General features: G+C 35.3%; 2 protein-coding genes and 1 long non-coding RNA gene across 6 annotated transcripts; 2 read left to right on the forward strand and 1 right to left on the reverse strand.

Annotated features, from left to right (window-relative positions):
* The first annotated feature begins 561 nt into the window (after window positions 1-561).
* LOC138329657 (uncharacterized) lies at window positions 562-8663 on the forward strand. The gene is made up of 4 exons (XR_011209487.1): window positions 562-1505; window positions 1787-1810; window positions 3051-3218; window positions 6600-8663. It is a non-coding gene; the product is annotated as an uncharacterized lncRNA (long non-coding RNA).
* Window positions 8664-17563: 8900 nt separating this feature from the next.
* On the forward strand, window positions 17564-84705 carry LOC138329658 (NACHT and WD repeat domain-containing protein 2-like). 4 transcript variants are annotated; one of them, XM_069276895.1, is made up of 15 exons: window positions 17564-17714; window positions 21646-21899; window positions 72681-72797; window positions 73563-73640; window positions 74032-74151; window positions 74518-75298; window positions 75969-76171; window positions 76422-76849; window positions 77000-77151; window positions 77359-77573; window positions 77860-78086; window positions 78328-78486; window positions 78630-78759; window positions 79110-79209; window positions 79394-84705. In XM_069276895.1, the coding sequence occupies exons 2-15, from the start codon at window positions 21741-21743 to the stop codon at window positions 82969-82971; spliced, it is 6447 nt and encodes a 2148-aa protein (XP_069132996.1). In that variant the 5' UTR covers window positions 17564-17714; window positions 21646-21740; the 3' UTR covers window positions 82972-84705. The 4 variants fall into 4 exon arrangements, with proteins under 4 accessions (XP_069132996.1, XP_069132998.1, XP_069132997.1 ...); XM_069276897.1 differs by lacking the exons at window positions 17564-17714; window positions 21646-21899 and adding an exon at window positions 46809-47855; XM_069276896.1 differs by lacking the exons at window positions 17564-17714; window positions 21646-21899 and adding an exon at window positions 57554-58832.
* A 3722-nt stretch (window positions 84706-88427) lies between these two features.
* Window positions 88428-119621, reverse strand: LOC138329659 (RNA cytidine acetyltransferase-like). The gene is made up of 26 exons (XM_069276899.1): window positions 119478-119621; window positions 116473-116564; window positions 114817-114988; window positions 114123-114245; window positions 113773-113834; window positions 113193-113307; window positions 112715-112822; window positions 112176-112309; window positions 110509-110602; window positions 109636-109734; window positions 108413-108549; window positions 107898-108040; window positions 106911-107158; window positions 105605-105721; window positions 104523-104624; window positions 104229-104303; window positions 101133-101249; window positions 100523-100656; window positions 98881-98929; window positions 98211-98319; window positions 97033-97140; window positions 96582-96754; window positions 94805-94926; window positions 89876-89972; window positions 89025-89182; window positions 88428-88736 (listed from the first exon to the last, which is right to left on the reverse strand). Exons 1-26 carry the CDS (start codon window positions 119583-119585, stop codon window positions 88610-88612), a joined length of 3123 nt encoding a protein of 1040 aa, XP_069133000.1. The 5' UTR covers window positions 119586-119621; the 3' UTR covers window positions 88428-88609.
* Between the last annotated feature and the right edge of the window lie 24558 nt (window positions 119622-144179).

A 144179-nucleotide genomic window follows, 5' to 3' on the forward strand; every position in this document is an offset into this window, starting at 1 on the left:
TGTTAGAAAAAAATTCACTTCCAGACGATAACTTGAGAAAACATCAACGGATTTTGATAAAATTTCACACAATCGTAGCACATGAGAAAAAGAGAATTGGGATTGAATTGGGATCAAAAGGTCAACTACAAAGGTTACTGTTACTAAAAATTGATTGTTTCACAAATTTTAGTGTCCGAATGAGAACACGTCAACGGAATTTGTTCAAACATTATACAATGGTTACATAGGAGAAAACATAGCAAGGGATTGAACTTAGGGGTCAAAAGGTCACTGTTACTAACAAAAATTTGTTTCATAAATTTTCGTTTGCAGACGAAAACCTGAAACAGAATTTGGTCAAACTTCATACAACGATAGCATAACTAAGCAATAATAACTGGCCATATATTAAAAACAAATAATTGACGGCAGGGGACGTGTGTTGCTTACTGTAAGCTTGTTTTACTTGATTTTATTTTGATATTGCCATCATAATTTGATTTTATTTTGATATTGCCATCATTTTCATATATAGAAATTCTTTAACATGATTTGTTCTTCTCAAATATCTGATAAAATTTTTACATCTTTAATTGTTAAAGTTGTATTTCTTGTAATTTTCACCGTCACAAACTGTCTTACTGACATACAATGTTTGAGTATGTATGGTTACATATGATGGTTCAGATCCATAAAAGCACCAATATACTATTAAAATATCGGTAAATGTCGCATGAAATATCACACGTTTTAAAAGAACCGCCACAGTCAACGCTATGTTTCAAACTTTCGGGTAATATCGGAAAACCAGGTTGCATTACGTGACCGACATCGGCATACCGACATACCCGTATAGATCGGAACCTCCCTGAGCCGTATCACGTGGTCAATATCGGCAATACCCGTACAGATCGGTATAGATCGGATCAGTACGGATACTTCCGAGCTATTTTAAACGTATACATGTTTATAATCAATATTTTAATTGAATTATTTTAGTAACTTTGCGAATACGAACTTTATCATAGTCGATAAATATCAAAAGTTCCAAACTTAGAGAGGCGGAGAAAAATATGTAGAACACTTTAAAACTTTTTCAGTGCCATAAATACAACAAGTCACAGACCATACAACTTTAAAAGCTTACCATACATAAGGGAGTTCCAGAACAGCTATTAATTGTACTTAAGCCGTGGAACACCTCCATAGAATTAGGATAGCTCGACATCAACTGTTAATATGATGTGGGAGCATGTGAGAAAAATGTTAAAACATTGATGTTTAAAAATGTCATGTTTTAATTACTTTAATACCTTTAACTCATTTCAGTTTCGGTAAATCCCGCAGAGATTTAGGTATCGATGTTTTGTGAAAATTGTGTGTTCAGCATTGTACCCACGTGTCATCTAAAAGCTTTTCAATGTCACGTTGAGAAAATTTACACTAAATGTGAACATTGAACATTGTCTCTGTGTATTTGTAATATGTCTTATTTTTTTCATTTTCAGAATTGTCCTGCTGGGGTAAGTTAACCTTTCACAACGTAATCATAGTATTTCATAAGTTCACCAAAATGATAAAGCCAAGGGAAAGAAGTAGCAATCACTATGGGAATGACTTATTGTTACAAAACGTTATGGCTACAATGTGAACTTTATTGATAAGAAATTAAACTGAAGAGATTACGATAATTCCTGATATCTGAGTTCACTTATAAACGCGAATCTGGATTAACTGAAAGTGAATATTTTGTTATTATCAATGTCATAGACAGTCGTTACATTATATATTTATCTTCTTTCAGTTCCGAAAACGAGACGCACCTAAAGTAAGTATTTTCCATTGATATTTCTTTAAAAATATGAGGCAACTAAATCTCATATTTACCTATAAACTTTTCGGCTTAATCTTAATTGGGCAATACACATTAGGATTGAATTTGGGGTCAAAAGGTCAATTACAAAGGATATTGTTACAAAAAAACTGATTGTTAAAACAAATTTTAGTTTCCGGATAATAACTTGAGAACACATCACCGGAATTGGTTCAATCTTTATACAATGACTAAGCAATAACAATAACATGCCATAAAGTAGAACATGTAATTGACGGCAAGGGACGTGTGTTGCTTGCAACACTTACTGTAAACTTGTTAAATTGTAACTTACATATAAATGACATCTACTACATAAATTCAGGAATAGTAAAATTTAAACGTATGTAAATATAAATATAGATTAGTAGAATCATATACAAGTGTTTGGAACCATGTGTTAAGGAAGAGTAATATTAACACCCTCAACAAATCTAGGAAAATTTCAGGTCAGGGCTTATGTGCTCCATTTAATAGAGACTCAATGATGTTACCTGTAATGATATTGATCGTTTAACATCTCTTGATAAACATAGTTAACATCACTTGATATAATTAGTTATAGTTAATATCCCTTGATATAAAAAGTTATATTATATAAATAGTTATAGTTTAACATCTCTTGATATAAATAGTTATAATTTAATATTTCATGATACAAATTGTTATAGTTTAACAGCTCTTAATATGAACAATTAAAGTTTAACATTTCTAGATAAAAATAATTATGGCTAACATATCTTGATATGAATAGTTATAGGTAATATCTCTTGATATAAATAGTTATAGTTAAACATCTCATGACGTAAATAGTTATAGTTAAACATCTCATGACGTAAATAGTTATAGTTAAATATCTCATGACGTAAATAGTTATAGTTAAACATCTCATGACGTAAATAGTTATAGTTAAATATCTCATGACGTAAATAGTTATAGTTAAACATCTCATGACGTAAATAGTTATAGTTTAACAGATCGTGATATAAATAGTTATAGCTAACATCTCTTGATATAAATAGTTATAGTTAATATCTCGTGATATAATTAGTTATAGTGAAACATGTGATGCAAAGAGTTATAGTTAAACATCTCATGACGTAAATAGTTATAGTTTAACAGATCGTGATGTAAATAGTTATAGCTAACATCTCTTGATATAAATAGTAACAGAGACATGCATTCATTTCCACAGCTGACAGACAGCACTGCTGATATTAAACAACCTAGACGGAAAGAAATGATGAATATTTTACGTCGTTGGCTAAGGTCGTACTTGGACCAGAAGCACGACATTGTGGTGGACTATATGCCGAGGCGGATACTTCTCGGCGGAAGTAAACAAACCTCTCGTCGGTGACAGGTACTTAACATTCGATCTATTGAACTTTTTACAAGCATGAATTTGGTCTTAGAGAGCAACCAACTAAATAATTTTACATAGACCACAGTGTTAAACTTTGTTAAAATTTTGTACTGTATTATTAAAACAAAGGAATATTAGTTAGTTATTGTGTTCTATAATTAAAGTCTAGGTGCTCATATAACACTAGATAGAAAAAAAAAGTTTGGGTCCTTCTTAAATCCTGAAATTGAAACCAGGGTAGCTTTATTGAAATCAGGCGCATTTTGCACTAAAAAATCCTGAAATTCTAATGCTTTTACCTATTCATTATCAAAATTGATATTTTGAACCTAAATCTCAATATGAATTTCCAAATTCATATCATGGTTATCTAGGAATAATTACCTGTCAGAAAACATTTTTACTTTTGAAATTCATAATTAGCCAGCCAATCAGCGGCCGGGTTAAAATTCTATCCTGGGCTCAATCTTGTATACACAGTGGCCATTTCGAAGGTCTTTTTTATTTAGTTGGTTGTTCCCTATAGCAGAAATTAAAATTCCAATACTCACCTATGATGTAAAGTGTATTTCGGCTGTATGTCAAATCTGTAATACAAACTTAATCGGTCAAGTGGTTTGTCCAGGACAGGGCTTCACCTTCGGACAGTCATTCGCGGAGCAATTATGAAAACATGAAATATTGAACTTACACACTGTGTTGATCAATGGCAAATTATGTATTAAATATTGAAATAGTATTAATGTTGTTTAAGTTAATTATTGGTTACATCATTAAACTTTCTGAATATAATGAAAAAATAGGAAAAGTCCCCAGCCAAGGGGAGATAATCCATTACATAAGCAGGTACCCCTATAATATAGAAAATGTCAAGATTTTGGAAGAAAACCAGATATACCAAACCTTTTACATATTCAAATTTACCAGGAACATGGTTCCAAAGCCTTTCTGTTTAAAATAAACAAATTAAATAAAGATCAAACCTGTAATGAGCACAAAAGATGCATGTCTTTGTCCATGACTGGAATCTGTGCAGCCAACACATAGTTCCGGAAATCTTGAATGACCCTGAAACACCATTAATATGTTTCATTAACAGAAAAAAATATTCACAAAATGGTATTTTTCTTCATTATAACATAAAATGCATACTTTTAATAAACTAATTAGCCCTAATATTACAATTAATCAGTACAAGTAGTTAAATTGGCTTACCTGAGATGAACTCTTTTACTTCCGGTTGCGTTCGCTATAGAGAGCAACCAACTAAATAATTTTACAAAGACCACAGTGTTAAACTTTGTTAAAGTTTTGTACTGTATTATTAAAACAAAGGAATATTAGTTAGCTATTGTGTTCTATAATTAAAGTCTAGGTGCTCATATAACACTAGATAGAAAAAAAGCTTGGGTCCTTCTGCTCAAACTCCAACCAGGGTAGCTTTATTGAAATCAGGCGCATTTTGCAATAAAAAAATCCTGAAATTCAAATGTTTTTACCTATTCATGATCAAAATTAATATTTTGAACCTAAATCTCAATATGAATTTCCAAATTCATATCATGGTTATCTAGGAATAATTACATGTCAGAAAACATTTTTTCTTTTGAAATTCATAATTAGCCAGCCAATCAGCGGCCGGGTTAAAATTCTATCCTGGGCTCAATCTTGTATACACAGGGGCCATTTCGAAGGTCTTTTTTTATTTAGTTGGTTGTTCCCTTTTACCCTACCAACATCAGATGGTGGGCAATTCAAATCGCCTTTCGTCCGTGGTCCATCCGTAAACAATTCTTATTTCCGCTATTTCTCAGAAACTACTCAAGGGATCTTTCATTTATTTTCAATTTATTGGTTTCCCTAGGATCCAAGATGTGCACTGCATTTTGGGATTGATCCGTGAACACGATGGCTGACAGGCAGCCATCTTGGATTTTGATAGTGAAGTTTGTTACCGCTATTTCACAGAATGTACTTAAGGGATCTGTCTCAAATTTCATAAGTAGTTTCCCCTAGGACCCTAGTTGTGCATATTTCAATTTGGAACCGGTCGGTTAACAAGATTGACAACAGGACACCATTTTGGATTCTGATAATTGAAGTCTGTTACCGCTATTTGTCAGTACTGAAGGGATGCTTTTCAAATTTCGTATATAGTTTGTAGTAGAAGTTTAAAAAGCGCAGAAAATATCCCTCTTACCATTGTTAGACATCAACCATTCTTTGGTGGGCACCAAGATCACTCTGGGATCTCTTGTTAAACAAATGTGCATGTGTAGGTAATTTTAAACGGGTAACGCAAACGTTGATTCTAATAATGACTTTTTCATGCATGCCTTTTGGATACTTGATAGTTTTTTCCCAATTAAGTAATTTCCGCATGTATTGTTTTCGATTCCATTAATAATACATAGCAAGTCCCTATTGGATGATGCTCAATAAATATCCGTAATTTGATTCACAGAATGTAAACAATGTTGTAATATGACAGTATGTGCGTGTTTCCCTATATTACTAGGGGGTGGATTTGTTGGGACGGGATCATTGTTTTAATTACATATGTCATTTTCAGCTCTGACAAAAACATATTTATTTCGTATTTCTCAATCAATAATAATTTTGTATCGTTCTATCATCCGCATCTAAATAATAAAAAAGGAAAGCGGTATTGGTTTAAAGTGAGCCGTACCCAACCCTTGGCCCTCGTTCCAAATAAAATATGGGGATATAGACAAGTAAAACAAGAATTCATTTATAAAAGCTAACAATATGAATAAGTGTCAGACATGGATGATGTCAGGGGACATAGATTATGTCAGGGGACATGACCGATATTAAAACAAACATTGGGAAACGTCTAATGCATGGGGAAGGTTAGATACAATCGATTTCCCTATATCCCTAGGTAGCTCTGAAGAACCCATGCCAAGTATTAGCTTTGCTTGGCTTGGCTTTACCAATAACGTGAACGATACGCTTAGTTGGTGCTAAGTCTCGGCATGTGGCTATTTTCGTGTGTGGAGGTTTTCGTTAAGTCAGTTTTCCAACTGTTCATTGTGTGGTATACTGTTCATCAATAGCCTTATTATGTCGAGATGTATTTTCGCGGAGATTCAATGGAAGCTGACTCAGCCAAAATGTCCTCCAGTACAGTATAAAACAATCTACCAACCAGCATGCACGAGTTCTCTTGGTTAATTGTACTTCAAAATACAAGCTGTGAAACAGCCTCTATAACCTTTAAGATGTGTGAAAGTTGGCGAGATATGATTATTTTCAGATTTTCGTTTAATATTTGATAGAAGTTTTCAAGGAAGCCACTAACCCAGACTACAGATAGGACAATACCTTATATGAATATCCCTTTGTCTATTACAGGTACCCAGCCAGACAACGGAACCTCTCGTTGATGGACTCCTCTCGTCGAGACTCTGTTGCAAAAGATTTAAGAAGACTAATTGAAAATACAGAAAAAATGGGAAAAATAGGAAAAAACATTGTATTTTAAAGCAAAAATAACGGATCGGAAGACAGATGTTTTAAATTTGATGGGTTTTGATAAAAATTGTATGTTATGTTATAAAGTTCAAACATCTTGTCTGTGTCCATGTGAAATGATGTTGGAATATAAATTGACGACGTCAAAAGACGTTATTTACGTGATAAAATCTTAACTTGAAATTTTGAAAGATAAATCACATTGGTCCCAGAGATTCGGATAATTCATTGCTTTGTGCATGGAATTAAATTAGATTTAATAAAAAGATGACAACATCAATACATAATTAATATTAATGAGCAAATCAACGGAAACATGATAATTTATGTTCTAAGATTATTTATGGCGAATTAACAAGGAATTTAGAACTGTCATAAAATATCAGATTATAAATACACCATCCTGCGATAAATAAGATTAAAATAATCTTGATAAAGGAAGATGGATGTAGGTGATAAGTAAAAATATAACTTAAGGACATCAAAACTTACACAGAACCATTTAGATAAACCTAAGGTTAAGTGTAGTAAAGGACATTGTTCAAGGTTACAGTTCTGAAGGTTAAACAATGAGCAAAGATTACAAAGAAGTCTATCTATCTACGTATCACCTTAGTTAGTGCATAAAATACCGGAACTTAAGTATGAAATCGAAAATTATGATTATTACAGGTTATAGATTCGTAATACATATAAATATTAATGAATGTGTATGTTTTTGATGACTAATTTGAATGTTCCGAGTTTTTTTTTTAAACAAAGATAAAGAGGGAATTCGGCCGGGATCTGCAAAGTACTTCGTAAAAAGCTAGGTTGTCGAATTATCCGAGTTCGTATCAACCAAGTTCTATGGTATATCTGAAGTTACTAATAGAAATGTTTTAAATGATAGTAGATGGATTGGATGGAGCTTAAGTCTGCATCACTGATAAGTAGATTGATGAAAGGTAACTGTAACATCAGAAAAATTAAAATGTACAATTTATAAAAAACACAAAAATGATTCTCCGAGTTTTGATATATATCTTTAGTTATGAATTTAGGACACTCATTCATATTCGATGACAATTTATACGAACAAGACCCCTAACAATCCGGTAATTTCATGATAGAACGTTGGTCATTTGTTTATAAAAGAATAAGTAATGCAATATACTTACATAATATATAATGGATATAAGAATATGCTATATTTGTAATAAGTGTGTGATATATGAATAATAAAACTAAAAATACATTTTAATCGTCTTTCGATGGATGATATTACATATGTCTGACATTAGATAACTTAGATAAGATATTTGACTATATAATTACGAATTGTAAGACATTTCACAATTGCATTTCATGATAAATGAGCATTTTAATCATGTTTACCGTTACTTAAAGTATTCCTAATGCTAAATGCATCTCAGTTAGTGTTGATGAAGATATTGAGAAAATATAAAATCATGTTGAAAGCTCAAGAATTTAATCATGTACTAATTAAGTATTGAAAAATTAAAAATAGATTATTAACATATTATTTCAGGTTATATTGTTAAAATGATTAATATTTGAAACTGTTTGATAATAGTTAATTGGTTATTAATTACTTTTAATAGTGTATTATATTAAAATGATAAATACAATGTTGTCTTTTTTCTTTTCTTAACAACAACAGATCATGTTTTCGGACCAATTCAATAGAAAATATAAATCAGAGCAAACAAGTTAAAAAGCCCCCGGTTTGGTTTTATACGGTCAAGAAAAGTATTTGAAATCGATGAAAATTGAATTTCTCTCAAGTCGACAAGGGCAATGTTCTTTAGACGATAGCAAATCGTATCTCCATTTTTGAGGTTGTTATTTCAATTTTATTTTACGGCAATAATACAAGGCAGACAGGCACAATAAGTGATGTCAATAACAATTATTTTAAATAAACAGGGGAAGTTAAGTTGAGATTGACTTTGTTTTTGATTGATACAAATAATACACATGCAGACAGCTTGTATGCTGAAGTGCTTATACCAGCTCGGAGCTTCTATATAGAGTTTACACAAACTTTGAAGCTTGTTAATAGCATTTTAAAAAATAGAGATAATATATACCAGTGATAAAACTCATGGGCTAATACATTGCGGTTATACAACTATTCGGGGCTACTATATAGCGATTTTACGTTTCAGTTTTAGTTGCCTTCAAGAATTAACGGCATGGATCTTTAAGCATATCTAACGAGTCTAGATAAAACAGCTGTTTTCTTCAATAGTGTTAATCATCGTGTATGGCGTTTGTACAATGTTTTAAAGGTTATTTTTAATTTAAAGGAAGATCCGTCAAACATGAATTTTTTGTCTTGTCTCTTTGTTTCATTAAATATATTTGAATGTGTCTTGTTCTGAATTAGCCCTCTTTATTCAACAATTAAATGATTGTTAGATTGCCATCACCGAAGATATGAATGCAATCGGTGTGACAGATAATTAGGCGCTATGAATATTTGTCTGCCATCGAGATTGCAATTTATATCTCCAATAATTACAATCTAACACTCCTTTAATTGTTATATTTTCATTTTAGCTCACCTGGCCCGAAGGGCCGGTTAGCTTATGTCATGGCGCGGCGCGTCCGTCGTCCGTCCGTCCGTCCGTCCGTCAACATTTACTTTAAATCGCTACTAGTCATAGAGTTCTGCATGGATTGTAACCAAATTTGGCCACAAACATCCTTGGGGGAAGGGGAACAGAACTTGTATAAATTTTGACTCTGATCTCCCAGGGGCAGGAGGGGCGGGGCCCAATAGGGGAAATAGAGGTAAATCCTTTAAATCGCTACTTGTCCTAGAGTTCTGCATGGAATGTAACCAAATTTGGCCACAACCATCCTTGGGGGAGGGGGCAACAGAACTTGTATAAATTTTGGCTCTGGTCCCCCGGGGGCAGGAGGGGCGGGGCTCAATAGGGGAAATAGAGGTAAATCATTTAAATCGTTACTTGTCCTAGAGTTCTGCATGGAATGTAACCAAATTTGGCCACAAACATCCTTGGGGGAGAGGGAACAGAACTTGTATAAATTTTGGCTCTGGCCCCCCCCGGGGGCTGGAGGGGTGGGGCCCAATAGGGGAAATAGAGGTAAATCTTTAAATCGCTTCTCGTCATAGAGTTCTGCATGTATTGTAACCAAATTTGGCCACAAACATCCTTGGGGGAAGGGAAACAGTACTTGTATAAATTTTGGCTCTGATCCCCCGGGGGCAGGAGGGGCGGGGCCCAATAGGGGAAATAGAGGTAAATCCTTTAAATCTCTACTAGTCATAGAGTTCTGCACGTATTGTAACTAAATTTGGCCACAAACACCCTGGGTGGAAGGGGAACAGAACTTGTATAAATTTTTGCTCTGACACCCTGGGGGCAGGAGAGGTGGAGCCCAATAGGGGAAATAGAGGTAAATCCTATAAATCGCTACTTGTCCTAGAGTTTTGCTTGGATTGTGACCAAATTTGGCCATAAACATCCTTGGGGGAAGGGGAACAGAACTTTGGCTCTGACCCCCTTTGGCAGGAGGGGTGGGGCCCAATAGGGGACTCAGAGGTTAATATTAAAATTCCTTCAGAAAAGAAACAATGAACCTGTATTCAGAACATTACTTGGCATTACAAACCAGGTGAGCGATACAGGCCCTCTGGGCCTCTTGTTCTATTTCACAGTAAAACACATTTTAGGTGTGAATGAACTTTTGAATGTCCCACTTCAACCAGTTAAACTGAACAGCCAAAGTTAATATGATAAAAAAAATCGGGAGAGGGCTAAAACAGGCATAGTCTATAGCCCAATCCCAATTGCCATACTACTACAATAAAATATTCTGAAATGAAAAAAATAGTCCCTATGGATATTAAACTGAACAGCCAAGGTCAATATGATAAAAATAGTCCCTAAAACATTAAACTGAACAGCTAAGCTTAATGTGATACAAAAATAGTTCCTATAAATATCAAACTGAACAGCTAAAGTCGATATGATAAAAAATATTCGTATTCGATGCTTCATGATATCATTATCATTTTACATAAAGGGAAACTACACAAAATGGAATCAATGTTATTGAATCTTGACAAAATTGACGCTATTCAACAGCTATAAATACAAACAAATAGGTAAAAACACTTATATATATATAATAAATATATAATATCGGTCTTCGGCTTCGTGGGAAATCACAATTTTCAGGTTTAACGATTTCACAAAAGTCAATATTTGTATAATATCAAATCATATCCTTACTGATAAAGGTCAGATTATTATTGTTTATTATTCAAAAAATACTATAGGCCCGTAGACAAAATCAAAATTGTTCTCTTTATAGTGGATAAAACCCTGAAATTATTTTATTTCACAATGAGTATTTCATCTGATATACAAAAAACACTTTGATGGTTATAGGTCTCGGACTGCTACGAAATGTATCTAAACTGATAAAAGAGTATTATAGGAATATTTCATATGAAGATAGGAATATTTTACCAAGGGTAAGAAAATACACAATGTTTTACAACTTTTTTGTTATCCTGATATACGAATATTCCTATCGTTTCAATTCACATATAAAAAGGTATCTTTCTCTCTCATACCTCAACGTCATTATCACAGATAAGCCGCTATTTTTATTGTTACGGTAATAAGTTCAAAAAAACATTTACTACAAACCACTTCTTCAAGCATAAAAAAATACACTGAGTATTTGATGTAACACCAATTGTTTGTCCTCTGGATATTAACACCAGCCAGGTTTCTGAAATTGACGTTCAAATGTATTGCATAGGATAGACCAGTATTACACAGACAATATAACCTCAGTGATGTTTTAGCAAACACACAATGTAACTACAAACAGTATTGGCATATCGCTATCGCAATAATCATAGAGTTTAAATCAATCACGGAAACAGTACAGAAATCAGAAATGACAAAGACGCAAAAAAGTCTGGAAATATTTCAGACAGAAAAAACAGAAGATAAATCGAAAACACAGTAAAGGTCAATGATTATAAAGATAGGTCAATAATGAACAAGGCCAACTTAAAAAAAAATACTAACCAATACAAGAAATCAAGGCCAAATTAGTTGATTCAAACAAGGAAAATATATAAGAAAAAATGAAATTTAATCAAAGTTAATAAATGGTTTAGATTGGTCCGTGGTCAAATTATTTTCATTGTTCCTGAAAGAGGTAATTTAAACACTGTCACGACAGAAATTTAAAAAAAATCGTCCAAACATATGAACGTTAACCAACTGATTTCCGCGGCGGATGCGTTTTCATGTCTAACAAACTTTTCACGACTGTTGTATTTGGCGATTTAGAATGAGATGGTTCTACTTTTCTACTTATGTAAATCTCCTATCTCTGCCGAAAATAATATGACATAGTGTATGACAAAACAACAGCTCAGAAAGAACCAAGAAAATCAGTTGAAATAGAGTATGAGCAAAACCTCAGCTCATGGAGAACCACGAAAATGGGTTGACATAAAGTATGACAAAACCATAGCTAAGGGAGAGCCACGAAAATCAGTTGACATAGAGAATGAGCAAACCACAGCTCAGGGAGAGCCACGAAAATCAGTTGACATAGAGAATGACAAGCCCACAGCTCAGGGAGAACTACGAAAATCAGTTGACATAGAGAATGAGCAAACCACAGCTCAGGGAGAACCACGAAAATCAGTTGACATAGAGAATGAGCAAACCACAGCTCAGGGAGAGCCACGAAAATCAGTTGACATAGAGTATAACAAACCACAGCTCAGGGAGAGCCACGAAAATCAGTTGACATAAGTTTAACAAACCACAGCTCAGGGAGAACCACGGAAATCAGTTGACATAGAGTTTAAGCAAACCACAGCTCAGGGAGAACCACGAAATCAGTTGACATAGAGAATGAGCAAACCACAGCTCAGGGAGAACCACGAAAATCAGTTGACATAGAGAATGACAAACCACAGCTCAGGGAGAGCCACGAAAATCAGTTGACATAGAGTATAACAAACCACAGCTCAGGGAGAGCCACGAAAATCAGTTGACATAGAGTATAACAAACCACAGCTCAGGGAGAGCCACGAAAATCAGTTGACATAGAGAATAACAAACCACAGCTCAGGGAGAGCCACGAAAATCAGTTGACATAGAGAATGACAAGCCCACAGCCAAAAGAGAACCAGCAGGAGACTCGGAACCACATCGAAATCAGTGACTAGAGAAGACAAGCCCACAGTCAGAAAAAAAAAGGAGCAAGTGAAAAATATGCACCAAATTGATGACAAAACCACAACTCAGGGGGGAGAACCCTGGAAATAAGATGATATAGAGTATGACAAAACTACAGCTCACGGAGAAACCACAAAAATCAGTTAACATAGAGTATGAGCAAACCCCAGCTCAGGGAGAGCCACGAGACGAAATATAAGTTGAAATAGAGTATGAGAAAAACACAGCTAAGGGAAAACCACGAAAAAAACCAAGTAAAGAATCCGCAACAAAGTGATAATAAAACCACAGCTCATAGAGAACCACGAAAAAAAAAAAACAAGTAAAGATTATGTACCAAAGTGATGGCAAAACCAAAGCTTAAAGAGAGCCATGATATAAGTTGACATAGAGTATGAGAAAACCACAGCTCAGGGAGAACTACGAAAATCAGTTGACATAGAGTATAACAAACCACAGCTCAGGGAGAACCACGGAAATCAGTTGACATAGAGTATAACAAACCACAGCTCAGGAGAGAACCACGGAAATCAGTTGACATAGAGTATAACAAACCACAGCTCAGGGAGAGCCACGAAAATCAGTTGACATAGAGTTTAACAAACCACAGCTCAGGGAGAGCCACGAAAATCAGTTGACATAGTGTATAACAAACCACAGCTCAGGGAGAACCACGGAAATCAGTTGACATAGAGTATAAACAAACCACAGCTCAGGGAGAACCACGGAAATCAGTTGACATAGAGTATAACAAACCACAGCTCAGGGAGAACCACGGAAATCAGTTGACAAAACCAATAAAAATAAGATCTTGTATATGATATATTTTATATCACCAATATACATTATCTTATCTTTACTCAGTACATGCACTCATTACCTGAACATGAAATCAACTGCTTGGAAGTGAATTAGAATTCAAATCACGGAAGATATATTTAGAAGTTTTTAAATTGTTATAATAACTATTATAGTAATATTTTCTCTCTCTACAATAACCGTTCCGTTCGATTATAATGTGATTATTTATTATTAACATGGACGTTAGTCACCAAATACTTATTAGTATAAGGGTTTGTAACATATTACATATATTCTATTGATAATAATGTAACATTTTTTGTAATGTGCTGTTGTAATCTTCAATATGAAAATAAAAAACTATAAATATGAAATAAAGACTGTTATAATTCTGATATTTACGTGTTTCGGGGCTAACAGTTCTACAAATATGACAATGAAAACTAAAAGAACAACAAGATCAATTTATTATCGTTATGATGCCGTTCTATCTGATATTTTACATTTAATGATGTACGTATTTCAACTAATAACATTTACGTTTCCAGTTGTATGATTTTCAGCGACCTTGTGTAGGTAATTGTATGCGTTAGCATGAGAGTTTGTTCATTTATTTATGTATCTTTAATAAAAATACTAAAAATACTAAAAATACTCTAGAATCATGTCACACCAAGAATTTTTAAGTCTCGTAAACGTCCTTTTTCTTATCTTATACTTCGCCTTGTACATATTTATGAATCAACTAACTGTCAGGCTAGTCTAGTGTTAATTGACTGAGCTGGGTTGACATCAGCAACAGTTTGTTGCAGACAGCTGATCGACATGTTACGTCCGTTTTTGGTCCGTGCGTCACCTCTTGTTTTAACAGTTTTATATCTGGGTCATCTCATAATTCCGGTGTACTTTGTGAATCATTCATTAAAACTTTACAGCTTCTCCTTATTACCAAGAAAATCTCCATCAAAGTTGATTGATACTTGATATGTCCTTATCGTCAAATTTTCAAATATTATCCATTTATGCTACAAATCATGAGCTCCATAACAGGTGCGGATTGATCGATAGGGAAGTCCATAGGTGACGCGGTTAGCCTAATCACTCAGTGTTCCTCCGCCATTAATCAGACATATTGTATATCTAATGTTAATCTTCAGTAGCCGTCAGTATCCCTTGGTATCGGCTAGAAAAATAATCATAAGCGTCAACCGTAATATCATTTCTGAGAAAGAGCAATTCATAGCGTCTTTGATGGTCTTAGCTAATGATAAATTATTCAATTATGTTCTCCTGATCCAATATTATTGATTATTTCTCGTCTTATTGGTTACAAAAATAGCAGAAATGACTCTTACATTTGGTTAAGTGTAATGACAGTCAAAATTTGACAAACAGAATAGCAATTATTGAAGATGCTATACGGGAGACGAATTATCTATCAAAAATATTACTTACTTTACACCATTACCACCATTGAAAATTCTTACTTTACTTAAATATAAAAATATCAAAAACAATTCATTGCGTCCAGAAAAAAGACTATGTGGAATGAAGTGCTCATTGCACATGCACCAAAAGCAAAATGATTCATTTTATATGTATTTTTTTTTGTTTATTAGACAATTATATAAAATAAATTTTAACTTTATTTCTTTTACATCGATTACGAAACAAGTTATACAACTTATGCAAATCACTCTCGATGACCCGGATGTAAGCGCGCGAGGGGTCTTAGTGTGGGAGGAAACCGGAGTGCCCGGAGAAAACCCACGTGATCGGGCAGGTGACCCCTAACCTTTTCACGTCCGTGCCGGGGATCGAACCCCGGCCGGCTAGGTGAAAGGCGAGCGGCTTAACCACTACATCACCCGACCACCCACGATATATATACACGATTAGACATAGGTTATTGTTCAAATTATGAGTATCGTTTATACTCCTGTGGTAGAGCATCTTTGATACAGTCTTTAGATACATTTACATTTTACATTTTACTATTTCATTCAGTGGCTAGAAATATGCGATGTGACAACTTACTGCAATTAAAGGCTGTTAATGTTGTTACTATAAAATAGACTACAATGAAAAAGGTAAAATCACAGCTGAAAATAATAATTAATTAAAGATAATAACATCTCCATAGAACGGAAAAAGAAAAGCAATGTCAGACGTGTGAACGATAGACATCACATCTTCTTACAGTGTGTTGTCAGGAATGGTTTCAGAGTGGACGAGCGCGTAAAGTAGGAAGAGAAAAGCGCAAATGATCTAAAGAACAAAGTAATAAGGAATAATCAGTGTACAGACAGTATTTTCTAACAACACAAAAATGTATACACCATTTTAAGCAATATCAAGAAAGACAACCGTTGTAAAGGATATGGTTTTTGGGATGTAAGTTATAATATACAGTACTATCAAGAAATAAACAAGACACATTAGTTTACAAACTCCACCATCAAGGTATGATGATACGTATCCGCTATGGTATACAGCGTTTACAAGTCGCTATGGTTACGGCGTATATTAGTCAGTATGCATGGTTACAGCGTATATAAGTCACTATAGTTACGGCGTTTAATAGTCACTTTGCATGTTTACAGCGTATATAAGTCACTGTTTACGGCATAAATTAGTCAGTATGCATGGTTACAACGTATATAAGTCACTGTAGTTACGGCATAAATTAGTCAGTATGCATGGTTACAACGTATATAAGTCACTATAGTTACGGCATAAATTAGTCACTTTGCATGTTTACAGCGTATATAAGTCACTGTAGTTACGGCATAAATTAGTCAGTATGCATGGTTACAACGTATATAAGTCACTGTAGTTACGGCATAAATTAGTCAGTATGCATGGTTACAACGTATATAAGTCACTATAGTTACGGCATATATTAGTCACTTTGCATGTTTACAGCGTATAAGTCACTGTAGTTACGGCATAAATTAGTCAGTATGCATGGTTACAACGAATAAGTCACTGTAGTTACGGCATAAATTAGTCAGTATGCATGGTTACAACGTATATAAGTCACTATAGTTACGGCGTATATTAGTCACTTTGCATATTTTACGGCGTGTATTAGTCACTGTGCACGGTAACGGCGTATATTTGTCACTATAGTTACGGCGTATATTAGTCACCGTGCATGGTTACGGCGTCTAGTTCTCTAAGGAAGATGTAAGTTGTTTTACGTGTATATTTACTATGGTAATGGTGTCTATTAGTTGCTATCGTTATAGATACGGCGTTACGTAATCGTTATGTATACGGCGTTACGTGGTTAATATGTGGAAACAATGTTATGTCAAGTTTAGAATCGACATTACAGACTACACGTATCCGACGTCGACATTACCTGTTTCCCGAAGAAGCCATACATCAGTATAGTATACATTATTGAAGTGATTCTCACATGTCCGGTGATCGTTTATAAACCCATTAGGGTAGTACCCAGCGCGATGATTGGGCTGGTATTCCCCTTAGGGACGTTTTAACCGATTATAACTCTCCGGAATATAACAGGAATGTGTTACCGTAGACAGATATGGTGTGGTCCCAAGGAGACAGTACCTTCTAGCAGTATAATGTCCTAAGACCAGAGGAAGCTGTCATTACCAATACCTTAGTGTTAATTGTCCAAGGTAGATCTCGATAGTTTAAAGTCGTTTTGTCTACACCTGCCCAGGTAACAATAGCACGAATGATGAATGGTTCACGCTTCACATTGATTATAGGGTACTGGGGAGTATACACGGGTGGTTCTGATAGGGAAATACACGGGTGGACTGCCCTTTACTCGAAACCTTTACTTACGGATGGACCTGGGGTCTCTTACTTACGTATATAACTCTGTTGTGGGGGACACCAAGTTTATTTGATGGACTAATTTAATCATATCCAAGGAAGACGATTTTTCCACAGGGGAAATGTAGTAAGTATAAATTTATCATGATAATTAACAATCAACATATAAAGAACGGTAAACATTAAGAAAGTACAGTAAGAGTTTGTTCTCTGACTAAAATCCAGGTTAAAACCTGATCTTAGATAAAATTGAAATTATAACAAGATAAGTGAAGGAAGTGTAAGTTTAGTGTAAGTTTAAGTGTAATTATTAATAATAATGCATATAATATGGATCTATCATCGTTATAGCTTGGGAATAAGGTATTGGGTCGACAAAAGAGTGATGGGTATATATAAGTAATATAAGATAAAATGGGTATACAATGATGTCTGTCTAAGCTATAGGGTATAGCGTAACAATAGCTTGCATATTTGATGATATTGCCAGTGTATTTAAAATCCCCGGGAGTTTTCTGTTCTGATATTAAGTGTCACTGTCGTGCCTTTCATCGTGAAATAAAGAATGCATTGACATGTTTGTAACGCGACAAACATCTCATCTTCGCCTTACCTCACGAAGTACTTAGAATTAATACTGCATGTAATACGATGTAACGAAACGGTTGACGATGAATATTCATGAAAATCTGTCTAAATCGCATGGTCCCCGTTTAAAGCTAATCCCATAACCCCTATTACAATACGTAATACTTACATAACTGTATTCAGTAGAATATTTCGGTATACCTTTTACGATAGACTTCAAGATATGTTTTACTAATCTCATTCTATATTAATCTCTCTCCCCATTAGGTTCTGACTGACACATGGTAATCAGTAACCCTTTTTAACGAAGCCATGTAATTCTTTATTTCTTTTAACCTTACAGTTCTAGTATTGCTATAACTTTATATCGTCCACTCAGGAAATAAATTCAGTAAGCAATGTCTTGAATTCGCCCCTCCTCACAAAAGCAAATGCTGAATCATTACACAGAGAAGTGCGTGTGATTTGTTTCCTCTGTCATGAACAAAAAGGGCGAGTTGTGTTGTCATGTCAAATAACTTCCAGTCACAGAACCATACCATGCTGTAGTTTTCATCACGTTCTCGTGATTACAATTTGTTTTAATATATTTTATTAAAACTAGCAAAGTGATTGCGCATAGTTTTTGTACAACATCTCGAATTTGTTCAGAAAAAGTTTTGTCTTTGTCTCAGGTGGCATGTACATTGTATATAGTAACTAGATTCATCAGACGACTTAAATTCGTTCTGTCTTTGGATTTCACATCACCGCAATATAGGATTGATAGGTCAAAGTTCAAGATCCGTCTATGAGTTTACAAAACAATATGTTTACATGATGATTGATGACGCCACTAAGCCGGTATTTTCAATTGTAAAGTCATTAAGTTCGAGAGGCAATCTTATCTGTAAACACTAATCGAATGCTTCACTAAATATTTCCCTGACGATCAGACCTTGTCACACGTACCCGTTCACTACTACTTAAGTAGACCTCTTTCTACAGTTTGGGTGCCTAATATTTACTTTCCTTCATAGTGCCCTCGTCGTCTCGAGAGAACCAATACACACACGTCGGACCGTCATCGTGACTCGTGACATCCATCACAACCGGAAGCCATCAACCACACGTGGTTGTGATTAGTTAGCCACTGTTCCGTACTAATTAATTATGTTAAATGTTATTGCTAATTCGAACTCTCCATTAAATACAAATGTTAAATACCGTTCATGGTATTCTTTATACCATTAGTAACATGATGTAGATATTCATTGGCTCAGACACGGAACTTAAAACGCCGTGTGTGAACATCGTAACAAATAAACAGGAATTCATTTAGAGAACTTATTAAATTATACAAGGATCATAAATCTCTCTGATACCCTGCTGCATATATAACAGGAAAATGTGTTCAAAGTTCTTTTAATTCCTTGCCAGTTACCTACAAGACTATTGAGTTTAACAGCCAGGGTTACTTGAGGACGACCTCTTCTGTACGTGATACGTTCATGTTGTGTCTCCTTAAAGTAGTGCCGTATTATACTACAACTTCGTTATGGTAACTGTTGAAAAGCCTTAGCAGTATTGAACAACAAGACTGGGATATCTCTCTCTTTGAACAGAATTATTACACTGACTGTTACAAGGACGTTAGATGAATTACACCGAGCAGTACTTAAACCTTTTCAGCTTGTTCTTTAATATCATTGGTTCAATTGTATCCAACCTGATGACGCTATCCAGAAATGTTGCTCTGAATCGATTCAGCATCTAGTTCCCCCTTAATGATACCGTAACCCCTATTTTTTGTTTTTCTTTTTCTCCCCATTTCGGTGTTGTTTGGTCTACTCACAGATAGTGCATGCAAATGTTTCCTGAAGCCTCCACAATACACTAAAAGTAAGCGTCAATTATAGATATGGGCCAAAGAAGTACATTTATATCAACAGCATGGTCCAGATAACACGGGAACCTCACAAACGTATGTATGTAGGATAATAATTACTTCAAATAGTACATATGGGGCAAGGAAGTAATGAACATTTTGTGTAAAGAAAATTAATTCTAGTATATGAATTAATAATTTCTCTTCGCCGGATTCAATGCATTAACAGTCATTTCATTTCCCGAATTTTTATTTATTTTCTGAACATCATACATAGTCTTGCTGTCGTCTGTCGTCTAACTCGCACTGATGTCCAGCTAAGGTGATCTGTCATACTACAGCTGTAGCTGTGATAATCCAGGGGTTCTTATATTTTCTTATATGTTGTTATTGATATAGTCTAACAGTAAATTATAAATGATTTGATCTTTACTTTAAATAGTTATACAATAATAACATGACATTCGTGTTACTATTCAACTCTGAGCACTTGACATGTAATAAGTTTAATGCACTGTATGCATGGTTTTGGTGTTTCTAAAGTTGATGTTATAAGACTTAGACGGTCCGTTTTTTAACTTTCCTATAGATATAACTTATTGCTAGCTTTCTTTCTTGTCCTGTGTGAATGGTCAGAGTATTTGCTTGCAGTCACTGCTTTCAATGTGTGGCTATGGACGGTGTGTAGATGCATGTGGCGGATCTTTTTGCTTTTTATGGTGTTGTTTGTGTAAATGTATGAGGTGTTATTATTGGGCCATTAGGAAATAGACCCGATCAGTGGCTACATCTACATGATCTACATAGTTTATTGAAAATGTGTTTCTTGTGATGTATTTACAAAGGTCAACAGTTCAGTATTTTTAAGATCACTTCTGTCTGAATTCAATTAAAGATGCTCCACCGCTGACAAATGGTACCTTTTCACTATCAAAAACAGGAGCAGACGTTTTAGTATTTTTCTTCAGTTACAAAAGCTACTTACTTTACACCATTAGTACCATTTAAAAGTTTTCGCTTCTAATTTTACTTCAGGTTAAAAATATAAAATTAAGATTAATTGCATCCCGAAACACTTCTATGGCACTATGATTGCGCATGCGCCAAAAGCAAAATAAAATATTTTATATTATTTTTTGTGTTAATTAGACATATATGCACGATTAAACACCAATTATTGTTCAAATGATGAATATCATTTATGCTCTGTCGGTGGTGGAGCATCTTTAAGATTTAAAATGCAATGTAAAATTATCAAATTATTAGCTAACAACATATTTCATTTATCTATTTTCTTCTTGGCTGAAAAACGGTGACTGTTGCCCATCGTGTAACTAAACCTCTGCCGTTTGAATGTTGTGCTCATCTGTTAATTGGTAGAAATTAACATTGTAATGAATGATATATAGAGTGTGTTGAGATTGAGATGGCTAATAATGTTTCCCCGGTTATTTTTTTTGAGCTACCTTACTAAAATGTCTCAGCTAGGCTAGATTATATGCATCATTTTCCCCGAATATTTCTATTGCCCAAATTACAATATTTGTATTTACAATGAGTGAGGAACAAGTCCTCTTTTATGAAACACCGTATTTATTTCCAGGATGATAAAAGCAGGCATCTGTAACTGAGAGGTAAAAAAACGTCATGCTGTCCGACTATATCTACGTCATTGCGCGTGCCTAAACACTAAGCAAGATGACGTCAGCTGTCAAGCCCCGTCTTAAGAGCTCACGTGACGTCCCTTCCCCACGACGTCACAGCCCCGTGAGACCAGCCACGGCGATGTCCTATCTGTCACAGAAAGAAATCACATTTTTAACACATCGGACCCCATTTACGTCATTTAGGAGCTCGGTAAGTACGCATGCGCAAACGTATTACTAGTTATTGTGAACTTAAATGAAAGAGCTAGTGCTAATGATAAGTATAAGTCTACTGTTGGGCAGGGTTGAGTGGCAAAAAACAGAATTTTGCCTTCCTAACAGAAACAAAATAACATTGGCCTACAATTTATGTTGAAGCTCAATATGCTTACATGTAAGTTATATTTTACGCAATAATATGTTTGTCTTTATTAAATCACGCGTAAAGAACTTCAAAGTTGATTAGGCAAAGAAAAACACATTCACTGTAAACCAGAAGAATGGGAAAGTTTATTGAGAAAAGGGATTCAGTTTCGGTCCCCTAATGCAGCATCGTATCATAGACGTAGCTGGTATAGTATTTTCTTACTTCACTACAACGTTGCAGGTACGAGTATTTTAACCAAACGTCCTCTACAAGGTGAAATTAAAACCCTAACTTTGGCATGCACTACAATCTCAGTAACAAAGGTTGGTAAACCATGTTTATAATATAGCGGTTTATTGTGATGCTGTGTTTACACTGGAATATCACGAGTCAGTTTTAGTGTGCAAACAGCTTAAACATAGTGTACGTCCCAATGCAAACAACTTAAATGGGATTTTCGTATTTGTATGGGGAAACATTTGTAATTTTTTATGATTGAAAACACAGTTTGATACCAGGCCCCGAGCTTGCCGACTCAATATTCTGTGGGTTAATTATGTTTGGGTTGTCTAAAAGAAGTCTCGGATTGACACATAACTTCAAACAACCTGAAGTAATGGAGGTTTTAATAGGCTGATCGACTGTCATGTTTTGTTTATATAAGAAAGAATAAGTCAGTCAGTGCTCTATAACATGAGTAAAAGTCTACATTTGTACAGTGTTCCCTACATCATGGCCCTGATTTCTCGAAACAATAAAGTCGCCTTCCTTTGTAACCCCAGTCATTTTCTATTGAAGTGATAAGTTCACTTCTTACTCAAGTTTGTTTCGAAAAATTGAGATTCAAACGTACCATGCCTTCTATCTGACAATGTATTTGATTTACGATGTCTAATGGAAGCGTCAGGTGTAAAAACTAAAAGATAAAACCGCGTCAAACAAAAATACAAAACGACGACAATTCACCCCAACCAAATCATATGGAACGTTTAACAGAGATGAAACCGTCAATAAATTGAATATTTCTAAACAGGTTCTTTAGTTGGTTTGGCCTAACGTTTTGTTTTGTGTTTTTATTGGTGGATCCAGGGAACTATCATTGGGGTTTTCAAATTCCGGGGTCAATATCCATCAGTGGAAAAATTGAATAACACGATAAAAATACATGGTTTGAGAAGAATATAAAACGAATAGTAGATAGGTACCACCAAGACAAAGGGTGAACTTAATGTTCATCTATCTGTTGAAAATGATTTTCACATTTCTCGAATTTAATCACTGTTAATGATTTCTATGTTTTCTAGAAGGTAAGCTTATTATGTAGTGTAGAACCTGACTAAAATCTCTGTAATATCGATAATATTTAACTCCCTTATTAATACCGTACCTATGGGTAAATATTCAATTCATTTTCACCTCATTCAAACTTTACACTATCTGTACACACATAATACACCGTTAATGTTGATGGACAGCCGGTCATTGTATGTAAATAAGACTACCATCTATTACTGTACATTATGTATAGATGTATAGATCTATGTAGATATGACATTGAAATAGCCGAGAGTAATAACCGTTATATTGTCCTCTATAATCGCACAGTCATTGTTCTGATGACTGTTCAAACTTGGTAAAACTTTATCACGGAAAACAGTGATTGTGTCTACACCTCTGTTACTACACCTGAACTGGAGTGAATTTGAGGCACGAGAAACTGTGTATCTCATATAGATCAGTAGTGTTGATATTGATTTCATTGAGATTACGATAGGTCGTTTGACCCTGTTAGCCATGGGCTACTGATGTTAAAACAGTACAGACTTTGTTTTCTCTCCAATGTACAATCACAAAACATTTCTCGAATTTAATACATTTTTATTTGAGGAATTACAAAAATTCATATTTTGTATTGTAATATTACTTTGTTTTATGGTTTGTAATTGACCTTTTACGCCAAAGTTTTTATTCACGGTGGGGTTAATTACTGTCCTGAACAAGGTTTATGGGATATGATACACTGACAAAGTGTTAATTATGAGGAAATTAACATGAAATAGCGTTGTAAATTTCAAACAACAAACCATGATAACGGTACAATGATATGTCATGTCTTTGTTGATTGTAATGGTTGTATTGTTCTTCGACCTATGTTATAACGTTTATAATATGGACACTGTATTGTAGAAGCTTTCATGTTCCATGAAAGTCAATTACTACAATGTCTGTAGACAGAGTCAAATGTCTCTGTAAGATAAGATCTATATTACTCCTGTATAACGAGTATTCCAGTGTACGTGGCGACCGGAGACTAATTTCCATATGTAAACTGTCTAAATATTGACGGTTATATTAGGACGTCCTAACAAGGACCACTTACCGTCCGGTAAGTACAGGCCTATCCTCTCTACATGTTTAGTGTTCAGATTGAAATATTCGCTATGGCCAAATTATTCTTTTCATTACCGACAACATTAAACAATAATTTATTTTCATACTTGATCCATTAAAGTCGATTGGTTTTAAATGTTCGTGTCAACAGTGGTGACATATGTAAAATATTTGAATACAGTGTGCTGGGAATATATCCGTCAGACCGAAAGTTGTGTGTTACCTTCTGAAGTTACCGTCTTTAGTCATTAAAATTTTAGCTGTAAGGGTAAGCATAGATATGAATGATGCAGCTCTGTACACGACCTTCCATTTGTCTCATGAAGCGATATTGCAGTTCGACAGCGGAGTTGGGCAGTATGTAAAACAGATATACATGTAGAACGCTGCTTGACCATCCACATCTCGAACTGAAATGATTGGTAGCGAGTGCATAAAGGTTGACCGTGAATAAAACGTTTGTATTACGTCTTCTTCCCAAATAATTTGCGAAGAATCAGCTTATCCAAATGCAAACCTTACCCGTAAACCAAAAGAACAATATAAATGTTGCTATAAAATCAACCGGTTTTTTTCCATTCATTGCCAATCAAACTATGTAAAATGGTTTGGTTTAATTTGTACTATAATTGTCAGGATCATGAAATGGGAAGCCAGATTTAGGAGACGGAGGAAATGGGGAGTACATCAGAAAAAACCCCCATTGTGAAATAAAATCCCAATCAGTGTATATATTTCCAGCGCGGACAATACGTGGCAACTGCCTCAATTGTGATTAAAACTTTCTAAAATCAAGTAGAAACATGAACCGTGCGGCGCTGCCAAAGAAAGCGTGCAACAAAATGTCAGATAGAAGTGACAGTCTTGCCACGTGCATGCATGTTTAGTTAAAAAACAACAACAACAAATCGAAGTGCGAGGGACTGTTTATACATATCATATCATACGCTCGCTAAACTTTGTACACCAAATATGCACGTAGTTAGTCTGCGGCTGTTTGTGCGCTGGCATATGTGTTGAAATTAAACTCACCATGTGCACGTGCAATGCCGTTACACGAGTCCCAACAGATCCCGGCAAGTTCCGCTTGAGATGTGGCTTCTGTTTTCTTCTATTGCTACATGCCATCTCTGAATTTAATTCCCTATAGATATCCTAGGGTGCTACCTAATCCATTATAATTTCCTTCACTTTGTTGCCGATTCAGATATATTTTTTTCATCGCACACACACTTTCGTTCAGCCATTTTGTTTACTTTTAGTGTGTGACAATGCGATGCGCCAAACTTCGACAACACAATCCATCGCAGCTTCATTTGCATATTATTTTGTCTGACGGACACCGTAATAAATCAAGGATTTCCTTCAATTTTGTATTCAAGACACATTTGTTCAATCTCAAACACATAAAGAAATTAAATTGAGATATTTTAATATGTATTTTTCATCTTTTCTTCCGCTTATCGCATTTCACAAAAAATATTTATTTGGTTGGGCGAAACCTACCTTTAAGTATCTCTCCTTCCATGTTTGACAAAGGAACCAGCCATCTTCAGACCTAACACAGACCGTGTACAGTAGCTACCATACAGTATGCCTGTCGGTATTTCAGTTCTAACATGCTAGGAAATGGCGGTACATCACCGAATCTACAATCATGGTGAGCTAAAGATATAGAAAACGACATGGTGAGCTAAAGATATAGAAAACGACATCATTGTTGGTCCCTGTCCATTGACACACAAGATGTTTCCTACTTCTTTGTGGGTGATGATGGGATTTTGTGATATTTGGCAAATTGCTGCGGACGACAAAGAACGGTTGCAACTTGTGCACTCAATTCGTTCGCAATTAATATGCCCTCTACACAATGGGCCAGGCCTGTACACTCGTATTGTAAACATTCATCTTGTTTCTTACGGGGCTTTAACTAAACGGCACTTGCTTAAAATCACGCAAAATTGAAAAGCATTTGTTAATTCAAATACTCTAGCGATTTAAACTGTTCAAACTATAAGTAATTTCCTGACAAGAAAATCACGTGAAATGATGGTGAACAATTCATGGGAAGAGTCCCCCCATCCCTTGGTAATGGATAAATATAGACATTGTATGTGTCCCCTCTGTGGTCAGATGTCATAAACAAACACAAAACTGTGATGTTTTCTACTTACAACATATTGTTGTTATAACACCTATAGGGAATAGTACACGTAACTTCTAAACACGCGTCATCTCCTCTGTTCTATAAAATTTAACCAGTTTTAATGAACTTAAGACATTCTTCCAATCTATTATCTGTCAGATTGTTTAGAGTATAGTTAAGAAACTATACGGTGTTTATAATGAAAAAATCGCCAGGTTATAATTCCAATATTTTTTTTTTCTTCTCGTGATGCCAAATGAGTTTGTTTAAACCTATAACTCTACCCCTGTCTCAATCGAACGAGCTCATGTCACACTTGTCAGATCCGGGTATAATACAGTAACATTTACCCTTCTGTTGATTTACAGGGGATAATTAAATGTCTGCTGAATAAATCCCTTGATACAAACCTTGATAAAGAACTGAACTGTCAACCCCTGACGTCACATTCCCGCCCATGAAAAAAAAAAGTTAAATATCGCAGTGGGTCTGCAACACCCCGACAATTTATAAAAAAATAATAGATGAAAAGAAAAATTGCTGTCGGCTTGTTAATAAGAAAAGAGTTTTTATATAACTGTAGGCGTGTTCGAATTAAATTTAAATTAAATATCTTCTTACGGTCGACGTTTTGAATCCATTTGGGATTTTATTGGTAAACTCATTCAGATGTGTTTTTTGCAATATTTCTGTATGATTACCAGTGATCGACCTCTGATGTGTATTTAAAGGCCCACTACCTTTCCGGAACAGCTTTTAATTTTTAAAATGTAAATGTAAAAAAAGGAGTGATACTTTTGTAGGTTTGCAAAAGTTATCAATTTACCGCTAATCCTACATGTATCATCACCCTCTGAACAATGCAATTAATCAAATCAATTGTTAATTCTTATAACGCGGGTCGTCTTATGCCGTCGTCGTAATGTACCGCGCGTTAGTTGACTACCACTGCGTCAGACGAAAAAACAGCGAAGTTAACATAGATTACGTTATAACATAGATATAACATAGATTCTTATGTTATTTAAGGAATGATTTTTATTTTTTGTTGTTTACTGGTGTGTAAACTGCATTTTTTGTACAGATATTTTAAATACGCGCGTCATGTTGAAATATCTGTACAAAAATGCTGTTTACACACCAGTAAACAACAAAAAATTAAAAACATTCCTTATATTTACATTTCGACCGACCATTTCATTTAAATCTAGTGTTCCTGTGAAATAAACCTTCGTTTTTTTCAACGCTATACGATTGATAGAACAGCTACGTAATTGATGGAATCGCGAAACAGCTGGCTCCAATTTGGCGGGAAAATATGTCAAGTTCCGGGAGTAAATAAAATATAGTTCCAAAATAACTTTATCTTTTTTAATCCATTTATTCCATATGTTTTCATTTTTTTTTTATTTTTAATATTAACACAATGCTTTCCATTGCATTCAAACTGATGTTGATATCGAACCTTTGTCATGGCATTTATTTTGGCCTAACCGGATGCGCATTCACATAAGGGCGGAAGTCAGTGTTTCGGTCTGTGTTCTTGTGCAGCAGCCCCTCTGCGTTTACGCAAGTGTAAACGATTGCCCGGTTAGTAAGGTTATATAGGAAAGTGAAAACGGAAATGTAAATATTATTGATTTAAGAATTACTATTTAATTGAGTTTCGGATAGGTAATGAGCTATGTGTCATCCACTATTGTTAATGTAGGTTAGTACGGAAGATATTTATATCAAAACAGCATACCTAGAAATGACAAATATAATTATTATGTATAAATAAATCTTCAGAATGCCGTGATTGTTTGATGTAAGGTACGGGAGATTTATCTTTGAAATTTTAAATTGCGTTAACTTAAAGAATAATGATGAAATTGTGATTCTCGGTAGGCCCTCACAAGGATCTAAGAATGAGGTAGACTTTATATATATTGGACATAACCCTTGTGTCCATAGACCATTTTTATATGTTTTTGCTGTCCAGATAAAAATTCGGTATAAATCATACTCTACATGCTGTGTTACAGAAGGATGGACGTAGAAAAATCCACCCAATCAACTGCTGAAAGGACTTAAAAATAATATCTTAATGGCTTTAATAAATCATTGCGTACATTTTGATTGTGTGTCTTACGCCAAACAAACAATAAGATAATTATTATAAAACTCAATTATGGACGTGTTAGACTCAAGTTTGTTGAAACTGGAGTGCTATCAATGATGACATTTTGTGGAGATGTGAGGACCAGTGTCTTTGGAAGGGAAGTTATCTATATTTAAGATGGTAGTTACCTATTACTGTACACCGGAATTAGCTACTCGCCACACAAGGGTAGCTAACTCCCGTTTGAGTGCAGTTTCCTTGATGGTGTATACATGTATCAAGCTGAGTAATGATATTATTGTACCTTGCCTGTTAGTTCTAAAGTGTCGTAAGAGGTTTCGCGAAGGTAAATAGACACTTCACGCCATGTAATTTCAAGAGATTAATCTAACGAGTCATATATTATAAAATGAATGCCGATAAGCTGACCGAATTGAATTATCCGTCAAACTAAATTAAAAAACAATTAGTATAAAAAGGAAATGAATTAGGTACGCCTGACGACCTTATCGGGTAATATTGAAGATATGTTAACTCAAGCAGACTAATCGTAATTACGATTTAAATTACCTAATGGGATAATAACGTCTTTTACGTAAGGCTTATCAAATCTGAAAAGAAGTAGTAATTCTAAATCATTTGATGAAGTATATAACAAACAACTTGAGTATATTTCTTCCTCATTCTCCCAGTAGATATGGGCGTTAAACGTTTTGTGGGTAATTGATTACATGATGTTAAAGATATTTATAATTACATGATGTTAAAGATATTTATAATTATAGCTGTGCAGTCACATTCCTTCCTTTGTATACTTTTATTTACACATAGTAAAATTCCCTCCTCTGAGATCAGTGAATCGTGTTTTACTGAAAAATCATAAACTTGTGACTGGATGTTCTACTACATATATGTTGTATTTAAAAAATTCCTGTGAGGTCATCCATTGTGTAAACAGAGGTATAGTTTTACTATCCAATGATGGTCAGTTGGACAGTTTACTATCCAACAGAATTACCGTTTGATAGTCAAATATCCAGCAGTTCCAATCTAGTCATGAATATGTATGATTTTTAAGCATTAAGAACAATAAAAGACTATGAAGAAAGATAATTTACTGTGATAGACATGTATGTAAAATATGTAATACTTGTACATGTACGTATTGATATTGAAAAAAACACTTTGCAAAATTAAAAAAAAAAAAAAAAATGATAATAATTCGTCCCGTACATGTGTTCTAAATGATTCTTCAAGCTCATTGAACACAAATCCAAAATATTTTTGTTTAGAGATCGAATCAATGATTTCAATATAAAGTCACGTTCGATTTCTATTTACAATAATCTAGGTTTAAGAATCCTTACATAATTTCATTTGTGCCTTGGTCCTGCAGGTAGAATTGTACCTGCTGCTCCCATTGCATGATCGTAAAAGGCGACTAAATTTAGGATCTTATCTTTTCTTTTTTCCTATCTGACTTTATCTTTCCTAATGCCTTCCTTGGCACCGCCTCACTTTTGGCCTTGAGTTGAGCGTTCGCCCTTGTGAGAAAGACTCTGGGTTCTGTCCCCTGGCCGAGACACACCAAAGTCTATAAAAGTGGTAGTGTCTGCTTCTGCTTAGCACTCAGCATATAGGGAGAGGGACGACTGGTTCGCCCGTTGTCAGTATAATGTGACCGGATGGAGTGTGTTGCTTGGTGTCTTCGGCGACATGCTTCAGTGGTATAGCACTAGAAAAAAGGCAACAGTTCCACTATACAAGAAGACACAACACGACCATACCGCAGTCTCACAAATACGCACCTCGTGAGCACTTCACGCGCGCTACACACTGCATACATGAAGGGGAGGTCGTCCTTACATGACCCTGGCTGTTAATAGGACGTTTAAATAATCAATCAAACAAACAAACAAATCCTTTGTGTCTGCATGACACCTCACCTCTCCATAAGTGGCCCTCGATAGGTGTGTTTTCTCTGGCCTACTCTACACCAACTCGTAGTTTATCGTATACATAGTACATGAACTTGGTTTCGAATACTTCCTACTAGGTTATATACTTTTAAAAAACATTCACATCGATATGTGACTGACCTTTACGTTGACGACCCTGTCTGAACTATTGTCCACTGGAAATGTAAACCAACAACAGCTCCTGCCACGTGACAGCCTACAGTGGGCCTGATACTGCGCGTGGTTTCTGAGGGTGCCCACACATCTCAGTAGGTTTTGCATCTGACTGTCTTTAGATCAATGTATGTATAGTGCATAGTTCAGTGTCGGAACCGATATCTTTATTGTCGATTCGAACCCGGGACCGTCGAACACTAGCCGGATTCTCTCCCGATTGGGCTGTACCTGGCCGATGATCGACCCAGTCCAGTCCCACTACATCAATAATTCTGGAATCATGCTTTTTATTTTTGATCTTCATACTTAACATTAATTGTATGATAATGTTATCATATAACAGTATGTACACTAAAGTTGTTTGTGTAACTATGGATACATGGTCCAGCAACAGCTATTATACTTAATTAATAATCAATATAGAGTTTTCTAAGGACCTTAAGACTCCCGCATTGATAAAACACAAGTTCTCATCCTTGATTCTATATGTTGAAGCCTTTTCTTCTGACCGGATAATGTATTCTAGATTCCCACGCCCTCTTGCACGTGAGATCACGGGTCCATACATCTGTATATCTATACATATGATAGGATCGAGCTAACATATCATGCAGTGTTAACTGTTTGAGAAAGGGGGGTCTCAATTTATAGTATTCCCACGCGTCATAATTATTTGTTTGTGCTGTATACTCCACACTTCTATAACTTACACAGCTGTCTTCAATGCTGCCATTCTTTCTAAAATACTTTTTGTAATTAATACGTGTTTTGTTGTATTGCGACACGATTTGTGAGGACTAAATCTGTTATAATTGATATTTGATTGTTATACAGAACAACTGCCTGTCACTCTATACACCTCATTGTCTGTTCGATAGAAAGTTTACCCAGTCTGTGTAAAACTCTTAACATTTTGTTCAGTACGTTTCTACCCAACTGTTATTTAATTATGATCTATATCCCAATGGTGTCCGTGAGTGCGTGTAATGTAATTATACATACGATAATTTACTCGTTAACTCTGTATGCTGTACTTATCAGGTATACAACTGACCTACATCACTATACCACAATCACCCTTTGTATGTTTTATTTTACTATAAACGTTTGATACCCTTGTGTTTAACGCAAAGATCAACAATGAACTGAAATATTAAAAAAAAAGATGGTGAAATATACGGAAACGTCACCTTCGTTTATAAAAAGAGATGTTTTGATGTAGCATAAGTTGTTCATTGGAACGTCACTATGAAGATCAAAAGAGACGTTGGTCATCAAAAGAGATGTCCTCATATGGTGTAAGTTATCCATAGAGACATCACCAAGGTTATTAAAAGATATGTTCTCATACGACATAAGTTGTCCATGGAGATGTCACCATGGTTATCAAAAGAAATGTTGACATAAGAAATTATAGTTATCCATGGAGACGTTACCATGATTATCAAAATATATGTTCTTATACGACATAAGCTGTCCATGGAGTCGTCAACATGGTTATCAAAAGTGATGTTTTTATACGACATTAGTTGTCCATTGAGACGTCAACATGGTTATCAAAAGAGATGTCCGCATACGTCATTATTTGTCCATGTATATGTCACCATGGTTATCAAAAGAGATGTCATCATACGACATTATTTTTCCATGGAGACGTCACCTTGGTTATCAAAAGAGATGTCCTCATATGGCATTTGTTGTCCATGGAGACATCACCATGGTTATCAAAAGAGATGTCATCATACGACATTATTTTTCCATGGAGACGTCACCATGATTATTAAAAGAGATATCCTCATATGACATTATTTGTCCATGGAGACGTCACCTTGGTTATTAAAAAAGATGTCTTCATATGGCATTTGTTGTCCATGGAAACGTTACCATGGTTATCAAAAGAGATGTCCTCATACGACATTATTTGTCCATGAGACGTCACCATGGTTATCAAAAGAGATGTCATCATACGAATTATTTGTTCATTGAGAGTCAACATGTTTTATCAAAAAGATGTCCTCATACGACATTATTTTTGTCATGTTATTTGTTCATTGAGACGTCCACTCTTGGTTATCAAAAGAGATGTCCTCATATGACATTAGTTGTCCATGGAGACGTTACCATGGTTATCAAAAGAGATGTCCTCATACGACATTATTTGTCCATGGAGAGACGTCACCTTGGTTATCAAAAGAGATGTCCTCATACGACATTATTTGTCCATGGAGACGTCACCTTGGTTATCAAAAGAGATGTCATCATATGGCATAAGTTGTCCATGGAGACATCACCATGGTTATCAAAAGAGATGTCCTCATACGACATTATTTGTCCATGGAGACGTCACCTTGGTTATCAAAAGAGATGTCCTCATATGGCATTTGTTGTCCATGGAGACATCACCATGGTTATCAAAAGAGATGTCCTCATAAGACATCATTTGTCCATGGAGACGTTACCATAATTTCAAAAGAGATGTCCTCATATGACATTAGTTATCAACGCTAACGTCACCATGGTTATCAAAAGAAATGTTCTCATACGACATTAGTTGTCCATGGAGACGTCACCATGGTTGTCAAAAGAAATGTCCTCATAAGACAATAGTTGTCCATGAAGACGTCAACATGATAATCAAAAGAGATGTCCTCATACGACATTAGTTGTCCACATCATATTATCTTGTCTGCTCTTACAATGTCATTGGTCATTTTTGACCTTTTTTAAGTATGTTTATGACGTGATACGATTTATATCTATACATTCTCGACACTCCGGGGTTATTATTATTGTCGACAGTGATATTAACCCCTGGAATATCGACGATGCTTAACATTTTTCTTTTCATTATTATGTTATTGGATCAACTACATAGGTTATCTCAATACATACTATAAGGTGTAAGATTGGTGTATTCTGCTGTGATCTTGATACAAATTTTCATTTATGTTATATTGAAAAAATTAGATACTCTAAAGCTAAGATGTGCTATCAAATAGTCTTGAAACTAGACCATACTCAACTGTCACTTTCACCTAATGACCCACGTGTTGGTAAAGACACTTATAACATTACAAAGATAGACATCTACTTATATATATATATATGACGTGCATCTTTTGTAAATAGATGTGTTGGCATTTTTACAACATAATACATTCCAGTCAAGTACACTTATAGTTATTGAACTGTGAAACCTACTGAATGTTCGTGTTTAAAAGTTTTCTGTAATGTCATTTTTAATTACTCATAAATAATATGAAATATATACTTAATGCGGACCCAAAAATATGTTTATATACTAGTATATAAGCTATCATAATTTCAGCCTTTTCATTTCTACTCCAGTGTAGATTGTATAATTGTATGTCTTTAAATACCAGAGGGAAAATTGGAAAAGTTATTCTATTCTTGAGTTATAGGGATTGTGTCCCTTGCATCACATGTCGACCTACAACAAAAATGACATCTTATTGATTTTTGTTTAAATCAATTTCCTTTTTTATTTTTAGCTCACCTGGTCCGAAGCACCAAGGTGAGCTTATGCCATACCGTGGCGTCTGTCGTCCGTCGTCCGTCCGTGCGTCAACCATCGACTTAGATTCATTTCTCCATTGCCGCTGTTCGAACAAAATTTGACTGATAGCATCCGTATGGGTTACTAACTGAAAATTGTACAAATGATGGTGCTGACCCCCAGGGGCCTGAGGGGCGGGGCCAAAAGGGGTCAATTTGGCTATTTCCATATAAATGACTTCTTCTCTGAAGCTAAACATGGGGTAGCACCCATAATGCAGTGGTAGAATCCTTATAGGGTGGGAATTCAAAATTGTACAACTGATGGGGCTGACCCCTGAATGGCTGGGCAAAAAGGGGTCAATTTGGCTATTTCCATATAAACGACTTCTTCTCTGCAACTAAGCATGGGATAGCAACCATAATGCAATGGTAGCATCCTTATAGGGTGGGGATTCAAAATTGTACAAATGATTTGGCTGACCCCCCAGGGGCCTGAGGGGCAGGATCAAAAGGGGTCAATTTGGCTGTTTCCATATAAACGACTTCTTCTCTGAAACTCAGCTTGGGAGATCACTCATAATTCAATGGTAACATTCTTTTAGGGTGGGGATTCTAAATTGTACAAATGATGGGGTTGACCCCTCGGGGACCTGAGGGGCGGGGTCAAGAAGGTTATTTAGGCTACTATTTTCATATAAATTACTTCCTCTCTGAAACTATGTATTGATAGCATATTCGTATGGTATCTATAGCATCATTATATGGTTGGGATTCAAAATTAAACAAATCGTGGGGTCAATTTGTCTTTGTGATTTTTGAATCACTAATTACTAAATTACAGAATTACTAAAAAAACCGAAAAAAACAAGTGAGCGATACAGGCCCTCAGGGCCTCTTGTTTTGTATTGATTTAAGATGCTAATGTACATATTTGTCATTCTGTGGAAATGATAAAAGAATGAGAACAATTTGTTTCATGGCCAGTAACACTAGCCATTTGACTTGTACGTAGTAATCTCATTCATGTGTAGAGGTTGTTGCCCCTTAGTTAACCATCTACTTCAATATTTCCCTTTCATTCAGTATCGAGTAAATCGCATTTTGGTCAGTTTCGTAAACCCAACGGTTATTGAGCCTGTTATGAAAAGGAAATATATCTAGTATACAGTGTTGTTGTGCAGTAAACATTAGAAAAAACCTGATAATGTCATACACCATATCAAGTTAATGATTTATACCATATAGGGGTCAAAGAAGTAATATCAACAGGATTTTCCAGATGACACGGGATTCCATCAAACGAAAGACTGTAGGATATGAATTGCTTCAAATGATAAATATGGAACAAAGAAATAATTTTTAAAAAATGTCAAATTTTCGAGGCGATCTGGCACTTTTTCAAGACACACAAAACGAACAAGATTGCATAATATGATACGAACAGTAATATTTAGCAGAACAGTTGAGCTCATTTAACCCTTCGGCAAGTGGCAGTCGAAGGCCGCAAATACCAAAATGTAGCCATGATGTTCGGCAGAACGCTACCTAATTTGCTCAGTTCGGCAGAACGCTAATTTATACATGTACTATAAACATTTTAAGTTATTGTGGTGATTAGACAGGAAATGGAATGTGTATTACTAATGTTTTCAATAATATAATTCAGTCTGGGTTTTTCCCGAGTCATGGTCAAAGGGTTGTGTTGTACCAATTTACAAACACAGGTGATATCAATGACCCAAATAATTACAGGGGGTTGACATTAGTTAGTTGTATGGGTAAATTATTCACATTGATATTTAACAAAAGGCTGATGAAATGGGATTAGAAGTATAATGTAATAACAGATGCCCAATTTAGCTTTAAACCTGGATGACCACAATTGGTGCAATTTTCGTTTTACAAACATTGATAAACAAAACTTTGAAAAGTAAAAAAAAAAGATTATATTGCTGCTTTTTAAATTATAGAAAGCATTTGATGTGATTGACAGAAGTATTTTATGGACTAAACTTATAAATCAGGGAATCGATGGAAACAATGCCAAAATTATTCAATCACTTTATCAAAATGTGAAATCTTGTAAAGATAGAATGGATTTTTGTCTGGATATTATAGAAACACGATCGGTCTATTCGAAGGCGAAATATTGTCATCGATTTTATACAGTTTATATGTCAATTCTTGTGAAATGTGTTTTATAGGAGAGAAATGTCCATCAGAAGGTTTTGATTAACTTTTTTTTAATTATGTATGCAGGTGATACAGTTCTGCTTGCTGAGACGGCTAAATCTCTGCAAGAAATAATTGATATGTTATATAGACAATAATAACGATTGTAAGTTGACTCTTCAATGTTGATAAGACAAAAATAATGATTTTTAGAAACTGGGGTAGACTGAGGGAAAATGAACATTGGACTTCTAATAGTGTTAACATTGATGAAGTCGACGAACTCAATTATCTTATTTAGTTATTTAATTACAATGAAAAATGTAAGAAAACTCAAAGTCATATGCAAATCGAGGTAGAAAAGCTTAATTTTCCTTATGAAGTAAGTTGATTAATCATGCTCTTAATATTTCGACTCATTGCCCTAGTTTTGATACATATATTAATATTATACTGGGATATGCAAGTGAAATGGGGACATCATAAAGCTCCTAATGTAGAAAAGGTGCACTCTAACTTTTGCGAAACTGTACTTGGAGTAAATAAAACAACAGGTAATGATTTCGTCTATACCTTTGTATATGTTAACCAGAAAAAATAAGAATTTTGAAGTATTGGATAAAACATTGTTAAATGTTAACAACGTTAAAGAATTACAAAATAGTGGTAAATTTATTCATTTTGCTTTTAAGAAAAGGTCAGAAAAATTAAAAAGTTGAGACATTTGGCTGGAAATTTAATGTTTATGGTATGAATCACTCTCCATCTCTTTTATTATATCAATTGTATATTTGACATGATGTAATTTGTGCTTATGGACCGTAAGGTCAACGGAATAAAATGAATTGAAATTGAAATTGAAAAAATTGATTCAATAATAAAATAAATATTTGTGTATGATCCCTGTGAGAATTTATAGATGCCCAAAGTGATTAATTCCCGCCTATCAGTGGTTCATACACTGTATGAGGAGTAAACGTCATTGTACTTTAAAGGTCAGTAGTGGGGTTTAAACATCTCACGGTGCGAAGTCCTCTAGATCCGACCCTCCGTCCCTACTTATAGACCATACCTCGTATTAATGATACCTGTTATAACTTCCGATATCCCCGTCAACTTCCTCGCGATACTTCTCTCCCGTCGTAAAAGTGTAAATTCCGGGCTTTTGTTTTTATTGTAGGAAGTCGCAGTAATGCCGATCAATAGGTCTAATGATCACTATGTGGCCAGACTTAGATGCTACACGATAAGTGTGTTTCCTAAGTTATTTTATTTGGTCGGTTGAAAAAGTTGTCTGTAACATTGATTATGCTACCTGGACAAACTCCATTATCTCATGTATAACAACTATAACGCAGTGTTATATTTTAATGATCCAGAAAATCCGAAAACTGTTATTCAAAGAGCTACATGAACATGAATACGTCCACCGGCTCGTAATTATCATATAATCAACTAAGAATCTGCATTTCTTTAATATCGATGAGCCCCCTCATCTCGATTTAGGATTATTTTTTGTAGCACATTCAGTAGTTTTTTTTGTTCTATGCAACACTTAAGCGCATGTCAATCTTTTGAAGAACTTAATGTTTGCATACTTTTCAATGTTTTTCTTCTTACTATTTTTTACAATTCATTTTTGGTGCATTTCGTAATAGCATAGAAAACAGCCCTCCGGAAGTGTGTTGCCTTTGTCAGGTGTAGACACGATGGTGGGTATATCTTTCGTGTTTTCGGAGGTAGGTGTATGATTTACAGATCGAGGACAGAATAGTTTATCAGCTTATAAACACTGATAGCACACTTGACATGAACAAGAAAATGGCTGACGATATATCTGTAAGCTTAACCCGCGAATCACCATGTTTAAATAGAGATCGCTGTAATGAAAACACGGCGTCTGAGTTGAGTGTGTACACTTTATGTTACCACAGTAAAGTTAGGTAGGTCCTTCATATTTTACAGCCTAGCTGTATATCACAGGTGTATATAGTAGGAGCCTATCGTTTTATTGTTAGACCATTCAGACTTACATGATAATGCTAAATCCTGATCTGATCTTCCTTGATTCCTCAGTGTAGTTCTAGAAATATCACTTTAACATCAATAAACTCTTTCTTACCTGATTATGACTTACTTTTATGTGCCGTACCTTTCGTACTGAGAAATCAAGAAAAACTGTCCATGTATTTATTATTCACCACCAAATGTGACCAATGTTTTGAGAAGTTTACTAAATGCAAAATTATTTTTTGATGGACTGCCAAAAGTCATAGCAACATTTACGTCTACAATGCAGTGAGATGAGTACATGTGATCAGAATAAGACCAAATGTACTTTACATTTTTTCCATATCATATATATACTTATTAGTAAATGTAAAGTGACTTCTGCATATATTTTTTCCATCTGAATGCCACAATATACACAATAAACTGACATTCTGTGTTGTACATGTACATCTAATTGATATTTCTAAGGCAACATACATGTTATTCCGTGACTTTGAATGATTTTCACAACTCAATGCACCAAACATTATAGTTTTCAATACAACACGGAGAAAAAAGGCATAAAAATATTTTGTTCAGTTATAGTAATATATCGCTTTAAACTATATTTCAAGTGTTTTTGACTGCTGTCATGAAAACTATATTCTACAAATCTTTGGCCTATTACCAGATGGGTATCATTAGAACTGAAACGTATACTGAATACTGAATACAATGTAGATTTCTTATTTTGTTCTGATAATAATGCTCTTGTTTTTAAACAGCCATTCTTTAAATAGAGAGACAGGTAACAAATGATTTGTTCCGTTGCCCTTGATAGCAGGGGAGCTGTTGGCTCCGTCTGCGCACAGCAGTTCTCGATAACTTCCCTGCTACGTGGGGCCAATCGGGTTACTTTAGTTATAGTCCCCGAGTCCCTGATGGGGTTACTGTCCCCGAGTTACAATGTACAAATGAAACAGTTGTATACTGCTGTCTTGATGGGGTTACTGTCCCCGAGGTACAATGTACCAATGAAACAGTTGTATACTGCTGTCTTGAGGGGGTTAGTGTCCCCGAGGTACAATGTACCAATGGAACAGTAGTATATTGCTGTCTTGATGGGGTTCTGTCCCCGAGGTACAATGTACCAATGAAACAGTTGTATACTGCTGTCTTGAGGGGGTTAGTGTCCCCGAGGTACAATGTACCAATGAAACAGTTGTATACTGCTGTCTTGATGGGGTTACTGTCCCCGAGTTACAATGTACCAATGAAACAGTTGTATACTGCTGTCTTGATGGGGTTACTGTCCCCGAGGTACAATGTACCAATGAAACAGTTGTATACTACTGTCTTGATTGAGTTACTGTCCCCGAGGTACAACGTACCAATGAAACAGTTGTATACTGCTGTCTTGATGGGGTTACTGTCCCCGAGGTACAATGTACAAATGAAACAGTTGTATACTACTGTCTTGATGGGGTTACTGTCCCCGAGTTACAATGTACAAATGAAACAGTTGTATACTGCTGTCTTGATGGGGTTACTGTCCCCGAGGTACAATGTACAAATGAAACAGTTGTATACTACTGTCTTGATGGGGTTACTGTCCCCGAGGTACAATGTACCAATGAAACAGTTGTATACTACTGTCTTGATGGGGTTACTGTCCCCGAGGTACAATGTACAAATGAAACAGTTGTATACTGCTGTCTTGATGGGGTTACTGTCCCCGAGGTACAATGTACCAATGAAACAGTTGTATACTGCTGTCTTGATGGGGTTACTGTCCCCGAGGTACAATGTACAAATGAAACAGTTGTATACTGCTGTCTTGATGGGGTTACTGTCCCCGAGGTACAATGTACAAATGAAACAGTTGTATACTGCTGTGTTGATGGGGTTACTGTCCCCGAGGTACAATGTACCAATGAAACAGTTGTATACTGCTGTCTTGATGGGGTTACTGTCCCCGAGGTACAATGTACCAATGAAACAGTTGTATACTGCTGTCTTGATGGGGTTACTGTCCCCGAGGTACAATGTACCAATGAAACAGTTGTATACTGCTGTCTTGATGGTTACTGTGTACAATGGGTGTATACTGTACTGTCCCCGAGGTACAATGTACCAATGAAACAGTTGTATACTGCTGTCTTGATGGGGTTACTGTCCCCGAGGTACAATGTACCAATGAAACAGTTGTATACTGCTGTCTTGATGGGGTTACTGTCCCCGAGGTACAATGTACCAATGAAACAGTTGTATACTGCTGTCTTGATGGGGTTACTGTCCCCGAGGTACAATGTACAATGAAACAGTTGTATACTGCTGTCTTGATGGGGTTACTGTCCCCGAGGTACAATGTACCAATGAAACAGTTGTATACTGCTGTCTTGATGGGGTTACTGTCCCCGAGGTACAATGTACCAATGAAACAGTTGTATACTGCTGTCTTGATGGGGTTACTGTCCCCGAGGTACAATGTACCAATGGAACAGTAGTATACTGCTGTCTTGATGGGGTTACTGTCCCCGAGGTACAATGTACCAATGAAACAGTTGTATACTGCTGTCTTGATGGGGTTACTGTCCCCGAGGTACAATGTACCAATGGAACAGTAGTATACTGCTGTCTTGATGGGGTTACTGTCCCCGAGGTACAATGTACCAATGAAACAGTTGTATACTGCTGTCTTGATGGGGTTACTGTCCCCGAGGTACAATGTACCAATGAAACAGTAGTATACTGCTGTCTTGATGGGGTTACTGTCCCCGAGGTACAATGTACCAATGGAACAGTAGTATACTGCTGTCTTGATGGGGTTACTGTCCCCGAGGTACAATGTACAAATGAAACAGTTGTATACTACTGTCTTGATGGGGTTACTGTCCCCGAGGTACAATGTACCAATGGAACAGTAGTATACTGCTGTCTTGATGGGGTTACTGTCCCCGAGGTACAATGTACCAATGAAACAGTAGTATACTGCTGTCTTGATGGGGTTACTGTCCCCGAGGTACAATGTACCAATGAAACAGTTGTATACTGCTGTCTTGATGGGGTTACTGTCCCCGAGGTACAATGTACCAATGAAACAGTTGTATACTGCTGTCTTGATGGGGTTACTGTCCCCGAGGTACAATGTACCAATGAAACAGTTGTATACTGCTGTGTTGATGGGGTTACTGTCCCCGAGGTACAATGTACCAATGAAACAGTTGTATACTGCTGTCTTGATGGGGTTACTGTCCCCCCGAGGTACAATGTACCAATGGAACAGTAGTATACTGCTGTCTTGATGGGGTTACTGTCCCCGAGGTACAATGTACCAATGAAACAGTTGTATACTGCTGTCTTGATGGGGTTACTGTCCCCGAGGTACAATGTACCAATGAAACAGTTGTATACTCTGTCTTGATGGGGTTACTGTCCCGAGGTACAATGTACCAATAACAGTGTATACCCTGATGGGTTACTGTCCCGAGTACAATGTACCAATGAAACAGTTGTATACTGCTGTCTTGATGGGGTTACTGTCCCCGAGGTACAATGTACCAATGAAACAGTTGTATACTACTGTCTTGATGGGGTTACTGTCCCCGAGGTACAATGTACCAATGAAACAGTTGTATACTGCTGTCTTGATGGGGTTACTGTCCCCGAGGTACAATGTACCAATGAAACAGTTGTATACTGCTGTCTTGATGGGGTTACTGTCCCCGAGGTACAATGTACCAATGAAACAGTTGTATACTGCTGTCTTGATGGGGTTACTGTCCCCGAGGTACAATGTACCAATGAAACAGTTGTATACTGCTGTCTTGATGGGGTTACTGTCCCCGAGGTACAATGTACCAATGAAACAGTTGTATACTGCTGTCTTGATGGGGTTACTGTCCCCGAGGTACAATGTACCAATGAAACAGTTGTATACTGCTGTCTTGATGGGGTTACTGTCCCCGAGGTACAATGTACCAATGAAACAGTAGTATACTGCTGTCTTGATGGGGTTACTGTCCCCGAGGTACAATGTACCAATGGAACAGTAGTATACTGCTGTCTTGATGGGGTTACTGTCCCCGAGGTACAATGTACCAATGAAACAGTTGTATACTGCTGTCTTGATGGGGTTACTGTCCCCGAGGTACAATGTACCAATGAAACAGTTGTATACTGCTGTCTTGATGGGGGTTACTGTCCCCGAGGTACAATGTACCAATGAAACAGTTGTATACTGCTGTCTTGATGGGGTTACTGTCCCCGAGGTACAATGTACCAATGAAACAGTTGTATACTGCTGTCTTGATGGGGTTACTGTCCCCGAGGTACAATGTACCAATGAAACAGTTGTATACTGCTGTCTTGATGGGGTTACTGTCCCCGAGGTACAATGTACCAATGAAACAGTTGTATACTGCTGTCTTGATGGGGTTACTGTCCCCGGGTACAATGTACCAATGAAACAGTTGTATACTGCTGTCTTGATGGGGTTACTGTCCCCGAGGTACAATGTACCAATGAAACAGTTGTATACTGCTGTCTTGATGGGGTTACTGTCCCCGAGGTACAATGTACCAATGAAAATGTACCATGGAACGTCCCAGGTACATGTACACTGAACTGTGTCTCGTCTTGATGGGGTTACTGTCCCCGAGTACAATGTACCAATGAACAGTGTAACTGCTGTCTTGATGGGGTACTGTCCCCGAGGTACAATGTACCAAGAGTATGCGCTTAGTACAGATGAGTATAGTCTCCTTTTACGATCATGCATTAGGGGCAGCAGGTACAATTCTAACGCCCTACCTGCAGGGCCAGGTACAATGTACCAATGGAACAGTAGTATACTGCTGTCTTGATGGGGTTACTGGCCCCGATGCACTTTGTACCAATGAAATAGTTGTATATTGCTGTCTTGCGGGGGTTGCGACAACTTGTCGACGAGCTGTATCATGCGTTTGACAAAGTGGCGATAAATGTCATGTAAGTTGAAAATTGATAAAATGCCTGTCTTATTTTTAATTTCTGGTATTTGTATTGCGTAACGTAGAGCATCGTAGTGGAGTGGGATTACAAGTCTAATTTTAATTAGGATTGATTGATATCTTATCCAATAGGTCAGTTTGGTTAATGACTGCGCGTCTTTTAAAATTTCCAGCGGAAACGTCATAATATTTGACGTACATTTACGGTCTATGGAAAAAAAACCTCAAAGATCTAACCAATAGAAATGAGTTTAACGTATGAATTAAAATATTATGGAATAGATTTGATTTGAACTGTCATAACGTTAAATGATGTTATCCACGAAAGTATACTTAATCAAAGTCAAGTTTTCTACTTTGCATGATACCATGTTCAATAGACCAGAAATCAAAACATAGATTGGTGATCATTTTGAATTCACTGTGTCCTTACTAGATCCCTCTTTACTACCAGGGGTCCTCACAGGTCTTTGTTTTGATGCCCTTACTAGTTCCCCTTTCACTACCAGGACTCCTCACTGGTCTGTGTTTTGATGCATTCTACCTGAATCCACTGCCACGTTCACACAATAAGACGTTTACCATCGTGCAGTAAGTCGGATGTCCTCTCCTACACTTCAGGGTGCCGTGACATTCTCTATACAAACTCGAAAACACTTTCTCTACATAAACATATCATTGATCATGTCCTGAATATATTCCTATATATAAATGTGTGTTTAACACATTGCCGTATTGACTTTTACTGACATTTGATTTTGGAGATCTTCACCCTAAATGCTCCCACAATTAGATATAAGTGTGTGCCACCCTCCAGTGTAGGGGAATGTCAGGACCCTGACCCACATCACCTACTTGGACCCCACCAGGGACCTATCTCTAACAGCCTGTAATTAGTACTTCATATGACACTTCGATCACTGAAGTCAATCTAGAGCCAGGTATGGAGACTGCTACGTGCCAACGGTAAATGTTTACAAAGTATAGCACTATGGATGTTATCCAAGCTCCAATTTAGTGGCATATGATGGAAAGGGTACCTAGATGGTAGTGTGAGCCCATTTTCATCTTTTTAAATACCTAGTAATGATGTACTTTGAGTCTAACGTTGTTTTGTGGTCATTCTTGTCTACATGCCCTGATGGTCCCATTATCACACCGACTCTCGTTTGAAGAATTATGACTTAACCTACCGTTATATTGGACATCGATGTTCTTTTTGAAGCCTTTGATCTCGTTCTGTGTACATTATTGCTCTCGTCTCATTGACTTGGTGCTTGAGTTGTGGTTTTGTTTTTGCATTGTAATATAAAAACTACGATTTCTGGCATTCCATGCTGATTGAGGTTCTTTTGTTCGAATCCGGATCGCTGTATAATGGAGGAATACTATTCTTGCTGAACGCAAAGCTTCCTTTATCGTTTCAAAAAAACATCGCGTCATTCAATTGCTTAAGGTGTTCATAAAACACTTCAGTAATCCCAACAAAATTTTACCAATATTCTAAATAACTTATTTTTCTGTTTCTGGTGATGCCCATCTATCATCAAAAAACCAAAGTGTTAGACATTAAACAAGATGTCAGAGTTGGATATAAATGTTCTAGAAAGTAGCTTAAGATCTAAAATATGATAAGCAATGTTACTGATCAATAGAATAAAAGGAGAAATCGCTTATCGTGTCAAGCAGGTTAGTGTTCGGTCCTGTCGGAGTTCCATGGTTCTCCAAAGATTCCTGTAGACCACTGACCTAACATTGCTTCATTATTGGCCTATGTTTAGATTTTTGGGTTGGTAAAGAGTTTGTTGGTTTTCATAATGAGCGTGAAGGGCTTCCATTCACAAGGTAAATAAGCAAACAATTTATTTAACAGAAGTAATTAAAAAGAGCCGGTCCACGCCGTCACCCGTCGACTTATCAAACATGACTAGGACTTCCACGGTAGTATATAGCAATAACACATGGGCATCAACATTTACTGAATTAAGCCCAGACAAAGAAAATGCTATTACGGCAGCAGAGATGTTGTTTTCAGACACAGTTGATCGAACACAGCCCCACGATAGACGTATTGTATTGTTAAATGGAATTATATTGCGGCAGTCAACACCTCACGCCACAATAACACAACTTTATAATACTTATGATATTTTTGTAAATATTTTAATATCAAACCCTGATGCCGTGATATTCATATTAAATGAGATCACGGTTAAAAAGGCTGAATGAGGTTGGGATTGGCTGGTTATGGACAGTTTTACCTTAAATTTACTTCAGGTGTAAACAGGTGTAGTCAGGTGTAAACAGGTGTGTATTCAGGTAGAGGATGGAATGGAACTATGGTTTATGGTAGTAATGATGACTCGATAATAACAATGTGAAATGAAGCTGTAGCGGAACAATATCTGTACGGCGTTATTACAGGGGAGCATGCAATTCTGACAAGGAGGACAGACGCTACCTACGATATTACCTATACATTGATGGCTAAAACGTTTGGAGGATATGATGTGGATATACCATGTAATGGACTTAACTGGACATTGATAAACAATGGTGAACTATTCTAAGACGACGGGTATGGTTCAGTAAGCTCGGAAGCTTTGTAATGTCTTGAATACTAGGGATAAGCTCTGCTTTTAACTCTCAGTAGTTTTCAATATCCTAGGAAGCCCACCTTATTTCAGAATACCTCAGGACATGAATACACAACGAGGCTTTATATGATTTAGTGTGCTCTAGGTTGGTCTCTATGTAAGATAACTGAAGAAAGTTTCCGTGATGTAGAAAGCTCCAGAAAGCCCCCTTTCGATTCGGAATGTTCCATGTATGGGTTTTAGAAGGTCAATGACAAAGTTTTCTCTGCAGACTACATGGACATATCCGGGTTACTTATGACTATATATGCATGTTTGTGTTGATGTAATTGACATGCGACATGCAAATCAGTTAATATTGGATATCAGATTAATAGTGTTTGCTGAACACTTGGTTTATCCTGTAATTTTGATTTAATCAGTTGTGTGATTTTTTTTGCGCTGTTTAAAGGTGAAATGATATATGGTAATCAGCTAGGGAATCTAATGGGCGACTTGTGCTTACTGGGGTATCAGTAATACAACTATTAATACCTCAGGGTGGGGACAAAGTGCCACTGTTTCAGACGTAATAAATACATCTTTATTGGGGCAGGCTAACCGACAACATCTCTGTAGGTGAATGTGTGTTTAAATGGCCACTTTGCCATAAACATATGCTAGTATCATTTTAAAATCAAATGAGGATTTTTAGCACACGGAAAGAGAAAAAGACAAAAGTTGATTGCTTTGGGAAGTTGTTTTATGTGTAAATAATTTTCAGGAGAAAAATGACATTGTCTTACAAATGCCTGATTCCCAGACACCTACAACTCAGTATTATATTTTAGAGTGTAAATCTGATGGCTTGTGGTGCACTGAATCAGGATTATTGCGTTTTGGATCCATGCCACGAAGAAGTTGATATTACTATAACTGTCGGGGTTTTGTCATGTTTATGTTGACAGATTCGTGTGTTGTGCTCTTTAAAAGGGTAATAAGACGAAGCTAGCGCCACAAACAGAGGAAGTGTACTTCCTTAATACACGATCCCATCATTTGTTGTAAGTCGCTTTCGGAAACAATTGATCAGGTTGAATTCATTCCGGCGTGTTACGGTGGAGGGTCACAACGTATTGGACAGCTTACCTCCATTGATTATTGTGCCACACATTACCGTTCATAATCAGTATCCGCCGAGCTATTGTCTCGGACAGACCCAGAATCTACTCATCCTCTTTGTCTCATTAGACGAGCACCAGTTAATTGGTATTAGAGTGGCGCGGATCCATACTGTACTATCGGACAGTGAGCTATTCTGTACATATTGACTGTTAGCCCTAGTCCGAGTTACCCGCATTGTTTGAACAATCCTCGACATATTTTCAGGATGTGAGTAAAAATAGATAGAGTGTTCCTAAGTGGCACAGGACTGCCATCCGGCGACTAATGCCTGTGGGGGACTCAGAGATAACTCGTCAGACACCGGTGGGGATAGCTGACCGGGTATGGACCTTTATCTCCGACTTGGTACGAAACAGGAAGAAGGTGTCTGAGGATAGAGTTATGTAACTTCTCGTAAAAAAGTAAAAATATTATTGCAATAATGTGAGAAATTGTGCCATGTGACACACCGACCCTGATACTAGTGCCTACACCAAGGATTCTAACAGTAAGGATGTCGGACGATTTCCCTGATTTTGTAAAAGTGAGATGTAGATATCGACTGACAACATTCGTCTCCCCGGACTACGATGGCAAGGGCAAATCCAAGGTAAAAACTTAATCTTTATCACCATGGTGATTATATAGTTTTGTCACCATGGTTACCACATTTAATGTCTTTTGTCACCAAGGTAACCAATGATATATTGGTTGTTACCAAGGAAGCTTATGTGATCCTCAATATGTGACCAATGTAATTTATGTATATTCTGTGTCACCAAGGTAACCAAATTTTATTGTTTGTTACCATGACAACACATATTATGAGTAACTAAGGTAACATTTGTATTCCTAATTACACGGTAACCACGTGTATAATGGACTACCATCGTAACCTAACTTTGCTGTGTTACCAAGGTAATTATATCTTGACCAATAAGCCACATATTAACCGTTTATATTCTACGTCACCAAGATGAACGCAACTGCAAGTGTTACCAAGGTAACATATTTATATTTTCTGAATGAATAAGGTTACCGTATAATTAGCCCTATGTCAATCTTTCTTTTGCGAGCATATATCTTCTATAAAGTACTAGGTGTATTGTGAAATCATGGTTACGGTTTTGACAATTGTCTGTTAAACAATGTGAACGACGTGATATATATTTTTACATGTGGAGTTCGGCAGCATATTTTCATCATTTCCCGAACGGTAACCTATTCTCAGATATCAGGATCTCTGTGAATATTGGAACCAAATTGTTGTATTTATAACCTGTATGTACCAACACGCTCCAACCTTTGTCTTTGATGTGTGTTTTAAAACATAAACAGCCGTTTATCTCAGGAAGGATGAGTGATGATGTTCGTTTGAAGTGAGATGATATTTACATTTCGTGTACAATAATCTGGCTATATAAAATCACTGCACATCAGCTGTGCAGCGTTCGTGTATACTGAACGTGTGAAGTGTGTCCCGGGTAAACAGACTGTGTACACACCAGGGTACTGATGTGTTTACACGGGGTCACTAATCACTAAGTCATATAATCTACGCAATATACCCGACTGTCTAGTATTTCCACACGAAAGGTCCACATTAACTAATATTTCATAATCGGTTGAGCAACGTAAACTACCAGAGATATGTATATTGATATTGGATTAATTGGTTTTGACATTTACATTTTAGATACATTTTAAATTAGGTTGAGGGAAATACAAGGTAAATACTTATAGAACTCTACATGTGACATAAAAATGGTCTATTTTCAGGTATTCAAGCACCTACATTATATTACAATCCTTGCCGATCTTATAAAGTCGTAATACTTACATTAAAAGTAGCTGGCTATTTCATCAATTTATAGCTGTACTTTATTGACATATGTCCCTTGTGACAATTTACAGAGAGAGTTTTATGATATTGTTTCATACACTTATAGAATAATGAGTACTTTATTGTCTTGAAAGAGGGTATGAGTGCGTCCAGTAAAACGCCCAGTAAAACGCCCCCCCCCCCCGAGAACCTGGAAAGTTAATTTCTGTTTTCTTCTTACAATGGCATGCTGTCTGTTTTTGTAATGATTAATTGTCGTCTACTGATTCACATGTGATTGCTCTACAATACATGACCTATATTGACCTAAATTTGTGATTCGATGGTAGAGACAATTCTCACTATTCTGATTGCTTGTTTCTACCTTTTTTAAGGCTATTTATTTTTGTTTGTCATGTTTTTAAGATTTTTTTTATATTATTGTTTTAGTTTCAACCAACAAAATCAATTCCATTGTTTGACATATACTGCGTTATGCACAAAGAAATGAGACTGGATACAGAAAACATAATAATTGAACGAATCCGTTTCCAAAACAACGAAACAACGATATTTTTGTGTCCAAATAGAGAAACTTTGAAAAAAATATTGCGATCTATAAAGTTAGTCATACCAATATATCTATGCACTATGGAGAACATATACATATTTATTGACATCTAAGATCTATTTTAGATGCTAATACGGCTTTGATATAAATATTACTATTTGACATGACCAAAAAAGACTTTTTATAGTATTTTGAAATTCTTAATACATATTTTACATGTTAGGAGACACAAAGAACACCCTGTTTATTTGAAGTTGTGGTTCCGGTATAATGTTACCTATTTACCTGTGTAGGTCGTGACGTCAGTTAGCGTGATAACAGGCTGTAACACAATGCCCCCATTCAGGAATCATTTCCAAAACCGACAGCAGAGAAAATAATTATAGTGCACCGTTATTAGGGAGTATGTAGACCGAATCTTATGATCTGTAATCCATATTCGCGATTTATTGGTCCCAGAACATTCTTGTATATCCTAGATGTCGTCAAAGCAACAACAGTATAGAATTTCAGAAACACATGTTTAAGTATGAAATATGTCACTAGTTCCTGTTGCTGGTGTCGACACCCTGACCTATGGTATCAAAGGACTTAAAAACCAAAACAAGCAAATACATAAACAAATTATATGATTCACTTTTTGTATATCTAAACGTATAGTTGACTATAGTATAGATAACGTTGTAAACCTGTGGCATAAATTAGAGTTACGCTGCTCAACAGTGATTGAATTTGCTGTCAAATAACATTTCGTATATGTAACCAATAACCTTTATTGAAATACTTCCATTCGGTAATGTTTTCTTCTGTGGAACCTTTTCGTTCTTTCATTTGTTCAATTTACACGCGCAAAAACTAGTTTAATACTGCCAGGCTTAAGCTTTCATGCGAATGCTTTATAATTGTGTAAAATAAATAATTTGAACAAAGTCAAAAATTAGAAAACATATGATAAAATATTAATGATATCCATTGTTGATTATTACACGTGTAAATAAACAATGCACATTGTTTATTGTAACCTAAAAGTTAATAATGCATCCTAATAGATCTTTTTTAGCAGGCCAACATAAAATAGGGCTCTAAATTATGCATACTGGCCTAATGGAAAAAACCACAATGGCTATAACTGTAACCTAGTGGGTCTCTTTGGTATACAACGCGATAGGGGGGAATAATGTTATCGAATTTGTAACCAATAAAGCTTATCTTATTGTTTACTTTCTGGTGTTAATTACGTCAATCAAAAGTGGAGCTTATTCCGGTGAACTGCGCATGCCTGAATATTATAATTTAACCGTATATTGGTAACACATCTCATGTTTATACTGTGGCCGATAGATACATATGAATGATATATAAATTGTACTTTTGCTTCAGGCATAACTTTACCCTAATTCTATAGATCTATAAATGTAGATCCGTCGATTGTCAAATGAAACGGTCGATTATATTGATGAAATGTCAGCGTTTTAAATGAAATCTATAATTTGTTGTGAAAAAGACCAATAAATTGTGAAGTTATATCCCTATGTATGACAGTAACGTACATACCTTGATGAAAACAATAATGCTTGTTGTATATTAGCTGTCATACTAAACGTAATGTTATGTAAATCAAATACCCGTTAACCTACACTGTATGGAAAGGTCACGCGATTAGTAATATACTGTCACAAAATGTATACTAGTTACTGCTTATTGTCAGTATCTTTATCGGAAATAATTATGTTTCCTAAACTTTTACTTCCCTCTTCCTAATATCCGACATTGTGTAGCTTTATGATTACAGATTGATCGAGTTAAAACCTTATTTTCAACCCAATCCATATCAGACTCGAAATAATCTCACTGAAGAACATAAAAACCAATGGAAATTGTTTTGCCAAAGTTGTCACCCATTATAATTTTACTCGCTTAACTGATGTGCTAGATCTCTCTGATTGGCCAATCAACTTTGGACTACAAAACTTTACAGACCGGATGTATGTTTAATAAAATTTCGATGTTTACAAAATTAATTTAATGAAAACCATAATATCGTATTGTTTTATAGACTTACAGTAAATATCAATTCGTAAACAATGCTATTTGTTTACAAAACAACAACTGTATAATATTACCAGTATTTTAATTGATTTTAGTCATAAATAGGTTTATTGTGATGTATTTATATCTGGAATCCGTATATATAAACAATAGGGTACTTCCTATATATAGGAGAAGAAACTTAAGACCTGTGTGATTACTATGGGGCAATGACGTCCGTTCTGTCTTCAGATTCCGGGTCACCCAGGTGCGCATCATTATAAGGTTTGGTATTCTGTATTCTAAATAACAAAGATCGTTATAGATTTTAAAATAATCCAAAATAATGATGTGCGTGTGTCTTCTATCAATCTGATATACAAGAGCACGCCAAAACAAAACAAAAAGACAAGAAATATTTACAAAACGTTAGCTTGAGTCATAGACCACAGATCATTTAATTCAAAGGAAATACTAAAATAGAAACTGTAAAGGTCAAAAATAGTAAAAAAAAACAAACAAAAAACCATAGTAATACTTAATATGAACTACATATCAGAACGCAGCTTTTCATTGGGTTTATACGCTAGTTCTACCACTAATACATATAACGTCCTTTGCTGCAGTCAACAAATTCGGTTCCAGAATATCGATGATTCTCCGGCATAAACTGTCTCTGTCGGTTGGAGACGTTAATTAGATTGAGGATAGAATAGCATCTGAATGATATAAAGATAATATTACATAACTGTGAGAATGATACTGATTTTGATATTGTGGTATTTGTTGCGAGGTTTCATTTCAGCACAAACAAGGTTAACCTTCAGCATCTGATTGGTGAGAGTACTGCTGTTATATCTACATGTGCCTAAAGTTTCATGATATCGATACCTCGTCGGTTTTATAATATCCACGTTTGCAATATAAACCTTAAACATATATCATTATCCATGTGGCGTCATTGAAGTTTATTTGGCGGTCATTTAGATCAGTTCTGATGATATTTTTTTTTTCAATCGGACGATGTAGATTTTAAGCATGGTTTGGTAACTTCAGAATTGCTTATGTTTTGCTTTATTCTAAATAATTCCGGTAAATTATGCTTTTTTCAGAATATTCTGGGAGGTTAGTGTTAAGTTTGATGAAGAAGTTTTCGAATACATAGAAAAAAAATTAATAAAATAACCCTGACCGATTCAGAATTAATGTTCATAGCACATAGAGCTTAAAACCAGCCTGGAACATTCAAAATATTCAAGATATTGAATGAACCTTGTTGTCCCATGCTTTGGTCGCTATGGAAATAAATTCTGAATAAGTCTCGATTTTATGTTATTTTAGTTCGCTATGTTCTAAAGGCCCCGCTTGATCCTTCTCGTTACGGAATTATCCCAGCAGTGAGCGAATCACTATTGAACTTGGATATCGGAGTGTTAATAAAGCAAATATCCATCACACATACCCACACTCACCAGCCTTTATTCGCTAAACAATCTATCAACATGGCGGCCAAATATTGACACACCATTGTTAGAAATCCTTTCTGCTGGAATTTCAAGGTCTTTTACATTCATAATCCTGACAGCAAACCGTCTAATTATTTCTCCGGTGAAATTAATTTCAGTAGATTGATCTCGATGTGGCTTACCTATACACAAGACACATTACAGATAGAGACCGGATCAATACATAAACCTATACACGATTTCATTCTATCATGTTAATTGAATCATCTTATCCCGATTTATCTTCGATCGCTTGTCAACACGATATAAGTTTTACTCGGATTTACACTTATAATATTTGAAGAAATGATCGACTGATAATAAATTAACTGAAATGAAAAAAATATGGTTACGGCATTTTCATAAACTTTTTGATATAGATCTCATTCGCAGCGGGAGAGGTTAAGTGAATTAACTATCTAACTTTACAAACAGAATGTAAATGTACAGAGTACTAGGATTACTACTGCTATATCGATCTAATATGTAGTCTGCCGAGAAAACACTCGTGCAGAAAATATATGAACCTCATGCTATGAATTTATTCCGACAAATGAAGCCTTTAAACTAAATTTATGATTGATGATTTATCAATATGAAAATGTTGATAGGCATAAAAAACTTTTTTCTAATAATTTTTTCCAAAAGTACCCGACGAGTGGAATTTGAATAGAAAAATACTGGAGCGTCAGAATAGTTTCAAAGCAAATCAATATAGAGGAGATGTACCATGGTAAATTATTAAGAAATACACCATATTTCAAAATCAGTACCCTGATTAGCATCAGGCTAATACAAAACAAACATGGACGAAACTGTATTGCATGATGTAAAAAGGAATGAATATAAAATATCATGATAGAGAAACAGACAAGTCCGTAAATATCTAAGATAGCCCCTCAATGGCATAAGGAACTCATATCTTCTTGAACATAATGGTCAAAATTATTTTTGAATTATACCTTGTTAAAGTATACAAAAGCGAATTTCCAACTAGGTATTGTCTAGGTCACAATGTTGAAGATAATGTGCTATGTACTTTATATAAAAGAAAATTAATAATGGCGCTAGCGTGTTTAAAAACAGGTTTCTTATGTTCCTAACAATTCACTGTTATAATGCGTTTATATTTGGATTTTTATTAAAGTGTATTTATCAGTGAGCATTTAATGACTGTCACAGCACAATAGATCAGTACAATACACATCAATGGTACTCCTCCCCAGCCATACAACACATTTAGTCGTAGGCTAGACACTACCCGTGTATAGTAATGAAGCCGACCTCTTGGTGACATTAATATTCAGGATTCAAACCTTTGTTGATCAAAAGTGAAATAAAGCATATCTTACCTAGTCATTTTTATTTATCTAAATATCTGTAGAGCTCCTTAAACAGAACAAACATACCTACATAAGACCGAAATAAATAAATGGCACTTGTAAAACCAATAAAAATATAATTATGCACATATTTATATCTCGAGAAAAAGTTTCAACAACATGTGAAAGCACGCCTGTGAATATGTACTAACCAATAAATTCAATCTAAAGATAAAGGTTATAGAGTGATACAAGGTTTTACAATCTACAGTCCCAATAAAACGATTTATTGTTCCTCTGGAATATGTTCAGTCACACCCCATATATAGGTACCCTAGGTCAAACGGAACTAAAATGGAAGGGAGGTAACCCCTGTAGAAAAAAAATCAAGAAAATTAAATAATTTAAGTCATCTCAATTTTCAACAATAGATAAACACGAATGCAAGACAAATTACCATGAACGTCAAGACAGAAGATATAACAAAGTACACACATGTTCGTTAGGCAGTAAGCAAAGGTAAACTGAATTTAAATGTGAGGTTTTTATTGAATTTTAAATGTCTCTTATATATCAAGTTTATTCATATATACCTTCCATGCTTCCCGCAAATGATCGAATTTGTTTATGAGATTAATTTACTTACCTTTTTTCGTTGTAAACTGTAACAAAAATAAACACGTATCGTATATAGTGGAGAAATCTGTATTTGTTATATGTATCATTAGGGTTACTTAAGGGAAAATCTGTATGCAGGTAAGGTTTTAAAGTGCGAACATCAAATTGAGACTTTATTGTATACGTATCTGAAAATATCAAGCTACACTACTGTATGCCACAGTCACTTGAATAGGGACAGGATTTAATCGTGTGCTTTATCCATATGTAATCTTGTTTTGATTTCAATATTTATACTTTTATTAACTCTACCTTTCCTTTCGAGGTCTATAGTTAGAGATTTAACCTAACATAGCACTAGAACATGCCAGAACATGCAGATATATCACGTGTTATATAGACCCCTCAGTGAGCTCCATCAACCCTCCTTCACGAGGTGTAAACTGGTAGAAAACAACGTCATACTCTTCACCGAACTCGATCAAAACCGCCATTCTGGTGTCGACCCAGCTCTATCCACAGGAAATATCACAAAATGGTTTTATTACACGACGGATGAAACGGGTGCTATAAATGTATAGATTTAAGTGTTACTTAATTAACAGTGAAAATCAATTTCATGCACGAGTGGTTTTGAATCCAAGAGTCTTTAAATGCATAAATTTAGCGGGCCAAACTTTATTAGTTTGACGTTCCGCCTACATTCCATGTAAATGTTGACATCTAAGGGTGTTCAATATATCAAAATACATTCCGTGAAATACCGTTATTGACCTAAATAAAATTGAACGATAATAAAAAAAATCTAGCCTCATATTGAAGGACGTATACTTTAGATACAAAATATATAAATGCAGCCTTGTGTCTACTAAGAAACCGTTCCATCAACATTAACACCATTAGATTGGTCGTTGAGGCCAAACTTGACCTAAAGCACTATCTCACCAGTGGTGACAACAACACAACTAGCTTTTACATATACCATTATATATGTATTATGTCTTTTAACTTGACAATTGAGTCCAAGGCAAAACATGAAAAATATACTACTAAAATATGACCCTGTGGCTATTAATGAACCTATTTCGCTTCATGAACACCACCAGATTGATGAATAATACCAGATCTGAGCTAAATCACAAATTTAGAGACCAGTTACTATGGATGTGTAATGATGACACCAACACAACTATCCTTTATATACATTACACGTTATGTCATTTAACCATTAAAGGAGTTCAAAGCAAATGCAGAAAAATATTGTTTGTTGTTCTTTTTGTAATAACAACTGATATTGTAAAATCCCCTGTTTCAACCGACACTGAAGGTATATATTGTAATTCATCATTACCGCACCAGTAAGATAAAATACGTTATACAGAATTACTAAAAACTATCTAACATTTCTTATAAAACTATCACTGATCCATTTTACATGATACTTGTTGACGGTATTTAATGCCTGGATGACTATCTATTTCATTGTTGAGTTGGGGCCCGTGTATATGTATTGTTAACTGTTGATTTTATTCAATAACGCTGGCATATCATTATCTGGTATACATGTACCGATGTAGTATCTAGGTTTTTGTTCAGTAGTGGGTTTGTAGCTACAGGGAATGCCCAACTGCTTTTTGGAAGTTTCTTGCATTGGCAAAGACGCTTTGTAATGCAATTGTATACCGGTCAAAACCCGAAACTATTCCTGTTATATTTTCTTATTTTATCTTTAGTTATTTGTTATGAGCATAAAGCATAACTGAAATCTCAATTTTGCTCTGACAAAATAAGTGTTAGTAACTTCTGTAAAAATGAATAGAAATATGAAAAAACCCACTCATTAACGTGGGTAAGGGGTATCTAAAGAGGTATATCAGTATCCCCTCAGCAAGGCTCTAATCTCTCCTATACAATAATTACCTGTCATATTTCCAGCTTTAATTGCTTTTTGATAGGTATGTAGTGTCGTGTCAACACAAACACCAGCTATAGTACAGCCGTAACTAATAACAAACAGTACTAGTGATCATTTCAATACCCCCATTGTTAAAACGTACCCGTAAGCTCTGTTTACTTATCATTGTGTATTGTAGGGTTACGTATGAAAGTCTGCTCGTCATGATATAAAATTTAGATTATGATTATTTACTTGAACAATTAAGGGACATTACTTATTTGATGATCAACCTTACAATTGGTTTTTACTCTTTCATTACCGTCGTATTCACCAGCTGTCTGTATTTGTGTTATATAGGATTATAGAAAACTATCGAGGCATACAGCGATAATGGGAATATCTCGCTAAACATGTAAGGAGTTTTCAACACAAACAAATAACACGGGATCACGATATTTTATCAATCATAATACTTTTCTGTTCTATTTAAAGTTTAAAATGTAAAACTGAAAGGTTTGACCCGAGCCACGAGATCGTAATACACAAAAACAACACTTGTAGGGTAGCCCACTTGGTTATCTGGGGATACCGCAGTGTGCCGCACGAAACTCATATACGTATCTCTCTACCTCAGCCTGGTGATTCCACTTAAACTTCACTCCACACGGATTAAAACCAACGTAGGTATGGATAAAAGTATTCTCAGTCAAGTACCCATATACATTTACATTGAGTTTATGCTATAGAATGTTCATGGAGATTCAATATTGACATTTATGATTTAACCGGACTTTTCTCGCTCTGGACTTGCGGAGAGTTGTGACGTTGAAAGAAACTCATTGTACATAGGGACCCTGTCGCCAGGGTTGATAACAACGCTCCCTCTGTCCACACTGATGGAAGGGCTTCCTCCAACACGTAGACTTCACTTTCCCCGGGCGGACGACTTCAAAATTTCACGTGTTAGTGTTAGGTACGAACACATTATGTAGTTTTTATGGAGTTTTTTGTCGCCGGGGCTGTGGTTTAATTGGGAAAAAACCAGGTCAGATTACCAAATACACATTTCTGATGACAGAATCAAGGAACTGCTCCTAAGTGTTCCTATGTCATATCTGTTTGATTCGGAAAGAGATTCAATAACATTCCGCAGTGTAGGACATTCCTAAAACCAGCGTACGTCGGTTACCAGAAGCGGGTGCGATTAGATGATGGTCAACAGTTGTCAACAACATCACTGAAGATAGTAAACACTTCGTTTATATACACGTCTTTCCGTTTTCTGTATTTGAGAAAACATTGTTTAAGATTACGTACAATCATTGATGAAAAATACTTAGCTTTATTTTTACGCATCTACATTTGGATACCATTCATCAAGTTGTTACTGTGGCTGTGAAACAGGGGTACAAACAACTTAATACTAGATATGGGATATTCTGATCGATGACAGGAGTACACCACGTCTGCATTAGGTAAACCATGCTTCACGTATTAGAGCGGCTTTGTGACATTAACCTTAAGTGATCAAGTCTAGCTTGCAGGAAATGATTTGTGAAATTGCAGAAATCGCCAATCCAATACTTTAGCATATGAAATGTTGAATCCTGACGGACAGTGATGCGGTCCTTTAGTCCGTACACTGATTCTCGATAACTACAGGGATAAAAAATGCCCGCCCTTGTGGCTGGAGTAATGAGACAGGAACGACGGAAACACCCTTACCCTCGGTATCTACGGAAACGTAACGATACGTCCCGTCTGGAGAGTCTTAAAGGAGTGGATCTGTCAGAAACCAATGCGCGGGTGTTACATCTGATACAAGTAAGTCATTAGAGGCAGTTACAGTAGTCTCTGACCACCCGTAGTCTTGGTGACTTATTTCACTCAAGTTTTGTGAAATTTCTGACAAGTATAGTAAGGTACGAACTCTCGGGCTCTTTGGTGTGCATCCGCGATAATGCTACCAAGTAAATTGCTTCTAGTAAGTTTACGCATTCTAAAGATGGCCAACTTCAAAACTGTTTACGTAGACTTAACAAACAGGCTGTTTACATAGAATACCACTTAATATTACTTCATTATTGCTACATCTTAAATTACAATAGTTGAAAACATGTTAAAAGTTGAACAAAATCTAAAAACTAAGATTTACACTTGTATGTTTTCGATAGTGTTTGCTATTATCTAATAATGTTAATAATTTTTCACCTCGCTCAATACAACACTTTTCATAGACCCATTATATTTTCGTATCACCCTTGTAAATACTATACTAGTATTATACGTATGATACCACATGTACCGCTGTAACTAGTATCTCCCTATATTGGTGTTAACGTCCTTAAGTTATCCACACCAGTCTTTGTTGGTGGTATACTGTATGTACTAACAGTAAGCTGTCGGGTATAAGGTGATGATCCCCTGGCCCTAAGTAGTATTTGTCTTATCTCGGCGAACATGGTGTCTCCGACATCGTTAACGTTACACGTTAAAGAGTACGGGGTTTATTTTACATAAGATTTAACACGGTATTGATAAATATGACCTAGAACCAATATTACTCAAGTCACATTATATTTTGTTTTGGCGGATCACATTTGATGCACATTCAGTTCATAATTATCGTAAATATGTCACAAAAATGACTTAAACATCAGTTTGAAAATAATGGTATTTTTTTTCTAATGGGTGACTTGACAAGTTCTTTGTAAACTTATACAATAGCAGATATATATTAACTGATATATAAAGATATATATATTTGTATGAGATATTTGAGTTATTTAGGACAAGTACACCTTGGAGAACCTATGAAAACTTGTCATTACATATGTATAAATTCTGATGTTAGTTCTCTTTAATACACGTCATAACAGTGGTAAGGCACGAGGGTTTGACTGATATGTTTTAACATTATTGGGGGGGATAACATCTTAGAACCAGATACCTCCTGACAGTCATTACACAGCCATTTCACCACAGGTATGGGCGATCTATTTCACCACAGGTACGGTCGATCTATTTTCGATTTGTCACCTGTTAATGTATTCACCTGTCAGAAAAATTACATGTTCATCAATATTGGGTCATTATCACCTAGCAACCCCTAAAAGTGGAATTTTAATATGCAAACAATTTCTGTTATACGAATAGTGAAAACTGAATGAAGGTGAAGACGTTATGAATAAAATAAAAGTACAACATAGGCTGCATTAATAAACTGAAAAGGGTATATGTTAATATTGTATTACGGTAAAAATGTTTGAGAGTTTTTTTGGGCTTAAAGTTGTATCGAATCCTTGTTTTCAAACGTTCTGTTGGCGCATATCGATATCAATAAGATCGTATTTCTGCAGCTGTTCTCTAACTATATATTTGTAATGTGATTATTGTATTTGTTAACATTTCTTCTTTTCTGATTTTTCATACCCAGATACAATGTAATAAGATTATTGTCGCATTGAGACGTCTTTAAAATATATATAAAAATACTTTCTGGTACATGTGATTTAAAGTAAGTCCAAAAATATGTCTATTCAGGGTTACACTGGCAAAAACAATGGGGTCGGTTGGTCGGGAAGATTTTTTTAAAAACTTTTTTAAGTGTCTTTCACTCTAAAATAAAGGTCGGAACCGGAGTCTGAGATCGAAATCCCGACTTTTATTTTTTTTTCGTAGAAAAGTGAGGAAAATATTAGGGTCGTCGGGTAACCCTAAACAGACATATCATTTTTTGGGGGCTAATAATCATGTTAACTATATATAATGCTATCCATGATATTGCAATTAAGATGCAATCGATCCTTCATAATCTAGTACATAATTGGGTCATTAGTAAAGTCTCTGGGGTGATTGACCAGATCATCATTAGGACACACCTCTGCCGTGTACCGTTGATGATTACTTGAGGGACAGTGGGGTGTTAGGGTCCTTATACCTATCTCATTAAGTAGATCTAGGTAAGTACAGGTGTAAACCCCTTACAGATCGGCGGGGTCGTATTGTATATTTGTTATAGATCTAGGATGAATGCTCTCACATTTCGTGTAGTCTCGATTTAAAGGTCGTATTCACAAGAATTTGATAAATAAGAAATCTTTTAACAAAGGAACAATGTGTTTAAAGGCCAGGTAGGTAAGGTGGTGACCGGGTAACAAAGACAAGGCTTTATCAACTCAAACAAGAAACTTCCCCAACAAACAGAAAACGAATTAAAAGAAAAATATAACGTATGTTTTCACAATAAAAGTAAACTGTAGACTGTTTCCGCTTCCGACAATAATCAACCTAGGCTGCTTAATAAGGTAAGATCGATATATTGAAACGGAATATCTGTAAACTAATTTCTGTCATATACATCGACCCCTAAAAGTTCTACTACACTTTTGTAAATATGAATCTGATAAAATGAAAAAATAGTTTGGGTTGGATTGCATGGTTTGAAGTCTATCATACTTTGTATGGGGCCCTTTTGACGTTATGTAAGGTCACGTAAAATATAAATAGTTTATGACTACGAATAATGACACAATACCGCCAAATCGTCTGCCACCTAAATCTGTAAGTCTTTTAAATCGACAATTTTCTCACCTTCACTGAAATATTATATTTAATAATAATTCCTTTTCTTGAGTCTGACATTTAAACTCCTAATGTACACTTACATAAGAGTTGAAAACCTTTGATGTATAAAAGGATGTGTTTATAGATTAGTTAGCCAATGAATAGCGGTATATTTTTTCACAGTTTCCTTTATCAATTTCTTACATTGATGCATGCGTGTTACCAAGTGTCAAAGATACAGTTGAAATGTTGAGCCACTTTAATTTCTGGTTAAAAATGAATAAATACTATCATTTATATGACTTAAAAGTAATATTTACGAAAAAATATTTTGCAAAAACAAATTTGAACAAAACGAATAAATCTCAAATGTTACAAAGTCCATATGGGATTCCAGATAAATAAAAAAAAATCTCCAAAGAGCAAGTCTATAGGTATGCCTCAGGTCTAGACGTATATATCAAAGTGTTCAAAAGTAAAAGAAATACATATTGAAAAGTATTATTTGCTAAGTAAAGATTTTTTTTTAAATATATATATCTAATGTTTAAATTATGCCATTATTAAAGATAAAATTACTTAATGCATGCATGGATAACATATTTAAGAACACCAGGTTGTTTATTGTTATATAAAAGTGAGGAAATGTGGGTTAAGTAATTGTTATTCACATCAAATGTAAGTGGTCTATAATTTGTTTGGGTACATTTTCACTTTTATTTACCTATAAATGTAGGTATGTTAACAACTATGTGTATGTGTACAACAGATAAACATTTACTGTATCCTGGTTCAGCCCAAGTTGCGTACTTAACACGTAATTAACTGTATCAACTATTCATTTGATAGCTTACCTTAAAATATTCCGCACACGACTGTGTATCGATAAAAACATGTGATTTATTAGCCTGGCGAGCACCCGAGTTCAGAGTTAGTGTCTTATCTATTTAATGGATTATTTATTAGGTAACAAAATGCATGTTCTTCACTATTTTATTATACCATAAAAACGGATATTTAAAACATACCGATAAGACGTCAATTTCAATATACGTGCCGATATGGAGTTACACGACTTGTTTTTTATTCGAATGTTAATTTACGCGAGCTTCCTCCAACATTAACTATAGTACATCATTCAAGTCAAGGCTATATCATAAGATATTTGGTAAAAGGACACATTAATTTGATATACCGCAAGCATTCGAGCATATGCAATCTAGTTTGTTGCTTTATATAAAATATATTTTATAGCCAAGATTGATTTTTTTTAAGTTTTCTCATAATTGTTAAAAAGAGTGAGTAAACTTTAATTTTCTTTCTGCATAGCACAGATGAGTTCCAGCTCGAATGGAATGTTACCATGTGCCGAGACAATCGAGCAACATCAGTGCGATCCAATTATCTTTTGAAATGCCATAATATGAGAATAAACGTATTTTAGCGGGTATCATATGTATCTTTCTGCTTTCGGTATTGAATTATTTCAATCAAAATTGAAAATAAATAAAATAAACGCATTTTGAATTTATTATTTCATTTTTTCATCATTTTTGTTCGACATGGAGTGAAAAAAATGGAATTGTCTTGCACTTAAAAATACTTTTAACGCATGATCTATCACTTTATTTAAATCCAGTTGAATTCTATATTTCTAATGATGTTGGGATATCAAAGATTTCATAACATTAGTAAGTTTGTGATGATTTGAATATTAAACGACATCGATACGTACTCTTGACAAAATGTCAATGGATTAATAGAAATATAAGTAAATATACTTGGTAATGGATCCTAAGTCAGCCATGCTAATGTATTATAAGTAACCGCTGTACACAATGGTCCGCCGTAACGTATTTACATTACAGCTAATGCCTGACCAATATATGGCCAGGAAGCATTAGTCTGGACAGTGCTGTCTGTACACCACGACAGGTTTGGACTTTTATACCTATGTATCGTTAATCATTTAATACATGACACTGTCGTTATACAGTTGATTTAAAAATTGACACGAAAAATCCATGTTGTAAAATATTTTCTTTATCAATACTTATACAAGGTTCATATCATTCTTTTTGTTTCCTACGTCGTAATAATTACTAAAATCACATTTTTTCTGTTGTTCTCTTTGAAAGAAATGCATTATATAACAAATAACAAGTTATCCGTACTAAGATAACGGGCAATCTAAAACTTCAATCAAGCTGATTGAATAACCATGTGTGGTTGTTAGTTTCCGTTTATGACAGTGTATTGGCCTTTATAGAAAATAAATAGCACCGGGCCTTGAGTTTAAACGCTAACTGCTCTACATTTGAAGACTACATGCACCAGTTAGTACGGTATATAGGGTTTATTCGGGGTAGATAATCTGTTAATACCTCTCTAACCTCAAGTGGATTAGCTTATCTAAACAAAACGAAAGTCTTATGGTGAAGTTACCGCACACTGTATTTTCCCAATGTTCCCAAGCGTCTCATAAGGCCGCAAAGGTATTGCCAACTTAGCTACTTGAGCTGTGAAATTGATTTTAGAGATAATTCAAGTTGTTTTCCTGATGTAACAGTAAACAATGAAGATTCCTTACCTGTAAAGGTAAAGAGATATTTAAATGACTACCTTGATATACAGGTGTCTGTATTGTTACGATATATACTTACAAGTTTGATTTCCGTTGGTATGCACTAGTCGATACGACACATGCTCATTTTTCGGCTTTCTTTGTGACTTGGAAACAGCGTGGAATAACTGTTCCGGGTAAAGACACACGGAGACTTGACCGAATCAACCGTGAATTATATCTTTATTCTAATCAATTGAGAGAATGGTCACGGTGGATGGTTCCGATTAACATTAGAAAGCCGTCATTGATAAACATTTAACATATCTAGTGAACGTCGTCTAGGAACAAGAGTTCAGTAACACAGTGTTTAATTTAGCCACTTAGACAACCGTTTGGAGGGTACCTACTTAGTGACAGTGTTGTTTGAGGTCGTGTGTATTCTCTGGAGAGGATGGGCAGACAGTTCCGACCGTGTCGGGTTTCTGGGTAAATAGAATAACCAAACAGAGTATGTCATTATACTCAATGTCGTGGTGCCAATGGTCCTGCCCGTCTTGGATTCAGTGATATCGATAGACATGTTCATGGTAAACTTTCTACGGGAAATGACCATCCTTCATTTATGATGACAATATCGTTGTATCTAGCCATAATGGAAATGGAAACCGACAACATAAAGGAGTGCGATTCGTAAACTCTCCCTTTTATTTTGAAAGGTTTTGTGCTCAATTGAAATTATTACGATAAAGAAGGAAATCTAGTGATGGAAAGAGCAGAAAGTCTGTTTCTTCTTCCCCAGCTTACCGTTACTAGCTTTCGAGTGAATGTAAGTATTCAAATTATATATTAATGGTGTAATATTATTTCATGAGGTCTGATTAGGTCGCCATAATATCCCTTCATCGGGTTTATAAACCTCCTAACGTATTGGAACTATTGGCGATTAATTGGTGCTTTTATGTCAAACTACCAGTCAAGTATGTATTGTTACTGTAACAGGTAAATACACATACAAAAATGTAATGTTACTATTTGTATTCAGTATTAATTGTTGTCAATTAAACCCGACTTTAAACATCCACATGTACTTGCTTTAAAACCATCCTTAATGGTAAGCTGATAGAGTGATGTAGATAAGTTTATTTGCTCTTATATCTGCGAGGAATAATTAAACTATTGTTCTGTATGAATTATAAATAGACACTCTACCATTAATGATATTTGGAGATAGATTGGAGCTTCACTTTTCCGATGTGTTGAAGTGTTTGTCTAATTGATTGTAGTCATATTTCTGTCGCGTTAAATTACCTCATTAGAAAGAACACAGATAACCTTACACTTTAAAAAAACAATAAATAAAAAGGTACATAACTTCAACAGGATGCAAATCGCTCAATCATTACATTTATAATTAACTATTTAGAACTTACAGTACATTAAAAGGATATAAATTATGTATTTCCTTTCATTTTATCTATCAAACAGAGTACATAATGACAAAAGTCGATATCAACATATGTTTTATTTCATGGTGGACAGTGTACATGTTCATTCCTGATATAGTTGATAATTTGAATGGAGAAATTCGGTACACCTTAATTCACAGTTTAAATACCCCCAAACAGCGCGCTATGTACCGGCGTTATAGCCTTGATTGAAATCCCTATTTATAACTCCTGGCTTATTTTGGTTGTAAATACAGAGATAGAAAGTACCACGTACTTTAATTCAGAAATAGAAAACCTACTACACCTGCATCTGTCAATCTAAACTTTTACTTCGTTAATACACGCGAATTAATGTAACACAGCACTATGTATTGTGAAGTTAATGAAAGATTTAAAAGACTTGTGTAGAAAAAAGTAATTTTGAAACTACAAAAGGAAAGCACAAACACAAAAACCACTGATTCCAATAAATTATATCTCTTTATTTTGAAGTCTCATATTCACAAGAAAAATATGTATACATTGCAGTAAAATGATACTTAAAAAATATCCTAATTTATCTTCACTGGTTATCCTCATCAGTATATCAATATACTGATATCAATCCTTTATCATTCCAATAGTCTTCATTCACATCATGACCGACTTTAATTTTAGCTATTTCATGAATTGTGACTGAATAAGTTTATGTCTGAAACTGTTACTCAAATAACTTTTTCGCATTTGGATGAGTAGCTTCTCATCTGCTCATATTTAATGTGTATTTTATATAATTCTCTTTCAAAAATCACAATTATCACCTTCTTGCCATTGATTGTAGGTTGGCGAGGGAGTTTTTTTTATTACTTTATCTATATATGATACGATAGACGGGATAATGACATGGACCAGTAAACCTCGAATATTAAACATGTCGTAATATAATAGAGCAAAAACCCTGGCTTAATCACTATAACCGCTACAGACAATGTTTGACTTTCTGTATATATATTGATTTAAGATATATAAAAAACGAGAAACCATAATAACACAAAGGCAGGTTCTGAATTAAAGACCGAAGGACATTTATACCTGGCGTAGCTAATTCATACAACGGCACTCAAAACAGATCTATTCTCTACTTCTTGAAAAAATACATAAATAATTTCCAATTGCTAATTGAAAACATGTCAGTTGTCAGAGGTAGATAATACACCGGTTGTAATTCCATACGAAACGCCGTTTAAGTTGTTTGCACAATACAAGTGTATTATTAAACTACGTGACCATGGTCACTCGTCTTTAAGACAGACTTGGTGACATTTCCAAGTGCTAGTGGATATAACAGGTGCCTAGCAAACCCCCAAATATACTGACGTTATTTCAATAGTCTATAGAAGGCGTGCACGTAATAGTGACGACAGCGGTGCCTTAGGATAATGTTTCACAAATCAGGAAATTCGTACGCCCATTGTACACCGTTGCCAATCTGATTTACGACCAGACCTTGGGGATCTCAATTCAACTAAATTAATAACCACCTGCGGTTTACAAAACAAAGTGATTGAACGACGTAACATAATGATAATGAAAAAAATAATAAATAAATGAACATATACTGTTTATTTATCCTACCGATCTATCACTGTCCTTTACGTATATTGATTCAAGATAAGTAATTATCCATTTAAAATTAATTGCTACTTCATACAAAAGGCAATATACTACTGACAGTGTATCAGATTAGCATTAGGTATTATGGGGAACACATTCACTTTGTGTCTTTGTTAGTCTGCCATTTATTATTATTGCTCACCTGGCCCAAAGGGCCGGTGAGCTTATGTCATGGCGCGGCGTCCGTCGTCCGTCGTCCGTCGTCCGTCCGTCCGTCCGTCGTCCGTCTGTCCGTCAACAATTCCTTTAAATGGCTACTAGTCATAGAGTTCTGCATGGATTGTAACCAAATTTGGCCACAAACATCCTTGGGGGAAGGGGAACAGAACTTGTATTAATTTTGGCTCTGACCCCCCTGGGGCAGGAGGGGCGGGGCCCAATAGGGGAAATAGAGGTAAATCCTTTAAATCGCTACTAGTCATAGAGTTCTGCATGGATTGTAACCAAATTTGGCCACAAACATCCTTGGGGAAGGGGGAACAGAACTTGTATAAATTTTGGCTCTGACCCCCCGGGGGCAGGAGGGGCGGGGCCCAATAGGGGAAATAGAGGTAAATCCTTTAAATCGCTACTAGTCATAGAGTTCTGCATGGATTGTAACCAAATTTGGCCACAAACATCCTTGGGGGAGGGGGAACAGAACTTGTATAAATTTTGGCTCTGACCCCCCGGGGGCAGGAGGGGCGGGGCCCAATAGGGGAAATAGAGGTAAATCCTATAAATCGCTACTTGTCCTAGAGTTCTGCATGGATTGTAACCAAATTTGGCCACAAACATCCTTGGGGGAAGGGGAACAGAGCTTGTATAAATTTTGGCTCTGACCCCCCGGGGGCAGGAGGGGCGGGGCCCAATAGGGGAAATAGAGGTAAATCCTATAAATCGCTACTTGTCCTAGAGTTTTGCATGGATTGTAACCAAATTTGGCCACAAACATCCTTGGGGAAAGGGGAACAGAACTTGTATAAATTTTGGCTCTGACCCCTACATACCACCATACAATTTATCCAGAAACAGAATTAAGTCATATGGAAATCGGAGGTAATATTACCCAGAACATGACTTGGCATACAAACCGTGGCGATTCGCTCTGTTATTATTCATCGATTTTCTAATCATCGTCACCAACCATGTTGAACTCTTTCCATTACCAAGACAGTTGCAGTTTCCGACCCTTGGTTCCAGCAATGGCGTTTGTTAACGCATCTATGTTGATTGGGATCACATGTGTTTCATATCGATAATGTTAATAAACATCTGTGAAATGCACACCTTTGTATATTACTACTTTGCCATGCGTTTGTATATATACATGTATACTGATATCAAGTAGCTATGTATCAAATAATTAACTTAATATGTTGTTTATCTATCTCATTTATCAGTGATATTAAAATTGATATTAAAATAAACTTTATTAAACAACTCTTGTCTGGGTAGTATGTAAAATAGAACACTTTTGAATATGTATATATGTATAATTGTGACAACAACCATAAAATTCATTGCGGAAGGAGGCAAAGATAGGAACATTAAAACGAAGGTTTACATGCAAAGCATGTGTAATAACTGTGTTTGTCTATATACATTAAAATTAAATGGTTGTTAACATAAAATATCATCGAACGTTTTATCACTTTGGTTGGCTATAAACCTGCTCATGTGTACTGATTTCCATGCTGCTGTGAATGCCAATGCCTGTCTTTGATGTTTGAGGAATATTTCACTCCCCGAGGTATGTAGATGTTAGGTGGCCTACATGATCACAGTAGGTGTATAGCCGAGTTTGTAGAGGATCCAATGGACGATGAAATGTTCAGATCATAAACCATGACATTTTCCACACGAATCAAAATCAACCAGTTCATGAAGAAAATTTTATGTAAACTTCAGAAAATAAAATAAACGTGTTTTCTAGCATTCGATTAACTGTGAATTGCGATTTCACATTGTTTTTATGCTTCAGGGATTTTGGTAAATAAAATTGATTTTTTTAAATGTCACTTTTCATTCCAAAACTTCCATTAAATGATGTTTATTATTTTGAAAAGGAAGATTCATATTTTGATATTACTCGTTATGCTATTTTGAAAAGAAGGTTCATAGTTTCATATTGCGCATGTGTATTATTTTGAAAGGAAGGTTCATAGTTTCATATTGCGCATGTATATTATTTTGAAATGAAGGTTTATAGTCTAATATTACGCAATTTGTGATTTAATACAGTTGTGAAGATGCCTACGTGATCAATCGAAATTGCAATGTACATATAATGCAGGTTCTTATACCAAATGGTCTAGGCATCATCAAAGCAGTCCACTGCAGGAATAACAACTATCAAGTTTGTGTGTTTCCTAGTCTTACCATAATACTTAAAGTGTTCGTGAAGAACATCAATTAAGTTTGGAGGTGTTGGCGCAATACATCTTTCTATATCCTACCAACACACTGCTGCCGTTTTTTGCTCCATCTCCCGGACATTTAGCTGAATACCTTACAGGTCGTGCAGCTCGTACCACATTAAGTCTACTGACTGCCAGCTAAAGCGTTATTTAAAAGGCGAATTACTCACACTGGTATGCACAAGAAAACATTTCTATTATGCCGAGATCTAAGCTGGATTGATTGTGGTAATCTATTTGTAAATTTCAGCTCCACCCGAATTATATATTCTATTACACAAGTCCTGGTCGAGACAACGACTCCTCTAAACCCATTTTATATATCCCATTATGTGCCATATTATATAACAGGTACACCCAACTCAATATCAAAATGGAGGCCACTGACACCTTTACGTCAATAGTTACTTTTTGGCTTACATAAAGCTGTTTAATTGTTCAATGAAATAGAGGAAGATGAAATAGTTATGTAATGCTTAATACAAGTATTTTGCACCGAACTTCAATTATTATAAATGATACATGTGATAATTAAAACGTAATAGGAAGGCACAGAGAAACATCATTTAATATTTTATACAATTTTGTAATATTAATTTAAATGTAATATGTATTGCTTGTGATGTATTTAATGTTGTAAATATTGAATATTTTTGTGTCGACCACTTGGAAAACGTGTCTCTGACTCCAAGTGTGATCGAATTAAAATAAAGTGTATTATTATAATATTTGATACAATTTCAAGTAATGTTCCATACTCAGTTTGTTTGAAAAGGCAGAACATTTGTCTTCTGTCCTACAGTTCTTATGTAATGGAATTTTATATTTCAATTTTAGAACTATTGTTGTATTTATAATGGAACCATCCATGGAACGGTGGTAGTCGTGATGTTTTAAAACTGACGATTTACTGATGATAAGACACCGTCCAGACATTAGTAGCTACAGCAATAATACACATATCGTGTTTATTTCCCACTGGAAACAATAACACGGAGGATCAAATAGATCTAAACAACCAACCATCGCAGTCTCCACTATCCCGTATCATTTATTCCTTGCCGTAATGTGTTTATCAGTATCAATGTTATTACATTGGTTTCGCCGATATTAAAGAATCTTGCACAGGTTTCCAAAACATCACGAGCCTGAGATCAGGATATCATGTGTTCACACCAAGGGTAAATGATGACAGAATTCAGAATTATTGGAATTTTATGCAAAATTGAATTTCTGTTGTTTATGGCAAAGAAACGTAAAGTGTTGTATGATTAAGAATTTGTTATTTCGACGATAAAGTTGTTTTGTATGATTAAGACTTTGTGATTTCGATGGTGTTATTTTGAGATCTGTAGCTTTACTATAGACATAATATTCTAACTACGTGGTAGTCTCATTGTTAAGGTAGACTATCGTCAGATCCGATTCCACCTCAAGGTTTACATTCCAATGATTGAAAGAAGTCTCTCGGTATTGGGCATGCTCATAAAATCTTTTAAATCGCTTTATTTTGGAAAATAACAAGATCACCAATTACAACTAGCTCAAATCAAGCCTACATTTATCGAGTTGTAGAACATGAAATTAGTTGAGAACGGGTTATTTAAAGGTCAGTACGAACATTATACTACAATTGTCAGGTGTAAGTAGCCAATAGCCGTGGGATATGAAAGGGGTGAGTGAGTGTAAGACAGTCATAGGTAGCACAGTTTCATAAATATGCATCAACCTCAAGAATCATTCTAGCTCAAATGCGTTTTCGTAATCTATTTTTTTAACTTCATTACTTATATACGATGGAGAATTTTCACAGTGGTATGAACTATTGATAAAATTAGTTCCTGGTGATACTTTGATTTATTAATAACAAACATTCATACACGATAACTGATAATACTGTTGAGACTTTACATGGTAATGTAATGTGCTAACAATGATAGCATAGCTATCGTAGTGAAAAATACGACGAGAACTCAATTACATCAAAGATGAAATGACCGAATTCACCGTATTTCAGAAAAAATAGTTTACTAGTACCAAGCATGACTGTTAACAACGACAATGAATATAGTGTACAGAGAAACTGTCTCTTAAGTGGAAAATGTGTAAAGGTGTCGGGTGGTAGTATTTAGTTAGTACTCCAATGGGTAGTTTTAAACGTAGATGCAACTCAATGGAAAAGACCTAATCCATTTCACCTTCAGGTTTGACAATAAAGTCAAAGCAAAATATATCAATAACAAAGCTGAGCACTGGTTAGCAACTAATGAGGTTTCCGTGTATAACACGGACGTATGTTAGAATCGACTGTACAAGAGTCTCTAGGTAATCGTTTGGAACCATATTCAAAACGTAAAACAGGTCAAGTTTGTAATTACCTTTTATTGTTCATACCTTTTCAGCAGTAATTGTTCCATTCACACCAGGGATGTCAAACCTAATATACACCTGTATATGTACTATTGTAAAACACAACAGTCTTGAACATAGCTCTGAGCTCAAATATTCATTGTCACTTAACGAGAAAGTCTCGTAAAACCAGTAGTATGTATCAATTAAAAATACAATAGTACAGGAATTTCAGACCAACGGCAACTATACAAGGACACTAACAACAGACAATTGTTCATTCTATGTTAATCACTGAAAGTTAGGTTGCGGAACACTTGTGTACGCTAAGTGCACTGGCGTTATGATTATTGTTATGATTTAGAAATGTTTTGTATGTTTACTTCACAGCTTCATTAACTCTATTAAAACAATAATATCGCAATGGAAAATGATACAAAAGCATCAAACAGATCAATAAAAGATAAACATTTTCAATCTTAGCTATACTGCACTTTCATTATTCTAACAATGCATTTGAGAGTTCAGAAAATATATTATTCTTAAAAGCCCAAGAAGGGCTGAAAGAGTTATCGTCTAAGATTTGTGTTTTTGTCCCTATATATGTATTTATTACTTTATTAATATCTTCATTTTGTAGGATAATATTAAAAACTGTGTAGATACTGACCGAACGTATTTGCTATTACAGGCATCTAATGATGGCAGGAAGAAGGCGACAGTGTTACCTCCCTTGCCAATTGAGAGGGAGCCCACCTTCCAGCGCCAGCCCAGAACCTTACAGTCACTCCAGGGCGCCCCGGAGGAGGTAAATATAATGTCTAACGGATAGTTGGAAGGTAAAAGTAACCGCGAATAGAAAGAAACAATTTCCCAGATAAAGCAATATCTTTAGAAAAAGGAAACTTAAATAAATAATAAGTTAATGTGAAACCGAAAATGATTCCATGCGTTATTATATACATATCGCTCAACTAATCTGATAACTGATTATAGTTAATTGGGAATCGTAACAAGCTATTAGAAACAATTACTCAGGGAAAGAAAAACAATACAGTGTTACGTTTTCAGAGTGTCCAAAATAGATTTCCTTACATTTCTGAAAAATGTTCTGAAAAATGCCTATAACTATTTCAATTGTCAAACTCCAAGACTGCTACTTGACGGAAAGCGGGTAAGTTAGTGTAGGATTTTTTTTAAATCTAGGGAGTAAGGGTAACCTACAAATGAAATATGAGAAAGAAGATCTTTGAAGTATGTAAAATGATAGTGTTAAACTGATTGAAACGGACGCCAGTATAAAGACAATGGTCATTTTAACTAGTCCACCATCTGATGATGAAATTTGAAAAATTGCACGCATATTATAGATATAAGTGTCCTTTATGTTAACAACTGAAACGCCTTATGCAAACTATTAAAAACTAGAGTAAGTTTAGTCAGCCGATCATTAACCACATTTTATATTCATTTGTCAATCATTTGTATTATTAAGTATATAAAATGGAGGAACATTGGGTACGTATCTTCCACTGTATACGACTGGTTTATAGTGCCATGTTTGTCCTTACAGGCTGGGGAGAGCCATTGGCAGATACAGAGTAAGAAGGTCAGCATGGATGTAGACAAACGAATCGTCAACCACCTCAGGGTAGGTAATACTGCCCAGCCAAAACATCCATAGGATTCAATACTACATACTACCCAGCCAAAACATCCATAGGATTCAATACTGCCGAGCAAAATATCTTATAGCATTCAATACTGCTCAGTCAAAACATCCATGGGATTCACTGATTTTTCACAAATCACCAATATCATTGGCTATAAAGAGTTTAAGGAATTATTATGTGGTACTTAATGCGTTTTATTATACACACACACTTTTACTTTAGCCATATCTATTGTGATGGCATTAATTGTGTAAATGATATTTAATATGTTATGAGATGGTAAATTAAGGGGTTGTGAAAATGTCCAGATTTAATTGATATCTTGTGGAGAGTCGATTGACAACTTGATATTGTAATGTTCCCAAACAGAGGAAGATGAACAAACGGTTACAGAATCGACTGACTGCCCTAGACCCGAGCTCAGACGAGGTGTCTAACAACGATGGCCAGGAATGGGCGAATGGCAGGAAAGTGGGCAGTGTGAAGACGGTAAGATTCCATGGGATCTCTTGCAATTCTACTTCAATATACTAGATTATGTATACATTTACCTGCCAAAATTCGTAATTGTAGTTATTAAGATTAGCAATTTATATCCAATCGGAACAGACAATTCCGACAGTGAATAACCCTATAGATCGCATGCGTATTGAAAATTGACCAATCGCCACATGTAATCAGAAATAGTGACTTATATGGGGTTGCTTGATAAACAATATGGGATAGAGTAAGCGACGTTAAATTGATGTAAGCTAACGGCGACTGTTTTGTTCCAATTATTAATTAATATATATTTTAAATAAGTTTGCTAGGCTGTGCTTTATCCAGCATAATATTTATCTTTTCTCACAACAGCCAAGGAGCCACGAAAACGAATTATTCAACAAATATTCCGATACCGGTGAAAAGTTAACTGTGAAACAACGTAAATCATCCCTTAAGAAGCCATCCAAAGTGATACCAAACGGTCAGCACAATGGTCAGCACAATGACAAGCACATCGGTCAGCCCAATGGTCACCACAATGGCCAGCACCATGGCCAAGTTAATGGATATGAAACAATTGATAGTAATAGTAGTAATTTACGGAATGGCGTTCACAAGAGAGAGGCGGGGACGACAGACGATAATAGCGTTCCTAGCGACACAACACCTCGTCCAAAACGTGTGCCATCTGTCACTATAGCTGTAGAGGATGTGTCGAAACAAACAGGAAGTGATAAAACTACGGATACAAAAAGTGTAAAACAAAATGACGGGTCAAAAGATCCAAAACAAAAATCCCACACTAAATCTGCAAAAACTGATAGTGACAAGTCTGAAACACCGGGTGACACGGAGGAAAACGAAGGTGAGGCATCAGATGTAGAGGAGGAGGAGGACGATGATGAATTATTTGATTTAACAAGACTTAAAACCAAACTGGGAGAAAGCCCTGAACCGGAAGAGATTGAAAGTTTCCGGAAACTCAGTGTGAGTCCCGTACAAACCCCGTGTGTGTTAAGACCTTTGACTCGAGGAGAATCCCAATATGGCGTAGGGGACAGAATGACAGATATTTTGAAAGGACATGTGCACCGAATGTGTCAGCCCGAAAGTACGGTGATTCCTATATACATCAGCTCTGGATTCACAGGTAATTATATCCAAGTATTAAATATAAATTCAAGTATCACCTAATAGCATATTTGACATTATTGATACGTTTACAATATAAAACGCCATTAAATTATTTTACCTGGCCTTGAATATTTGTCCATGATTAAATCAGTTAATGCTATTTGAATGAGTGAAAGTGTGAGATACCAAATTGTATTATTTATACAAAATAATGAACTACATATATCACGAGAGATTGAAACAAGACTGTTGCAAATGTCTTTGTGTTTACTGATTACTGAATAAAAAATACATTTAGAAAGAAAAATCTTTAACCTGGCCGCCTCGGTATCATGAAACATATCCAAATCTGTCTTAATTTCAGACTTAGCCAATCAAAGATGACGTTACATAACGTTATGTCATATAAATCAAAATTTAAGTTTAAGATTCTTTCCAGATCATGGAGCCTGATTTTTAAATAGAAAGAATCTGATAGTACAAGCATGATGTAAAAATCAAAACTTTTAACATTTAATGTGATATGAAGAATCGATTGATACTGATATGAAATATGAAATAGCCACTTACGTGATATGAGAATCGTTTGTATGAGAATTCAATCTTAACATATGTTGAAGGAGAACAGCTATTTACAATATATATTGATAATATACATGTTGTTCATTTGTTTAATTTCTTTTTAGATACGTTGGCTGAGAAGACAGCCTTCCAGGAGAAAGTGTCGTTATCCCTGAGGGAGTACTGTGCTGCCCGGGGATACGAGCTGGAGCTATATGACCTACACTGGGGGTTGACGGATACCATCACGGATGACCATTCCTACCCAGACACGTGTCTAAACACCATCAATACATGTCTGGAGTCTAACTCTGGACTCAACATGCTCGTAAGTATTACAAACACCTGCCATTCTGTATTATATTGTTACTTTGTTTACATCAATACAAAAGTCATTGTTATGCTTGCATTCGTTCATAGCCCAGCTTACTTAATAATGATTCTGATTTTGCATTAAAATTGGAACATAAAATATGTTTCATTCCAGTTGTTCAGATGTACTGTCACAACTTCTATATGATATTTGTAGGCTCTTATGACACGTGTTGCTTCTCTTTTTTCCATCCTGTTCCTCTCAGCTTTTGCTTGGGGAGAAGTATGGACCGTATATCCTGCCATCAAAAATACCCGTGGAGGAGTTCAACGCCTTTTACGACTTCGTCCAGGATTTCCGCCAAAGAGAAATTGACCTTATCAAGGAGCAAATAGATGATATAACCTTCGCACGAGCTGAGCGCGAGCGGCAGCGTCAGGATGCAGAAAGCGTTCTGACCGATGCCACCGATATCTCAGGCGGAGATGGTAGCACGAGGCCATTAGGATCAGGTACATCAGCATCGCAAACCAAGACAAGACGGCAAATCGCAGATCTGGCGAAGGCAGAGGCCGCGACCATCAAGAGTCTTCAGGAGCAAGAAGCAGCTTTAGTTGACCCTGAAATCTTGAAGGAATGGTACAGTCTAGATGAGAACTGTATCCCGCCAATTTACAGACTGCACAATATCAGGTGAGACGGTTATCGTGTACCAGCCATTTGCAAGACAATAGTTTTGCTTTTACGAAATAAAGTCGTGAATTTTTGTGATTTTTGATTTCCAAAATCATTGAAAATATGTATGCTTTCGATTGTTGATCAATAAGTGATTGGGTTTTCCAGCACACATTACAAAGATTTCGCCAATCCAAAGAAGAGGGAAGCTGCAAAGAATTCCTTTACTGAAGTCGCGAAGAAACTCCGTCGAATCTTTGACGAATTCACTCACATGGTGATCATTGATCCGTTTGCAAAGAAGAAGTACTTCTCCACCAGTAAGTTCGTCATGTAACTGTTATATATTCTAGCTTGCTGATTTTGAGTTTGATTTGTCTGAAGATGATTGTCAGAAATTAATTTAATGTCTATGGTTTTCCGAAACGTACGACTAAATCTGTCAAGCACAATTCACAACAACGCCAACGTCAAATGTTATCCACGTGCACGTGTACATTTGAGGTAAATGCTTATTCCAATTTCAGTGCTTGGCCTTGAGATAGAGCACGGTATCCTGGAGACTGACGCCACAGACAACCATTGTATGGTGGTACAACGTACCATCACAGACATCAGTAGGAATCTCCACGACAGCGCCGCGCCAGATTTTGTGGACATCAGTCCGGACAATCCGCACGCTCTGGACAAAACACAGTCCGCCATCATCCAGGATCTCAAGTTAGAGACACTTCCAACTAAGGTAGGACACACAATGAAGCATTCTCATAAATGGATATCTTACATAAAACACTTACACATCTGTATAAGTACGTATATAATGTTCGTAGAAAATATTGCGAACTGATTGGGACTATGCGCAGCGGTTTCGAACGGTTGCTCATTCAACAGCGTTTCCTTTAATGTATTCTGAGGTTCGGTTTTACCAGGCATCCAGGATAGGGAGAAAGAGGGAATAAGAAAGGACACACAAAAATTATCTGTCTTTATAATTGCTTTCACTTCCATTTTCACTCCGTCCTCCACAGGTGGGAGTAACGAACATCCTACCGTACGATGTGGAATGGGCCGCCGGAGGAGTGATAGTTGGAGGTCACAGGTCACACCAGCATTATATCGAACGCATGTGCAAACAGGTCACGGACAATCTGAAAAGACAACTTTGTGCTTACTTTGAGGATAGGAAACGAAAAGTGGACAACAAAACCAGACTCTTTGATGAAGTGTCGCAGCATGTGGCGTTTTGTCACGAAAGGTATTAAATATCAATACAAATTTACTAATTCGTATAAAACTGCGTCAGTCTTCACTCGAAAGCAATATTTCGCACCATATATTTTAACCTGATAGACAAAAGCGATATAATTTAATATCACATAAAATGATATTATAGAATGAAACATTAATTTGTATTTTTTGAGTGTAATATCTGGTAATACCTATATAAGTCCTCTGCGTAAACCATTTTTTTCAAATTCAATGTATACCTTTGCCAGAACGAAGCACTTCCAGGGACGAAAAGAGTTGCTTCAGCTGGTGAAGTCCTACCTCCGGTCCAGGTGTCCGTCTCCACTGGTACTGTATGGGAAGGCTGGCTGTGGTAAAACTGCTCTGTTGTGTAAGACGGCCAAGGAGACACACAAGTGGTTCAGAGGGTAAGCTCTTCCACAGAAAAGATCTAAATCATTTATTAATTTTACGTTCTTCGGTGATATACCAAAACACTCTTTCAAAGCTCTTATTCTCACCTGAAATCTATATTACTGCCTATCAATAACAATGAATTTTACGTTTTCAGACAGAACATGAGCGTGTTACTCCGGGTGATCGGGATCACGACCAGCTCCACCAACGTCAGATCGCTCCTCCGGGAACTCTGTCTTCAGATGTGCCATGTGTTCGGCAGTAATGAAGACGACGTCCCCACGGTAAGTTTTATTCTCTATGCCAACCCCCTTTTGGGAACAATTCCATTAAATAAAATAGAACTCGCTTTCTTTCTTTAATCAAAGCGTAGAGTGTTGAGTGTATAACATACCATAGTCCCTCAAAACAAGCATTTACTCGCCATACTCAACACATTCCGCGTGTTAGACCATCCTCAAAGGACAGCTGTTGTTAATATGTTAAGCATGACCAATCAACCGGCCAACTTGATCGTTAATGTGCGCGTGTATTATTGAAGTTGTTTAACCTTTTTGATTTAATAATACATATTGTAAAGATCTTTGGTATGTGGAGATGAAAATGAATCCAACATTGCGTTTTCTACTTCTAGGACTATAAAGGCCTGATGAACGACTTCACTCGTCACCTGTCGCTGGCTACACCAGAAAACCCCATCGTTATAATTCTTGATTCTCTGGATCGCCTGTCAGGTAACTTTCTTGATTTTAATTTTTTTATAAAATAAGACGTACGTTTACCAGAACATATGCCAATAAGATTAAACTTTAGATACCAGTCTTTATTCGGAACAGCTGCGTCAAAGATCGTGTAAACTGTGTTTTTAAAATTGTTTATGCTTCAATATGCTGATGACGTACAACATTGTTTTTTCAGATGACCATGAGGGAAGGAAACTGAACTGGTTACCAAAGGAATTGCCAAAGAACGCATACATTATCGTCTCCACCAATCCAGATGATAAGTATGAATGTTTTGACAGCCTGAAAAAGAGCATCTCTCCGGAGACATCCGATGCCTACATAGAAATTCCAGAACTTCCTGAACAAGACGCCATAACAATCCTGGAACACTGGCTCAACAAGAGCGACAAGAGTTTCACGGACGAGCAGTTTGAGTGTCTCATTGAAGCGTTTAAGAAATGCCCCATGCCACTGTTTCTGAAGATTGCATTCCAAGATGCACTCTCTTGGACATCGGACACGCCACTCGACCAAATAAAATTTGCAGAAAATGTAAAAAAGCAAGCCTTGTTGAAATTCGTAAAGTTGGAGACAAAACATGGTGAACCACTTGTGCGAAGAGCTCTGGGCTACATCACAGCTTCAAGGAACGGTCTAACAAATAATGAAATAGTGGATCTTCTATCACTCGATGACGCTGTTATGGATGATGTCATGGTTGTTTACCATCCGCCGCGACGCAGATTCCCAGCCATCCTCTGGGTTCGTCTTCGGGAGGATCTCCAAGAATACATCACCATGATAAAATCACAACGGATGCGTACTCTGCATTGGGCACACGCACAGTTTAAGGAGGCGGCAGAGGAAAGGTACCTTCTTGCTCGTGACAAGGCTTCATCCTATCATAAAGCTATGGCAGAGTACTTCTTAGGAACATGGGCGATAAAGGCAAAGCCATATCCTGGAAATGATAAAGGAATGCCGCGGTTTGTCTCGTCGCAGCCTCTGTACTTTGAGCCGGAAGATTCGGCCAAAGACGGATCAGATCGAGTGTACAACCTACGCAGAGTCAACGAATTACCGCATCATTTACTGAATTCATCACAGACGGAACTGTATAAATCTCAAGGGCTGTGCAATTTCGAATGGGTTCTAGCAAAATTGTGTGGCACCTCACTCCGGTCGCTTGTTGAAGAGTATCAAATAGGCTTACAGGTAGACCCAACTGACATTGACTTGAAGACGCTATCAGACACAATTCAGCTTTCAGCAACAGCACTGACAAATGATCCGCGACAATTAGCTTCACAAATGATTGGTCGATTACATGGAATGATCGCTCGAGACATTCCAGCAACGGCTGGTGATCCCCCAAAGTATCCCTACTTGCATTCGTTTTATGACCAAGCGAAGATGCCGTCCATGCTTTCACTAATTCCTTCTATTGCGTGTTTGTCTGAGCCTGGTGGTATTTTGTTTGATCTGCTGTCAGGCCATTCTGAACCGATCACAGCTATGACACTAACGACTGAAGGACTGAAGGCTTTGACGGCGTCTGCGGATAATACCATAAAACTTTGGAATATCCGCACAGGACGAGTCATGAAAACTATAGATGGAACAGGAACAAAGGTGAAATCAATCATATCTGCCCTGAACAATTCCTTAGTGGCAACTGTGGAAGGAAGCGTCATACGTGTGTGGAATATCCGCTTCAGTCAGTGCGTACTGACGATCGATCATTACCTGGATCCACCAGTGGTCGGAACGGCCGGGGAAGGCAAGTATCTTGTCGCGCTATTTGATGGAATCAACATAATGCGAACATGGAATCTGAAAAAGCAAATCATGCCCATTGTATGTGAAGCCAGGATCGAGGACAACAGTGTGTACAAAGACAATTCTCTTCTGATTGCTGCAAGTTCATTTGATGATAAAGTGTTGCACGCATTCAGAGGAGCAAATATGGCAACAGTGCAAAACGCGCGATCCGGAAAGGTGATTCATACCCTCAAATGCAATGAGAAATCTTCGTCCGCGGTCAGTCTGGGAGTGACCAGAGACTATTACATTGTGGCATGTCGGCAACAGTATATGACACTCCATGAAATACATCAGCTCGAACTGTTTGACCTGAAGAAAGGAAACTACCTGCGGAGTGTTAGAGGTTGTACGCACGACCACATGACCAGTCTACATCTCAACTACATGGGAAGTCACGCTATTGCCATATGCTGTTCAGAAAAAACGCAAACATCCGACATAGCAATCTGGAATCTTGAAACTGAGGATCATAAACACTTAGCTCGCCACGCAGGCGTATCTTTGATGGGGGCATGTGTTGACTTTAAGTACTGCTTGACGGCAGCAAGAGGCGATAAAACGCTTAGGATCTGGAATCTAAGTGGCAAAGTGAATCAGTCTATGCCGAAACTCAAAAAGTCTCTCGGGGTTACTCAGATTATCCCCATGGTGGACAATCCCAGATATGTAGTGGCTCGCCAGATGAACAGTGGGCCAATCAGCGTATGGAATGTGGTGAGAGCAAAGATCTTGCAAAATGCAGTGCGAATAGAAAGAGGTTTGTCAGAAACGGCAGACGTTGTGATCGTGAGAAACACGCGAGTGGTGATCCTGTCGGACCGTGGGTTCTCCAGCGCATCAGAAAGTTCCCGACCAGTGTTCCAAACAGTGTTCATATACGACCTGAGAGAAAAGAAATATCTGAAGAAGCTAACTGGGTGCTACATCACTCCCTGTCCAGCACACGAATATGTTATGTTGGACAATGAAAATCTACTCGGTCTCTCAGACAATAGGAGCCACTTTGTCGTTTGGAGCCTTGTCAACGGCCATGTTGTTCGGAGGATCAAGCCAAACCGAGAACTCGTTCAGAAAGCACCGGCAAGTGCCGACAAGACGCTGAACATTCGGAACTCCGTAGAGGTGATGACACCATGGGATCTTCGAGCGGAATCCTCTTCCGCAAAGCAGCGACGTCGTGAGGAGGAAATGGAACGGGAACGTAAACGACACGAGGAAATCAGGAAAGAGAAAGAGAACGGAATCGAACAATATATTATAAGTGAAAATCAAAACATTGCGGTGGCATCCTACTTTGCCCATCATCTCTGTGTGTTTGACATTGTTAATGAAAAGCACTTACACATCATTGAGACGCCGTTCTCGATGTTGTTTTTGCACAGTGCTGCTTTAACCCCAGACGGCAGCTTCCTAGTGTTGCCGAACTACGACGAGGAGAAAAAGACCAGCTATGTTACAATGTGGGACTGCCAAACAGGGCAGATCAAGAAACGACTCAAAAACGAGAGCAACGTAATGGCACTGGCCATCATTGATGACGGATCCAGAATCATAATAGGACGCGATAAGAACGAGTTACACATCTGGGATCCGATGTCTGCTAACGGTCTAAGAAAGATCAAAGGCTATCCAGGACTGCAGTTTAACGCGGACAGCAAGATATTCGTTACGAACGGGGGCACCCAGGCGGTGGTGTTCGCTGGCGATATCTCCGTCTGGGATATTGAGAGGGGTGTCGTGTTGGCCGTATTTACTCCCGACATGAAAATCAACTGTTGTAAGGTGGCTATGGATGGCCAGCTTATCACCTTTGGACTCCACGATATCCCGGATGTGGTCATCCTCCGTCTAGCCAACAAAGACACGCCATCTTTGGAAATTTTAGGAGAGGACATTATGGGAGAGAAAGTAGAGGAAACTGACGATGAAGAGGAAGAAGATGATTGATTTGCATCTCCTTGATGATTGTGCCATTGCAGACTAGTGATCAATTAATGAACATTTTGACTACTGAGTCGGAGCGTCTTTATTCACCAAACTCTTTCCTTAAATGATGACAAAGCAAACGTCTACTTGTTCTATTGAATAACATATTACACAATGTACAAAACTGAAATTCCTTGGGAGTTACACGATGAACGTGTTCCTGCTCAAACAGTACCGCGTGAATTTACAATCAATATTATTGTTTTGACAGCTTTGTCAGTAGATAACCGTTATATCAATTCTGTGACGTATGGATTACATTTACTCAATCATATGGATGTGTGGAAAGTTCAACAAATTCATTTAACTAGCATTTTTGTTTAGGAAATTACAAATGAACTGAATTATTTTTAGTTTTTATGTGATGTTAGAAGCATAATCGACAAGTAATACAATGTCTTGGATAACGATTTTGGTGCTCAAACTTGCATATGTTTAAACAATATATCTGTGATATAATTTTGTTATAATGACACAGGGACATGAGACAAACTTGATATATGGTGGTATACTTCAGTCCATATGTACTGGTCATAGTTGGTCCTGTCAAACACCTGTGATTTTTACCTAGCATGTTTATATAGTACATGTTCTTCATATCCAACCATAAAACTGTTCTCATGCATCTTGAAAAAGTTAATTCAATTTAAAATTCATCGATATGATATAAAAGAGGAGTACTTTTGTGTAACATTTAATTTATAAATCAATATCATGTTGTTACTTTCACACTTATATATTTTCTTGGCTTTAGTTTAAATTGACATAAAATTTCCCATAGATTTTATAGAACAACAAATCTCTATATTTAATTACCTGATGTGACAGTAGCTTCCAATGTTCCAAATCACACATTTCTTGAATAAGAGTGCAAAGTTGTGCGATATACAGCTGAATATATTTACAAAATGTCTCATTATATCTGAATTGATTTCATATCAGCTGTTCGTTTTGCTGAATTTTTGCATTAAATTTACATTAAATATTTGAATAGACGTGTCGCCTGAAAACTATACTCTGCTTTGTTTATAAATAGATTTTAATTATCTTGCTGTTTACATTATCTTTACCAACTGAAAAGAACTTCAGAAAGAAAATTTGGCACCTTGCCAAAGAGGCAATCATATTAAAGTTAACTCAAATCAAATTTATTCAAAACGGAGTTTAAAATGTTAATTAATTGACATTTACATATCTAAAAACGATTCAATATAAGCTAGCATTTAATCTGAATAATTTCAAGCATGTTATCCTGATTTTTATCTGTTAGATTTTTGACATTTTAATTATCCAGTCAGTCTTACATATACTGGTTTTAATATAGTTTGCCTAATATTATTGAATAAAATCTTCCTCTTAAAGCATCTATTTAATTGTAGAGAAAATCTCTATTAAAACCTTCGTTAATCCGTCCAACTTTAATGGTAAAAATATCCATCTAAGATTTCCATAAAATCTTAATATTTTATTCAGTTTTAATGGTGAAAATCTGCAATTAACTTCAAAGTTATTTATCTCATTTCAATTCTACATTAAGTGAAACTGTTTTGTCGGTGATTCCGTCCTTGGCTATATTTAGCACCTATAAGTATTAAATATTTGTGATATCACTCTGATGCAATCATTTTATACATTAATTTGTACTACAATATACCTGTATACATGTGCACCATAGAAATAAATTTTATCAAGGTACATATATTGATGTTGTTTTCTATGAAATAAGCTGCTTACATCATTAAAGTACTATACTAAATAGTATTTAGTTAAATGTAATTGAATACCTATAGTTTATTCATGAACAACAGAATACAGGTTATTCAGTTTATATATTAAGTTCACATCAATTTGGTTGATTGACATTCATGTCCTAATATAACTCGTCATTAAAGGAAAGCCTCCAGTGTATACAATGTGCTTATGTGTGATTTGAATGCATGTTTTGGGAAGCTGCAGTATGCTTGTCTTGGAACTCTTTGTTATAGTGAGCCCTTTGTATTGCGTTATCTTGCCCTTTGTATTGTGATATCTTGCCCTTTGTATTGTGATATCTTGCCCTTTGTATTGTGATATCTTGCCCTTTGTATTGTGATATCTTGCCCTTTGTATTGTGATATCTTGCCCTTTGTATTGTACTATCTTGTCCTTTGTATTGTGATATCTTGCCCTTTGTATTGTGATATCTTGTCCTTTGTATTGTGATATCTTGCCCTTTGTATTGTGATATCTTGTCCTTTGTATTGTACTATCTTGTCCTTTGTATTGTGATATCTTGTCCTTTGTATTGTGATATCTTGTCCTTTGTATTGTGATATCTTGTCCTTTGTATTGTGATATCTTGCCCTTTGTATTGTGATATCTTGCCCTTTGTATTGTGATATCTTGTCCTTTGTATTGTGATATCTTGCCCTTTGTATTGTGATATCTTGCCCTTTGTATTGTGATATCTTGCCCTTTGTATTGTGATATCTTGCCCTTTGTATTGTGATATCTTGTCCTTTGTATTGTGATATCTTGCCCTTTGTATTGTGATATCTTGCCCTTTGTATTGTGATATCTTGTCCTTTGTATTGTACTATCTTGTCCTTTGTATTGTGATATCTTGCCCTTTGTATTGTGATATCTTGCCCTTTGTATTGTGATATCTTGTCCTTTGTATTGTACTATCTTGTCCTTTGTATTGTGATATCTTGCCCTTTGTATTGTGATATCTTGTCCTTTGTATTGTGCTATCTTGTCCTTTGTATTGTGATATCTTGCCCTTTGTATTGTGATATCTTGCCCTTTGTATTGTGATATCTTGCCCTTTGTGATATCTTGTCCTTTGTATTGTGATATCTTGCCCTTTGTATTGTGATATCTTGCCCTTTGTATTGTGATATCTTGTCCTTTGTATTGTACTATCTTGCCCTTTGTATTGTGATATCTTGCCCTTTGTATTGTACTATCTTGCCCTTTGTATTGTGATATCTTGCCCTTTGTATTGTGATATCTTGTCCTTTGTATTGTGATATCTTGTCCTTTGTATTGTGATATCTTGCCCTTTGTATTGTACTATCTTGCCCTTTGTATTGTGATATCTTGCCCTTTGTATTGTGATATCTTGCCCTTTGTATTGTGATATCTTGCCCTTTGTATTGTGATATCTTGCCCTTTGTATTGTGATATCTTGCCCTTTGTATTGTGATATCTTGCCCTTTGTATTGTACTATCTTGTCCTTTGTATTGTGATATCTTGCCCTTTGTATTGTGATATCTTGTCCTTTGTATTGTGATATCTTGCCCTTTGTATTGTGATATCTTGCCCTTTGTATTGTGATATCTTGTCCTTTGTATTGTGATATCTTGCCCTTTGTATTGTGATATCTTGCCCTTTGTATTGTGATATCTTGTCCTTTGTATTGTGATATCTTGCCCTTTGTATTGTGATATCTTGCCCTTTGTATTGTACTATCTTGTCCTTTGTATTGTGATATCTTGCCCTTTGTATTGTGATATCTTGTCCTTTGTATTGTGATATCTTGCACTTTGCATTGCGATATCTTGTCCTTTGTATTGTGATATCTTGTCCTTTGTATTGTGATATCTTGCCCTTTGTATTGTGATATCTTGCCCTTTGTATTGTGATATCTTGTCCTTTGTATTGTACTATCTTGTCCTTTGTATTGTGATATCTTGCCCTTTGTATTGTGATATCTTGCCCTTTGTATTGTGATATCTTGCCCTTTGTATTGTACTATCTTGTCCTTTGTATTGTGATATCTTGCCCTTTGTATTGTGATATCTTGCCCCCTTTGTATTGTGATATCTTGTCCTTTGTATTGTGATATCTTGCCCTTTGTATTGTGATATCTTGTCCTTTGTATTGTGATATCTTGCCCTTTGTATTGTGATATCTTGTCCTTTGTATTGTGATATCTTGCCCTTTGTATTGTGATATCTTGCCCTTTGTATTGTGCTATCTTGTCCTTTGTATTGTACTATCTTGCCCTTTGTATTGTGATATCTTGCCCTTTGTATTGTACTATCTTGCCCTTTGTATTGTGATATCTTGCCCTTTGTATTGTGATATCTTGTCCTTTGTATTGTACTATCTTGTCCTTTGTATTGTGATATCTTGCCCTTTGTATTGTGCTATCTTGCCCTTTGTATTGTGATATCTTGCCCTTTGTATTGTGATATCTTGCCCTTTGTATTGTGATATCTTGCCCTTTGTATTGTGATATCTTGTCCTTTGTATTGTACTATCTTGTCCTTTGTATTGTGCTATCTTGCCCTTTGTATTGTGATATCTTGCCCTTTGTATTGTGATATCTTGTCCTTTGTATTGTACTATCTTGTCCTTTGTATTGTGATATCTTGTCCTTTGTATTGTGATATCTTGCCCTTTGTATTGTACTATCTTGTCCTTTGTATTGTGATATCTTGCCCTTTGTATTGTGATATCTTGTCCTTTGTATTGTGATATCTTGTCCTTTGTATTGTGATATCTTGTCCTTTGTATTGTGATATCTTGTCCTTTGTATTGTGATATCTTGTCCTTTGTATTGTACTATCTTGTCCTTTGTATTGTGATATCTTGTCCTTTGTATTGTGATATCTTGTCCTTTGTATTGTACTATCTTGCCCTTTGTATTGTGATATCTTGTCCTTTGTATTGTGATATCTTGTCCTTTGTATTGTACTATCTTGCCCTTTGTATTGTGATATCTTGTCCTTTGTATTGTGATATCTTGTCCTTTGTATTGTGCTATCTTGCCCTTTGCATTGTGATATCTTGCCCTTTGTATTGTGATATCTTGTCCTTTGTATTGTGATATCTTGCCCTTTGTATTGTGCTATCTTGCCCTTTGCATTGTGATATCTTGCCCTTTGCATTGTGATATCTTGCCCTTTGTATTGTAATATCTTGCCCTTTGTATTGTGATATCTTGTCCTTTGTATTGTATATCTTGTCCTTTGTATTGTACTATCTTGTCCTTTGTATTGTGATATCTTGCCCTTTGTATTGTGATATCTTGTCCTTTGCATTGTGATATCTTGCCCTTTGTATTGTGATATCTTGTCCTTTGTATTGTGATATCTTGCCCTTTGTATTGTGATATCTTGCCCTTTGTATTGTGCTATCTTGCCCTTTGCATTGTGATATCTTGCCCTTTGCATTGTGATATCTTGCCCTTTGTATTGTGCTATCTTGCCCTTTGCATTGTGATATCTTGCCCTTTGCATTGCGATATCTTGTCCTTTGTATTGTACTATCTTGTCCTTTGTATTGTGATATCTTGCCCTTTGTATTGTGATATCTTGTCCTTTGTATTGTGATATCTTGCTCTTTGTATTGTGCTATCTTGCCATTTGTATTGTGCTATCTAGCTCCATTCTACCTGATCTATGAATAAGAAGACTATAACATGGTATTATTATAGATAATTTTATTTGTGTTACCTAGTGTTACAGTATATATCTAGCTGTACAACACCTTCAGTAACAACCGTTCCAGTTTTCCCTAGAATCATATAACAAAGGAGTCATTAACAAGTCGTCACTGTCACACGTGACCTCAGTTTAGGACTATCAACACAAATGTTTTTAGAAAGCATTAAGACTTTTGAAACTTTTTGTTGTGATGTTTCTTTTTCTTTTTAAACTCCGGTGGCACATCCTCGTTACTTGTGGGTTTCTGTTCTTTTTGTCTTGCTTCTTCCATTTTTCTTTTCTTAAATCCACTAAAACAAAAAAATCAATTTAAGTAACTTTTGAAGTGATTTTTGTTATAAACCTATCAAATGGTTTGTTAATGTCTTATGCTTGTATTATTTATGGAGATCTAATATGAAAACCGTAAAGCTCTACCAAACACAAATAATGGGTACAGTACAATTGCTATTTTTTTCTCAAATCAAATTAGAAATAAAACATGCACAACTAGAGACCAATGGGACCATGGAGGGAATTTTAATAGATAGACTCTGTTAGATATACTCATACTTAAGTGAATCAGACAATGATAATACCTTTTTATACTGACAAGGCCTCGGCCTGACTTTCCCGTGAGAGCTTTGTTCCAATCGTTCTCGGTACCCTGGATCTCGAACTCCGACAGATCCATGTCTTTCATTACAGCTAGGTCTTTCTTCTGCTGTTTTTTCTTTTCTGCTTCTGCCCCTTCATTCTGAAATATAACATGCTTGTAAGAACGATTTCCAAATATTTTGACAAAGAAAGCTACAATATTCTTAAGAACTTAAGAATGATCTTACAACGTAATTAAATGCTTAAATATACATTAATGATATCAGGATATTGGTTGGTTGACCTTAATAACCTATTAACAGCTTAGGTCATTTAAGGATGACCTCCCCTGTATGTCATGCGATACATGTGTGAATGTCTATAATCTGGGAGACGGCAGTATACTTATTTTGTGTCTCCCTATAATAGTGAAAAACTTTTTCTTGTGCCATCTTACTGACACATGCCGCCAAAGGCACCAAATAGCACACCCCACCTGGCCACATCATACTGATAACGGACAAACCAGTTGTCCTACTTCATTTATACTGAGAACAAAGTAGGAGTAGAAGCTACCACTATTATAATTTATGGTCTCAGGGGACAGAAATGACACAAGAATAACTTTAATGTTTTATTCAGTGCAACGTGTCTAAACGGGATGTCACGTGACTAGCATATCAGGCCGGTATAGCGAGGTTTCTGGATTATACAGGTTTTAATTAGCATAAAGAAAGAAGGAAAATGCCATACAATTACACAGGAATAAACTGGGATCCGGGTCCGAGAGGAATGAAGACCTACGTCTATAATCTACTACCACTTGTAAGAATGTCAGAGTTGTCCCCCTTACCAGATCCTCGTCCATCGTCTGACGGACAGGCTCCATCGTGATTTCCTTCCTTTCCACCATGTCCTTAGCAATGTCGGTCTCCACAACCTCACTGAACACACACCTGCACAAACAAATACATCACTGAAAGTAGGACATCGATATTATACAGTAACTAATTAAACAAATACATCACTGAATTGTAGGACATTGATATTATACAGTAACTAATTAAACAAATACATCACTGAATTGTAGGACATCGATATTATACAGTAACTAATTAAACAAATACATCACTGAATTGTAGGACATTGATATTATACAGTAACTAATTAAACAAATACATCACTGAATTGTAGGACATCGATATTATACAGTAACTAATTAAACAAATACATCACTGAATTGTAGGACATCGATATTATACAGTAACTAATTAAACAAATACATCACTGAATTGTAGGACATCGATATTATACAGTAACTAATTAAACAAATACATCACTGAATTGTAGGACATTGATATTATACAGTAACTAATTAAACAAATACATCACTGAATTGTAGGACATGATATTATACAGTAACTAATTAAACAAATACATCACTGAATTGTAGGACATTGATATTATACAGTAACTAATTAAACAAATACATCACTGAATTGTAGGACATTGATATTATACAGTAACTAATTAAACAAATACATCACTGAATTGTAGGACATCGATATTATACAGTAACTAATTAAACAAATACATCACTGAATTGTAGGACATCGATATTATACAGTAACTAATTAAACAAATACATCACTGAATTGTAGGACATCGATATTATACAGTAACTAATTAAACAAATACATCACTGAATTGTAGGACATCGATATTATACAGTAACTAATTAAACAAATACATCACTGAATTGTAGGACATCGATATTATACAGTAACTAATTAAACAAATACATCACTGAATTGTAGGACATTGATATTATACAGTAACTAATTAAACAAATACATCACTGAATTGTAGGACATCGATATTATACAGTAACTAATTAAACAAATACATCACTGAATTGTAGGACATCGATATTATACAGTAACTAATTAAACAAATACATCACTGAATTGTAGGACATCGATATTATACAGTAACTAATTAAACAAATACATCACTGAATTGTAGAACATTGATATTATACAGTAACTAATTAAACAAATACATCACTGAATTGTAGGACATTGATATTATACAGTAACTAATTAAACAAATACATCACTGAATTGTAGGACATTGATATTATACAGTAACTAATTAAACAAATACATCACTGAATTGTAGGACATTGATATTATACAGTAACTAATTAAACAAATACATCACTGAATTGTAGGACATCGATATATTATACAGTAACTAATTAAACAAATACATCACTGAATAGTAGGACATCGATATTATACAGTAACTAATTAAACAAATACATCACTGAATTGTAGGACATCGATATTATACAGTAACTAATTAAACAAATACATCACTGAATTGTAGGACATCGATATTATACAGTAACTAATTAAACAAATACATCACTGAATTGTAGGACATCGATATTATACAGTAACTAATTAAACAAATACATCACTGAATTGTAGGACATTGATATTATACAGTAACTAATTAAACAAATACATCACTGAATTGTAGGACATCGATATTATACAGTAACTAATTAAACAAATACATCACTGAATTGTAGGACATTGATATTATACAGTAACTAATTAAACAAATACATCACTGAATTGTAGGACATTGATATTATACAGTAACTAATTAAACAAATACATCACTGAATTGTAGGACATTGATATTATACAGTAACTAATTAAACAAATACATCACTGAATTGTAGGACATCGATATTATACAGTAACTAATTAAACAAATACATCACTGAATTGTAGGACATCGATATTATACAGTAACTAATTAAACAAATACATCACTGAATTGTAGGACATCGATATTATACAGTAACTAATTAAACAAATACATCACTGAATTGTAGGACATCGATATTATACAGTAACTAATTAAACAAATACATCACTGAATTGTAGGACATCGATATTATACAGTAACTAATTAAACAAATACATCACTGAATTGTAGGACATCGATATTATACAGTAACTAATTAAACAAATACATCACTGAATTGTAGGACATCGATATTATACAGTAACTAATTAAACAAATACATCACTGAATTGTAGGACATCGATATTATACAGTAACTAATTAAACAAATACATCACTGAATTGTAGGACATCGATATTATACAGTAACTAATTAAACAAATACATCACTGAATTGTAGGACATCGATATTATACAGTAACTAATTAAACAAATACATCACTGAATTGTAGGACATCGATATTATACAGTAACTAATTAAACAAATACATCACTGAATTGTAGGACATTGATATTATACAGTAACTAATTAAACAAATACATCACTGAATTGTAGGACATTGATATTATACAGTAACTAATTAAACAAATACATCACTGAATTGTAGGACATCGATATTATACAGTAACTAATTAAACAAATACATCACTGAATTGTAGGACATTGATATTATACAGTAACTAATTAAACAAATACATCACTGAATTGTAGGACATCGATATTATACAGTAACTAATTAAACAAATACATCACTGAATTGTAGGACATCGATATTATACAGTAACTAATTAAACAAATACATCACTGAATTGTAGGACATTGATATTATACAGTAACTAATTAAACAAATACATCACTGAATTGTAGGACATTGATATTATACAGTAACTAATTAAACAAATACATCACTGAATTGTAGGACATTGATATTATACAGTAACTAATTAAACAAATACATCACTGAATTGTAGGACATTGATATTATACAGTAACTAATTAAACAAATACATCACTGAATTGTAGGACATCGATATTATACAGTAACTAATTAAACAAATACATCACTGAATTGTAGGACATTGATATTATACAGTAACTAATTAAACAAATACATCACTGAATTGTAGGACATCGATATTATACAGTAACTAATTAAACAAATACATCACTGAATTGTAGGACATCGATATTATACAGTAACTAATTAAACAAATACATCACTGAATTGTAGGACATTGATATTATACAGTAACTAATTAAACAAATACATCACTGAATTGTAGGACATCGATATTATACAGTAACTAATTAAACAAATACATCACTGAATTGTAGGACATTGATATTATACAGTAACTAATTAAACAAATACATCACTGAATTGTAGGACATCGATATTATACAGTAACTAATTAAACAAATACATCACTGAATTGTAGGACATCGATATTATACAGTAACTAATTAAACAAATACATCACTGAATTGTAGGACATTGATATTACACAGTAACTAATTAAACAAATACATCACTGAATTGTAGGACATTGATATTATACAGTAACTAATTAAACAAATACATCACTGAAAGTAGGACATTGATATTATACAGTAACTAATTAAACAAATACATCACTGAATTGTAGGACATCGATATTATACAGTAACTAATTAAACAAATACATCACTGAATTGTAGGACATCGATATTATACAGTAACTAATTAAACAAATACATCACTGAATTGTAGGACATTGATATTATACAGTAACTAATTAAACAAATACATCACTGAATTGTAGGACATTGATATTATACAGTAACTAATTAAACAAATACATCACTGAATTGTAGGACATCGATATTATACAGTAACTAATTAAACAAATACATCACTGAATTGTAGGACATCGATATTATACAGTAACTAATTAAACAAATACATCACTGAATAGTAGGACATCGATATTATACAGTAACTAATTAAACAAATACATCACTGAATTGTAGGACATCGATATTATACAGTAACTAATTAAACAAATACATCACTGAATTGTAGGACATCGATATTATACAGTAACTAATTAAACAAATACATCACTGGATTGTAGGACATCGATATTATACAGTAACTAATTAAACAAATACATCACTGAATTGTAGGACATCGATATTATACAATAACTAATTAAACAAATACATCACTGAATTGTAGGACATCGATATTATACAGTAACTAATTAAACAAATACATCACTGAATTGTAGGACATCGATATTATACAGTAACTAATTAAACAAATACATCACTGAATTGTAGGACATCGATATTATACAGTAACTAATTAAACAAATACATCGCTGAATTGTAGGACATTGATATTATACAGTAACTAATTAAACAAATACATCACTGAATTGTAGGACATTGATATATACAGTAACTAATTCTCAAGGTTATGTACTTTACATTTACTCCAAACTTAATTAAGATATTCAAAAGGACAAGATAATATATAATAAACAACAATATTTGTTTGTATAAATGTCCTTGTACATACATATGTTGTCAAACAAAACTGAATGTCCTTGCATAATAATGGTTAGACAGAAAACCAGTAAAATTATAACACAACACAAATGAATTATACAATCTATGAAACCTAGACTGACAATCATAGTGCTGCTGTGTTGTAAAACATTAACATTTGGGGTGAATTAGTTTTGTTTGTATGATAGCTCCATTAACAGTCTAACCAACCTTTCCAAACCAAACACACTGATGTGTATAAGAGTTTTCATTCTACACAGGGTAGGTACAAACATAAAACTAAAGCATTACACAAAAGACAACAATTTTAAATTCTGAACAATTTACAAACATCAGTTTTCATGTTTTCCAATAACAGCTGATATAAAAATAAATTTGTATGAAAATAAATCACAAACATTATTTACCTGTACAATCTTCCTGATGATTCTACTAAAGAGTCCTAATAGCTGACTAGATGGAAGGTCAAGGTCCTTCTCTAAATCCTCCACGGTCTTGTGCTGAAGTCCCATGCCCAGCAGGATAGCCTACAAATAATCACTTACATATCAATATTATAAGACTCTTTCATAAGTGGATATGAAGGATAGGGATATTCTACCCGAGGGTCACAAAATGTAGTAAAACCCGAGGCTTGCCGAGGGTTTTGCAACATTTTTACAACTATAATATCCCGCCATTGAAATAAATTCGAAGAAATCCACGACTGAAAGTCAATTTTCAATTCAAGAAAAATTAGGTGATACTTTCAACACAAATTCCGTTGTTTGCATCTTTTATAGTAAAACCAGTCATATTTGTGAAAAAAAAAAGTTAAAATTTTACCGAGGAAATAGAGATTTTGTTGATGCCGTGACATCACGAGGCTTTATTGCATGGGTAGCCATGCAATAAAGGCTCAGGCGACATGAGTGTATTGCCCTGGACCAGCCAGTATTACGCATGTAGGTATGAAAGAAATATATATATATCTTGTGTAGGACAACAGTTCTCTAGGGATCAAACATCATGTTTTAGGTAAAAGTTTGATTTTTAAACTGGATTGTCAATAAATAACTTAACTTTTCTAATTAACCTTGATTCTCCTAATTAACCTTGATTCCCCTAATTAACCTTGATGTTCCTAATTAACCTTGACGTTCCTAATTAACCTTGATGTTCCTGATTAACCTTGATGTTCCTAATTAACCTTGATGTTCCTAATTAACCTTGATGTTCCTAATTAACCTTGATTCTCCTAATTAACCTTGATTCTCCTAATTAACCTTGACGTTCCTAATTAACCTTGATTCCTAATTAACCTTGATTCTCCTAATTAACCTTGATTCTCCTAATTAACCTTGATGTTCCTAATTAACCTTGATGTTCCTAATTAACCTTGATTCTCCTAATTAACCTTGATTCTCCTAATTAACCTTGATTCTCCTAATTAACCTTGATCTCCTAATTAACCTTGATTTCCTAATTAACCTTGATTCTCCTAATTAACCTTGATGTTCTAATTAACCTTGATGTTCCTAATTAACCTTGATGTTCCTAATTAACCTTGATGTTCCTAATTAACCTTGATGTTCCTAATTAACCTTGATGTTCCTAATTAACCTTGACGTTCCTAATTAACCTTGATGTTCCTAATTAACCTTGATGTTCCTAATTAACCTTGATGTTCCTAATTAACCTTGATGTTCCTAATTAACCTTGATGTTCCTAATTAACCTTGACGTTCCTAATTAACCTTGATGTTCCTAATTAACCTTGATGTTCCTAATTAACCTTGACGTTCCTAATTAACCTTGATGTTCCTAATTAACCTTGACGTTCCTAATTAACCTTGATGTTCCTAATTAACCTTGACGTTCCTAATTAACCTTGACGTTCCTAATTAACCTTGACGTTCCTAATTAACCTTCATTCTCCTAATTAACCTTGACTTTTTATAGTATCCAAGCAAAATTAATTTGTCCGGTATATATAGGAACAGTAATCTAGTGTAGCACTATCAAAACTAACATAACTACCAGCTAAAATATGTTTAAAAGTTATTTAACTACATGTTTATACAATTGTGTGGAAGTAAGTCTGTTTTGCGGTCCTCAACACATGTCCTCATTTGGAACAAGTGGACAATGAATGACAACAGATAAGTAACATTATAATGACAGGGAATAGCTACGTCACATACCGACTGTACAGCTGACAGGTGGATGGTAGCCTGGTCTAGGAAGTACAGACGGGCTATAGTGGGTAGTAGGTCCATAATCAAATGATAGTCCACCATGTTCTGGGAGTACAGCTCCAGACGCTTCAGGTCATATTTACTGAGGTAAAGGTCAAGGTCACTCTTGGTGATGGTACCTTTAGACAGGTAAAAGTCAACTCATAATTAGGTGACAGTATTCACAGACAACATCAAGTTACATAGAAAGATCAGTAACTCTTAGCTATGGTACAAACTTACTGGAGATAAAGTAAGCTTACTCTTCATTGTGGCAAGTAACTTTAATGTCAACATATATGGCAAAGGTCAAGGTCGTTTCTGGTGATGTTACCGTATACCTGGTCAACAAACACAATACAAACAATGATAATGATATCCAATGATTAACATGTAACATGAGGAAACATTCTCCTACCTTTGGTAGCGCTTTTAAAGTGTTTCTGCTGAAGGATGCTCAGAGCCAGAGCGGGTGTGAAGTTCTTAAACTGGTAGGACATCAAGGACACAAAACGTCGCCGGAAGTCTGGAGTAAAAAACATCCTAAGGTCATTTACTGTATAACGCTTTAAATTTGCGGGGTCAATACACTATTTCAGGTTTTTGCTTGCGGCACTTATTTGCAGGGAATTAATTTTGCAGTGCAACTGCTCCAGATATTTTGCAGATAGCTTGTACATTGACATTGTTTTAATTCAGTATCATTCAAACTTATTTACATTGTACATTTAAATTTGACCGGAGATGAATCAACTTTGAAATAGAACTACACTTGTCAACATGTGTGTTTTTTTATCTTGCCTTATGTGTATACTGTCGTCATGTGTCAGTGAGTTCACTCGAAAGAATTCAATGAAGTAGAACTGATACTACAAAACAGATCGTACTAATGCGCATAGCGAGTTGTTATCAATAGATTGTTTGCTTTATGCGATCTTGCTTATTTTTACTCAGTGGACAGGCAATTGTCTAGGTATAAACATGTACATACACAGTAATAATGTCTCTTGATACATGGCTAAAACATGGAAAACTGGACATACAGACACCATTATCGCCAATATAACCTGACCAACAGCAACTAGAAATTGTTGTGTTTTATGTAATGATAATGATACTTCTCAGCGTTGTGCTTTATATTTCATTGTTGTTTAAAATTTTCGGATTTCGGTGGAACGGCAAATGTAGTGAAAATAACCCACCCCCACTAAATATAACCGCAATACAGTACATTAACAATATAATTCAATAGAAATCTTTTAATCAAACCATGGATAATGATGTTTGTTTCACTGGTTAACTTTTCATAAACTATACAAGTATTACAAATATCAATAAATTCTTTAACTTTTACTGTAACTTGAGGTACAGAGTTACAACTTATTCCAGCTAAAGCTGGTGTATATCCTTGCAACGTTGACAAAGCAGTACACACTGTCTCTAGGTAAACTACAGGTTTTATCACTATGTCTAAAACATATTCCACAGAAGTTGGTACATCATCTTCAACTTGAAATGACATTGACCTCTGACCTTGAGAAATGAATCCCAAACAACCTCTGACCTTGACGAGATTTATAACCCCTAATGACTGACCCTTCCAGAAGGCACAAAGCCACGAGTCTGTCGGCTTGTCCTCCTCCCCATCATCGGTCTCATTCAGCATCTTCAGCATGATACACGAGTGCTCTCCTGTCAGGTCGTTCTACAACACACATCTGCACTTATAAATTTTAGAATAACAAAGAAAAAGGAAATTATTAAATATTCTATACACACTCTGTGTATTCTACCAATCAGAAGGCAGTCTTCCCATGACTACTGATTGGTCCAAAATTTATGAATGGAAGTATGGTTCAAGAGGTCACCACTAGATGTAGGGCAAGTCCTACTCATGATCAGTCCTACACATTAATAGTAAACCGGATAGCATTAATACAAACGCTAGTTGCGTTGTATTAAAAAATCTATTTACACTTTCTTTATTAGGCATATATTAGGCAGAAACATCAGAATGTGGAGTCAGACATTCAATCTCATATATGTTTTTTATCTCATATATGTTTTTTTTTTAAATAACAGAATACAATATATATATATAATAAAGGTTTTAATATGAGAGGTGAAAATTAATGAAATTATCAATATATTACCCTAATAAAATCATGTGAATTTACAGTCTTGAAATAGAAGTCCACTTTAATTCTAAGTCAGATCACAACATGGACTAGCTTTATTGAAGTTAAGACAATGCCAAGGTACTTACTGGTGTTTGTCTCAAGTAGACCGGAGTAAACTTCGATTTCTTCCAAAACCTTAAAATAGAGATCACATCAGTATCCTTAATATGAATTGTCAAGGGCTAGAAGATAGGCTTAATTCAGATAGCATTACTTTATAAAGTCAGGGTCACCTGCCCAATTACATGATTTTTCTATTTGTTTACATCAAATTGCAAGACATCAAAAGTAATTAAATGTAAAGTTGTGTAACTTGTTTTGCGATTGATGTAAAACAAACAAGGACATAGTCATTCAGATCCCCCGCCAATGGAGATATCAAAGCTGAAGTAAGTTTGATTGTGGAGACTTATGTGTATGAAAAAAAACAGGAAAAAGGAAGTTGAGCTAAAGAAAGATGGAGTATAATTTAAGTAGAGCGGGGCTGCAATTGTTGAATCAATACAGCCTTGACATTTATATTAGACTATATACACAAAGATGGGTGGAGTTTTGCAAAGTAACATTTACCATTTACCATGATATTTTCAGCAATGTTTCCATGGTAACGGAAAAAGTGCAAAAAATGAAAACCTAAAAATAGCAAAAGTTACTACTAGACCATAAAAAGAATGTGTCTATGAAGTTTCGTGGAAATATCTCTGCTGGTTTTAAAGTTATGCTGCGGAAACGATTCTTACACAAAAATCTGCCATTTTCAGCAATTTTTCCATGGTTACAGAAAAAAGTACAAAAAGTGAAAACCTTAAAATAGCAAAAGGCACTACTAGACCATAAGACTAATGTGCCTATGGAGTTCCATGCATATATCTCAACCGGTTTTCCAGTTATGCTGCGGAAACGAACCTGGTACAAAAATATGATATTTTCAGCAATTTTTCCATGGTTACAGAAAAAAGTACAAAAAGTGAAAACCTAAAAATAGCAAAAGGCACTACTAGACCGTAAGAACAAAACCATGTTTCCATGGTTACAGAAAAAAGTACAAAAAGTGAAAACCTTAAAATAGCAAAAGGCACTACTAGACCATAAGACCAATGTGTGTATGAAGTTTCGTGGAAATATCTCTTCTGGTTTTAGAGTTATGCTCCGGAAACGAACCTGGTACAAAAATATGATATTTTCAGCAATGTTTCCATGGTTACGGAAAAAAGTGCAAAAAATGAAAACCTAAAAATAGCAAAAGGCACTACTAGACCATAAGACCAATGTGTGTATGAAGTTTCGTGGAAATATCTCTACTGGTTTTACAGTTATGCTCCGGAAACCATTCGTACGGACGAACGGACGGACGGACGGACGGACGGACGGAACCCATTTGTATATCCCCCGCTAACTTCGTTGGGCGGGGGATAATAATATTTATATTTACTTCACAAACAGTTGATACATTTTAAATGATTAGTTAGCTGATATGTTAATTATAAATCATCAACTGTTTTCTTAAACTTAAACAGTTCAGGGATTTTGATATACAAAAAAAAGATGTGAATGAAGTACAATTAACTGTTTCACCCTCCAAAGATGGTGACATCACAAAATCACATCAAAATACGACATAACAATCCCTGTAAAGTAGGGCTATCTGACGGTAAATTGTACCTCACACATCATTTCTGTGTATTTTGGCTCTATTATCATACCACAATTACTCAATATTACACTTACTTGAGAAGATTAGTTGTAAGTCCAAAGGACACTCCAAGGTAGTCAAGTCTCTCAGGTTTTCTCTCGCTCAGTTTCAACAACAATGGAGGCAGATTTTTCCGAGGTTTAATTCTTTCTTCTAATAGATTCACATCCTATCAGAGAAAACATTTGTCATTTACCATGACGATCTTTACTATATATATATAGGAACTATATATAAAACAACACAGCTAATAGAAGCCTTTGAAAGGTGAAAACTAAATAATTATTTGATAAAAAGTTAAGCAAGATTAGCATTGATAGTTTATGGAGTTAGTAGCTGGAAATGGAAACCTGCAAATTCCAAAAACCTGGATAAACCTGTCAAATATGTCGGTCAGGGTGACATCTGGTTTATGATATGATATGAATGATATGATTATTATGAGAGCAAGTAATAATTTGGCCTCTATTTCCACATCTAAATTTTACATTTTAAAGTTGATCATTGGTTAAATTCCAATATCCTAGCTGAATGATTGCACATTGAATGGTTCTCTCATATAAATACCTGGTTTTTTTGAGTACGCACTGTTTAGAAAAGGTACATTTGTTACTGTCTATGAAACCAATATCTGTGAAATCTCACCTCCTCACCGACCGTCGAGATCTCAGTTTCTGTATCGTCCACTGACTCCGACAGATTTGGGATGTTCCCTTCATAATACTTCTCTAAAAGGGTGAGCGCCCGTGTTCCGTACCCCATCTGTATATACATAGCTTCAATATTAACACATCATGTGGAATTTGCCATCGCCCAGTTGGCTTCCAAACGCCCATAATTACCAACTAAATTGAGTTCAGCACTTATATTTACATTCAATAACAATCTCATAATAATCTAGAGAGAATTTACGTCTATAATAAATACACAATTCTTTATCGTCAGCCTTGTGATATCACAACCATCATGATGTCAAAATAAGTGGATGGCAGTTCATGTGCTAAACAATTGTTTGGTAAGTTTACATAGTGGGGTGGCGTTTAAAATGTAAATAAGTTGTGAAAAATAGTATCATTTCACAAAGAAATAAACATTTGTAGAAATAAATAGAAAAACCAAAGCTGAAGCAACCTAGTAGTAGAAACAGGTCACAACACTCGGGGTTGATGGATGTGGAAATTATTTCATAGTCATAAATTATTTCTTTTAAATTACAAAAGACACTTGTAAATTTAAAACTAGAAATATGTCTGTTAGACATTAAGTGCTCACTAACTACTTTGTAAAACCTTAATTTCCAGTACAACATGCATCTATAAGGCCATGCTCCGAGATGTTTTGCATGTACAACAAGAAGCTGCAGAGCATGGCATTATTCCATGTGCCATTCAGTTGGAATAAAACCGCAAATGCATCAAGGTCAAAGTAACGAAAATTCAAGTATAACCTGCAAGCAATGTAAAACTGTAAAAAAAAATAACAGCAGGTAACAAAAAGAAACTTTATTTTGGTGTTTTTGACAGAGTTTTCATGGTAACAGAAAAAATTCCGAAAATTGAAGGTCTCCAACAGCAAAAGGCACAACTAATTAAGGCACTTATCTGTTATATACAGATCTAAAAAGTTTTATGGAGCTACATTGAATGGTTTTGGAGTTATAGTCCAGAAAGAAAAAGAGACAGTAATTTGGTATTTTCCACCAAGTTTCCATATTAACAGAAAACTAGAAACATGTCTGTTACACATTTAGTGCTTGCTAACTACTTCTAACCTTAATTTCCATTATGAAATCATCCTCCAAAACAGGTGTACGTAGCACTTTCGCCCATTATCCTTGGGACTATTGTAAGGAGATGGTTTACGCCCATGGTGCATTGTAATAAATACTTTCCTTTACTTCATCAGAATTTTAAATGTGAAATTACTTTTACTGCCGTTCTATCATAAGATTGCACGATTGTGTTACAGTACTAGTGTATCGACTCACTGTAGTAGATTACATCGCTACATGTTACAGGTGAAGTGCCTATGTAACACGCATTGTGATTGGCTGAGTTGATCTAAAAATAGAAGAGAAAAACGTGTGTGCACAGTAAAGCTGTTTTTTTAGCCTGCCATGCTTGGTCTCATTTTCTTCCGATATTCGACGAATTTAACAACTTCTTCACTGACCTTTGTTGGTGTCATGATAGACCGAACACGTGGAAGCAGAGAACCATGTTGTTCCTCGCACAACTTTGCGATGTTTCCGACAGGTGGATTTACAAACGTCGGCCGCTTTAGATATATTTCCATAGGACACCCCATGCCATCATTGTACATTTTCACTACCCTTTCGCGTACTTTTAGATCGGTTCGTGGCTTTGACATGTCGACATATGATCGGTTGAGGACCGCTTCTAATTCTGGCGCAATTTTAGCGAGAGATTAAAATAGTAACGTAACGTTACACATGTGCAAACACACATGTATCTTACCGGTAACTTACATGTATAATATGCACGCGTTGGCAGCTTGGCGATCGACGATTTTTAGTACTTCCACACTTTTTTATTCAGTATAAAGTTCAAATTCAGAGTTAAATTGACATTTTAAATATACCTTACCATAATTATGAAACTGAACAGTTGTTTTAGCAGATACTTTCTTCTTGACCTTCATATTTATTCATTAACGGTACCAGTATTATCATGTTTAAATCAGTATTATGTATTCTTCTACAGCTAGTATAACCTGATTGTGTGTTATCTCTTTCCATGTTTGATTTTTTTTTTCAATCATCTTATTTATATATTTACAACAGCTATTTCAGGAAACTCTGTCAGTCAAGTTCGTCACATGTGCTAGGTGTACTACGGAAAAAAACCACCCAACAGTCATGTATATTACAGCGCGAATTCTATATATCAGCGTTATTTATTTTTACAGCGTAATACTTCTATTTTACAAATATTAATTTTTCAGATGTTTATCTATGAACATTTGTAATTGTTTCGACGTACTTACAACGTCCCGATTGCACAAATAGGTTGCATTGTGTAACGTTTATTTATTACACACTTCAGCCAATCACAATGCGTGTTACATAGACACTTCACCTGTACCATGTAGCGATGTAATCTACTACAGTGAGTCGATACACTAGTACTGTAACACAATCGTGCAATCTTATGATAGAACGGCAGTAATTATATACAATGTTTACATTGATATATAGAAGTGTTTTCATTATCATATTGATATTGATACGATAGACTTGTTTTGCTGTTCAAAACAATTATCCGCTAGAACACTGTCCAGTCTCTTTGCAAGTGAAGAATTACCTGTGCCATGTTTGAACGCCTTTCTTAGACAGTCAGACTGATATTTCATAACGTTTTTTAATTATGTTCCCAAAGTCAATCTGATGCTTAGAATATAATGACACATGCAAGAGTTGTATGATAAGCCCCTTGATGTTATAGTAGAACATTGCTGACAGGTATCTCTTATTATATGTTTTTAAAAGGTTGGTGTCTCTAAATCATGGTGAAATCTATTAAACCAGAAACATATATGAGACAGTGACTTCCGATATCGCATGCACAGTTGGAATCTGTTCATAGCGGATGTACACAGACTCCACACCTGACAAGGACAACAATTGTGCAAGAGTACTCTCGCACTAAAAATAACTCACTAATGTGAAATAAATTCCATATCCAACAACAACTGATTGGGTATTCTCTGTAAATCACTTACACCTTGGTAGTCGGGGTGTGTAGCTATCCTCACAACTCGTCCACCAGACAGCCCCGGGAAGTCATGGTCTTGAAACTACGATAGAATACAAGCTGATTATGATCATAGGAAAATAATGTACAGAAAATAACGAGATCCTCTTCCATACCTGATATACAGAAATGTGAAATTGTATGCACAAATAACAAATTACTTCATTCCAATTAGTCCAAGGGATGTTTTAGTAGGTAATGTCTGTAAAGATTTCCTTAACTGACATAAAATGTCTTTCTTAAATGAGACTTATATATGTACCTGTTGAGAGACCGTCCAGGGAATGAGATCTCCCGAGGCCCGCTCTCCTCGAGACAAACTGTTGAGGATGGTAGCTTTAGAAATCTCACCCTCCAGGCATACCTGTAGCAAACATAAGAACATGTAAATATATAAAGTCTGGATTTTTGGTATGTTACACAAGTTTGACTATCCTCTGATTTTCAGTCTATAAAGAAATGACAAATGTTAGTTTTTACTCTCTCAATTTAACACAAGTTTATAAAGAATTCATTATCTATTTTACAACGACTATGAATCATGGATGTCTCCCTCGATAGAAATGAGCAATGGGTGTTATGTAGAAGGAAACTGAGAGTTTCTTCCTAGTTAGGTACCCTACCCCTAATCTGTCTACATAGGATTGGGGAATAGAGCCCTGGCGATCTTGGTGAAGGTGGCATAGTAACCACTACACCATGCAACAACCCATAAAAGATTTATGCCATATAAAGACATCACTTCAATAAACATTACCGCATTATCCATGTGATTTCCAGTGATTTCCTGATATTTTTGTATATTCCTACAGAGATAATCTGGAGCAATGTTTATTTGGTGTGTTAGCTTGATGTTTTTATTTTTGTTTGCCAAGTTTTGCAAAAATAATAACCCCTAACACTCATTTCATAAAATGTCATTTGAACACTTATTTAGTTTCCTGTCTATATTATTCCGTCTTTGCATATTACAGAGTTAGCTCCCTTACGGGTAGGTATCGATTGTTACGTCATTATTTTGTGAGTGCAATTTACGTCGTTTTCTCCAAAAGGTATGCATTAAGCTCGCAAACATATATGACGTCAAAATCAATACCTACCCGCAAGTGCAGATAACTCTGTAATATGCAAATTCGGAATACTATCAACAAGTGATGTCTTTATAATGTTGAGTGTGCGATCAGCGCCATTAGAATTTGGTACAGTAGCAAAGTAAGCTGAGATGACAAGTCAATGATGCATGTCTTTTTTAGAGTTTTATGGCCCACTAAGAGCTAAGGTTATTCAGGGCCAAATTATGATCCTGATGCATGTCTGCTTTAGAGTTATTATAACTCAAATTACCTGGACCACGCACAGGACCTCGGGGAGTGACGACTGGTCAGGGTCGATACCACCCAGGAGAACAAAGATGTGATGAGCAGGAGCATCCGACAGCAACTGTAGGTCATTTGGGGTATTCTGGAACATAAAACCTATCATTATCATTTGTAATGGAGTAACAACACTCAACAAGGTTTGGTGAATGATTAAGTTTTCCTTGTTTTAATACCAAACCAATTTTCTGAATGGGTTAATTTTTTTCAAAGAAGAAAAATATCCGAGAATTGCATGAAACACTGATGTTACTGTGATGTTTAAATTAAGTACTAGACCTTGACATTGCATATTGATTTAAAAAATAATTCCTTGGAAAATCAATGAAATCGTATGTTTAACCATATTTTATTTTATCAAGTAGTCTGAAAAAATAATTATTAGGTCACCTGACCATAGGTCATGGTGACCTATTGCGATAGTCTTTTGTTCGTCGTCTTGTTCTTCTTGTTACCTTGTGAACCGGATAACTTGAGTAAATATAAACTGAGCTAAATGAAACCTTGTATGTAGACTTACATTGGAAATATCTCAACTAAGTTCAAAAATCAGCATGATTAGACTGTAATTAATGGAGTTATTGCCCTTTACACTAATAATTATTATTGGATATTGTGAACGTGATTACTTGAGTAAATAAAAACTAATCTTACTGAAACTTTGTATGTAGCTTGATTCAACAATATGTCGTGAGTTATTGCTCTTTGCACTAATAATTATGACTGGACCTTGTGAATATGATAACTTGTGTAAATATGCATTGAGCTTAATTAAACTTTGTATGTAGACTAACATTGGAAACTCTAGGATGAGTTCGAAAATCAGCTTTATTCGACTTTAACTTAATTACAATGTTATTGCCCTTTCCAATAATAGTTATTCAACCTTGTTAACACGATAATGTGAGTTAATATGTACCAATCTTAATAAGACTTTGTATGTCTATGTTCCTATTTCATGAACAGAAGACATCAGTTGGCTAGTAAATGACATAACTCATTTTAATCAAATATCAGGTGACCTTTAAGGCCCATGAGCCTCTTATAAGCATTAATTTCACTTTTTTAAAGTACATCAGGTTTTAAAATGATTTTTTTCTACAAACTTTTGTGAGAATCTGCTACGTGGATTAACATACTTTGCAAACAAGTTTTTTTTTCATAATCCTGATTAAATTCAAAAAAATATTGACATTATAGCTTAGATATTAAGATACTAAGATATTTAATAGTTATTAAAACATGGACCTTTATTATACTATTTAAAGCCAGACCTTGTAGTGAGATGAGACATAGAGAGCCATGATTCTGTGTAGGAAAGCCTCTGAAGCCTTGTGGTAGGAGAACAGTGTGTCTCTGTTCACGTAGTACAGGTCACACGTCTCTGGTAAAGGACATCCTGATGATATCCGTGGGACAGTAGTGGCGTCCAAACATAGCAAGTCATTCAACCATTTCTCTACGGGGTCACCGTTAGCGTATCGGATCGATTCATTTAGGACTACTTCATGTAAAACACGACCTGTAAATATTGAGTATGGTACCTAATTTACAATTCATGTGAGGAATAAAATCAAAGCACAGTTACCAAATAAAATTTGTTTCTCATCAAATCATTATGATAAAATCAATGATTATATTGAATAACAATTTTTGATTAATAGTAAATTTAACAAGCCTCAATCTGTTTGTAATCTGAAAGTTTAAACCTCTAATTTGATACTCATAATCATTCTTTTGGATCTTACATTAATCAAAATGTTAATTAGAACCAAGTGTATACAAAATTTTCTCCAAATACAAGAATTCTTAGTTTGATATATAGTTACTATCAAATTCCTGCAAATAGTAAATGGTTGCTTAATTCATATTTGTTTTAAGAACAGTGACAACAAAAATGAAAACTGCTGAAATTATGAAATGATGATCCTCATTAAAACCCTACTTATGGAAAAAAAACAACAACAAAAAACAGATTTATCTAAACCCAAACCTTGTCATAAGTTGTCTAACTTTTGTAACTTAAGACATTTCATCCATACAGAAATGTTGTTACCTAGGTTATCACAGAGCAATACTAATAAACTGTTACTACAGTAACTGTAAATTATATATTAACTGTTAATACCGACCTGTGTAAATATTACACCTGTTGGTATGGATTGAAACCAAGAAAAACATGCTGGTGTCATAATTATTTCATATTCATAACCTCCACAACATTTTCATGAATCGTAATAATCTAAGGTATAGAAGCATACCTGAGGCCGAGGAGACAGAATCAGACTTTGAGGTCATGCTGGCTGTCTTCTGTACCTCCTTAGACGTACCACCGTAGGTGGCAGACTGCTGGCGAAGCTGTTGTACAAGTTTGAGAGAAAGTGATCGTCCAGTTCCCTCATATCTGAGAAAATAATAGTGAGCCAAACTAATAGTGAGCAAAACTGATAAGGATTGTTTCAAGATTTACAGTCTGTTTGGAACATTTTGTGAGTTTTTGCAGAAACTTGTACTTATAATTCGAGAGAGATGATTATTTTCCTAATGTCAATAAGTTCTAACATTCAATTGATGAATTAAGGTTTTATATCGCGATCAATAACTAAATATGGATCATTAAACTAGAAACTGTCTGTAAGACAGAATAAATGAAATCTGGATTGGACACGATGGGACATGACAAGACAAGACATGAAGGCCGTACTGGTGTAGGTAAACTAACTGCTCCCCCACGGGCATTTAAAGCTATACTGCTTTATTAGGTCAGAAAACTTACCCATTAATTGTGGAGGACATGAACACTAGATAAGGTCCTAGAAGATTTTTCACCAGCGGTAGCGGAATGGCTGCAGCTTCATCTATACACACCAACTCTGCCTGGCCTAACTTATGGGCATCTCCCGGGTGGATATACTGTAAACAGATAATAATCAGCAGAGCAGTTTATAAACAAGGGAACAGCAATATGTCTCATTTACTACGATAAATATGTTTATTTATCACATAACTGGCCCATCCAACCATGTCATACGGCCATGTCGTAAAAATCATGACATGTGTAATAACACTATTATGACGTCACAAGTAGTTTTGACGTCGAATGATTATCTCAGTAGACTGAAACATCACATCCGAGCTGAATTTCTACTGTTTTTATTTTAGACAAAATTAATAGTTTTACTTACATTTCTATTAAAGGGACAATTCACTCACGCTAATTCTTTTACATAACCAAGAAGCAAAATATGGCATAAATGTATTGTTCTACATTTCTTATGAAACATATAACATAAGATATTGACAAATTCCACGTCATTATTTTGAATTTTAATTGATACCGTTGTAATTACAAATCGTTGATCAATACGATTAAGCAGGTACAATATGTACGCTGTACCAATATCCGAGCCAAAGTCACGCACGTTAAACAATTGAACTACATAACCACTGTGGAGGTGATATAATGATTTTTTAGGCAAGACAATTCACCTAATAAGGTAAACACACTTCTGTCAGAGCGATTTGAGCTGTTCTAGACAAAAGTAGCATTACTCTACGAGCAAGGGACTGAGTTCGGCATACAAGATATTCGACAACAATGTGTAATGGCGGACAGCGAGTGAGTTTGAACATTTCACACGCATTTCACCACCATGGGATTTTCTGACATATCACAGTAAAACCGACTGTTCTAATTTCCATTAGAACTGGGGTTTTCCCGATATATATACAAATTTTAATGTTCTCGTAGAATGAATTGTCCCTTTAATAAAAGTTATGTGATTTATCAATTTATCTCATTAAAAAATTTGATATCCCATATCAAAGTATTGAACACGATTGATAAATTTCATATTACATAACCACATATCAAAGTATTGAACTTGATAGATATATTTCATATTACATAGCCACTCATGTAAGATCCTCTATATATCCTGTTAGAAAATACACTACAAAATTTATAAAATAATTGAGAATGCTGCAAAATGAATTTACCTGTACAGTTTGACGATGTTCCCTAAAGATGTTTACCCGGACAATAGCCTTGTTAAACTCCGGATTAGTAGACTGGATAATCTCATAATCTAAGTGTTCCTAAAGTCAACAGAAATACATAACAGAATGATATCAAACAATATTAAATAGTATTTTTTGTCTCTCTGAACAAAGATCACCAAATTTAAACAAACATCCAAAAACCAGAAATAAATATTACATATATATTTTTTTGTAATTAGCAATACTTTACACAAACTCCAATATACAGTCAAACCTGTCTATAATGACCATCCAATTAGGGGCACCTGTCTATAGCAACCACCCAATTAGGGGCACCTGTCTATAACAACCATCCAATTAGGGGCACCTGTCTATAACAACCATCCAATTAAGGGCACCTGTCTATAACGACCATCCAGTTAGGGACACTTTTCTATAACGACCATTTAGTTAGGGACACCTGTCTATAACGACCATCCAGTTAGGGACACCTGTCTATAACGACCATCCAATTAGGGACACCTGTCTCTAACGACCATCCAGTTAGGGACACCTGTCTATTATGACCATCCAATTAGGGACACCTGTCTGTAATGACCATCCAGTTAGGGACACCTGTCTATAACAACCATCCATTGAGGACAAAGACAATAGATATTAACAGCCATGTGATCCTTATACACGGGTTAAATTTTATTGAAATTGACGTAATTGACCCCAGAAATGGTTCCAGTAATGTGGGTGGTCATTATACAGAGGATGTCTTTGATGCTGTGAAATAGAATATCTATCAATCATAAATGACTAAGGTTTAGGACACCAATATCATTACCTATGTATATTAAATGAGACTGTGTTCAGAAAGCTCACCTGGTACTCTAGAGCGTCAAATCCTTTGAAAATAAATTCAAACACAGTCTTCAGATTTTCTGGACTTGGAGCCGTAACAAATATGTTTGAATATCTATGAAATGAAGGATAAAAAAGAAGTGAATCAGTTATTCAGTAGGAATCAGGGTTATCCTCTCAATTTCATAATCCTCCACACAAAGTACTCTATTTATTGCTCATCCTGGAAAAATGATAAAATAACGTTAAATGAAATAAAAAACTTCCTTTTGTATAGATTTAATATTGAAAAAACATTAGCCCAGAAAAACATGACTATTGACAAATTTAACAAACTGTGGGAAAATTGGCAAAATATTTTCAGCTAATGATTTCTCTGAAATAAAATCAATCACTTATGCTGGTCCAACCATTTGATTTTCTTTATTTTATTAAGAAACCAACTACAATACTCTGTATTACTCAATCATAGTTTCTTATCCATAAATTAGTCCTGTATTATTTAAAAAATAAATGGCAACAAAAATGTTTATGTTTTTTTTCGCGTATCATGTAAATGTAATATATCATTATGCACATCCGTGATTACTGTGTGTGGGTGTATGCGCTTGAGACAGAGAATATGTGTGAGAGTAAAATGATACATGTACATTTGAGTATTAGAAATGTGTTTTTCATTAGATATTTACCAAGTCATTTGAGTAAAATATATAAGATATTTCAAGATAAATCATTATAATCTTTTTATTACTGGATAACTGATTTTGTAAGTTGTGATTGAAAATACATTGCCTGTTCAAATACGTATTTTAAACTAGTACAACAATACACTTGATATTAATATTGTGCTATTTATAACAATTATAGAATTCAATTCTAAAATTTTCCCTTAAAATGAAATATTTGTGTGTACATTCTTGCACGAATGTGGGTGTGTGTAAGGGTGAGTGTGTGGGTGGGAGTGTGTGGGTGTGAGGATGTGTGGGTGTGTGTATGTGTGTTTTTATGTGTGCTCGCGAGTGATATGTGATTGTGAATACATATATATGTGTACCTGTATATTGTTTTATGTGACTGTGTACATTGTGTTGTAATGTAATTATGCAAAAATAAAAAAAAATAAAAAAAATTTAAAAAAAAAAAGGAATCAGGGTTATAACATACTGTATTTACATATTACATACACGTAGTCACTGAACCTTGTAGATAGGTATACAATGCAATGCCATGTGTAGTCAGAATAATTTCTTTTTTTTTCTCTCTTTTCTTCTGAAATATTTTTTTCGATAGAGAGAATACCACAACTTTTACACACAAAAGACTGACATAACAACCACTAAATAATGTCACAAGCAGATAACTGTAATATACGAAGACAAATCTGAGCTATATTCTTTACAATAATTACTCACTTCACCTTGAAAAACTCATCAGAATTAGCTGGTTACTTAGGTCATTAAAAAAAAAATGTTTTGTTTTAAGCCAATTATAATAAAAGCCCAATTCAATGAACAATTCTTTCAGAAAGAGCTTGATATCTATAAATAATTGTAGCACAATCAATACCAAAATAATGATGAAGAATTATGAAAAAAAATAAACCACTCCAAAATAATTCATTGATAATGAAGTTGATTTATCAAATTAGAGACTGGGACTCAATATAAAGTGAATGTTTAATATCATACCCGAATCCTACAGCAGTAGCTATGGCCAGTCCGAGTGCCGCCGACTTTCCTCGCCCTCTCGCTGCTGTCATTACCACCGTACTCCTTAATGTCTTCTCAGAAATAGCCTCAACAAACTTTAATAAGGCCTTTCCCTGAAAAACAAAAGTTATCTTTTATAGTTTTATTTTTCATATTCTCTACTATTCATGTGTTCATCTATTTATATACAATTACCATATAATCATAACCTTATATACACAAATAATTATTTACACAAAATTGGAGAAACCATGATGATTAATGTTTTTACAAATAAAAGTTAAGTGTGCTTAAAAAATAATTGAAAAATTTCAAAATAAATAAATATTTTAAACTTAAAAAAGCCCTTGAGTTTTACAATTTCAAGTAAAAGTTTAACTGTTTCATTAGACACCAATCCAAAGAAAACATCAGAAAGGCAGAACCAGTACTGAGGCAGAACTAAAACTGAGGCTATATGTTGTTATAGGCATGCTGACACCTTAATGAAGCTTTGTTAGTACAGAAATTTGTCTGACCTGGTCCAAAGTTCTGCATGTGTTGACAAGGGCCCCTACGGGCTGTGTGTCTTGTAACGACTCCTTCAGGGCCCGCAACTCCTGTAATTCTGGAGATAATTCGTCTTCCTACATAATAAACCACAGTAATAAATGACAACATTCAGGGCCTGCAACTCCTGTAATTCTGAAGATAATTTGTCGTCTTACATAATAAAATACAGTAATAAATGACAACATTCAGGGCGCGCGAAACCTGTAATTCTGTATTCAGATTTACCCCGGACTTAAATGGTACAGGCTGTATTCAGCCTTACCAGAGACTTAGATGGTACAGGCGTATTCAGACTTACCAGGGACTAAGATGGTACAGGCTGTATTCAGATACCAGAGACTTGGATGGTACAAGCTGTATTCAGTCTTACCAAAGACTTAGATAGTACAGGCTGTATTCAGACTAACCAAGGACTTAGATGGTACAGGCTGTATTCAGACTTACCAGAGACTTAGATGGTACAGGCTGTATATTGACTATATGTGAAGACAGGGGAAGGAGGTTGAATTGGTCGTCGATCACCATACAGTTCTTACAGGAGGCCATTGACAATAAAAACCTAACAAAACAAAACAAAAACATTATTCAAACTTGGTTCAGAGTTACTCATGCTTGAGTGATGGTAGAAACTTTGTTTTTTTTTAATAATTTGTTATTGTTCAGCATTTGTTATCAGAACTGTCTTAATTACTGTAAATCAACAGTTTTTGTGTATGATGATTTATTTACAATTTTTTAAAATTTTACATTCAAGGTAAATTCGCAATAGTTAAAATTTCAGCGAATTAATGTCTTTCAGGGTCTTTGCACACGTTAAAACCCACAAAACTTAATCTCCAACAAAAAATGCTTTGAAACAAGAAAATGCCAAATTGTAGTTGTGAAAGTTAGTTGGTTGACAGTATGGAGAAGAAACATGGCCCTTGCTTTGTTGTGATTGTAAATATTTGTTTTGCATATAGGTTATTCTTTCAATCATCTGACAATAACATGCTAATTATATTGTAGATATGCTTGTACCAACCTTTCATTAAATCTACCGACAACATCTTGGTGGGACTCGGTCCTATATCGAGAGTGGACATCCTGTTATATATAGAACAAATTCATATATAAAACAATCAACCTTATAGATATTACAATATAATGTAAGTCTATTTCAATTACACTGAAATTATTGAACACAATACATTTCTATATAATGTACAGTAGGTCTTTCTGCTTTTTTATCAACAAATCTTGAAACATAGTAATTCTTGGAAATATCATGCAACCAATTATTCCCCCTGTCAATAGTGGGATGGGTTGAAGGTGATTTCTGAGTTAATACATGACACTGTGAACAGTGTACTTTCACATCAGGTTATACATTACCATTGTCATGGTGTAAAGTTTTCTGAGAGATTTCATGGTGCGTAGTAGAATCACAATAGCTCCCCCTCCTTCTACTGTCTCGACAGTCCTCGCCAGCAGATTGGGTGTCAGTGCCTCAAAGTCCTGTTTAAATAAAATTTATCCAAAAGCTAATGAGTTATTGGCCATTTTACAAAACCTGAATAAAGGACCTGGGACAACAAACAAAAACCTGCATGCACATCTACACACGATCCCCCATTATCATTTAATTGAAATTGATCCAGTAATTTAGGAGGAGTTGTCATGGCCAATTTTCCATCAAGACAGACAGATAGCTGACTCCAGTATTCCTCCCTAACTTTGTTGTGTAACTTTATATGGGGGTTTCAAGATCCCAAAACATGGGTGAAGTACAATTTACCATTGATTAGTCCCATCTTCCTGTAATTGTGATGTCGGAAACTCTTGTCAAAGGATGATGTCAAAATCACTGGATGGTGGGACAAATCAATGGTAAATTATACTTTACTCACTTTGTTTTGGGATATTAAAACCTCTGTATTAAAACTACTAACTGCAGAGATAAATCTACATGACTATCTTATGTCCTAGAAATGGTCAAATTCATTTAATACTACATGTATAGGGAACCCATTGTTCTTCAAATATTAAAAACAATTTTAGATTGGACACTGAAACTGTATCCATTTACCTGAAGAATACACATGCCGTATGTGCTACCCAGTATTTTGTGAGTTTCTGCATAATAACAGTAGCGGATGTTGGTAGAGGAAACGAAAAGCTCAAACGGGTCGTCTTCCTTCACATCCAGTTTTCCACTTTTTATCTTTCTTTGTATCTGTTTCATTCTCTTTTTTCTGTGACTAAAACCAAAAAAAGTACAATCATGATGAATGAATATCATCATCAAAACATATTGAAGGATATCTAATAAATGAACCTATGATTTTTTTTTTGGTAAGTACACACAAATAAAAGAAATTATACAGTACATGTAAAACACATTTACAACAAATTCATAGTTATAACATGATATGTTAATTTTTAATTCCTAAATTCCCCTTCAATGATCCTATAAGGTGTCTGTAATACATTACCGGTATGCTAATAACACATGTACAGTTACAGTGCAACTTCCCGAAACCGAACCTTCTCAAAACCGATCACCTCTAGAAACCGAACATGGATGTCATGAACAGAATGAATTCCTCTTTATTAATAGTAAATAAAACTTCCCTAAACCGATCCCTCCCAATTCTGAATACCGGACCAATTTTGAGATCGGAATAGTCAAATGTAACTAAACTACACTTCTGAAAACCAGCCTTACCTGAGCGACACCGATAGCTGAGGTCTGATCAACCGACAATGAATACCTGTACCTGTATCCATAGTTGTTGCATGCCATGTCCTGGGGCATGTATACAGGTTGAAGGTTATAGGTATATGTACACAGTACTTATACCAGAGATGGTGGTGTAATTATTTAATCACGCCTATTGTTTAGATATTTAACGAAGGTCTACCACGTGCTTGCGATTTGTTTACTATAGGAAAACAAGCAGAGCTAGTAATAAAGTGAAAGTTTTGTATTCAATTTTGAGAGTCTCCCACGGGTATTTATTTACATATGTAGTTTTCGGATAACGTTAATTATTTGTATGAAGAAGCCGAAGCCATGTATTGTTTTAGAAAATGACCATGTTGTATAATGACCGGCATCGACTGATCATCGTATAATTAGACTATATTTAATTTGATTCTTGACATTACCAGAAGCGATCCGCCGTATGCAGGTTAAAGCACCGCCACGAACATTCACACAACTAACTACGTTTATAAGCAGTAACAAAGTCAAGATTGTTGTAATCCATTCCTTTTAAACGTATGATTCTCTCTTTTGTGATAACATTCACATTAATAATTATAGCGGTCGGTTATAACGAACACTAGGTATACAGTATAGTGTAGAAAAAGACTTCCTTTCCGGATCGTAATTATCGATATTCAGTTCACTTCTCCAAACCGAACCCTCTCTATAAACAGGCCGAAATTACATGCACCGACCATGATTGGTTTAAGGAAGTTCCACTGTATTTTGTTGTCCCCAGAGTTTTGTAAAAAATGCGTTTTACTGAACTGAAGATCTAAATGAAAACTAGGTTACAGGACACGAACAAATAATAAGTTGGCAAATATATAATCCTAAGACCTTTAAATTCACAACCCACAGAGCTCGTGGTGATTAAATGTAAGGACAAAAGGTCAAAGGTAACTTCTTACAGATTGTGATCAAAATGTGTCCATCCGTCCACTAATAATTGGTCCTTACTACAGATATACAAACCTGCTGAAGCCCAACTCCTTCTTGTAACACCACAGCACAGTAGGTCTGGTCTTTACTACCGCCTTGGACAACATGTGATGAAGTATAACAATCTAGAAATAAAAATCAATAATCAAGAAAAATATTTATTTCAGTAACATCAAGGAACAATAACATTCTACAAGAAAATAAAAATAAATAGACAGTAAGACATTATGTCAGTAAGACATTATGTCAGTAAGACATAGACAAAGGTTAGATGTAGAGCAGATAGAGAAGACCGGCTGGGTATAACTTGGCAAGTATATGCCTAGTGTTTCATGGACTGATGGGGATATGTAAAATTCAATATAAGGTATTTCTACATTTCTATAATGATGCACAGAGGTTAAGGCTAACATTTTAGTAATCTTTACTTAGTAAGCCTCTACAGATATAATTATATAATGTTCATGTTACAATGGAACAATATGATGCTAATTTACATCGTATATAGAAAAGGAAAGAATGAAAAATCATCTTTTAAGCAAGGACGTATATGAGAAGGATAAGTCACACTGGGTTTTGGGGAAGTCCAAGGCAGGCGCTTTTGTGTTTGTGCACTGACCGTGACGTTGGGCGACGACTGATTTTCCTTTGATATCCGCCGGCGCAGCCTTTGATGTAGCTGGCGGGTGCGAGATGCTTACCGTCTTACTTTCTGAAGCGAGCCGTCATTTCATGAGCTGTCGTATTTTTTAACAAAAATTTAAGACTTATCCTCTAAATCTTCCGTTCTTAAGGTGGTAGTCTCACATTCCCCAAAATTTTCCTGTCGTTCAATATTTTTGATATTTGATTTATGAAGTAAATATGTTGTTATGCATCTTCTGTCAAAGTTTCGAAGAAATTGAACCATCTATTTTTTCTGAATAAATATTCAAATTTGCCATTTTTGAGTAGATTTGCACATGAAAAATCAGCATTAGTCTGTACTAAATCCGCCCCGTAAATGAAAATAATTAACAAAATGTTCTACAATATATATATATTGTTTAATTGACGTGATATATATATCCTTTTTTTAAAACAAGAGATCCCAGAGGGATCTTGGCGCCCACAAGAATGATTTATGTCTGACAATGGATAAAATGCTTTAAAAAATGCTTACTTCTCGTCATAATTAATTTTTAGTGATCATTTTTGGAGGAAATTAGGTAAAAAAGACGCAAGTAAATTACCTAAAACATTCTCACCAAAATGAAAATAAATTAAAATTGTGAAGTTCAATTTTTATAGAAAAATAACAGACTAAAAAGTGACAAAGTTGCTTTTAATCAGTCAATTTTCAAGAAAATTGAACCACAATTTGTCAAGATAGAGCATTTTTAGCACCAAAAAACCTTCATTTTTCATTGAAAAAGACGGGATTCACAATAGAGTTATCTCCCCTATTATATATACTCTTATACATTCACTGCTGAATTTTCTGTTACAATATAGCCTAGATGTCAATAGTTTAGTTTTAAAATGATTAACAGTGTTTTATCAATATATATTAACCATAAAATAGCAATTTAAAATTGATAGGATTATTTGTGTTGTTATTTTTTAAACTAATAAAATAATTTATTCATAAATTCAAACTTCAGAAAAGGGGGAATTAATAAAATCGCGATCATTTAAATGCTTGAAGAGCTTGGGACATTGTCATAACTCAAGCGTCTGTATGAAAAAATCATGATCTGTCTCCCTTACCATGAGACTACATTCTTAAAGCAAGCGATAAACGTTGTGGAATTTAATAAACTTTACATTGGTGTTTCATTTGATTCGATAAGATAAGTATTTGTTGAAAAAAACAGTTTTTATTACCTGTTCATAGGCGTCTCGCGTGGTGTTTAGTAATGTAAAGAGACAGTCACGAATCCTTCTCACTTATAAATCCTTGTTTTAAGGAAGCATTTCCTTTTTTCACCCTGATAACATCAGCAATGTTTTGCTTTAATATAATTATGACACATGAATTGATGACATCATGTTATATTTTAGTACATTCTTCTTGGTATGTCTTCTGGTTCAAAGGTTAGGCATGCATCTATTGCACCCTTAGTGAATTTTCTCACAGACAAATTATTAAAATATCAGTAAATTTTGAAGAAATCATTACACATATACAATGTACCACTGATATATCATTTCAACTGACTTCTTATCACCTACATATATATGTGTTTACCTGAATCAAATGTCTTCTAAACAGAGAATGAAACTTAAAGTTGTATTTGCCGTAATTTTCATACTCGCAAAACAAGTAGAGCTGTTTTCATTCAACAACAAAAAACTACCAACTTTTTGTAAATTTTGATGCTAATTAGTATGCATTGGTTAGTTTACAAGTACAAATAAGAGCTGATAGTTTGGCAGTACTGGCAAAAATTATGGTATTTACATCTGCAGTACAGTGAAATGAGTTTACATATGGTACGAGCATGAAGCCAATTAATGGTTGTCTACTATTGCATTTCTCATTTATACAGTGTTATTAGTAAGTGATTTTTGCAGGTATCTTTCCATCTTAACATACATATGGCATAAAAAAGTAATTTACAGTGTAGGGTTTATTAGTTTAACGTCCTATGACAGGTAGGGTCATGTAAGGACATGCCAGGTTTGTTGGTGAAGGAAAGCCTGCAGTACCCAAAGAAAAAACCACCAAACAACGTTCAGTACCTGGCAACTGTCCCACATAGGATTTGTACTCGCGACCCAGAGGTGGAGGACTAGTGGTAATATGTTGAGACATCTTAACCACTCGGCCACCATTGCCCTTTTTTTACAGTGTATAAAGTCTGTGCTGTAACAAATATTTATAAGGCACCAGACATGTCTATTTTTCAGTCCGTTTACATTTTTAATTGAATGCTTTTTTTACAGCCGAGCTATATTCATCAAACCTGTTGATTTTCGATAGATTACTGAAGAAAAAAATAGTATGTAAAAATTTTCGACTAGTATCTGGCATATATAACTTTAATGAGCCATACCTGATCTCGACCATGGTCACCGACCACCACAAACATGGACCTGTGTTTTTCTGCCACTCCGTTTTCTATTAGGATCCGTAGACGATTGTCAATCTTTTTCCGCACCATTTTGGTAATATAACTGCAATTACATGTAGAAAATACAAAACTTGATCACAAATCAAAATAAGTCTTTTCAAAACAACCTCTTTTCTTTTTGTCTTTGCCGTACTTTAATTAAAAAATATAGGTTTTCAAAAAAGCAAGACTATAAAAAATAAAAATTGATGTTTGATATTGTAATCAGATAGCCATACTCATGTTTCGATCCCAAGAAAACCATAACGCTGATGAACATGTGTATGTGTAGAATACCTATGTAAAATGTGAATGAATGTCCATATGTGATTAGGCCTAACTAAACATCATCATCTGTATATGTATACGTAGATTACATGTGAAATAACCAATACTGGGATATGACCGGTCTTTGAAATCGTCACCTTATTCATCAATCATATAACCATATGTTCTTAATGTGTATTAAACACAGCTTGGGTCACAGTTCAGCATCAAGTAGGTTACCAATAACCCGTCATATATCGGAAGCAATAGGCCTATACATCATCGACCACTGAGATCTAAGTCTCCTGTCGGGGACGTTCGCCGACCACACAGTTTTTGATATAAGTAATGGCAATATCTATAACTATTCTTCTTTGGTATACATTCAATAAAACACATAGTTATTAAAATGCCTGATGTATATTTACTATAAATACATAGCAATTAGATCGACAATTAGATATAGTTAACAATAAGTTTTAGTTTTTTTGCTTATCACTTGTCTGAAGTGTATAAAGCGTTATAATCGAAGTGGAGATGTAAAAGGTAAACAAATAATATTACTTGAAAAATGATATTTTGGTTATTTTTATTATGTAGTTTAGCAAACACTTATAAGTGACTTCACTTTACATTAGCAAGCCAGATTTACTTTATTTCATTGAGACTAATTGATCCTAAGATTAGACGGTTAGACCTATTGAATTGGTCAATTCGCATTATATCATTTATTTACAAAACGTGGAAATGACAGTTTTATAGCTCATTTCAGTTCATTATTTATAGTAAAATAATACATATGTGCAAGTCAAAATGATATGCATGCAATATTAATAACATTTTGGAGTCTAAATATTTTCAAATAAATCAATTTCTCCGAAGAAATGGCAAGCAAACTATCACCATATTTGGGAAGTAAACACAAAATGGGAACGTGATCACTAGTTACCCATAATACAATTGTATATTCCGGCCAATGGCATGAATGAGGTATAAGCACGTGACTTTTTTACTACGTTTTTACTACAAAAAATAGATGCAGATACAATGTAAATTGTATATCCCGAGTTTGGAGCTAAAACCGCGTCCCGCGGGAGGATTTTTAGCCCAAAGGTTGAATCTGGCCATTAAGGACCGTAACAAAAAATTCGTTGTGCCTTTATTTAAGTGTATCGAGGGATGTAATTATTTATGTATACATGTATATATGGACAGGGCAAGCTAACAAGTAAAGCTGGTTTCCAAATGGTATTGTGTATCTGTATTGTGACCTTTTTGGCTTTTAAATTACGTCAACTGGTATTTTTCGTGATTCGCAAAAAAAAAAAAAATGAAATCTTGAAAAAATCATTGTATTATAGTATAGTACGGTATGTACCACATGGACTTTGGTACGAATGCTAATCCACAAAGCACAAACACAGCTTTTAAACGAATTTTCAACCCACGGTTATATATATTCATAAAATGATTATGGCCAAGAAGATGGAAATTTGTTGTACAAAGCAGAGTCCTTTTGCACTCTAACTTCCTCAGCTCGGGACTAACAGTTACAATGTGTACATACACGCAAGCTACAGCTGCATGGCCGGGATGTGCAGGATCACATTTTTTGATTTTGAAATCAAATAAATAAAAACTTTTCCGAATTAACAAAATCAACGTCGAACTCTGTTGTATGGTGTCTTGCTGCATATACACAGTGCCCTATGAAAGGTGAGCCTTTGAATTCCACTTTCAAGACCAGATGTCGACATCTTTTAGTTTAGATGTCGACATCAATAACTGACAAGTCGGTGTCAGTCGACATATTCTTCTGTTTATTGTCGACATCTTCCGATATGATGTCGACTTAATGCCTTAATTATGTCGACATCATTAAGTCGTAAGTCGGCAACTCGATGGCAGAAATATGCCACCATATGGTGGCATATGTCTGCCATCGATTTGCCGACTTACGACTTAATAATGTCGACATCGGTAAGGTATTAAGTCGACATCATATCGGAAGATGTCGACATAAACAGAAGAATATGTCGACTTACCACATGTACATGCCCACATAATGATTCCAAGCTATTTTGTAGACAGTCGGTAACTCGGCGATTAATGTGTTTATGCTCGGGTGTGACACCGACTTGTCAGTTATTGATGTCGACATCAAAACTAAAAGATGTCGACATCTGGTCTTGAATGTGGAAATCAAAGGCCACCCTTTCATAGACCACTGTGTATATGCAGCAAATCCATACAGCAGAGATCGACGTTGATTTTGTTAATTCAAGTTTTTATTTATTTGATTTCAAAATAAAAAAAAATTGTGATCCTGCACATCCCGGCCATGAAACTGTAGTCTGCGTGTACGTAGCTGTTAGCCCGAGCCAAGGAAGTGTACAACGAATTATTATTATATATAACCGTGGGTTGAAAATTCGTTTCAAAGCTGTGTGTGTGTTTTGTTGATTGGCATTCGTACCAAGTCCATGTAGTACATACCGTAATATACTATATTAAAAGAATGAATGAAAAAAAAAATTAAAAAATTAAACAAAAAAAGATTTTTTTATGTTGTATTTTCTTGTGAATCCCGAAAAATACCAGTTACGTAATTTAAAAGCCATAAAGGTCACAGTACAGGTACACACACATTGGGAAACCAGCTATACTTGTTAGCTTGGCCTGTCCATATACAATAAAATGTATATATACATAAATATTTACATCCCTCGATGCACTTATATAAAGGCACAACGAATTTTTGTTACGGTCTTAATGGTCAGATTCAACCTTTAGGCTAAAAATCCTCCAGGGACGCGGTTTTCAACTCCCAACTCGCGATACATCTGCATCTATTTTTCGTAGTAAAAACATGCGTTCTTTGTAGTCAAACCAAGGACGTATATGAGATCCTTGAGTCAAACGTAGTAAAAAAAAAAGTCACGTGCTTATACCTCATTCATGCCATTGGCCGGAATATACAATTGTGTTATTGGTAACTAGTGATCACGTGATTTTGTGTTTACTTCCAAATATGGTGATAGTTTGCTTGCCATTTCTTCGGAGAAATTGATTTATTTGAAAATATTTAGACTCCAAAATGTCTTTAATATTGCATGCATATCATTTTGACTTGCACATATGCACTGTTTTACTAAAAATAATGAACTGAATGAGTTATAAAACTGACATTTCCACGTTTTATATATAAATGATATAATACGAATTGACCAATTCAATAGGTCTAACCGTCTAATCTAGGATCAGCGAAGATCGGCTACTCCCGGCTAAATTCGTAGAATTCTAAATCTATATTTATATATATTATTACCTGCTTTAGGGTTCAGAACATATACATATAACACAGAGAAAAGAAGGCCAAATTATGTAAAAATACCAGGTCAACACACACTCATGTGATCACTAGTTACCCACTAAAACAATTCCATATTTATTTCGGCCAATGGCACGAATGAGGTATAATCACGTGACTTGTTTTACTACGTTTTACTACAAAGAACGCGTGCTTTGTACCATTATGGGGGAAATCCTCCGCGGATCGTGGTTTCTTTTCCACCATTTGAAATTGTTAGCAATACTATCATATCATAGTTTATTTTCCATATTATTTCCAAACAAATAGTTAAAAGTTTCCGCATAGCCCACTTAGCTTTTTGGGAATCTAATACATACATGTATGTACACATATACATGTACTATGAAACACGGGCTTATGCTTCCCGCCTGGTAAATTGGGACCTAGGACCTAACTCATTATGCTTCGGTAGGTTCCGAACGAAAATGTATAATTCTGTTTCTTCATATATTGAAAGGTCTCAAGGCCCACTACCAATATCGTGAATTTCATGGTTCTGGGGTCTCGGGAATTTTCCCCAGGGGATAGGGTCTTTACCATAGTTTATATAGGGAAACACATTTATGAGCATTATTTGCTCAATTTTCATAGGAAACAGATGTAATGGAATCAAATTCTCTTCATATATTAAAAGGTTAAATGGATATCATCACTGGCTGATTTCATGGGCCTGATAGGCCAATATATGGTGCTTATATACAGTGTATGTATTTGTTTCATTCTGTATCCGAACTCTGGTGACCAATCAGAAAAAAAACATGCATGGCTGACAGGTGGCTATGTGTTTTGTTATTCCTGCTATATAGACTTCATTTTTAGTTTTCCCATGTTATAAAACAGAAAACAGGAAAGAAAAAGGTAAAAAATTACAGAAATAGAGAAAAGATCCATCTTTAATTGGCATGATTTACATCAGTCAGTAGTGGGTACCAAGTTCATTAAACTTTTTAAATGTGCAACTGCAGGGGCGTAGGAAGGAAAGGGTCCTCCTGCACATTTTTTGTACTTCATTTTAGAAAATTTTGCCGCTTTGCGGCGCATTTCCTAAAAGTTCAAGCACGTAATGTTCAAACCTTTAATAATAAAAATTCAATACACATGAACTAGACTAAAAAATGTCCATCAAGGGATTCTACTATTTCAAAAATGTTTCTTAAAATATTAAATTGTTTATATGTCTAAGCAAGACAAATAAATCAATTCATTTTTATTAGTTAAACAACAATGTGCTGATGGTGTGAAGTCGTATGTTGAGATCGAGCAGGGTTGCATAATGATATGACGACATTCACAATTATAATTTCTAAATGCAGGTAAACGTAAATCGAAAAATTACCACGTTAAGAACGCATTAAAATCCTCAAAATACACCGTAAAACTCATCTTGGCCATTCCTAATCGTAATATTTTTCGCGGGGGAGACCCCCGGACCCCCCAGAACACCAAAGTCTCGCGCATTCGGCGCTCGCAAAATCATCAAAATCGTAATTTATTTCCGGGGGAGATCCCCGGACCCTCAAAACACCAATATCTCGCGCATTCGGCGTTCGCAAAATCATCAAAATACGATCGTTAAAGACTTATCACAGCCATGCTAAAGCCACGTAATATTATTTTCCAGGAGGAGACCCTTGGACCTCCAAATACACCAAAATAATCTGACTCTTCCGAGCGCGCTCGCACGCATTTTGTTATATTCATTTTTTTTTTTTTTTTTTTTTTTTTTTTTTTTTTTTTTTTTTTTTTTTTTTTTTTTTTAATTTCGGGTTAGCGTCGGCATTGAGATATGGTATGTTTTTACATAGAATATATGTAATGATTTATGAGAAAAAAGTATATAGAAGTATTATGGTTCTGTGTTGGTGGTTGTGGTGGTAATCATCCACCTGAGTGACCTATTGCAATTGGTCTTTTGGTCGAGCATCATCCAGTGTCTGTGTAAAACAAATTTACAATCTATGCTTATATAACCAAGAAACTCTCATACATGGACAAGTCATTGGGCCATAGCATGCTGGGATGAAGGGATTACAAAGTTTGTTCAAATCAATGATGCTTGACCTATGTGCCCAAGTCACAGGGCTGTGAGATCATATTTATTTGTTTGTTTAAAGCAAAACAAATTTATTTATAACTGTGCATTATCGGGGAATTTAGGTGACTGTTTTTGACTTATATATCCGTTATTGCCTTCTGCTCATTCTCACTCTCATTCATTTGTAAACAATTCAAATTTTAACAAACTTCTTCTCCCACAACACGGATTTTCTCACTTTTATACATGCAAAGTAGAAACAACAACAATCAAATAACAATCATGGATATTTTGTAATGATATCATTATTTTGTTTGCAAATTTTTCAGCAAAACAAGCATGTTTGAAATTAAATTAAATACACATATTTGATTCAATATATTTTGAATCAGCATTCATTAATGAATTTAAAAGAATTGAAAAAGAAAATTATATCATAGCTGAAATGTACCTGGGTTTTGGTCAGTTTAAATCCAAGGGATATAAATCCGTTTTGAAAGTATTAACCCCACAAATTGAGAAAAGTTTTTAAGGATTTAAATTAAGCTTCCCATTGCATTTAGTTCAAAACCAGAATAAAGCCTGGTAAGTATACCAGGTCAACATTCAATTAAAATTTCAACACAGAAGTGGAATTGAGCAGGAAGTTTCAAGTAATTGATCGAGTATAGATACAAGAGGCATTGTACGATTCTGTGTCCATGGCACGAACATGTTAATTCTTTAATTTATCAATAATTCACAATACAAAAGATCTACTTACTAAGGCAATCTTTTTACAAAGTTGGAAATGAAATCCACGATCCGTGGGGGATTTTCCCAATAATGGTACAAAACACCACAGGGGCCAACTCAATGAAAATGAATGTTGTCATTCATTTTTGTATTTGGTAGATTGACTGATGAGTATATATGACAGTCAATGTGATTTTTTTTCCAAAAATACCAGATTTGAAAAATTATTAAAAAAAATCGGGATATTTACTATAAAACAGAGAAAGGGACGACAGTCCGCCATATTGTATTTTTTACCCCCACCTCGATTAAAGTTAATTTTTTCATAATAGTATACCTTTTTTCCTAGAGTCATAGTCACGCATCTGTCCTCCGATAATCCATAATCACACACATACCATGCAAAAGCATATAAACGATGTCTATATAGTCAAGAACGCAATATTTTAATCCAAATTACCGGCGCTTTTCTGACTTGTGACATCGAAAGCAACGTCCTAGTAAAGAGCGACTAGAGTGACTTCCCCTGCAGTGTAATTCAATGGGTTTAATCAGAGATATTCCGATACGTTTGTTTTCGCGGAAAATTTGAACATTAAAATGTATCGGAATACCTCTGACTAAACCCATTGAATGACATTGCAGGGGAAGTCACTCTAATCGCTCTTCACTAGAACGTTGCTTTCGATGTCACAAGTCAGAAAGCGCCGGTAATTTTGGATTAAAATATTGCGTTTTTTGACTATATAGACATCGTTTATATGCTTTTGCATGGTATGTGTGTAATTATGGATTATCGGAGGACTGATGCGTGACTATGACTCTAGGAAAAAAGGTATACTATTGTGAAAAAATTAACTTTAATCGAGGTGTGGGGTGAAAAATCCAATATGGCGACTGTCGTCCCTTTCTCTGTTTTATAGTAAATATCCAGATTTTTTAACAATTTTTCAAATCTGGTATTTTTGGAAAAAAAATCACATGACTGTCATATATACTCATCAGCCCATCCACCAAATACATAAAAATGTATGACAATATCCATTTTTCATTGAGTTGGCCCCCTGTGCAAAACACGCGTTCTTTGTAGTCAAACGTAGTAAAACAAGTCACGTGATTTTACCTCATTCATGCCATTGGCCGAAATAAATATGGAATTGTATTATGGGTAACTAGTGATAACATGAGTGTGTGTTTACTTCCAAATAGAGTGATTTCTCTGACCTGGTATTTATACATAATTAGGCCTTTTGAAGATCTTATTTTCTCTGTGTTATATATATATGTTCTGAACCCTAAAGCAGGTAATAATATATATAAATATAAATTTAGAATTCTACGAATTTAGCCGGGAGTAGCCGATCTTCGCTGATCTTAGATTAGACGTTTAGACCTATTGAATTGGTCAATTCGCATTATATCATTTATTTACAAAACGTGGAAATGACAGTTTTATAACTCATTTCAGTTCATTATTTATAGTAAAATAATACATATGTGCAAGTCAAAATGATATGCATGCAATATTAATAACATTTTGGAGTCTAAATATTTTCAAATAAATCAATTTCTCCGAAGAAATGGCAAGCAAACTATCACCATATTTGGAAATAAACACACAATCATGTGATCACTAGTTACCCATAATGCAATTGTATATTCCGGCCAATGGCATGAATGAGGTATAAGCTCGTGACTTTTTTTTTTTACTACGTTTGACTACAAAAAATAGATGCAGATAAATCCCGAGTTTGGAGCTAAAACCGCGTCCAGCGGGAGGTTTTGTAGCCCAAAGATTGAATCTGGCCATTAAGACCGTAAAAAAAAATCGTTGTGCCTTTATTTAAGTGTATCGAGGGATGTAAATATTTATGTATATATATGGACAGGGCAAGCTAACAAGTAAAGCTGGTTTCCAAATGGGTATTGTGTATCTGTATTGTGACTTTTTTGGCTTTTAAATTACGTAACGGCTGGTATTTTTCGTGATTTGCAAAAAAAAATGAAATCTTGAAAAAATCACTGTAATATAGTATAGTACGGTATGTACCACATGGACTTGGTACGAATGCTAATCCACAAAGCACACACACATGGCTTTTAAACGAATTTTCAACCCACGGTTATATATATTAATAAATGATTATGGCCAAGAGGATGGAAATTCGTTGTACAAAGCAGAGTCCTTTTGCACTCTAACTTCCTCAGCTCGGACTAACAGTTACAATGTGTACATATACGCAGGCTACAGCTGCATGACCGGGATGTGCAGGATCACAATTTTTAATTTTGAAATCAAATAAATAAAAACTTTTCTGAATTAACAAAATCAACGTCGAACTCTGCTGTATGGTGCCTTGCTGCATATACACAGTGCCCTATGAAAGGGTGGCCTTTGAATTCTACTTTCAAGACCAGATGTCGACATCTTTAAGTTTAGATGTCGACATCGATAACTGACAAGTCGGTGTCACACCCGAGCATAAACACGATTAATCGCCGAGTTACCGACTTTCTACATAATTATCTTGGAATCCATTATGTGGGCAGGTTCATGTGGTAAGTCGACATATTCTTCTGTTTATGTCGACATCTTCCGATATGATGTCGGCAACTCGATGGCAGAAATATGCCACCATAGTAACCTTATTTTAGATCATCGGTATGCATTTTCTGATGTTATTAATGTTTAATGTAACCTTTATATTTTGCTCCGGAAAGGTAATGGGCCTTTAAGTATAATACATTTCAAAAGAGTTAACAATGGGGAAAAATATAATTTTTAAAACAAATTTGTACATCGAATATCTTACAAACACACCAAATATTCACAAGCACTGACTTCAGTTATCTATATTCAAAGATAGTGGCTGTTTCATACGATTTGCGCATGTGTAACAGGAAGGCGACAAGTCGACAACTCGACAACACGACAAGTCGACAACACGACAAGGCGACAACACGACAAGTCGACAACTCGACAACACGACAAGTCGACATTTTACCGCGACAACACGAGATTCTGTACGCGCTAATTAGCGTGTTTGAAGTGTCGACTTGTCGTTTTGTCGACTTGTCGTCTTGTCGTGTTGTCGACTTGTCGCGGTTCGAAAACGCGACAAGTCGACAATTTAACTGTTAAATCTCGGGTTGTCGCAGTTTGAGACCGCGACAACTCGACAAGGCGACAACACGACAAGGCGACAACACAACAACACGAGATGGCCGTAATCAGCCACCATACATTTCGTCATATTTAATAGTGTTGTGAGCTGCTTTTTCATGTATAACAGAAACATTACACAATAAAATCAATTATCCATTCATAACTTTTTCACAACATGGATTTCTACCTGTGAAGAAAAAATGGGTACTGTGACGGCCCGACACCGCTTCGCAAGCTGGCTTCAACACTATATCTACATAAATATACTTAGCAATAAACAATTGAAAATATAAAAATGTAAATGTCTGTAACCTCTGAAACAATAAGAAACATTTCTAAAATCGGAATTTGCAAGTATGAATGTGTATACTTTTGTCAAAGTATCGATTGTGTAGCAGGGATGTACGTGTCTGTTATTGTTTTTATTAGTCGCCATACTGTGTTTGTACCTTTGAGGACCCGGATGTAAACTTTCTGTGACGTCTGAAATCTCCTATAGGCCTAGTCAAACGTACTTTTAACTAATGCAAAACACGGATTGTTAAACATATGTTTACCGCAACAAAATAGCTGACACATCTATTGAAATGAGATGATTGACGTACGATACTTCATAAATATCTGAAATAAGATCAATATACTCATATAAAGAATTTTAATTCCATTGGCATTACACGTTTAATAAAGAAAATTAGTGTTTTTTAGGTTCACCGTTGGTAATGACAAGAATATGAGAAGGATAAGTACACTGGGTTTTGGGAATCCAAGGCAGCGTTTTTGTGTGTGTGCACTGACCGTGACGTTGGCGACGACTGATTTGCCTTTGATACGGCGGCACAGCCTTTGATAATACCGTCTTACTTTCTGAAGCGGTGCCGTCATTTCACGAGCTGTCGAATTTTAACGAAATTTTTTCCTCTAAATATTCCGTAAATCAGTATTAAACGTTGTGAAATTTAATAAACTTTACAATGTGTTTCGTTTGATTCGATAAGACAATTATTTGTTGAAAAAACGGTTTTTATTGTCATAGGCGTCTCGCGTGGTGTTTAGTAATGTAAAGAGACAGACACGAATCCTTCTCACTTATAAATCCTTGGAATGATATAATTGCAGGACACAAAACGAAGAATTCAAGTGGAATTTGCTTTTCTCTTGTATTGTATTTCTTTCTCATATATCAAACATATGTGGCACATTACATAGAAATAAAATGAAAGTTCACTCGTATTGGTAATCCAACGTAGATACTGAATTATTTGTCCGTAGATGGCGATCCAACATATTAAAAGTCCTCTATTTGAATAATGTTCACACACAGTTCACTATCTGGTAATCCAAGAAATATCCGTAGTGACCGCCTTGAAGGTTGGGAATCCAACTCATGTTCATAAATCAGGCATGGGTTTTTATAATAAAATGACCATTGTCCAATAGGTAAACCCGGATGTAATCAAGATTAATAGCATAAAGATATTATCACAATTAAACGACTTGACAATATATCGGCAGTTTGATATGAAATATATCTACTTAAGCTTATCAATGACACCATTGCCTCAAGGAAGGTTATAAACACTTTGACATGTAAATACTAAATGTAATTGGTGGTCACTCCACAAAAATAAGACCACAATGCCTTAGGGTAGATTTTAAACTTGTCAACACATTTATAAGTAAACTATACAATTATATAACAACAAAGAACATCCCAAATTTCTCTATGATACACGTATGAGCAAGAACTGTCTAAATCGTTCGATCTTGCCACCAGAACGTTGCATTACTTGTGGTTTCGATCACGTCAACTGCCAGTCACAAGTATGCAAATGTTGGCTATTAACACTCTCCTAGTACAGGTAGATAATCTGATAATTAGGTCGACGGAAACAAAAGACAGGTACTGCGGGCAGTTGTTCACGGGTTGCTGCGTGCGGGAAGGTGAGGCACAGCGAGGTGTGAAGTCACATGTGCCTGTGGTCATAATCGGCAGATTCAGATTCAGATTTTATTTCACTCGCAGACATACAAGTATGTAACAGGAGGTCATTATACATAATATAAACATACAAGTATATTGGGCCCATAGCGCAACAGTACATTACAATATGTATTAGTGATGTACATGCTCAATCAATAGTTTTTCATTTTTTTTTTTCAAAAACTTACATATATTTGTCAGAACAGTAATGTTACATATAGTAAACAGGCCTTTCATTTTGATAACACTATGGTTTCTATAATAGTAACTTGGTATATAAATTTCTCGTAAACGTTTCACCATTTCATTACTGCATTGAAACAAATAATGATATTCGTTTCCAATATCAGTAAAACATAGATTACAAGTTCTATTTACTTCAGGGGTCCCAGTCCATCTTCCAGTTTCTATAGGTAAGTGCATGTTCGAGGTTCTGAATTTTATGATGATTTGTCTATCTATTGGCTTTAGTTTCACAAGATACTTTTCAAATTCAAAATTACTTTTAAAAATAGAATAAGTACGACCTCTTGATGAATTCTCTATATCATTAAACCATTTTTGTACAAATTGATCTTGTAATCTTTGTTTTACGATATATTTTAAATATTCTTTATTATATGTACATACATTCTGGAAGTCCCATATATAATTCAAACCAGTTTCTTCAAAAATATTTTTAACATTATGCATCCATTTGAATTCCATGATATTATTTGCAAGTTTAACATCAACTTATATATATTACTTGAAAGATTATCAGTAGTAATCAATTTGTGCCAGAACATAATAATTCTGTTTTTAACCTTTATATAGTGAGGGAATCTCCCTAATTCACCATATACCATGTAATTACACGTACTTTTCCTAACGCCGAGTATACGTTTACAAAACTGTAAATGAAGCTTTTCTATAGCTGTAATATTTTCGTGGCCCCATACTTCTACTGAGTACATCAATATTGTTAAAACAAGGGAATTTACATGTTAGTTTTGTTATGTATGACACTAAATACATGTAGTTATGAGATAAGGGAGATAACTCCTATAACTTTTTTTATCAATACATGCTATGAAGGTCATATCATTGATTTAGGTTATAGAACTTTCTAGAATATAATCATGTATAAACAAATATGTTTGTAAACATGTTGATTTTAAGTAGAGATCTAGAATGATCTATTTCCAGAAAGTTATGTGTGTTTACTTGTTTACTGTTTTTAGTTAGATATTTCTAGAAGTAGAAGGTTCTCCAATATTCTTGAATTACGGTTTAGCTATATATACTCCAGCTGTCCAAGGCTAATCAGAACTGTAATGAGACCTGTAATAAGACATATCAAGAATTGTACAGCGCCATATAAGATTCTATTGGGAGAGCTATTGTGACTTTATTTGTGGATTATTACAACACTTTGTGTGGATTTTTTTCATATTGCCTGGAACTTTACAAATCATCGGTGGACATTCAATTTCCTTGTGGATTTGTGATTATTGTTAATTTGAAACCTGGAAGGATCAAGGATTATACCAGGACATTCGCATACAGATAAGTAACACTTTAAATCATCGTACTAGTCTTGTACCACCACCAATTACTTTAGATATTGTAAACCATCTCTGTATAATATTGTATATATAATTAAATTGTGTTTTGAATTTAGCTGCTGGTTTCTCCTTTCTGTTATTCGTTAATGTAACAGAATTGGGGGCTCGTCCGGGATCGATATTCAATTTGTGAAATCTAACTTTGAAAAATTAATTAAGAAATTTTCAAAATTTGTGTACAAACTTTGAGTTTACAATTGAAACCAACAGCTAGATAAATATGACTACTATGCAGGTAGAACAGTTTGTTAAAGCGCCATCCCTGGAAGTTCTTTTGCAAGTTAGTAAGAAGGATTTACTGTTATTGGGTAAACATTTAGGCCTTACTATCAAAACTAATTTGAGGAAAGCTGAAATTAGGAATGTAATTATAAGATATTTTGTTGACAATGACAAATTTGACTCTAGTGCATTAGATAGTATAGAGGAAACAGTCAGCTCAGAAATTCAAATTAGACAAATGGAACTTGAACATGAAATGAAACTAAGACAAATGGAAATAGAAAAAGAGTTAAGAGAAAAAGAAATTGAAAGAGAATTAAAAGAAAAAGAGATTGAGAGAGATCAGATGTTAGAGCTAGAGAAGCAGAAAATTCAAGCTGAAACAGAACTTAGAATGAAAGAATTAGAGCTAGCTTCTCAAGACAGTTCAAGTAATCTAACTTTTAGGGGTTTACAAGGAAACAGAGGTTTTGATGTCAGTAGAAACATTAGGTTAGTTCCTCCTTTTCAAGAGAAAGAAGTTGACAAGTATTTTCTGCATTTTGAGAAAATAGCTGATAGTATGAAATGGCCTGAAGATAAGCTTACAATGCTTCTTCAAAGTGTCTTGATTGGTAAAGCTAGAGACATTTATTCTTCTTTATCTGTAGATGAGATTTCAAATTACCAAGTAGTCAAGAAAGCTATTTTGAAAGCTTATGAGTTAGTTCCTGAGGCTTACCGCCAGAAATTTCGAAACTCGAGAAAGAGAGATGAACAAACTCATGTAGAATTTGCCAGAGAAAAAGAACAATTATTTAATAGGTGGTGTGATTCTAAAGAAATTGATGAGGATTTCGGTAAATTGAGGCAATTATTGTTGATAGAGGAGTTTAAACGTTGTGTCCACACAAACATAAAAACTCATTTAGATGAGAGAAAAGTTGAAACACTTAGTGAAGCAGCTACAATGGCTGATGATTACGCTCTCACCCACAAAGGCTCATTTGTTAAAAACAGTTCTCAAGACAAAAACAGTACCACAGGTACTAGTAAATTTGGTCAGCCTAGGAACCCAACCTTTAGTGGCCCTTCCAACGACAAACCTAAATTAGGTGATAAAACTAAGTCTGATTCTAAAACAGATCATAGGGCAGGTGTGGGGTCTCCTTCTGGTCCTGTTTGTAATTACTGCAAGAAAGTAGGGCATACTATGTCTGAATGTAATTCTCTCCAGCGTAAGGAGCAAAGGCGTAAACAGTCAGTTCCTTCTGTGTTAGCTATGTCAAAGCCTAGTCAGAAACTTAGTGATATTGTGGAAGATTCTAAAGTGTCTGTTGAGATTAAGAGCTCAGAGTCTGATAGTGTCTTGGAGAAGTACTCTCCCTTCATTTCTGAAGGTTTTGTTTCACTTACTAGTGATATTACCAACTTGAAACCTGTGAAGATTTTGCGAGATACTGGGGCTTCTCATTCTTTGATATTAGATGGCGTAGTGCCTTTGTCTGAGGAGACCTCATGTGGTAGTAGTGTTTTGCTTCAAGGTGTAGAGTTAGGTTTTGTTAATGTGCCTCTCCATTCTGTTTATTTAAAGTCAGACTTGGTTACTGGGCCTGTCACCATTGGTGTTAGACCGGAACTTCCCATAGAGGGCGTGTCGCTCATTTTAGGCAATGACTTGGCTGGAGAGAAAGTTAGGGTAGATCCCTTAGTGTCCAGTATTCCAGATAAAACAGATGATGCTGAGTCTATTCAACAGGAATTTCCTGGTATTTTCCCTTCTTGTGTGCTGTAACTCGTTCAATGAGTAAGAAGGTTTCTGATGTTGCAGTAGTTGAGGATCATTATAGTCCAGGGTTAGGTGACACTTTCTTGGCTCATGATATAGAGGATGTCGGGAGCAAGTGTGATCTTTTGAGCAATCCTGTAGACTTTGATAGTGATAGAGTTGTTCCTAACAAGGGTACTTCTTTGTCTGACATGATGAGTAAATCATCTTTGTCTAGAGAGGAGCTTATAGTAGAACAGGAGAAAGATCATGAAATCTCCTTATTGTGTAATCGGGCTTTGAGTGAGGAAGAGGCTGAGAAAGTCCCGGTTTGTTACTTCCGTCAGTCAGGTGTGTTGATGCGCAAGTGGCGCCCCCCTGATGTGTCTCCCGAGGAAGACTGGAAGGTTGTTAATCAAATAGTTGTCCCACCGAGGTATAGGCAAGATATTCTGAGTTTGTCTCATGACGTACCTATGGCAGGGCATCTAGGTGTGACCAAGACTTATAACAGGATCTTAGATCACTTCTTTTGGCCCAAGTTGAAACGGGATGTGGCTGATTTTTGTAGGTCTTGTCATACTTGTCAGGTGGTAGGGAAACCTAATCAGAAAATCCCTGTTGCACCTTTGCACCCCATTCCAGCATTTGAGGAACCATTTAGTAGAGTCATTATAGACTGTGTAGGTCCTCTACCCAAAACTAAGTCTGGGAATGAGTATCTTTTAACTATTATGTGTGCTTCCACACGCTTTCCTGAAGCCATTCCACTCAGGAATATTAAAGCCCCTAACATAGTCAAGGCTTTGGTTAAATTCTTTACATTGGTTGGTCTTCCAAAAGCTGTCCAATCGGACCAAGGTTCGAATTTCATGTCTGGTATTTTTCAACAAGTCATGTACCAGCTCCAGATCAAGCAGTATAAGTCTAGTGCTTATCATCCAGAGTCTCAGGGTGCTTTAGAACGTTTTCATCAGACATTGAAGAATATGATGAGATCTTATTGTTTTGAAAACAAAAGAGATTGGGACGAAGGTATACACATGTTGTTGTTTGGCGTTAGAGAATCTGTACAAGAATCTCTTGGCTTCAGTCCCTTTGAACTTGTGTTTGGACATACTGTACGTGGTCCTTTGAAAATTTTGAAAGACAAAATTTTGGACGAAGATTCTAAAGTTAATCTCTTAGAGTATGTGTCTAACTTTAAGCAAAGGTTGACAAGGGCATGTGAACTGGCAAAAGAAAATTTGGCCGTTACTCAAACCAAAATGAAAACATGGTATGATAAAGATGCCCGTGCAAGAAGTTTTGATCCAGGTGACAAAATTTTGGCTCTATTACCAATACCGGGTCAGCCTTTGCAAGCTAGATATTTTGGACCTTATATTGTTGAGAAAAAGGTCGATGATGTTAACTACATTGTACAAACTCCAGGGAGGCGCAAGAAAACTCAATTATGTCATGTTAATATGCTTAAGAAATATGTAGATAGAGAAGAGAGCAAGACCTCTCAACCTATTGCTACTTTGGCCTCTGTACCATCACAAAGTGAAAGTACAGCTGATATTTGTAAATTAGACTTAGATGGTGGTGTACAAGATGTAGGTTTAGACTGTGGTGTTAAGTTACGGAATTCAGATGTGCTCGCGAACTTGGACAAGAAACTGTGTCATCTATCAGAAAAGGAACGCAATGAACTGAAAGATTTGATACTTGAGTTTAAACATTTGTTTCCGGATACACCAGGCAAAACAGATGCTATCTATCATGACGTGGATGTAGGCGATGCGCCACCTGTCAAGCAACATCCTTACCGTGTCAATCCTTTGAAAGAAGAACACTTAAAGAAAGAAATTCAATACATGTTGGACAATGATATTATTGAACCAAGCAAAAGTGAATGGAGCTCTCCATGTGTTCTGGTGCCAAAGCCAGACAAGACGTACCGGTTCTGTACTGACTTCAGAAAAGTAAACTCTGTCAGTAAAACAGACTCTTATCCAATTCCAAGGATTGACTCGTGTATTGACAAAGTTGGCAAAGCCAAGTACGTAAGCAAGTTTGACCTGTTGAAAGGATATTGGCAGGTGCCATTAACAGAAAGAGCTAAAGAAGTGTCGGCATTTGCAACCTCGCAAGGTTTGTACCAGTACAAAGTTATGCCATTTGGTATGAAGAATGCCCCGGCAACATTTCAACGTCTTCTTAACAGCGTGATATCAGACCTGGAAGGCTGCGATGGATACATTGATGACGTCATCAACTACCACGACACGTGGGAAGACCATCTACGCGGGATTCGTGAATTCTTCGAAAGACTCACTACCATGAAATTGACTGTAAACTTATTGAAATGTGAATTTTGTCATGCAACTGTTGAATTTTTAGGCCATGTTGTAGGACAGGGGCAGGTTAAACCTGTTCAGGCCAAAGTAGAATCAATTATAGATTTTCCAACTCCTGGAGGCAAGAGAGAGCTGATGAGATTTCTTGGTATGGCTGGATACTACAGAAAATTTTGTCAAAATTTCTCTGTTATAGCAGCTCCACTTACTGCTTTGTTAAAGAAAAATGTCAAATTTGTTTGGTCAGACGAATGTAAGTCTGCATTTGAGAAATTGAAAGCCATACTATCAAACTCACCAGTTCTGACTGCTCCAGATTTTAATAAACAGTTTAAAACTGTTTGTTGACGCCAGCGATGTAGGTGTTGGTGCTGTTTTGATGCAAGAAGGTACTGAACAAATTGACCATCCAATTTGTTATTTCTCGAAAAAGTTTGACAAACACCAGAGAAATTATTCCACCATTGAGAAAGAATGTTTAGCGTTGATTTTGGCCTTGAACCAATTTGATGTGTATCTCTGCACTACAGTTGTGCCTGTGTTGGTCTTCACCGACCACAACCCTTTAACATTCATTGGAAAAATGAAAAACAAAAATCAAAGAATTCTCAGGTGGAGTTTGACTTTGCAAGAGTACAATCTTGACATCAAACATATCAAAGGGAAAGACAATATTCTAGCTGATGCTTTATCAAGGATTTAAATATTACTTGATATGTCAAGAAAGTTTCCTTTTCAAGAAAACTTTCTTTTCTTTAAGGAGGGGTGTGTGTTATGTATGACACTAAATACATGTAGTTATGAGATAAGGGAGATAACTCCTATAGCTTTTTTTATCAATACATGCTATGAAGGTCATATCATTGATTTAGGTTATAGAACTTTCTAGAATATAATCATGTATAAACAAATATGTTTGTAAACATGTTGATTTTAAGTAGAGATCTAGAATGATCTATTTCCAGAAAGTTATGTGTGTTTACTTGTTTACTGTTTTTAGTTAGATATTTCTAGAAGTAGAAGGTTCTCCAATATTCTTGAATTACGGTTTAGCTATATATACTCCAGCTGTCCAAGGCTAATCAGAACTGTAATGAGACCTGTAATAAGACATATCAAGAATTGTACAGCGCCATATAAGATTCTATTGGGAGAGCTATTGTGACTTTATTTGTGGATTATTACAACACTTTGTGTGGATTTTTTTCATATTGCCTGGAACTTTACAAATCATCGGTGGACATTCAATTTCCTTGTGGATTTGTGATTATTGTTAATTTGAAACCTGGAAGGATCAAGGATTATACCAGGACATTCGCATACAGATAAGTAACACTTTAAATCATCGTACTAGTCTTGTACCACCACCAATTACTTTAGATATTGTAAACCATCTCTGTATAATATATTGTATATATAATTAAATTGTGTTTTGAATTTAGCTGCTGGTTTCTCCTTTCTGTTATTCGTTCATGTAACAATACTTTTAACTGGAGATCAATAGGAAGAGGGATGTTTCTTATTTTCTTGTAAACAGCAAACATAGCTTTTCTTGACTGTTCCAACAGTTTCAATTTCGTTTTGTGAAAACTCCCATTATAATTCATCAATATTCCTAGATAAGAAAACGAATCTACAATTTCAATCTCTTTGTTAAATAATGTGAAATGAGGACGAGTTCGAGACTTCTTCTTTGAAAAAATAACAATTTTTGTCTTATTTGTGTTTACTTCAAGTTTCCAATTTTCACAATAAATTTCAAATTTATGTAAGGCTGACTGTAGATCGTTAGCTGATTCAGCCATTATAACTGTATCATCTGCATAAAGAATTGCAAATAGTTTTATGTACATTCCAATTGTATTACCTATTTTTTTTATATTCTTCAAACAATTGACACCATGCTCTTCAAAAAAACTTTCAATATCATTAAGAGAAATAGCAAATAAAAAGGGTGACAAATTTTCTGCTTTACACCGACGTTGCAAGTAAACATATCAGATACATCATTTCCAATTTTGACACAGGATTTTGTATTTTCATATAGATTAATTATTGCTTTAAACATTTTCCCAGTCACATTGCTTCTTTGAACTTTTTGCCATAAACCGAGTCTCCAAACTGAATCAAAAGCTTTCCTAAAATCAACAAACGAACAGAACAGTTTTTACCAAGTGAGAAATAGATAGAAGTTAGAACATGCAGAATAAAAATATTATCAGTTGTAGAATGGGTTTTTCCTGAATCCTGCCTGGGCAGAAGTTATCAAGTTTATTTCATCAGCCATTTTGTTTAGTCTACAGTTTAATATGAATGTAAAAACTTTACCGAGACAAGAAACAAGACTTATTGCTCTATAATTATCTAATTTGTTAGGATCCCCTTTACGCTTATATATAGGTTTTATAACCCCTATTTTCCATGAGCTTGGAATGAAGCCCGTATCAAATATGATATTAAATGTCTTACAATATAATGGCATAAGAATTTCTGCGGTGGATTTTAAGTATTCATTTAGAATTCCATCATGACCTGGAGCCTTATTATTACTTAAACCAGCAATAGAACAAGTTATTTCATCCTCAGTAATTTCGTTATTTAATAAATCATCAAATACCCCATCAACAATTTCGCAATCAAAGCTATTATTAGAGTTATCTCCCTTGTTTAAATTTTTGAAATAATCATACAAATCTTCTATGGATTTATCAATAATATTTTGTTTACTAGTTCGGTCAATTTTATTGAGGATATTCCAAAATGTTCTGGGCTCTGATTTGGATACGTTTCGTAATTCCATTTCCATTTTCTCTTGGTGAATTCTATAAAATTTATTCAGAGTTTTTCTGTATTCTTTACAAGTATTCTTAAAGGTAGTCTTGTTTGTGGAGGTTTTATCTTGATTATAACATCTTTTAGCCTGGTGAAATAAAATTCTTTTAAGATGACATTCATTAGTGAACTAAGGTTTATTTTTTTTTTTTTTACATCTAAATGAATGGTGGGATGTTTTCTTTTCGCCAAAAATATGCTTCGTCGAATTTTTGAATAATATACCTAAATCATTTACAACATTGTCTATCTCAGAAGCGGTGACTAGCTCATTCGGCTTAACTACTAACCTGTCCAATTTTCCCATGATATCTTGAAGACTACCAAACGCATCTTCTTCGATATGGTTAACATAAGCCATTAATTTTTCATTATTCCATTTTATATAATTATTTGCTGAAGTGTTCTCTATATCTTCTCTGTTTGTTCTAGCTATATCCATTTTGTTAGAGACGCAAAATTCAAGTCTACAGTGAACATCCGAAAATAAGTGGTCAAAATCAAATACTTCGAAGTTAGATATGTGCTTGAAACAATCAGATGAAAGTAGTAGATAGTCAATCACGCTAGTTTCGTTACATGTAACTTTTCCAATAAATCTGTCTTTCCCAATCCGACCATTAGCAATGAATATATTATTATTTTTACAAAACTCTAGAAGTTTATATCCAAAACTATTAATTCTTCATTTACACTGACTTGTTCGCTGTAACGAAATACCAGCATCACTTAGATTTTGTAGACCATAAAAGTATTTATAGAGTTCATCATTAGAATTGATATCTAAAACATCAATAAGAGTATCACCAGGCTGTATATAATCATTATTACATTGTGTTTTGGCATTAAAGTCACCAGCAAAAGCAAATTTACAATTACCGTCAGCAATATCAATCATTTCGTTTTCAATTTCTTCAAAACAATCGGCTGATGAATATTTCGAGTTTTCAGGAGGAATGTAAACACAACCTAAAAGTATATCAAAATCCTTATTAGTTAATGTTTTAGACAATCTCATCCACTGTATAAAATCAGATGGAGTTTGGTGGAATTGTAAATGAGTTTTCAAATCTTCTTTATATATAATAAGAGTGCCACCCGATTTTCTTTTCACCTCTTTAGACCTGTTTTTACAGAAATATTCATAGCCATGTGGTAAATCTAATACGTCAAATTCATCCATTTTACTTTCGGCAAAAATCAATATGTCGTACGATTGGATAAGTAAATCAAATTCTGGTGATCTCAGTTTTGATGATACACCACATACATTAACAAATGTAACTTTGATTGATTTATTCGGACAATGTCCCGGTGTTTCATCGTCAGAGTCACTGTATAGTTCCTCCTCGCACCCCTAGCGGTATCTATCAGGGGTGGAGTCAAAACGCCCTCGCTTACGGGGGTCGTCGATAGGGCGTGCCGAATGCGTTGAATGGTGGAGTAGCATTACGTTGGGTACCTTGGGCATAGTTTCCTGTGGGTTGTGGTGTCTGATGGCCTTGTTCGTCGTAGGGTTGTCCATCTACATATAGGATATCGCGCACAATTTTGGCCCTGTGTCCCTCTGCGCGGAGCTGGCGTAGTTTGGGGTAAAGGCTACGACGCACCTGCTCAATTTCCTCAGGAAATTGTCGGTTGATTCTGTACGGCTTTCTGCGGAGCTTTCTGGCATTTTGTAGGAAATGCTCTAGGTCTGCTTGGTAAATAAATTTCGCTATTATCGGCCTTGGACCTCTTCTCGATTCTCTACCGAATCTATGAACATGCCGAGTTGCTCGTCGAGGAATTGTCGTATGACGTCATATGTATTCTCCCAGTTCTGCTCATTAATGCCAGAAAAGATCAGATTGTATTTCATAGATCGACATCTCAGGTCCGTAAGTTGTTCTGTAATCTGATCGTTTTTCTCCGTCACATCAGCTAAAAAATGTTCTTTTTCAGTTTTGTATTTGTCTAGGTCTTGTTGTAATTGTTTCACCATGGAATCTAATTTGCTTGTATGTTCTTGTAAGTTTTTAACGTTTTGTTCACCTTTTTGACATTGTTCGGTCACGCCATCGAAGATGTTACTCAATCCCTTAAGATTATTGTCAAATTCGGAGAAACGTACGTTTCATTGACCGGTTTCATTTTCAAGGGAGGTCACTCTTCCCGACACTTTGGACACTGATTCACATACGGTATCTATACGTTTGATGGCAATGTCAAAATAATCAAGTTTGGAGCTGATGGAATTATTCATTTTTATTATCAACTTATGCAATGTTTCAAGAGTAATGGGTTCATTCTCAGACTCATAGTCGTATAATCAAAGGGTCAATTAGTGTTAATTTAGTGGTCGTTGGGACTATGAAAACTGGTCGTAAAACGGAATAGCAGTGTGATTGTATTACTGAAACGACCAATACAAAGAGAGAAAAAATCGGGACTGAACATAAGTGGCCGTAATAGCGGGATGTTCTTAATTTAGTGTATATGCTATACATGTTTATGTTTGGAATTAACGTTTGGAAAATAAAATAAAGACAAAATAAAAGAATATTTTCAAACATGGTGAAATAACAACAAATAAAAATATGAAATAAAAAAAAAATAAAAAAATATGTGCCGAAGATAATGGTTGAACCCGTGCCGCCAGTATAGAAAGCTCAGGACTTCCACGACACCAATTGTACCTGTTGATTTATTGTGAATATTATTTACTTTATAATGAAATGCAGTTCACTATATTTTCTTATTTTCTTCGCAATCAACTTAAAATGGTATTGATGCTGCTGAATAAGTTTACAGAATGATTCTAAACTAGTTTAGACTACATGTACCACAAATGTGTGGTTATTCAGCTATTCAGCTTATTCTTCACAACAACAGCCGGGGGGGGGGGGGGTGTTATAAAGCTAGTTCCGGAATTGCGATCACAATAGGTGGTAAAACCAGTTTTACCGCTAAAAAGGAATAGTAGTTATTAATAATTAGGTACATACAGCTTTTATGTTATGTTCACTTCCGAGTACCAGTGGATTATGTTACAAAACTATAATTATGGGATATTATTCATTAGCTTCTTATGTTAACAAAACATATTGCTTTATATTTTCGCCGACGATATATTTACAACCCAAATTATATCTGATAGAGACAATTAAACCTACTCTTTGATGGTTGGAAAGAGAAAGATTGTAATCAAAATTGTTTTGTTAATTGTTATCGTTATTTTTCTAGGTAGGTGTGGAAGTTGGGGGAGAGAATAGATGGGAGCTAGAAAATCCATCATATGGGTAAGTGTTATATCAAATTAAATTAATTTCAATTCCTTAATAAACAAGAAGAATTGAATTTTAATGAAATTTAAACTTGAAAAAATTTTCTCGTAACTCTAAACAATGCTTTATTTTGCGAAAATTACGCGTAAAAATTAGTGCAGGTTTTTTAGAATTACCCAGAATACTTTTGCTAAAAATCAGACATCAGCTTTAAAAACTACTTATGACACATATCACACTAAAAAACATTTCTCCTTGCAAGGGGGTAAAAAAAAAACTACTTATCTACATAAATAAAAACTGTTTAGAGGCTTAATTGTATTTTGAAATCATAGTTGTACACTGGTCCGAAGGACCGAGGTGAGCTTATGGGATATCGCAGAGTCAGGCGTCCGTTGTCCGTCGTCCGTCAACAATCGACTTCTTCTCCATAACCGCTGGTCGGATTTCAACAAAATTTGACTGGTAGCATCCTTATGGGCTACTAACTATAAATTGTACAATTGATGGGGCTGACCCCCCAGGGGCCTGAGGGGCGGGGTCAAAAGGGGTCAATTTGGCTATTTTCATATAAACGACTTCTTCTCTGAAACCAAGTATGGGATAGCACCCATAATGCTATGGTAGCATCCTTATAGGGTGGGGATTCAAAATTGTACAAATAATGGGGCTGACCCCCGGGGGGCCTGAGGGGCGGGGTCAAAAGGGGTCAATTTGGCTATTTCCATATAAACGACTTCTTCTCTGAAACCAAGCATGGGATAGCACTTATAATGCAATGGTAGCATCCTTATAGAGTGGGGATTCAAAATTGTACAACTGATGGGGCTGATCCCCCGGGGGCCTGAGGGGCAGGGCAAGCATGGGATAGCACCCATAATGCAATGGTAGCATCCTTATAGGGTGGGGATTCAAAATTGTGCAAATTATAGGGCTGCCCCCCCCCCCCCGGGGGCCTGAGGGGAGGGGTCAAAAGGGGTCAATTGGGCTATTTCCATATAAATGACACTCTCTGCAACTAAGCATGGTATAGCACCCATAATGCAATGGTAGCATCCTTATATGGTGG

This window comes from Argopecten irradians, chromosome 8, assembly GCF_041381155.1.
Source record: "Argopecten irradians isolate NY chromosome 8, Ai_NY, whole genome shotgun sequence".
Taxonomy (NCBI): domain Eukaryota; kingdom Metazoa; phylum Mollusca; class Bivalvia; order Pectinida; family Pectinidae; genus Argopecten; species Argopecten irradians.

Bases quoted from the DNA above. Each gene is read 5' to 3' on its own strand.
- LOC138329658 (XM_069276895.1), top strand. From the start codon at position 21,741: ATGACGTCAGCTGTCAAGCCCCGTCTTAAGAGCTCACGTGACGTCCCT. The intron at 77,574-77,859 runs GTAGGACACACA...CGTCCTCCACAG, and splicing joins TAGAGACACTTCCAACTAAG to GTGGGAGTAACGAACATCCT. The intron at 78,487-78,629 runs GTAAGCTCTTCC...TTACGTTTTCAG, and splicing joins ACACACAAGTGGTTCAGAGG to ACAGAACATGAGCGTGTTAC.
- LOC138329659 (XM_069276899.1), bottom strand. From the start codon at position 119,585: ATGGTGCGGAAAAAGATTGACAATCGTCTACGGATCCTAATAGAAAAC. The intron at 108,041-108,412 runs GTAAGTTTTCTG...TTATTTTCTCAG, and splicing joins ATGTCCTCCACAATTAATGG to ATATGAGGGAACTGGACGAT. The intron at 101,250-104,228 runs GTAAGTGATTTA...ATGTATATACAG, and splicing joins CACACCCCGACTACCAAGGT to ATGGGGTACGGAACACGGGC.